The 144,179-nt window shown below is 43.5% G+C and overlaps 2 protein-coding genes and 1 pseudogene across 2 annotated transcripts; 2 read left to right on the top strand and 1 right to left on the bottom strand.

The window, feature by feature from the left end:
* Positions 1-32,787: 32,787 nt before the first annotated feature.
* Positions 32,788-33,777, bottom strand: LOC129499232 (malate dehydrogenase, mitochondrial-like; annotated as a pseudogene).
* Positions 33,778-41,000: 7,223 nt separating this feature from the next.
* On the top strand, positions 41,001-41,792 carry LOC129499236 (proteasome subunit alpha type-1-like). Its single transcript, XM_055308955.1, has one exon. The coding sequence runs from the start codon at positions 41,001-41,003 to the stop codon at positions 41,790-41,792; it is 792 nt and encodes a 263-aa protein (XP_055164930.1).
* Positions 41,793-61,246: 19,454 nt separating this feature from the next.
* NID1 (nidogen 1) lies at positions 61,247-143,887 on the top strand. Its single transcript, XM_055308785.1, has 20 exons — positions 61,247-61,609; positions 87,247-87,546; positions 89,374-89,600; positions 91,878-92,251; positions 94,604-94,753; positions 98,980-99,231; positions 101,540-101,740; positions 103,943-104,188; positions 104,737-104,880; positions 110,685-110,810; positions 116,385-116,534; positions 117,555-117,677; positions 127,417-127,644; positions 129,943-130,115; positions 133,897-134,023; positions 137,691-137,862; positions 138,911-139,068; positions 140,724-140,847; positions 141,525-141,637; positions 142,709-143,887. Exons 1-20 carry the CDS (start codon positions 61,385-61,387, stop codon positions 142,828-142,830), a joined length of 3,735 nt encoding a protein of 1,244 aa, XP_055164760.1. The 5' UTR covers positions 61,247-61,384; the 3' UTR covers positions 142,831-143,887.
* Positions 143,888-144,179: the final 292 nt, after the last annotated feature.

Raw genomic sequence — 144,179 nt, 5'->3', positions numbered from 1 at the left:
CCCGTCTGCTGAAAGGGACAATAAACGCCACAGAACAAAAAACTGCAGGCCAGCTCTTGGGGCCCCGAGGCTTGGCCACACCCGGAGCCTCATCTGCATTTTTCCTGTGAGCAGAGCATAGTGATGCTTTGTACTTGGAGAAGGAAGAATGAGCTCCCTGCCCACGGTGCCAGGGAGCGGCCTCCACCACCGTCCTGTTCGGAGACCAGGGCAAGAGGGAGAGAGAGGAGGAAGGCAGGGGGGGCGGCGCTGCGGGGGCGGGGCGGGCGGGGCGGGGCCGGCGGGGGCGGGGCCGGTGGCCAGCCTCCAGCAGCTGGGGCTTCCGTTTGGACCGGTGCCCTGGGAGCAGACCCACCCTTCCGGAGGAGATAGAGAATTTCAACTTGGTGCCAGACCATCTAGCAGCAAACCCCAACAAAACGCTTGCCAGTTGTGCTCTCAAAACGTGAAACAAGGGGCGCCTGGGTGGCTCGGTTGGATAAGCTCCTGCCTTAGCTCGGGTGGTGATCCCAGGGTCCTGGGATGGAGTCCCATATAGGGCACCCTGCTCGGCAGGGAGTCTGCTTCTCCCTCTCCCCCTGCTTGTGCTCCCTCCCCTGCCCTCTCTGTGTCAAATAAATAAAATCTTTAAAAAAAAATGTGTAACAACACCAGGAATAATAATTCTAACAGCAATCACGATCCCTTGTATTGGACTGAGAATAAAGAAACTAACTGTATTAGTTTGCTTTGGCTGCCATAACAAGGTACCACAGACTATGTGCTTTACACCACAGAAAGTTATTTTCTCACAGGTCCAGAGGCTGGGAGCCAATGATCAGGGTGCCAGCACAGTGGGAAGTCTTCCTGGAGAGGACCCCTCCTGATTTGCAGATAGTCAACTGCTTGCTGCGTCATGATATGCTGGAGTGAAAGCAAGCTCTCTGGTGCTTCTTATAAGGGCACTAATCCTATCATGAGGGCACCACCCTCATCACCTCTCCTAACCCAATTAGCCCCCAAAGGCTCCAACTCCAAATACTGTCACATTGGGGGTTAGGTTTTTGACACATGAATTTTAGGGGAGATCTAATTCAGTTCGTAGCACCAACTAAATGAAGGAACTTGTGGGTAGGTGAGCTGCTCCCCTCTGCCCACAGTAAAAGCACAATGCCACACCATGGCCACAGCAGCCCTGGCCGGTCCACCACATGCTGCCTCAGCATATCTGGGTCAGGGGAACACTGCTGGCCTTCTGCTTAGACAAACCCAACAAACCAAGCTTCAGGACAATCTCCCATGATAATGCAGTGAGAGCCCTCCACCAAAGGGCACACAACCAGAGCCCTCTCCTGTAAGCAAGCTGAGTACATGGCTGAGCCAGGTAGCTTTCTGGTGCGTGTGGAAGCCCCACAGGAGGAATTAGCCCAGCGTCAAGCTGTTGAGGCCAGAAACGGGTCTCTCTGGGCCCTGTGTGGGATGGACGAGTACTGTGCCTCACTGTTTTAAACACAGCCTTGCTGATAACCATGGCTCTTCATGTCCAACCTAGGTGATCAACTCACGGGGCTACTGAGAAAAAGTGAAATAGAATATGCATATGAGCTCTTAGCCCAGTATCCAGAAGATTCCACCAGCCCGGACCAGGGAACAGTGCTGCTGCCAACAGTTTCAGGATGGTGATGGGGGACCACTGGTGGTAAGGGGCGTATCCTGGTCTGCCCATCTCCTCTGATCTCATTCTCACTGTAATGAAAGTGACTCAGCTGCACATGCCCTGAAATGAGCAGTCACTTCAGAGACGTGTGACTCCTCAACTCCAGGACTGAGAATCAAGGGATCAAGATGGGAAGGGAAGAAGTGTAGCATTAGGGAGGCTCAAGGGACAAGTGGGAACAGAAAGTTTTGGTGGAGAGAAGAGAAGAGGGGTCAGATATGACAGGTTGTGTGGGATCACCCAGGGGAGGTTGGAGCATGAGAAGGTGGGCAGAGGAAGCCCAAGTCCTGGCATTAAATATGCTCAAGGAAAAGCAAACAGGCAAACCAACTGAAAACAATCATCTCTAAGGTGTTAGAAGAAAACATTTTCAAGCATAGTATTTCATGCATTCCTAAGCATATCATCATTTTGTTTTGTTAAATAAACAACTTGGTGACCTCTTCTCCCTGGCCAGCAGGTGATGAAAGACTCAGAGAAGTTAGGACACTTGCCTGAAGACACACAGCTCACTGAGGGCAGGGTTGGTCTGGGAAGCCTGGTGTCTAGCTCTGGGCCATTGCACAAATGCTGCTCAAAAGCACCGTGGTGACTCTGACCCCCACCCCCACCAGCCCAGGATGTGACCACAGCCAATTCCTTGGACCACTGGGGCAGGTGACTTTATAAATGTAACCGGCCCCCACCTGGCTTGCCATAGCCACGTGCTGGACTCTGGTCAGCCCAGCAAGAGCAGTGAGCCCCAGGGCCAGGGGCAGCCCATTCTGTTGGCCTTCAGTAAGAGCTGCTCAAGTGACCACTTTGCAAAGGCATTTTAACTATGATCAGCTTCACAGGCTTGGCCTCAGTCTGGATCCCACTTGACTCTGCAGCAGCGAGTCGTAAGAGACACTCAATACTGGCCTGTAGGCTGCACCTCTGCGAGCACTACTGGATTCCGGAGAGCTGAGGGCTGAACCACCAAGGACAAGCTGGGAGCCATGCAGACTCCTCTAGCTGATTACCTGAACCACAAGCACTGGGCAGCCCAGCGGGTTTGAGAATGCAGAGCTGGGGACTACACAGGACTTGGCCTTGAGCAGCCCGGGGTTGAGAGATGCATGCACACCCATGTGACCAGGGAAGCTCAGAGGAGGGAGGTTCAGCCTCTGTGTGGGGAACTTGAGCCAAGTCACAAGTAGGAAAGTCCTGGTGGGTGGTAGCAAGCACTGCACAGCTGAGGGTGGCAGTTCTGCTGGGAGGCCTGTCTGGAGGCTCAGTGGTGAAAGAAGACCCCTGCCTCCCACCTCCTGCCCTCCCTGGGGCCTGGAGCATTCCTGCACTAGGGAGAGGCAGCAGTGAGAGGGAGAGGGAGGAGCCTGGCCAGCAGCTATTCACCAGGAGCTGCCACAGAGCAGCTGTGATATAATAATAATCAGGACCCTCTCTGCTGCAAATGTCACAAACCACCTCCAATGAACTTAGAACAAAAGTGGGATGGGTTAGCCAAGGAATCCAAGTTCAGGGAGAGAGAGGTGGGGATGATGTCAGAGGTGTAGGGGTGAAGGTGTGACACTGGGTGGGGCCCCTGCAGGTGTCCGCTCTCTGTCCTCGCCTTGAGGGTCAGCTTCTCCCCACAGCAGGGCTGTGGCTGCTCAGCTCTGCACACACATCTTAGAAGAGTTGGCCAGGAAGTTGGTTTCAATCCCTGGCCACAGCTGGAGAGCTCCTGGGGTAGATGCCGTGAGGTCCGCCTTGGGGTGCATCCTCCTTCTGCCCCTCCTTCTAGGCAGAAACTCCTTCACAGGTGGCTGATGGAGTCTTGTGTCTCATGGTGGCATATGGCCTGGGTCTAAAAAACAAAACAAGGACACATCTCTAGTTTAATATGTCTGGGAAATGAGGCGCTGAGCAGGTGTGTTAGTTTGGTAGGGCTACCATAACAAAGTCCCACAGAGAGGTGGCTTAAACAGTAGAAATTCGTTATTTCACACCTTTTTTTAAAAAAGGATTTTTATTTGAGAGGGAGAGAGAGAGAGAGAGCACACAAGCAGGGAGGAAAGGCAAAGAGAGAAGCAGGCTCTCTGATGAGCAGGGAGCCTGATGCAGGGCTTGACCTCAGAATCCTGAGATCAGGACCTGAGCCGAAGGCAGAAGCTTCACTGACTGAGTCACCCAGGCACCCCTGTTATTTCACATTTCTGGAGGCTGGAAGTCTAAGACCAAGGTGTCCACAGGTTTGGTTTCTTCTGAGGCCTCTCTCCTAGACTGGCAGATGGCCACTTCCCACTATGTTGTCATACAGTCTTCCTCCGTGTGAGTCTGTGTCCTTATCTTTTCCTATAAGGACACCAGTCATATTGGATTAGGACCCAGCCATATGACCTCATTCAATTTAGTTATCTCTTTAAAGATCATCTCCAAATACAATCACATTCTGAGGTTCTAGGGTTTAGGACTTCCCCATCTGAATTTTGGGTGGATAGGATTAACAGGTGATCTGAGGTGAATTGTGGCTAGGAGGTAAGAGTGCATGTGATATTAATTTCTAGGTTCTGTCTTTGTGCCAGGCACTTTTCCAAGACCTTTTCATGAAGTAACTAATTTTTCCCTTGTAACAATCAATGGATCAAGATTTCCCAACAAACTGCTACATCCATTAAAAAACAGATGAAAAGCAAAACAAAACAAAGGCCCAGATGTAGGAATTGGTCTTGGAATAGAGCAGGAAAGACAAAGGCAAACTCTTCTTTGCAACGGTCCATATTCAGCATGTGCATCGCCTTCCTTAAAGCACACCACAAAATCATATTCTTTCTTGCCCAATTTTTTGTTACAATACCTGTTAATCAATTTCATCAACAGGTATCTACTGAAGACTTACTCAGTGTTGGGCACAGGGCAAGGCAGCTGGAAAACTTGCAGGTATAAGACAAAATCCTGTGGGGGAAATATTCACTTGTATATGAATAAAGGAACTCTGGAATGCTATAAAAGAAACCAGTAGTAAAGTTTTGCTGAGAATGGGACTGGAAAGATAGGGAACAGAGGAGTGGAGGATTGTCACTGTATATATTTCTATATATTTTGATATTTTAAAAAAAGATTTATTTATTTATTTATTTTAGAGAGAGAGAGAACATGAGCAGGATGGGCAGAGGGGGAAGGAGAGAGCATCTAAGCAGGCTCTGTGCTGAGTGTGGAGCCCAACATGGGGCTTGAGTTCACAACTCCAAGATCAGGACTCAACCTGAAATCAAAAGTCAGACACTTAACCATCTGTGCCACCCAAGTGCCTCTGTTAATATTTTTGATGTATTTGTATGACCTATTCACCAAAAAATGAAGTTGAAAAAAAGAGATGTGAACCACTCCTGTCCCCCCCGCCCCCAAGGGACCCATAATTCATCATGTTTATATCAGGCTTTAGCATTAACAAGGTAAATATAAAATTATCCTACCTTCTTCACCTAACAGCCTCTGAGAATATGTGGGACTGGAAATATTATCCTTGCTCTGCAAGTGAAAAATGGAGGCCAAGGAAGAGTTTGTGGATGGATCACTCAACATATGGGTAACTAGGCCTGAACTGGGGGTCTGGTTCTCTGATTTCTTTTTTTTTCTTTGAGATTTTATTTATTTATTCATGAGAGACACAGAGAGAGAGGCAGAGGGAGAAGCAGGCTCCATGCAGGGAGCCCGATATGGAACTCAATCCCGGGACCACAGGATCATGCCCTGAGCTGAAGGCAGACACTCAACCGCTGAGCCACCCAGGTGTCCCTTGTTCTCTCATTTCTAATTTGGGCCCCTCATCACTACATACGTAGCTGGTCTTTAGAGATTGAAGATCATGGAAGTCACTCTATCATTCATTCAACAAATACATTTTAAGTCTCTGGTGAACAAAATGCACATGATCCTTGACCTCTGTGGGTTTATGTTCTAGGGGGATAAACAGGTAGATATGCAAACGAGCACATCATTACATGTTGTAGTAAATTCTACAAAGAAGAAAAAAAGAAAAACATGCCAGAATAGGATGTTCCTAAGTTCATCTCAACTCACAGCTGCATCTAGATAACACTCACATCAGTGCAACCAACTCAGAAAATGACCTGAAGCCTGACAGAACAGACTTTCTATGGTTAATTGTAAGAGGGGCAAAGACATGGTCAGGAACCAAACTCCTGAAGGGACTAACCACAAACAGGAAGGATGCCACAAGCTTGGAGAAATGTGAGGAGTAGACCCCATACCAGGCACCCCAGACACAGGGTACCTGCAGGGGAAGACAAATCTCCATAACATTTGGTTTTGAAAACCAGTGGGGCTTAGCTTTGTGAGTTTTTACAAATCAGTGTGGTTTAGCTCTGGAAAAGCTGGAGGGTGATAGGAAACGGAGTATTCCTTCTTAAAGAAAAAGTGTAAAAAACAACTCCACCAAGATATAGCATTAGCAGCAGCAGTTTGAAAATCACCTATGGTATATGTGAATGTTTATTTACTAACCTCAGAATGTGTACTGAGGGGGTAGGGATCTTTAGGAGACTTCTCCAAGAACAAAAGAACTGGCAGTGGCCATTTCTCCCCATCTAACCCCCCTTGTCCCCACCTAGATAGACGGACTTTTCTGGAAACCAGTGTGAACACCCTCCACCCATCTTGCTAACACCACAGCTCTGCTGTCCCAGTGTTCGTCTGTGTATCTGTCCCATCCAAGTCACCTCACTAAGCAGGTGTCCCTCCAAAGTGACTCCTTCCCTGGGGGGGAGGGGAAGATAACCACACACAATGGTATGACTGCAGTCCCAGTAGACAGATTAGGGGTAGGTATCTGGTCTGGCTGCCAGCCTGCCCACCAACAGAAGCCTCTTGGTGGACAAGCCACCAAGAATATCCTGCAATCGGTGGTGCCACAGCCCCAGAAGATGGGCTGAGGGCAGGCATCTGGTCTGACTGCTGACATCATCCAACTACAAGCTTACAGAAGTCCCAGATTGGCCCCTTAACAGCACAGGCACCAAACCTTGCCAAGTGTGCCTACCAAAGACAGAGTGGGCTACTGAAGGTGACTAGACTAAAGGCAAATGTGGCTCAGCTACAATAGTAGCTCACTCAACCCACTCAGGATGCACTCAACCCAAACAGGAGACACTCCTGGAGCATGTGGTTCTGGTGAACAGGTGATGTTGTGCTACAGGGCACCACAGGACCTCTGCTTCATAAGGCCACTACTTTCAAGATCAGCAGACACAGCTGATTTTCCTCACAGATAGAAGTAAATACAGATGGCAGCCCAGGTGGCTCAGCGGTTTAGTACTGCCTTTAGCCCAGGGTGTGATCCTGGAGACCCAGGATCAAGTCCCATGTTGGGCTCCCTGCATGGAGCCTGCTTCTCCCTCTGCCTGTGTCTGTGCCCCCCCCCTTCTGTGTCTCTCATGAATAAATAAATAAAATCTTTTTAAAAAGAAGCAAATACAGAAAGTTAAGACAAAGAGGAGACAAAGGAATGTGTCCCAAATGAAAGGCAGGACAAAACTATAGCAAAAGAGCTAAATGAAACAAAGTTAGGCAACATACCAGATATACCAGATAAAGAATTCAAAGTAATGGTCATAAAGATACTCACTGGGGGGGGGGGGGGGGAGATACTCACTGAAATTGAGAAAAGAGTGGAGGACATCAGTGAGACATAAAAAGATAGAAAACATAAAAAAGTAGGGTGCCTGGATGGCTCAGTTGGTTAAGCATCCAACTCTTGATTTCAGCTCAGGTCATGATCTCAGGGTCATGGGATTGGGCCCTGCCTTGGGCTCTGTACTGGGCAAGGAACCTGTTTAAGATTCTCTCTCCTTCTCCCTCTGCCCCTCCCACTCCCACTCACTCTTTGTCTCTCTTTCTCTCTCAAAAAAAAAAAAAAAGAAAAAAGAAAATATAAAAAAGAACAAATCAGAGATGAAGAACTCGGAGGTGAAATTAAAAATACATGAGAGGGAATCTAGCAGACTAGAGGAGGTGTGAGAACACACCAGTGAGCTGGAAGATAGGGGAATGGAAAGCAACCAAGCTGAACAGCAAAAAGAAAAAAGAATAATAACAAATGAGAATAAGTTAAAAGAACTCAGTGACATCATCATGCACAGTAACATTCATATCATAGGGATCCCAGGAGAAGAGAGAAAAGGGGGCAGAAAATTTATTTAAAGAAATAATACCTGAAAATTTCCTGAATCTGGGCAAGGAAACAGACATCCAGATCCAGGAGGCAGAGAGAGACCCCAACAAAATCAGCCCAAGGGGCTCCACAATAAGACACATAGTAATTAAAATGATGAAAAGTAGTAGTAAGCAATTTTAAAAGCAGCAAGAGAAAAGAATATAGTTACATACAAGGGAATCTCCATAAAGCTATTTGTGGATTTTTCAGCAAAAATTTTGCATGCTAGAAGAAAGTGGCATGATATATTCAAAGTGCTGAAAGGAAAAAAAAAAAAAACCCTGCAACCATGAACACTCTACCTATATCAAGGCTATCATTCAGAATAGAAGGAGAGATGAAGAGTTTCCCAGATAAACAAAAGTTAGAGGAGTTCATGACCACTACACCAGCCATACAAAAAATGTTATAGGGAATTCTCTGGGTGGAAAGAAAAAAACATAATCAGGAGTAAAAAAGTTAGGAAAGGAAAAAATTTCACAGGTAAATGCAAACATAATAAAAGTAGTAGATTAATCATTTAGAATACCACTACAAAGGATAAAGCATGAAAGCAGTAAAATCCTTTATATCTATAAAAATCAGTCAAGGGATTCACAGAATAAAAGAATGTGAAGGATGATACCATATACATAAAACATAAGAGGGGGAGTAAAAATGTAGTGCTTTTGGAATGGGTTCAAACTTAAGTGACCATCAATTTAATCTAGACTGTTATATACATTAGATGTTTTATATGAACCTAATGGTAACCACAGACACACATCTGTAAAAGATGTACAGAAAATAGATGCATGTATATCACTCAAGAAAGTCTTTAATTCACAACAGAAAGAGCAAGAGAAGAAAGCAACAGAGAGAAACTACAAAAACAACACAGAACAAGTTACAAAACAGCAGTAAGTACATACCAATCAATAATCACTTTGAATGTAAATGGATTAATGCTCCAATCAAAAGGTAGAGTGACTGAATAGATTAAAAAAAGTAAGACTTATCTATATGCTGCCTGTATGAAACTCACTTCAGACCTAAAGACACATGCAGATTGAAAGTGAAGGAATGAAAAAACATTTATCATGCAAATGGAAGCAAAAAGAAAGATGGAATAGCTATTTATAATAGACAAAATAGACTTTAAAACAAAGTCCATTTGTAACAAAAGACAAAGGACACTACATAACAACAAAGGGAACAGTCTTTTTTTTTTAATTGAAGTTCAATTTGCCAACATATAGCATAACACCCAGTGCTCATCCCGTCAAGTGCCCCCCTCAGTGCCCGTCACCCAGTCACCCCAACCCCTGCCCACCTCCCCTTCCACCATGTTAGGAGTCTCTCATGTTCTGTCACCCTCTCTGATATTTCCCCCTCATTTTCTCTCCTTTCCCCTTTATTCCCTTTCACTATTTTTTATATTCCCCAAATGAATGAGACCATATAATGTTTGTCCTTCTCCGACTGACTTACTTCACTCAGCTTAATACCCTCCAGGTCCATCCACGCTGAAGCAAATGGTGAGTATTTGTCGTTTCTAATGGCTGAGGAATATTCCATTGTATACATAAACCACATCTTCTTTACCCATTCATCTTTCGATGGACACCGAGGCTCCTTCCACAGTTTGGCTATTGTGGACATTGTTGCTATGAACACTGGGGTGCAGGTGTCCTGCCATTTCACTGCATCTGTATCTTTAGGGTAAATACCCAGCAGTGCAATTGCTGGGTCGCAGGGCAGGTCTATTTTTATCTCTTTGAGGAACCTCCACACAGTTTTCCAGAGTGGCTGCACCAGTTCACATTCCCACCAACAGTGCAAGAGGGTTCCCCTTTCTCCGCATCCTCTCCAACATTTGTGGTTTCCTGTCAGGTTAATTTCCCCCATTCTCACTGGTGTGAGGTGGTATCTCATTGTGGTTTTGATTTGTATTTCCCTGATGGCAAGTGATGCAGAGCATTTTCTCATGTGCATGTTGGCCATGTCTATGTCTTCCTCTGTGAGATTTCTCTTCATGTCTTTTGCCCATTTCATGATTGGATTGTTTCTTTGCTGTTGAGTTTAATAAGTTCTTTATAAATCTTGGATACTAGCCCTTTATCTGATATGTTATTTGCAAATATCTTCTCCCATTCTGTAGGTTGTCTTTTAGTTTTGTTGACTGTTTCTTTTGCTGTGCAGAAGCTTTTTAATCTTGATTAAGTCTCAGTAATTCATTTTTGCTTTTGTTTCCCTTGCCTTCATAGATGTATCTTGCAAGAAGTTGCTGTGGCCAAGTTCAAAAAGGGTGTTGCCTGTATTCTCCTCTAGGATTTTGTTTTGTTTTTGTTTTTTAAAGATTTTTAAAATTTATTTATTCATGATAGACATAGAGAGAGAGGGAGGCAGGGATCCCCCCTCCTCTAGGATTTTGATGGATTCTTGTCTCACATTTAGATCTTTCATCCATTTTGAGTTTATCTTTGTGTATGGTGTAAGAGAGTGGTCTAGTTTCATTCTTCTGCACATGGCTGTCCAATTTTCCCGGCACCATTTATTGAAGAGACTGTCCTTTTTCCAGTGGATAATCTTTCCTGCTTTGTCGAATATTAGTTGGCCATAGGGTTGAGGGCCCATTTCTGGGTTCTCTATTCTGTTCCATTGATCTATGTGTCTGTTTTTGTGCCAGTACCACACTGTCTTGATGACCACAGCTTTGTAGTACAACCTGAAATCTGGCATTGTGATGCTGCCAGCTCTGGTTTTCTTTTTCAATATTCCCCTGGCTATTTGGGGTCTTTTCTGATTCCACACAAATTTTAAGATGATTTGTTCCAATTCTCTGAAGAAAGTCCATGGTATTTTGATAAGGATTGCATTAAATGTGTAAATTGCCCTGGGTAGCATTGACATTTTCACAATATTAATTCTTCCAATCCATGAGCATGGAATATTTTTCCATCTCTGGGTCTTCCTCAATTTCCTTCAGAAGTGTTCTGTAGTTTTTAGGGTATAGATCCTTTACCTCTTTGGTTAGGTTTATTCCTAGGTATCTTATGCTTTTGGGTGCAGTTGTAAATGCACCCACTTAATTTCTCTTTCTTCAGTCTCATTGTTAGTGAAGAGAAATGCCACTGATTTCTGGGCATTGATTTTGTATCCTGCCACTCTGCCGAATTGCTGTATGAGTTCTAGCAATCTTGGGGTGGAGTCTTTTGGGTTTTCTAGGTACAGTATCATGTCATCTGCAAAGAGGGAGAGTTTGATTTCTTCTTTGCCAATTTTATGCCTCTTATTTCTTTTTTTTGCCTGATTGCTGAGGCTAGGACTTCTAGTACTATGTTGAATAGCAGTGGTGAGAGTGGACATCCCTGTCATGTTCCTGATCTTAGGGGAAAGGCTCCCAGTGTTTCCCCATTGAGAATGCTTTTGCTGTGGGCTTTTCGTAGATGGCTTTTAAGATGCTGAGGAATGTTCCCTCTATCCCTACACTCTGAAGAGTTTTGATCAGGAATGGATGCTGTATTTTGTCAAATGCTTTCTCTGCATCTATTGAGAGGATCATATGGTTCTTTTTTTCTCTTGTTGATATGGACTTTTACACCCCTCTTACATCAATGGGTAGATCATTCAGACTAAATATCAAAAAAGCAATGGTGGCTTTGCATTTGGATCAGATGGATCTAATAGATATATTCAGAATATTCCATCGAAAAACTGTGGAATAAATACTTTTTTTCAAGTGCACATGGAACATTCTCCAGAATAGACCACATGTTAGGCCATAAGAAAGTCTCAATAAATTAAAAAAGATGGAAATCATATCATGCATCTTTTCTGAACACAACAGTATGAAACTAGAAATCAATCACAAGAAAAACTCTGGACAGGACACAAATACATGGAGGCTAGAAAACATGCTACTAAACAATTTCTTTTGATCAAGATATCAAAGAAGAAATTAAAAAACACATGGAGTCAGATGCAAAAGAAAACACAATAATCCAAAATCTCCAGGATGCTGTTCTAAGACAGAAGATTATGGCAATGCAAGAAGCAAGAAAAATCTCAAACAAACAACCTAGCCTTACATCTCAAGGAGCTGGACATAGAAGAACAGACAAAACCCAAAGCCAGTAGTAGGAAAGAAACAATAAAAATTACAGGAGAAAAAATGAAATAGAAACATAAAAAAACACAACAGATCAATAAAATTAGGAGCTACTTCTTTGAAAAATTAAACAAAATTGATAAAACTGTGCCAAATTCATCAAGAAAATAAGAGAGAGTACTCAAATAAATAAAATTGGAAATTAAAGAGGTAAATAAAAACTGACATCACAGAAATACAAAATATTATGAGAATGTTATAAAAGATTTTATACCAACTAACTGGACAACCTCGAAGGAATGATAAATTCCTAGAAACATACAACCTTCCAAACTGAATCACAAAGAAAGAGAAAATTTGAACAGACCAATGACTAGCAATAAAATTGAATCAGTAATCAAAAACCTCCCAACAAACAGAAGTCCAAGACCAGATGGCTTCACAGGTGAATACTACCAAACATTTAAAGAAGACCTAATACCTATTCTTCTCAAACTATTCCAAAAACAGAGAAGAGGAAGGAAAGCTTCTAAATTTATTCTATGAGGCCAGCATTACCCTGACAACAAAACCAAATAAAGATACTACAAAAAAAGAAATCTACAAGCCAGTATCTCTGATGAACATATATCCAAAAACTCTCAACAAAATATTAACAAACCAAATCCAGCAACACATTAAAAAAATCATTCACCACAATCAAGTGGGATTTATTCTAGGGATGCAAGGGTGGTTCAATATTTTAAAATCAATCAACATGACACAACACATTGATAAGAGGAAAGATAAAAACCATATGATTATTTCAATAGATGTAGAAAAAGCATTTGACAAAGTACAACACCCACTCATGATAAAAACTCTCAACAAAGTAGGTTTAGAGAGACCACATCTCAACATAATAAAGACCATATATGAAAAATCCACAGATAACATGATATTCAATGTGAAAAACTGAGAGCTTTACTTCTAAGGTCAGAAACAAGACAAAGATGTTCACTTTCACCTTTTATTCATCATAATACTGGAAGCCCTAACCACGGCAATCAGACAAGAAAAAAGTAAAAGGCATGTAAATGGGTCAAGAAGTTTCACAATTTGCAGATGACATGATTCTCTACAGATAAAACCCTGAAAACTCCATCAAAAAACCACTAGAACTGAGAAATAAATTAGGTAAGTTAAGGATACAAAATTAATATACAGAAAACTGTTGCATTTCTATGTACATTAATAATGAAGTAGCAGAAAAAGAAATTTTACAAAACAGTCCCATTTACAATTGTACCAAAAATAATAAGATACTTGGGAATAAATCTAACCAAGGAGGTGAAAGACCTGTACTCTGAAAACTAAAACAATGACTTAAAAAATTGAAGATAACACAAACAAATGGAAATATATTCCATGCTCATGGATTAGAAGAATTAATATTATTTTAATGTCCATATTACCCAAAGCAATCTACAGATTTAATGCAATCTCTATAAAAATACTAAAGCATAGAGGTGCCTAGCTGGCTCAGTCAGAAGAGCATGTGACTCTAGTTATTGAGATTGTGAGTTTAAACCCCATGTTGGGTGCAGAGATTACTTAAATAAATAAACTTTTAAAAAAGTGTTCAAAATACCACCAGCATATTTCACAAACCTAGAACAAATAATCCTAAAATTTGTATGGAGCTGCAAAAGACTTTAAATAGCTAAAGCAATATTGAAAAAAAAAATGAAGCTGGAAGCATCATAATCCCAGATTACAAGATACACTACAAATCTGCAATAATCAAAACAGTGTGGTACTGGCAAAAAAAAAAAAAAAAGACACATAGATCAACAGAACAGAACAGAGAGCCCAGAAATAAACCCAGGATTATATGGCCAAGTAACCTATGAAAAGGAGACAAGACTATACAATGTGAAGACAGTCTCTTCAACAAACAGTGCTGGGAAAATTGGACAGTTAGAAGCAAAAGAATGAAACTGGACCACTTACTTAAACGATACACAAAAATAAACTCAAAATGGATTAAAGACCTAATGTGAGACATGAAACCATAAAGTTCCTAGAAGAAAACATAGACAGTAATTTCTTTGATATCAGCTGCAGAAACATTTTTCTAGGTATGTCTCCTATGGAAGGGAAAGAAAAGCAAACTATTGGGACTACACTGAAATAAAAAGCTTCCGCAGAGTGAAATAAACCAATGACAAAACAAAAGGGCAACCTACTGAATAGGAAAATATATTTGCAAATGGTATCACTGATAAGGGACTAATATTCAAAATATAAAGAATTTATACAACTCAACACCAAAAAACCCAAGCAATCTAATTAAAAAAATGGGCAGAGGACCTAAAAAAAAAAAAAAACAGCATTTATCCAAAGGAGACATACAGATGGCCAATGGACACATGAAAAGATGTTCATCATCACTAATAATTAGGGAAATACAAATTAAAACCATAATGAGACAGCACTTTTTTTTCTAATCAGAATGGCTAGGATAAAAAAAAAACACAAAAATAACAAATGTTGTCAAGGGTGTGGAGAAAAAGGAACCTCCACGCAGTGTTGGTGAGAATGCAAACTGCTGCAGCCCATGTGGGAGATAGTATGGAGGTTCCTCAAAAAATTAAAAATAGAATTACCACAACCACATGATCTACTACTGGGTGTTTACCCAAAGAAAATGAAAACACTAATTAGAAAGGATATATGCACCTCTATATTTATCACAGTGTTATTTACAATAGCCAAGATATGGACGTGCCCAAGTGTCCATCAGTACATGAATGGATAAAGAAGAAGTGGTATATATATAATGGAATATTACTCAGCCTTAGAAGAGAGTGAAATGTTGCCATTTTCAACAACATGGATGAATCTAGAATCCTCTAGGATTTAATTCTCATGCTAGGTGAAACAAATCAGGAAGAGAAAGATAAATTCCATATAATTTCACTCCTATGGAATTTAAGAAACAAAACCAACAAACAAACAAATTAAAAAAGAGATACAACAAAAACCAGGTCTTAAATACAAACTTGTGGTTGCCAGAAAGAAGGTGGGAGGGGTTATGGGTGAAATAGATAAAGGGAATTAAGAGTACATTTATCTTGATTTATCTTGATGAACACTGAGAAATGCATAGAATTATTCAATCATATTGTGCACCTGAAACTAACACTGTTAATTATACTTAAATAAAAAAATAATTAAAAAAAAAGATGCCATGAGAAAACAGCAAAGTAAATCCATGTTCAGTGTAGTAATCCAGACGCAGGTCATCGTCATAGATAGGTGAGTGGAGCAATAGGGGTGGTGTCCTGATCTGCGACAACCGGTTTGTTTGTTTTTTTTTTTAATGATAATAGTGAATTTTATTGTACTTTTAAAAATTTTTATTTAAATTCAATTTAAAAAAATTTTAATTAAATTCAATTTGCCAAGATATACTATAACATCCAGTGCTCATCTCATCCTGTGCCCTCCTTAATGCCTCTCACCCATTTACCCCATCCCCCCACCCTCATCTCCTTCTGCAACCCATTGTTCGTTTCCCAGAGTTAGGAGTCTCTCAGGGTTTGCCTTCCTCTCGAATATTTCCCTACTCAGTTTCCCTCCTTTCCCTTATGGTCCCTTTCGCTATTTCTTTCTTTCTTTTTTTAAATTTATTATTCATGAGAAACAGAGACAGAGAGAGAGAGGCAGAGGGAGAAACAGGCTCCCTGTGGGGAGCCCGATGTGGGACTCGATTCCGGGACTCAATCCCGGGACTCCAGGATCATGCCCTGGGCTGAAGGCGGCGCTAAACCGCTGAGCCACCGGGGCTGCCCCCTTTCGCTATTTCTTATATTCCACATATGAGTGAAACCATATGATAATTGTCTTTCTCTGATTGACTGATTGATTTCACTCAGCATAAGTGAACAATCAGTTCCATCCACATCCAAATAAATGGTAGGTATTTATCCTTTCTGGTGGCTGAGTAATATTCCATGACATCTTCTTTATCCATTCATCTGTGTGACAACTGGTGTTTTTTTTTTTTTTAAATTTTTTTTTTTTTTTTATTTATGATAGTCACAGAGAGAGAGAGAGGCAGAGACACAGGCAGAGGGAGAAGCAGGCTCCATGCACCGGGAGCCCGACGTGGGATTCGATCCCGGGTCTCCAGGATCGCACCCTGGGCCAAAGGCAGGCGCTAAACCGCTGCGCCACCCAGGGATCCCGACAACTGGTGTTAAGGAAGAGACTTTCAGCATGTCAACGGACACTGACACTTAATATGCCCAAACACATATCTTCGGAGATTTTTTTCCAGGCAGAAAAAGTCAAAGATTTACTTTGTACTTATTTGCAATACTACAGTGGATGTGGACCCCAGCACTCTGAGACTGACCCCTATGGACACTAGAAAGAGAGGTTGTTACAGCAGAGGCCAGCAGGATAACCAGGAGCTTATCAGGTAAACGCACAAAGGGAAAAAACAAACGAGCAATCAGGATTTACTGTAGGGGAAGAAAGAATTTTCTTCTGCTAACCATAGATCTTCAGATGACACTGTATAATAAAAGACAGATTAACAAGGCAAAAAAAAAAAAAAAACCCAAACAACTCAAACCCAGGTTTATTAACATGTATTTCTGACATATCATAGGAAAGAATAATTCAAGGAGGTGGCCTAGAACTCTGGTTTATACAATTTAACAGAGAACAATATATTTATAGAGAAATTAAAGAGAGAGAGAAGGAGAGAGCATGAAAGGGAATAACCAGGGGTAAGACTTGAGAGTGAAGTGGTCACGGAAGGCTCTGGTAGAAGGACATTTTGATTGAGATCCTAAGAGCTACAAGAGAGCCTGCGGAAATGACAATGATCGTAGGAGAAAAAGAAGTTGAGGACACAAAGAAAAGAGTCATTCCACGAGTCAGAATCTGTGGTCTTTGAACAACATGTCATTTATGGATTTTGTTTTGGTTCCTAACTATCAAATATGTAGTCATGTGCCAGCTTGGTATCTGAGGCTTGGGATGAAAAACAAAGTAGGAAACATGTACCTTCACCTCAAGAAACTTACCAGGTGGTCAGTAACCCATAAAGTACTCACAAGAGTCAGAGGGAGTCATGAGGTTGGGGAAGACAGAACATGAGATGGAACTGGGTATGATTTGTTTGGTAGGTGATAAAAAAGAGTAAGCCATTTGAAGCAGGTAGATCTGATTATCAAAGAGGCAGAGCATGGTCTTGGGGTCAGGCATGGTTTTAAATCCCCAATTGCATAATATTGGGAAGTTCTTTTTTCTCTCTGATCCTCAGTTTCCTAATCTGGAAATTAAATCTTATGTTTTCTACCCCTTCTGTGGTTGTGAATATTAAATGAAGATCTGTGTAGGACTTTGGAGAATGAAATGTCTGTGTCCATAGCCATCTAGGACATGGAGGTGGACCACCTCCCTGAAACAGCACTTGGTGAATTTCCAGGGTTTTCTGCTTCTCCTGGTTAATAACCAGCTTGGTTGCTAGAGACAGCAGTCCAAATCTGTGCCCCTTAATTAACAGTCTTGAGTAAATGATAGGTGGGGTTTGTGGAAACCATCTGGGTTTGTAAAAGGAAATCTCTCTGTCTCTCCTTTCCATCTCAGCAGTGGCTCTGGTCAGACCTCTCATTTGGTACAGCCATCTTTCAAAGAGTTCTCTCACACAGTTGAATCAAACATATCATTTACCCCAATTCATAACATATGAAAATAGTTAAAACCAAGAGTAAAACTAAAGTTCTTTCTTCCAGATAAGCACTTCCAGTAAGTTAGACCTTTATATAAGCAACAGTAATCGAGACACAGGTCATAGTGATGGGCAAGTGAAGAGAAGTCTGTGACCACCTGCACCATGAGAGGATTCAGCCATTACTTTGATAGCTTGGGGAATGTGGACCAGTTTTATCTTAAAAGTGTTGAACAATCTTTATTTTTTTTCATTTGTTTTTATTGAAGTTCGATTTGCCAATTTATAGTATAACACCCCGTGTTCATCCCATCAATGCCCTCCTCAGTGCTTGTCACCTAGTTACCCCAACCCCCCCCCTGCCCACCCCCCCTTCCACAACCCTTTGTTTGTTTCTGAGAGTTAGGAGTCTCTCATGGTTTATCTCCCTCTCTAGTTTTTCCCACTCAGTTCCCCTCCCCTCCCTTATAATCCCTTTCACTATTTCTTATATTCCACGTATGAGTGAAACCATATGATGATTGTCCTTCTCCAACTGACTTACTTCACTCAGCATAATACCCTCCAGTTCCATCCACGTCAAAGCAAATGGTGGGTATTCATCCTTTCTGATGGCTGAGGAATATCCCATTGTATACATAGACCACATCTTCTTTATCCATTCATCTGTTGTTGGACATCAAGGCTCCTTCCACAGTTTGGCCACAGTTTGGCTACATTGCTGCTATGCCCATTGGGGTGCAGGTGTCCTGGCATTTCACTACATCTGTATCTTTGAGGTAAATACCCAGTAGTGCAATTGCTGGGTCATAGGTTGAACAATCTTTAAATGCAAATATTTTCCTCTTTCTGAATTTCAGAGTTGAAAGAGATCTAAATATACCTTCATGTTACGCATGAAGAAGGTTCCTGGGCATTATGAGATCACACAGCCAATCAGTGGCAGATCTAGAAGAAAACAGGACCCAAGTATGCTGATGGAGACAATATCTCTTTCAGCCAGACCACGCTGCCTCTCTGTCTCGTGGGAGCTCATATGAATTAGCAAGGTCTTGTGGGCTGTGATCAGGAGGTAAGCAGACTCCCTGGCCTGGGGGAGGACAGAGTGATGCTCCTCCCTCCCTCCCCCCACACACTGCTTGCAGCTCCAGGAGGCAGGAGAGGAGCTCCCACCAGATGCAGGACTTTTTCACTATTGTGGCGTGGCTTTATAATGCCAGCTATAATAAAATCCCTCGATTCGGGGTATTTGTAAAATGATCTTTGATGATGTCTGTCTACTCTTGTCTAGGATTGCAGGACTTACTCTTCTTATTTTCCTAGAACCACGGAGGAACTGCATCCATTTTCTCTCAGCATCTTGCCCTGGAACCCCCAGGATGCTCAGTAGGAAGGATGTTTACAGTGGGAAAGGACAGGACTTTTGAGGACCTGGATTTCAGTCCTAGCTGTGACCCTTAATGATTTTGAGATCTCCAGCAAGATATCAATCTATTTTCTGGAGCTGCTTATATGTATTAACCTATCGTCCAACTATAAAGTATTATACTAAACATTGAGATATAAAGAGGGCAAGCAAGATTCCTGCCCTCCAGGAGATTGCCCTGTGGTGGGAGATAGCCAAATAAATAATTATAATGTATGTTCTAGAATAGAGCAACTACATGTGTGCAGATGACGTATAAGCAGCCTGATTCTCCAACACCAGACCTACAAATGGCTCTATGCTGCAGACTTTAAAGGTGTGACAGTGAGAAAAGTGTTAGAGGTCACTGAGAGCCAGATTAGAAGGAGCATTCTATATCTAACTGAGGAGGCCAGACTTTATTCTGTTAATTCAGGCCACATTTGTAGACTTGAAGCAGGATCCAATTTCCCTATTAGAAAGATCATACTGGTTGGCAGGGCAGGCCCAGAGCAGGGAAACCAGACAAGTGGTTCTGGGAGAAGAGAGGAGTTCCCAAGCCAGGAGGAGAAGAAGCCAGAAGAAAAGATCCGAGAGGTTAGAGGAAACCCAGGAGAGAGGAGGGTATTATGGGAATTTTGGAACGAGAAAATTTCAGGAGGAATTGGAAAACAGGATTGTCCAATCTTGCAGACCAGGAGTAACACAGGACCAGGTGGCAGCCCACGGCATTGGGTCACTAGGATGTGCTGACAGCCCTAATGGCGCCCAGTCCAGGGCAGTTGTGGGCAGAAACCAGACTGCAAGTATTGAGAAGAAAATGGGAAAGGGAGATGAGATGGGAGGATGAAAGCCTTTGTTTCTCTGCCTGACCATTAGGACAGGAATAAAACCTCTGACGATACCATCCATTCAAAATCATTTAAAATGGGATGGATGAAAACGTCCTGGAGGTGGATGGTGGTGAGGGCTGCCCAACATTGTGAACACACCTAATGCCACTGAACTGTACACTTTAAAGAAATAAGTAAATCTTTTTTTAAAAATAATTAAGCTATATTATTTTGTAAGATTTCTTTCACTAAATATAACATGTTTTCTCATATTATGAAACATTCTTTTAAAATATTATTTTAAATGGCTATAGAATCCCACTGATGCATGTAAAATTCCACTTTTAGACATTTAAGTTTTTAATTTTTAGAAAAGAAGAAAATTATTTTTGCTTTTTGAAATTATGATGGTTCTGTGCAGCAAAAATAGAAAAACACAGAAACAGAAAAGGCCACATGTAATCCCACCATCTAGATAACCACTCTTAGCACTTGGACCTATTCTTTTCAGTCTCTTCCTCTGTGTGTGTGTGTGTTCACTTATCTAATTCTCTATTGTTGGATATTTCAATAATTTGTCATTTTTCAATATTATAAATAATATCCCATATGATAGAATACTATGCAGTCATTAAAATATTCTAAAATAATATCTCATAACTTGACAAAATGCACATGCTGCGTTATAAAGCGGAAAAAAAATTAAGTTGCAAAACATAATCACCATGATGACAAGTTTATTTAGGTGTCAATATTTACAAATTGTATGTGCAGTCTACTTTGTGTCAATTAATAACTAAGTAAAGCTGCTTTAAAAGATAAATGCATTTCTTAAAAAAAATTATGTTGAAGTAACAGACATCTCATTGAACACATCTTTATCTTTAGAACAGGTCCTCAGACTGGAATTCCTGCCTGGAAGTTTCTTGGTGTCTTCTGGCAAATTGAAGGGAGGGATGGAACTGGAAGGTAATATGCTGAGTGAGGTAAGTCCATCAGAGAAGGACAATCATCATATGGTTTCACTCATATGGGGATTATAAGAAATAGTGAAAGGGAGTATAAGGGAAAGGAGGGGAACTGAATGGAAAAAATTAGAGAGGGAGACAAACCGTGAGAGACTCCTAACTCTGGAAATGAACAAAGGGTTGCGGAAAAGGAGGTGAGCAGGGGTTTGGGGTAATTGGGTGAGGGCACTGAGGAGGACACTTGATGGGATGAGCACTGGGTGTTACACTATATGTTGGCAAATCGAACTTCAATAAAAACAAATGCAAAAAGATAGTATAAAGCCTTTACAACTAAAAAAAGAAAAGAAAAAGAAAACTGAAAAATATACTTTATTCTCTAATCTTGACACTGAATATATTCTGTTCTTTCTTTCCTATCTTTTCTTGCATTTATACAGATTTCTTTGATAAAATGAGAAATAACATTAAACTGCCTTCCTCACTGTATTTGAGATTATGCATTAAAACTTCCATGCAGGGATCCCTGGGTGGCTCAGTAGTTTAGCTCTGCCTTCAGCCCAGGGCGCGATCCTGGAGTCCCGGGATCGAATCCCACATCGGGCTCCCTGCGTGGAGCCTGCTTCTCCCTCTGCCTGGGTCTCTGCCTTTCTCTCTCTCTCTCTCTCTCTCTCTCTCTGTGTGTGTGTGTGTCTCATGAATAAATAAATAAAATCTTTAAAAAAAAATAAAACTTCCATGCTTATTTACTAAGTTCATACTTAAAATTTATAGTCATAGATACTCACCTTGACCTCATGCAGCCATGTATATACTAAATCTTCATTATATATTTTGGACCACTTTTTAGCCAGCATAGATAAATATGGATTTGTAGAGTAGTGTATCTGGATTTGAAGAGTCTGAGTCATTCCTAAATTTCTTAGTTTCTCTATTCATTTTTTAAATGGAAACAAAATAAATAGAAATAAATAAATGGGGGAAAATGTATATTCCGAAAGCTAAATAAGTTTTTTCATACGCCAGATTGTTAGAGAAGGGGACGTGATGATTTTTTTCAACAAGTGCAAAAATGTTTTAAAATATAGTTTGAGTCCATATTGATTTTAAAGAAGAGGGAGAGAAAGCAAAACCAAGTGCAAACAGGACCCAGGAGAGGAAGAACCGCTACCGTCCGGTGCCTCTCCTGGGTGAGCCGCAGCGCCCTCACCTGGTAATGGGATGCAGGTGCACGCTTGCAGATGAAGCTACGAGCCAAGAACGCTGGATTGCCAGCCACCATCAGAAGCTGGAAGAGGCAAGGAAAGATTCTAGGAGCCGGGCTGTGGACAACTTGATCTCAGACTTTCGGCCTCCAGATCACAGCCCTGACAGACTTTTATACACTGAGCACTTTTCTTCACCTCTAACTAGACACAGTTCTCGCCTGAAGCACCTGTTACGGTTGTACTTTATACATTATTTGTATCATTTAACTGAGCTCGGTCTCCCCCTAGACCCCTTGTTAGGCTATAAGCTCCATAAAACAGGAACACCTTTCTCTCCCCAGAGCCTGGTGTGTAACATTAGAATAGTTGGGAATGAGTCAGTCATGGGGTGGGTATCCTGTACCTGGCTACATGCCGAAGTGCCCATGACACAGGAAGCAGCTTGGAGTCCATATGCTGCCATCCACTCATGGTCCTGAACACTTGGCCATGTCACTGCTTTGGTGACAGTGACACCATTGGGCATGCCATTGGGCATGATTCAGCCTTGGCTGGGTACCAGCTGCTCTGCTAAGCACTTGGCCAGGATTGTTCCACTTAATCCTCACAATGGCTCCATCCAGTTGGTCTCTGTGTGATTCCCACTTCACAGATGTAAAAGCTGAGTCTTGGCCAAGGTGGCATAGCTAGAAAACAGCAAAGCCAGAACTTGCATTTGGATTTCTCTGACTCCAAATCCCAGGAAGAACATCAAGCACCTCCCAGTGTTCTTTCTTCATTCTGTTGACTGGGCAGGTCCTAACCTCTGGGTTACCCTCTTTGGTTAGACTTGAAATTTAAATTTACAAAAGAAATGTGCAAGTGGGATTATACCCGGGCAGGGTCCTTCATTTGCCCTTTATTCTGTGACTAGGGTGTGGAGCCATATAAATCAAATCCATTCATATCAAGCACCTGCTTAAAATCCCACAGTCCTTGGGGTAAAATCCCTCAGTTCTGTGCCCATCACTGACTTCTCCTCTGCTCTCAGTCCACATATCTGCCCCAGCACACATGGTTCCTGTTCTAACCACCAGGAGCCATCTGCAGTCCCCAAAGGGCCACCTTTCACCTTTCCCCCAAAAGGCCCTGCAGTGGCTGAGTTGGCCTCTCCCTCAACTCCATCACCCTCAGCAGACTTAGTAGGCTTCAAGAGGCTGTGCCTTACCTAATCTGAGCTGGGTAGTCTTGAGCAACCTTGCCATGCTTAGTTACTTGCTTGTTTCCCACCAGACATCCAAGACATCTGTGTGGTTGGAAAATGGAGCGAAATTGAGCGTGTGGGGGAGGGGAAGCCCCTGAGCCCTGGCACCAGACAGACCTGGGTTTGTATCCTGCCTCCCCAGTTGCTCACTGGGAATCTTTAGGTAGCCATTGAGACTACCCGAATTTCATTTTCCTCATCTGTAAAGTGAGAATTTTCTTATCATCTTATTAGGTTGTCAGGAGTTTTGATTTATATACAAGAATGATTGCATATATCCATAATGCCAGGTATATAGTAAAATTTTATTCCCTGTATCCAACTGCATATATGAGACAGCATTAATAAGGTTACATCCACTTGGAAGTTCCAGGCATGATTTTATACTCTTCTCCATTCTACAGACCTTGGCAAGTCATATAGATACACCTAGATCTGTGCTGTTAATGGTAGCCACTAACCATATGTGCCTGCTGAACATTTGAAATGTCTGAATTGAGACATATCCTCAGTGTGGAATGAATACTGGATTTCAAAGATTTAGTAGGAACAAAAAAATGTAAAATATCTCAATAATAATTTCTACTATTGCTTACATGTCAAAATGATAATATTTAGGATATATAAGGTTAAATAAAGTATATTACTAAAATTACTGTCACATTTATCTTACTTACTTAAAATAAGGCTGCTAAGGGGCACCTGGGTGGCTCAGTTGGTTGAGTATCTGCCTTTGGTTCAGGTAGTGATCTCAGGGTCCTGGGATTGAGCCCTGCATGGGGCTCCCTGTTCAGGGTGGGGGAGTCTGCTTCTCCCTCTCCTTCTGCCCTTCCCCCCAGCTCATGTACTCGCTCATGCTCTCTCAAATAAATAAATAAAATTCTTAAAGAAAATAAATTAAATAAGGCTGCTAGAAAAAAAAAACCCTTGAAATTACATATGTGGTTTACCTTTGTGGTTTAAATTATATTTCTACTTGATAGGGTTACCCTGGACTCTCAGAGAAAATCTGAAAGCTTACTTCAACTCATTTACTCTGCGTGTGCGTGTTAAGCTTCATAAATGGCCACAGATAAGGGAGCAATCAAACTGTAGCCATAGGTGCCCTGAGCAGGGTAAAGTGGTGTGGGACATCATCAGAGAAGAAGCTTTAGTTAAAAAAAAAAAAATCAAATTCACTTGTTCTGATATTTGGCTCTAGCCCTTTGAGCTTTCCCCATGTACAGTCCAAGGCTCTATGTCTTGAGAGGCAGCTTTGATTCTTTGGCTTCTATTACAACCTCTGGCCTAGATTCATTCACTCCTATGAAATCTAAGGAGTCAAGTAGGTTGAGGCTAGAAGGGCTTCAGATTTTCCATGATATTTTCCATAAGAAATAGTCATCAAAAAAAAAAAAAAAGAAAGAAATAGTCATCAATTGAACTAAGAAAACATCCATTTAGCAGAAAGAAACACTGAGGCCCAGAAGGCAATAGCCTTTTTTTTTTTTAAGATTTTATGTATTTATTCATGAAAGACAGAGAGACAGAGAGAGAGAGGCAGAGACACAGGCAGAGGGAGAAGCAGGCTCCATGTAGGGAGCCCAATGTGGGACTTGATCCCAGGACTCCAGGATCATGCCCTGGGCCGAAGGCAAACGGCTGAGCCACTATACACTGGGCAGAAAAACTCTTACTTCAGCCTACATCAAATAAAGAAAAAAATACTCTGATTCCAAGAATGGTGGCTTTAAGGAATTATGATTCATCCTTGGAAATTTTTGAGAAAATTAGTTGGTAGAGACCAAAGGGCAAATGTGAGAAGAATATAATTAAAGAGGCCACTGATTGGGATAAAATGCTTATTTACCTCAGGAGTCTTTCAAAGACAAAAGTCAAAGAAGCCAAGCAGCCACTTGAACATTAAAAAAAAAAAGAGACAGAGAGAGAGAAAGAAAGAAACAAGCCAAAGAAATACTAGTATACGAGGGTAATCAGACACATCAAAAAGTCAGAAAGATAATTAAAGATGAGAATCTAATTACAGAGCACATAGATTTAGACTAATAATCAAGAGGTCTGCAAACACAGAGGAAAGAGAATCTCAAATTTAATTTTTTTTTAAATACCCACCATTTGCTTCAACGTGGATGGAACTGGAGGGTATTATGTTGAGTGAAGTAAGTCACTCGGAGAAGGACAAACAGTGTATGTTCTCATTCATTTGGGGAATATAAATAATAGTGAAAGGGAATAGAAGGGAAGGGAGAAGAAATGTGTGGGAAATATCAGAAAGGGAGACAGAACATAAAGACTCCTGACTCTGGGAAACGAACTAGGGGTGGTGGAAGGGGAGGAGGGCGGGGGGTGGGGGTGAATGGGTGACGGGCACTGAGGGGGGCACTTGACGGGATGAGCACTGGGTGTTATTCTGTATGTTGGTAAATTGAACACCAATAAAAAATTAATTTATTAAAAAATATATTTATTTATTTATTTACTTACTTACTTACTTATTTATGAGAGACACACAGAGAGAGGCAGAGACATAGGCAGAGGGAGAAGCAGGCCCCCTGTGGGGATCCTGATGCAGGACTTCATTCTAGGACCCCGGGATCACGCCCCAGGCCAAAGGCAGACACTCAACCACCGAGCCACCCAGATGCCCCCAGAATGTCAAATTTAGAGGAGGAAGTCTGACAAGTTCAGGTCCTTCATCTCTCTGGAACTCAGCTTCCTCTTCTGTAAAGACCTCTAAGCTCCTTTCAAATCTAAATTTAAGATTGCATAAAATAAATAGCAAAACCTATTTTAGCTAAATCTATTTTATGAAAGAGCTAAATGTATTTTATGAAATGCTAAATCTATTTTATGAAATCTTAACTTTACATAGATGATTTTTGTAGAAAAAGTAAAAACTACATCTGAGCAAGAAAAAAATCAAAATCAATCTTGCCATCGAGAGAAAGCTACTGTGAACACTTTAGTGTATATTCTCTCAGATTCATATATATACATAAAGATAATTTTTTACAAATTTTGTTATGACATGCTTCCAGTCAACGAAGTATTTCAAGGACATTTCCTTGTCTCTGTTTAGTTTCCATGCCATTGCTTGTGATGGCTGCCGTGTATTACAGTTTAAATATAGGCATCAATGCACAATGAGTTGCAGGATGTGTCATAGGGCAAATGTGAGTCTGTCCAGATTAGGAGGGACACAGAAAGTTCAGGGAAAAAATAACAATATAGGACGCCTTCTAACCTATAAGAACTTTTGCGCAAAAGCCTTATAACCTACAAAGTGTTTTTAAATCTTATGACTGCCCAGCTAGCACAATGTCTAACATATAGAGAACCTCAATAAACATTATTGAATAAATGAAAACATACATATGTATTATCTTATGTATTCCTCATAAAACTGGGATGAGAACTGCATCAGCATCATCAGCATCATTTTACACATTTTATAGATCACCTCTGTCTCCTTGGTAAAATCCATTGTGATTTATACAATATTTTACACAAATCTATCTCATTTGAGCATAGGATTTTATCCCCATTAAAGAAAGATGGAAACTGAGGCTAGGGTCAGATGGTCACCAAGTGGGAAAGCTTAACCTTGAATGCAAACTTGCAACACTCTCCATTGCTTCCCAGCCTTGAAATGTCCTCTCCTCCTTTATTTAAGCAGTTTGTGCTGTAGAACAAATCATCTGTGTCCTGGTAAATGGTTAACATTCAGCTCTGGGGGAGAAGGAGCCCTGATTTGTAGCATTTACTGATTTCCCTGGTATAAATACTCCCACTATGGCTGATCTGAAGCTGCTGATGAGATGTTACTGAACACAGAGATGGGAGATGTCCACATTTAGCACACAAGTGCCAGCTGGCTGTAACACACTGCTGGATGGGATCATCTTTCCTTCTACCTAATTATAAATTCCTGGGGACTGTATCTCTTATCAGTTTTCACAATGCCACACACCTATACAGCAATTAATAAGATATTTGGCTTTGGGGTGCTGAGGTGGCTCAGTTGATTGAGGATCCAACTCTTGGCTTCGGCTCAGGTCATAATCTAAGGTCCTGGGAGTGAGCCCCCACAATGGGCTCTGCGCTCAGCAGGGAGTCTGCTTGAGGATTCTGAGGATTCTCTCTCCCTCTCCCTCTGCCCCTCCCCACTGGGCTTGCTTGAGCACTCTCCCCACACCCAATAAATAAATATATCTTAAAAAAAAAAAAAAGAATCTTTGGGCTTGGCATAAATGTTTAGCCTGGCTTTGCAATTTCAGTTTCTCATTCTCTTTGGTTTCCTCACCCGTACAGTCCTTTACCCCAGACTTAGGGGGGAATGCATGGAGACAGTCCTGTCACTTGAATTGTTTCCCTTTCTTTAATCCCCACTTGTGTCTTTGTCATGGTCTGGGGTAGAGTCATGAGTCTGAAGAGAGAAGCAGCAGCCATGGGGACTCAGGATCTCCTGCTTTATATTTATAGTCTCTTAATACTGGGTTTAGAGTCTCCTGTCCTGGGGTCCCAGTACCTCACGTTAACCAAAACATCTGGATTGTTGCTTCAATGAGGTCAGTAGGAAGTGGAAGTGGCAGATGGGAAATAAGACTGATGGGAAGTTCAAGCCTGGACATTTCTTCAAACCTAAATTGGCACAAAATCCATAAATAATTCAGAAACCTGGAAGTTGTTAATTATATTGATCAAGGCTACAACTCTTGGGGCTAATTTTTCCCCTCAACATCTTACTGGGCATGTCCTGCTGTGCATCTTAACTGGAGTTGGTCTGTGCTGATACAGAAACTTCATTTTCTTGAGAGTGAAATGTGCACACTGTGAAACAGTCTAGAGTCAGGAGGAAGGTGGAGAAAAGGCAGACTTTGGCACCACCTTCTGGAAGATTCTGTTTTTACATGCCATGTACGAATTTAATAAAATTGGTAAGATCTTTTGTATTCTGTTCTCTAATACATGGTCAGTTTTGAAAATCTCTTGTAAGAAGAGATATAGGAACAAATATAATAAAACATTAGTTAAATACTAATTTCTCCCCTACTAAAACATTTATCAAATCCTCTGTCAGATTGAATTTTAACTTTTTTATTTTTTTTTTAAGCAATCTCTACACCAATGTGGAGTTTGAACTCACAACCCAAGATCAAGAGTCATGTGTTCCACAGACTATGCCAACCAGGAGCCGTGAATTTTAACTGGACTTATTTCCCCCCTCCAACTTACCCTCCCTTCAAATTCAAACATCAAGTAGACTAGACAAAGACTGGAGAAGGGAAAATGGGAAAAGCAAAGGGCACTCGTCTAGAAAAATTGAAAAGTGATTCTACATACAAAGCCAGAACAACTCTCTCAGGAGAGAGAGAAATGTGCCCCTAGGAAACTACTAAAATCAGATGACCACTGCAAAATGAAAACAAGAAAAAAACGTGCCAGCTGCTTGCACCAACAAGCCACACATCTAGCAGCAGCTTTGCTGGAGAGCTTCTCCCTACTGTAGTCTGGACCTCCTGGGTCTGGGACAAAAGTGTTCATGGTTGCCCTGGGCAAGTTATACCTGTGGAGCCCACTCTGCCAATGCCAAACCCCAAGGCTTTATTTCCACACCATCGAGCAACTTCAGAAAGGCTCAGGATGCTTTCTCCTCTTCCTCTTTGGAGTTTTGCTTCATTCACATTCGTTTTCAATGGCTTATTTGTAGAACACTGATAAACACATTTTTTTCTCTCCCCAAATAGCCAGCCTGATTTTCATAGTGATATGACTTGGTATTTGCACATTGGTTGATGCTTTTCAAAGGCTGTCATTGCTGTCACCTCCCAACACCCCTGTGAGGCAGGTAGAAAGGTGCTGCTCCTCATGCCACCAATGACAAACTGAGGCTCCAAGGGGGCCAATATGTTGTCCAGACCCCACAGCCCAGCACCTCTGGTCCTCAGGCCAGGCCTTCAGTCACTCTGTGGCACCTTATAGGGACCCCATGGGGCCAGGTGGGGCTTATATCATGTGGAGTGGCAACAGGGCCCCCTTGACAAAACCTGGGTGAGCTGTTGCTCCCATCCCACACAGGCTGCCTGACCAGGTGCCCTGTGGAGCTGAAGGGAGGGATGAGGGAGAGAAAACTCTCTAGGGACATACTGAAGAACACCTGGGGTGAGCATGGGATTGAGTCAAATGTCACTAACTACTTGTCAAATACCCCCTGTGGACTAGGAATCCCAAGCCAGAGTGGATGCTGTAGGTTCCTCAGGGGGCTTTCAGTTAGGTCAGACAGAAAAGTTAGATGACCGCAATACAACCAAGAAATCGTCATCATCATAAAAGAAAGTGTGCTTGGAGACACAGAGATGGGGTGGACAGAGGAGAGCTCAGGTGGCCTTCCTTCAGCCTCTAAGTGAGAGCAGATGTGAGGGATGGTTTAAGATCAGAAAGAGTCACATCCACACATACACTCACCCTTACTCATGCACATCCACAGAGGAAGACCCCCCAGGCCCTCTCCATCCCTCAGGCTTCTCAGGGCTGCTCCAGAGGCCCACCTCAGGCCCAACCCTGAGGAACAAGTCACACAGGTACTAAAGCCTGAGATTCATGAAGGATGAATCTCCAAAACTGAGGGATGACAAAGGACTGTCTCTCCCCACTTTTCCATACTCTAGACTTGGCTTTAGCTTTGATAGGACCCTTTGTAGGAAGCCAGGGGCTATCCAGTGTCATCGGCTTGGATCGATGTGGCAGCTTTGTCTAGTCTCTGGAACCAAGGGACTTGGTGGTGAATTATCAACCTGGGAGCTATTTCTGTTTCCTGGAGTCTCACAACCTTCCTGGAGACAGGACAGGGGTCACTGAAATTGCTCCACAGTGATGGCAGAAATTCTTCAACTGGCTCAGCTACCTGTGACCCACATTGTCATCTCACATGACCTTTGTTCTCCTCCTCTGATAATGACAGCTTAACAAGCTCAGTGGAGGTTTCCCACAAATACCAATGAGTAATCCCTTTTGGTTTTTAGAACAGGAGAACTAAGGAAGTAATTTCAGGAGTTTGGAAGTGAACTGTAGGTCCCATTTTTATGTTAAAGGCTTCACTGATTAATAAGACGTTCTATAAGTAGGAAAAGGCAAAATCCTACCCTTCCGTGGCCTATGAAAGTTCTACAGATTGGCATCAAGATAACAATCATTTTATCTGGGCCTCAAGCCAGGGGCCCCTAAATGGATCATGTGGAGTCCACTGCTGCCTGTGGAGTGCTGGCTCTGAAAATGTGCTTTGGGGTTTTGGAATTCTCCGTGGATGATAGTTGGAAAGCAAGAGGTCAGGCTCTTGAGAGTGATTTTATCTTCATTCCGCACTTCTATTTTCAATTCATAAATTGGTCCAGAAGGTTCATTCATTCATTTGACAAACAGTTATGTAATACTTGCCCCAAGCACACCTTATATTAGGCATTGGAAATACATATGTGATTAGAGCCTGGTCCTTGTAGTATGGGATAAAGTAAATAATGAAAGTTATTTAACATGAGCTCAGAGCTCTTCGATGCATGGTTCCCTGCCTTACTAATTTTCCACCCCTTTAACTTAACACAGAATCTGAGATTTAAGCAAAGGAGCCGGGGATCCCTGGGTGGCGCAGCGGTTTGGTGCCTGCCTTTGGCCCAGGGCGCAATCCTGGAGACCCGGGATCGAATCCCACGTCGGGCTCCCGGTGCATGGAGCCTGCTTCTCCCTCTGCCTGTGTCTCTGCCTCTCTCTCTCTCTCTCTGTGACTATCATAAATTAAAAAAAAAAAAAAGAATAAATAAATTAAAAAGAAAAACTATTAAAAAAAAAAAAAAAGAAGAATCTACTTGCAACAATGGCAATGTGTCCACTTTAGGAGAGATGTGGCAACAGTATGTTTTCAGCAAGGACTCTATGGTAACATCCAAATAAAGGAATTATTGCTACATCTTATTAAAGAAATAAAAGTAACATAGGCACAGAGGAAAGAACGTTTAATTCTGCCTAGGAGGGCTACAATGTTGGAAGGGGAAAACTCCTTTCTCCTCTATTTACCAGTCTGCTCTCAATACTTCTGGCATCACCAAACAATTCTCCAACACAAGCTGGGTGTCCTACAATTCAACTCAATGCTTACGCTGTCTATCTAGAGATAGTATCAGATCCCACAGGTTAAGGCCTCCATCCCACAAGACTGCCCTCATTTCAGACCCCAATTGCAAGCCTTTCTTGTCTTGTCACCTGTGCTTCTGATCAACCATAAAATCAGAGGTTCCCACCATCCCTTCTCAAGTTTGATAATTTGCTAGGATAGCTTGAAGAAAAGGAAGACAGGTCACTTAATTAGATTACTGGTTTGTCCTAATAGGATACAACTCAGGAACAGACAGATGAAAGAGATGCACAGAACAAGGTATGGAGGAAGGGACAAGGAGTTTCCATGCCCTCTGAGCAGGCCACCTTCTCAACCCCTCCACCAACCCAGAAGCTCTCCAAATGTGTAACATAAGGCATGTTCAGGGCAAGTGTCAAATAAGTGTTTTTCAGATGAATGAAGAGTACTAAATTAGGAATTTTAATGGAGGCTTCATTATGTTGATACAATTTATTAAATCATTGGCTGCTGGTAATTGATTGAACCTCTAGCCCCATCGCCAGAGGTCTAGAGGTGGGACTGAAATTTCCAACTCTAGTTATAGCTGGTTGCCCTCACATCCAGCCCTCAAACTTCAGGCTTTCAAAAAGTCACCTTATTAAGATAAACTCAGTGTGGTTGAAAGGATCTTATTATAAATAACAAAAGAGATCTTTATGGCTCTTATCACCTAGGAGCTCTGTGTCAGGCACTCTGTAGGCAAGTAGAGAGATGATGGCAAAAATCTGGGTGAAGGGTTTTGTTTTCCTTTTGCTATGCTTAGGAGGTCAGGCTTTCTCCTACAAACAATACTAAACCATTGAAAAGTTTTTAAACTCACCATGCTGGCAATATGAAGGTGCGGGCTAGGAGCTACAGACATTAATAGGGGGTAGCAGTGGTCCATGTGAGAAATGATACAAGTACCAAAAGGCCAGTTCAGGACAGGGGGCTAGAAAGATGCAGAAGTGAAAAGTGTTTAGTATATGTGATCAAAAGTGGTGCAAGGTGACAATGAAGAACTCAAGCTTTAGAATTAAGCAGATCCAACTTTCAGTTACACTATTTACTCTGTGATCTTTTTTTTTTTTTTTTTAAATGGAAGCCTGCTTTTATTGATGCACACATTGACGGACTTGGGACTAGAAGGGGCGGTGACGTTAACATGACACTGGTGGTTAAAGCAACCGAAACATGAGGGCAGGAGATGGCTTTGCAGGGACATGATGCCTTCATAAGTTAAGGAAATGGACTGCTAGCTGGCTGCCCTTTCATTTCATGTTCTTCACAAACTCCTCTCCCTTTTTGATGGAGGCCTTCTGCTCGGGGATGGCTTCTGCTATCATCTTCTCTTCAAAAGGGGAGATCTTGCCAATGCCTAGATTCTTCTCGATGCCCTTTTTCCCCAGCAGTAATGGTGTGGAGAAATAGGCACAGTCTGCTTCCTGGGATTTAACAAAGGAACATTCGACAACTCCTTCCTTCCCATTCATTGCATCCACAAGGGAGAAGATAAACCGAGCTCCAGTGTATGCCATGGACAGGGTGGCAGAGCCTGCTCCAGCTTTGGCCTTCACCACCTCCGTGCCGGCCTCCTGAATCTGCCCAGTGACGGCTGTCAGCTGGTCCTGGGGAAGGTCCACCTTGGGAGTGCACTGAGAGATCAGGGGGATGATGGTCTTCCCGGCATGACCGCCAATGACAGGAACATTGACTCGCGCGGGATCCAAACCCTTTAGTTCTGCAATGAAAGTGTTGGCCCTGACAATGTCCAGGGTCGTCACCCCGAAGATTTTATTGGGGTCGTAAGCTCCGTGTTTCTTGAAAACCTCCGTTGCAATTGGGATGGTGGAGTTGACCGGATTTGAAATGACGCAGATCATGGCCTCAGGGCAATGCTGGGCGCAGGCCGCAGTCAGGGTGGCCACAATTGAGGCATTGGTGTTGAACAGGTCATCCCGTGTCATGCCTGGTTTCTTGGGACTCCAGCTGGAATAACCATCACATCGCAGCTTTTGAGGCAATCTGGCAGCTGCTCAGGTCCGAGGTAGCCTTTCACGGTTGCTCTGGTCTCGATGTGGCTCAGATCTGCGGGCACTCCGGGTGTATAAGCAATATCGTAGAGGGTCAGGCGGCTCACTAAGGGGCTCTCCAATTCCTCCGGAAGCCCCAAGCACAGCTACTTTAGCATTGTTCTGGGCCGAGGTGCTGAAGCTGCGGTGGAGAGCGGCGCCGGCAGGGCGGGCGAGGGCGGAGAGCATGGTTGGTTGGAGCGGGCAGGGAGCCCGAAGAGCAGATGCAGGAGCCGGTGGCTGGCAGGTGACACCAACGACCTCCACACTCTACTTTGTGATCTTGAGCAAACAATCGGTGCCTCAGTTTCCTCATCTACAAAATGCAGCTAAGAGTACCTACTTCATATAATTGGTGTACTGAATTAAAATATTAGGGATTAGTATAATGTCTGGAATATAGGACCTTCTAAATCAGTATTAGCTATGATTATTATTACTGATTAAGCATGGGGGCAAGATGGAAAGAGAGAAATTGAAGAAGACTTGGGTTTCTAGATAGAACAAGTAGGGAAAGATGGTTTCATGGATCTAGATGAGGAGTTAGGTGGAAGAGCACATTTACAGGTAAGAATTTCAATTTCCACTTGATCTTAGCCAAAAGGCCGAGAAGCGATAAATGTGTGGGAGATATCAGAAAGGGACACAGAACATAAAGACTTCTAACTCTGGGAAATGAACTAGGGGTGGTGGAAGGGGAGGAGGGCGGGGGGTGGGGGTGAATGGGTGACGGGCACGGAGGGGGACATTTGACGGGATGAGCACTGGGTGTTATTCTGTATGTTGGTAAATTGAACACCAATAAAAATTAATTTATATATAAAAAAAAAGAATTTCAATTTCCAGTTTTGGAAATGTTGAATTTAAGATAAATATGAGGCAGCAATAGAAATGTCCACTGGGCATTCAATAGAGAAATCTGGGCTGGAGTTGGAGATTTAGGGGATTCACAACACAAACAAGGACATTTAAACCAGCAGAGGACATGAAATCATTTGAAAAGGGACATTAGTAGGAAGAGGAGAGAACTCAGAGGACACCAGCATGCAGAGGGGATACAAAGAAGAGTGCCCGACAAGTATCCTGGGGATTGTTGCAGATGGAAGGAGAAGGTTGTCTATCAGCAGTGCTTCCAAGGGAGAAGAGAGCTCACCCAGAACCCACGGTGTGCCTTTCTGCTGAGTAGCTCACAAAGGTAAGTAAGACCTGTCCCTCACAGAATTATAAAAAAGCTCCAGGACCTTCAAAAACCTCCCTGTAATGAACTACAATTCTGTTTTAGTTGCCTCTTTTCTTTCTTCTCTCTTCTTTATGAATAAATAATTTTCACCTGTAATTTCTCTGTCCATCTCTCTGTCTTTGCTTATAGGGTAGACACTATGTGAGCCCAGGGGCTCAGGCCTTGTTTGGACAGCAGTCTGTTGAAAGCATTATGCGGCGGGCCAGGCCAGACCAGATGTCCTGTGTTGCCTTCCAGCTTTGTGGAGCTTCCTCCCAGGCTGCTGTGGCACATTGCCGTGGTCAGCCAACACTTTGAGAAGTGAGTCAAGCATTCTGGCCAGGAAGGAAGGAAATGTTGGAGGTCTGTGGAAATGTAATGCAGCTACTTTAACAATCTTGGGCATTGCAAAAGATAATGATTTCAAGTTAGCTTTAAAGTATGTCTAGTTTTGCAACAATATGCCATGCATATCTAAGGCACTCAAGAAGCTGTGTTAATGTAATTCCACCACTCAAAGAGGGCCACATGTTTGGAGATTTAGTGGAAACTAATGGATTGGAACAGTATTTGCTCACACTCTTAGCAGGCTAGTGTAGCACTACCTCTCCTGCCCCATTGCCAAAGTTTTCCCCACTGTGATGAAAGGGGACAACACTGTAAATCTGCAAAAAAAAATCGAATCCATGGAGCTTTTTCCATGGATTAGAAACTTTTTTTTTTTGGATTAGAAATTTTGTCTCCAAATCAAGAGCAGTTGCCCCATAATAGCTCTTGTCCCCCATTTTCCTGAGGCTACCTATTCTGTGTATGATCTGGAGAGTTATTTTTGGCACTGGGCAATAAAATCTCAGAATGCCAATGATATCCAGTTTAGCTAACTTATCAGGTACATAGTAACAAGTGATGAAGATGATGGTGAAAGTAGAAAACCAAACACAACACTCATGTTTAATGCACCAGGCATTGTTTTTAGTAGTTCACATGCAATAACTTCACCCTTGCAGAAACCACAGAAGGTAGGTGCTATTATTAGCCAATTTAACAAATGAGGAAACTGAGATGAAGTGGCTGGGTGGAAGACCGAGATTGATTGTGGAAAAAAAAAACAAAACACAGAGGATCTTTTTGGAGTGATGGAAAATTTCCATAGCATAATTGTGATGGGGGTTACATGATTGTATCCAATTATTAAAATTTGGCAAATTGCATAGTTCAGGTTGGTGAATTGTACTGTAAGTAATACATCAATAAAGCTAATAAGAGAAGAAAAAATGAGGAAAGCTTCCAAAAAGAGGTAGCAAAGAGTGGGGAGTGAGGTCTGACTAGCTAGGTGAACCAGGCAAAGTACTAACAGTTCTGTACCTCTGCTTCCATACATATAAAGTAAGGATAATAATACCTAGTCCCCAATAAATGTCAGGTTTCTTCTTCCTTTTTGTCCCTTTTCCATACCTTCAGACTAAGCCAGCTATAAATCAAGACTATCATTTATGGGTGAGGTAGGAGTTCTTGCTACAGCCCCTCTCCCCGAGGTTGTCACATGGAAATAGTTGTCTCTATAAAGGCAAGATTTCTCCTATGTAGATAAGAAGACATTATTGAGCCCAAATTGACACAATATTTTCAGAGCAGAATTTTGTAGTATGTAATGAAGTTTAAACCTACATGCCTTTTCCTTAGCAACTCACTTCTATAAACCTACATTATAGAAGTGCTAGCAAAAAAATTGCAAAAATACCTACATAAAAGGATGAACGTGGAAGCTTTGTAAGAGCAAAGATCAAAACCAACCTCAAAGCTTATCAGTAAGGCTTGGTTCAGCGAGTTGTAAGACCTCTATTTCCTGGAACACAAGGAGCTGACAGGCAACATAAATGAGGTATGTGTATACTGACATAGGGAGACCTATCCAATATACTGCTAAGAGAAAAATCTACACATAAAGCAATATGCATGAAATGATACCATTAAAAAAAGAAAAGGTGTGGAGCAAAGCTTGCTAGTCGTTTTCAGTATCTCCGCTTTATTTCATTTAAAAATAAAGAATGAGAATGAGAATTCTGGTTTTCTGCCACTCCTGTCCATTGTAAGTGGGCAGCTAAAGACTACATTAGCTTGGGTGGGTATGAAGATCCCAGTGGGCAATGTAGCCCGATCCTTCATATACATCAACAGCCAAAGCCTCCATTTTAGCTGGGTTTGGCAGAGGGTCTAAATTCTGGCCAGTGGGATGTGAGCAGAAGTGATACATACAACTAAGTGGTCACATCCTTCAAAAGAAGTTAGTTGTCGTTTGCTTCCTCTGTTCCCTTCCTGCAACTGGACCCCAGAGATAACACTTGTATATGGACAAGGATCCCTCCAAGGAGATGAAACTTCATGGAACGGAGGCTACCTGCCCACTCCTCCAACTGTTTCTCAAAAGAGGAAGAAACTTCTGTGCTGCTTGAGCCACTGTAATTTGGGGTTTCTATTACAGCAGCTAATCTTATACTCTAAGTAACACAGTATGTGCTTATAGTCTTACCAATAATCATAACTATCACAAATCTAATGCTTATTACGTGCCAAGCACTGTTACAGGCACTTTCACAACAACCCTATGAGGGGAGTTCCATAATTGTACCTATTTTATAGATGAGAAAAACTAAAACACAAGGTCAAGGAACCTACCCAGGGTCTTCCAATAAGAGTGGAAGAGATGGGGACATGCACTCCAGAGGCTATGTTCCTAATATAAATCCCAAATTCCCTCTGAATATGGAATATACACAGGGGAAAGGAGAAGTTTCCTTTTTATAATATACATTTCTGAATGTTTGAATTTTTTATAACAGTTAAACATTATTTTTATAATTTATAAAAGAAAGTTTTTTTTTTCTATAGAGATTTTGGCAAAAAATAACCACAATGGAGAGTAGTACCACTAATTTAAAATACAACCTTAAAGAACAGGGATCCCTGGGTGGCGTGGCGGTTTGGCACCTGCCTTTGGCCCAGGGTGCGATCCTGGAGACCCAGGATCGAATCCCACATCAGGCTCCCGGTGCATGGAGCCTGCTTCTCCCTCTGCCTATGTCTCTGCGCCTCTCTCTCTGACTATCATAAATAAAAATTAAAAAAAAAATAAAATAAAATACAACCTTAAAAAAAGAAGAAATTCACTTTTTGGGCCTAATTGCTCAGACTCAGAGAGAGCAGGAAAGCTCTGTGGTGAGCCCTAACATTACAAGACAGTGGTAATGGATGGATTTGATGCAAAGACAGAAGAGTAAGTCTGAAAATGCTCTGCAGATGAGCCAAACTAGCCAGCTGATGCTGCTGTCCAAACAACCAGTTGGACACATTTTCATTTTTCATCATTTGTTTTGCCATAATATATCTGCAATGTAAACCTAGAAAGGAAAAAAAAAGACCCTCTCAGTCAACCACTCCTCCCTTTAAGAGGGTCTCAGGCATACAGTCTCTCTTTACATTTGTAAATATTTAGCCCTCTAGTTCCTGGAAGAAGATGAGTCTTGACTTTTGTAAACCTTCCCATGCTGCATAACAACCCTGTGGAGTGTGTGCGGTGAGCCAAAATGTTGCACCATATAGGAACTGAAATGAGTGGCTTGCTGGTTGTTTTAGTTTCAGCTCTTTTAACTAGACTGAAGGTCTATGCAATTACTGCGTTTGCAAAACTAAGACTCTGGAGTTTCATTTTCTTTTTTTTTTTTAAGATTTTATTTATTTATTCATGAGAGACACACAGAGAGAGGCAGAGGGAGAAGCAGGCTCCATGTAGGGAGCCCAAGGTGGGACTCAATCCCAGGACCCTGGGATCATGCCTGGGCTGAAGGCAGACACTCAACCAGTGAGCCTCCCAGGCATCCCAAGACTCAGGAATTTCTGTCCATCTACTTATTCATAGAGCTTCCAGGCTGAAACAAAATGTATGTGCATTACACAGCACCCCATGTAAGCCAGCAGGTTTTTTTTTAATATTTTATGTATTTATTTGACAGTGAGAGAGAGAGAACACAAGCAGGGGGAGTGGGAGGCAAAGGGAGAAGCAGGCTCCCAGCTAAGCAGGGAGCCCAACGTATGACTTGATCCCCGGACCTGGGGATCATGACCTGAGCCATCACTCAGGCACCACAAAGCCAGCAGATTTTTAAGTGAAAAGTACATTTTGTACCTCAGACCACTTTTAGAAAATATTTTTTTAGGTTTTTGTATTAGGTTTTTAAAAAAATCTACCCATAACACATTTCTAATTTTTTAAAGATAATACGTTAGTAACAATTTTATAACTGTTTTACTCATTTGCTTTTTTCTTAATAAATTAATTTTTATTGGTGTTCAATTTACCAACATACAGAATAACACCCAGTGCTCATCCCAAGTGTCCCCCTCAGTGCCCGTCACCCATTCACCCCCACCCCCTCCCCTTCCACCACCCCTAGTTCGTTTCCCAGAGTTCATTTGCTTTTTTTCTTAAACAATATGACAATCAGCTGTGTTTTTTCCTTAGTATTATCTGTGGGATAATGTCATCTGAACAAATGAAGACTCCGTTCCATGGGCAACAATTAAAAATTATACTTGCTTGAAACATATATCTATAGCTGTCATTCCCCCTCTCAGGACCCTTCTGAACACTGAGAATAATGACTTGGTCTTCCATGTTAATACCCCAGGTTTTGTTATCTAGTTGACTTATGTCTGGGTCATTCTTGTTAAGGAGACTTTGCTTTGAACAGGATAGTTTTTGCTCAAAATCAGTTCAGTTTGGTAAGAATTTCATGAGCATCTACTATGTGCTTACTCCTGTGGTAGGACCTAGAAGTAAATCAGGAACACAGAGTCTAGTAAGGGAGAAGGCGTCTCTTTTTTTAATCAACACAATGACAAAGATTTAAAAGTGATACTATTCCAGGGCATGAGTGACAAAATCTGACTTTTTTTTTCTTCTTTTAGTTTATTCATATAATTTAAAATAGATGTTGATGGTTTTCAAACTATTTAGATTTCTCTCATTACTTTTCAAAGAGTGATATAACATTTTAGAATGCCAACATTTATGATACTCTGGATGTTATCTACTTTGCTACTGTTTACATTTATTATCAAAGTTTTATGGTTTGTTTAGTTTTTACAGAGAAGGTAAATTTATATTTTATTTTGTCCAAAGAGGGGAACAGAAATCACCTTAATGGAACATTGCATTTCCTGTTGTTGCAGTCACAATCCCTTAGCAAGTCAGAAAAGCCATCCCATTCCCCCAGTAAGCACTTGTGAATTGGGAAAAGGTGCCAATCTTGTGGTCATAGGCACTTGTGAACAGGGAAAAGGGACCAATCTGACGTGGCAGGGCTGGATGGCATCACTAAGCCTCTACATCACAGGCCACAGCGCTCTTTTTTCTCTTCCTTTGCTTGATTTTAGTTGAGTCTTGTCCAGCACTCCCATTCCCTAGAGATCCTGATGTGGTTTTCCCTGAGTGCTGTGATCCAGATGATGGAGCTGTTGATGTAGGAGGAGGTGTGTTCTCAGGAGACTCTGGGTAGGATTTAATACGAGAGCCGTCAGGAGAGTTGTGTGATACTGAACAAAGTTTGCAGAATGGCCTGGTAAAGGGGTCTCTTGCCTTGGTTACCATATCCTACCTCACAAGAACAGCCAGGTCCACTAACTGTGTCACTGTTTCATATGCTAAATATACAAAAAAAAAAATGTGCAATGAGGTATGCAGTTTTGTATAATTCTTTTTAGAAGTATGCAGGCATACCATTACTTCCAGATTGTGAAATACAATAGGCTCCAATTATGCATATTTTAGGTAAAAAAATGACACCTAAAAACTAGTCATATTGTAGAAAAACACTTTATTCTAACATCTTAGAATAATGTTATACTCCTAGAACTTTCTTTCCATAGACCGGTCAGGCTTTCTAATTAATGCTCTATGTTCTATAAAAAGGTAGTAATAGGTAGCCATTTTTCCAAACGCCATTTATTTATTTATTTATTTATTTATTTATTTATTTATTTATTTATTTATTTATTTCTGAGAGAGAGACAGAGACACAGGCAGTGGGAGAAGCAGGCTCCCTGCAGGGCCTGATGCAGGACGCGATCCCAGGCCGGTGCTCCTGAAGCCGCCACCTCTGCCGGAGGCCGCAGAGGGACCCAGGCGGAAGGAACCATGTTTCGCAACCAGTATGACAATGACGTCACGGTTTGGAGCCCTCAGGGCAGGATTCATCAAATTGAATATGCAATGGAAGCTGTCAAACAAGGTTCAGCTACAGTTGGTCTGAAATCAAAAACCCATGCAGTGTTGGTGGCATGGAAGAGAGCACAGTCAGAGCTTGCAGCTCATCAGAAGAAAATTCTTCATGTTGATAACCATATTGGTATCTCAATTGCGGGACTTACTGCTGATGCTAGACTGTTATGTAATTTTATGCGCCAGGAGTGTTTGGATTCCAGAGTTGTATTTGACAGACCTCTTCCTGTGTCTCGTCTTGTATCTCTAATTGGAAGCAAGACCCAGATACCAACACAACGGTATGGCCGGAGAGCATATGGTGCTGGACTGCTTATTGCTGGTTATGATGATATGGGCCCTCACATTTTCCAAACCTGTCCATCGGCCAACTATTTTGACTGTAGAGCCATGTCCATTGGAGCCCGTTCTCAATCAGGTTGTACTTACCTGGAGAGACATATGTCTGGGTTTATGGAGTGCAATTTGTATGAACTGGTTAAACATGGTCTGCGTGCCTTACGAGAGACACTTCCTGCAGAACAGGACCTAACTACAAAGAATGTTTCCACTGGAATTGTTGGTAAAGACTTGGAGTTTACGATTTATGAGGATGATGATGTATCTCCATTCCTGGACGGTCTTGAAGAAAGACCACAGAGAAAGGCACAGCCTGCTCAACCTGCTGATGAACCTGCAGAACAGGCTGATGAACCAATGGAGCATTAAGTCACAAACCAGTCTATATGTGTACTATCAACTATGTAAGAATGTAGGAGCCCTTACGGATGACAGTAATCTATACTTCGAACCAAAAGATGCAGCGTGGTCTTCTGGTATGTTTTAGGAATCGGCCCAGATGTGTTTTTCCCAAGTAACTTGTCTGAACCATATAATGGCGTGCATTTTTCTTTGAGAGGGTCTATATAATCATTTTCTAGAAAGTATAGTTATCTGTACTAATGTTTTTATATGAAGAACATAGTGTCTTTGTGGTTTTAAAGACAACTGTGAAATAACATCGTTTCACCTGCCTGTGAAAAAAAAAAAAAAGAAAGAAAGAAAGAAAGAAAGAAAGAAAGAAAGAAAGAAAGAAAGAAAGAAAGAAAGAAAGAAAAGGACGCGATCCCAGGACCCCAGGATCATGATCTGAGCCAAAAGCAGATGCTCAACCGCTGAGCCACCCAGGTGCCCCTTCCAAACGCCTTTTAATCACAGCACTACAAAAGACATCTCCTAATGCTTTTGCACAGAAGACACAGTCACACTTTCAGAACTAGAAAACGGAAGGCCTTTGGGGTCAGACCTGACTTGGGTCCAGGCTCCACCACTTAATGCCTGGCTTAGGACACAGTTTCCACCGTGGCTCAAACGTAGGAGGGCCAAAGGTGCGAGGCGAGGAGGAGACAGCCTTGCGCGGTCCTCAGCGAGCCCCTCAGCTGCGACGAGTGTCAGGCTCCCTTTCTTCTTCATCTGTATGAACCAAGCCCGTGCCCATTCCATAGGGGTGCGCCGCTGAGCACCGGAGCTCCGCGAGTACCGCTCGGAACTGCCCGTGCACGGACTAGTACTGCCCCGTCAAGCATGAGGTTAAATACCAGGGGGTCCTACCACACGTTTTGGGCCTGCCTCATCCCACCACGGCCGTCCTCCTGGGGGAGGGGGCTGGCTTGGGGCCAGTGGGAAACACTGCGGACATCTGTGGTTGCCCGGCCTCTAGTGGGTGGAGGCCACGTTTGTTGCTGACCCTTGTACCCCGCGGGGCAGCCCCTCATACAACCTTACGCGTCGGCAGCAGCACCGGCAGTGAGAAGCCCGCGGTTTCTGAGGGGAAGCAAGTCCAAAGGGCCCCTCACTTTCCAGGGTCTGGCAGGCACCCAGCCCCTGCCTACTTCCCTCACTGGCATTTAAAAGGACACCTCACCTTACCTCAGGCGGCCCCGGGGGCTCACAGCGGGCCAGGGATCCTCCCGCGCAGGCGCGGGCACAAGGACAGAGCCTGCGCGGGAGCACAGCGCGGGGCGCGGAGCACAGCGCGCGGGGCCGGTCCGGAGCACATCCCGCGGGGCCTGCTGGGAGCACAGCGCGCGGGGCCTGTCGGGGCCACAGCTTGGTGCGGGGCGGCCCGGAGTTCAGCGCTCGGAGATGCCGGGAGCATAATCCTTCACGTGCCCGATCAAGTCTGCCTTCCTAGAGGCAAAAGGGCAAAGAAAACCCGAGGGAGGAAGCAAGTACCTAGGATCTGGGAGCCGGGCAGGAGGTGGCACAAAGGTGCACGGGAGAAGCGGGGAGGGCCTCGTAGGCCGCGGCGGCGCACGCGCTTGCTCGGGGCACACGGCACAGCCCTGGGGCAGGCTCTGCACCGGGACGATCCTTTCGCCGGTCTGCGGTAACGTTACTAGTGGGAGAGTCTGCGTTGTGTGGCTGGAGGTCTCCGTCCCTGGATGCCCCGCGCTCGGCCGCAGACAGCCAGAATCTCCTGACAGGGAGCCTGCTTCTCTCCTGCCTATATCTCTGCCTCTCTCTGTGTGTCTCTCATGAATAAACAAATTAAAATCCTAAAAAAAATTACGGGAATCGAATTGTCCTTTCTGAAAACTCACACGGGCAGTGGTGCGGAAGACGGGAGGTAGCAGGCCCACCAGAGAGGACTGAGGATCAAGATAAGAGTCAATGAGGCCCAACTCCCAGAGTCCACGTTTGTCTCTATTTCATCACAGAACACACCCTCTTGGGCCCCAGTAACTCTGCCCCTTGACGGGGCAGTACTAGTCCGTGCACGGGCAGTTCCGAGCGGTACTCGCGGAGCTCCGGTGCTCAGCGGCGCACCCCTATGGAATGGGCACGGGCTTGGTTCATACAGATGAAGAAGAAAGGGAGCCTGACACTCGTCGCAGCTGAGGGGCTCGCTGAGGACCGCGCAAGGCTGTCTCCTCCTCGCCTCGCACCTTTGGCCCTCCTACGTTTGAGCCACGGTGGAAACTGTGTCCTAAGCCAGGCATTAAGTGGTAGAGCCTGGACCCAAGTCACAGCTGGCCTCGATATGCCTGAAGATGCCCTAGAACACAGCCCCCACATTCCCTTCCTCTTGATACACGCGGATTGTGGGGTGGAGGGGAGGTCCTTCCTTTCCCAGGAAGCGGCTTATTTTCCCTCCCCCAGTAGAGATCCTGAAAACAAAACATCCAACCCTTTCCAATGTGGTCCTTTCAAAGCCAGAACCTTTCAACTGTAACAGGAAATCCTTTATTTTTTCCCTTCATTTCAAATCTGAAAGGTTACCTGAATGTTCTAGGGGAGTTTTCAGTTCTCCCTTAGAACCAAGGCCCTGCTTATCAATCAGACTGCATGCCTGCCGCTGTTCAGAAGCAGTAACAGACCTGGATTAGCCATAGCAGAGAATCAGGTGGAATTACTCTGGACAGGGGCTGATATCAGATCCTTTCTGGTTTAATTGGGGGGAACAGAATGGGGTCAGACTCAGGACATGAGATAGAGATCAGGGACCAGGTGGCACCCCGGAACATCCCTTTTTAACAGCTGCTTCTCTCCTCACATCCCAAACACTACACAAATGCACACACACATGCATGCACACATACAAGACATTAGTATATACACTGATCTCACTCTTGTCTAGCCCTGCTGGCCACTTCACACACCGGGTATAGTCTGACCTCAGGAACCTTTGTTCTGACTGTTCCCTCTGTCTGGAATACTCTTCTTCTGCACAGCCTCATGGATCATTCCTTGACTTTCTTTTAGTCTCTGCTCAACTGACACCTTTCTTTTTAAAGATTTTATTTATTCTAAATATATAAATATATCTATATTTGTAATAAATATAATATTTGTTATATTTTATTGAGGCAGATGCTCAACTGCTGAGCCACCCAGGTGTTCCCAATTGACACCTTTTTCATTGAAGCTTTTCTTCACCATCTCATTTAACATTCTTCCCACCACTACATTCCCAATGCCCCTACTTTATTCCATTTTCCCCATGGCACTAAGCATTTCTTACATTTTGTATATAATTGTATTATTTTGTCTCCCTCAACCATAATGTAAGTTTTTTGACAGAAGGAATGCTCATCTATTCCAGTCAATGCTGTATCTCCATAGCCTAAAACCAGGGGTCAGCAAAAACTAATAGCCCAGGGCCAAATTCAGCCCAACCCTAGTATTCATATAGCCAACAAGCTAAGAATGGCTTTTACATTTTAAAACGTGAAAAAAGAAAAAAACAAAAACCATTTCTAGCTTTTTGGTGAGAGAAGTTGCTTAAAGAGTTGAGGACAGGGCAGCCCGGGGTGCTCAGTGGTTTAGCGCCACCTTCAGCCCAGGATGTGATCCTGGAGTCCCAGGATCGAGTCCCCCGTGAGGCTCCCTCCATGAAGCCTGCTTATCCCTCTGCCTGTGTCTCTGCCTCTCTCTCTCTCTCTCTCTCTCTCTCTCTCTCTCTCTCTGTCTCTCATGAAGAAATAAATAAAATCCTTAAAAAAAAAAAAAGAGTTGAGGACATTACTGGGGCACCTGGCTGGCTCAGTAAAGCATTTGACTCTTGATTTCAGGGTTGCAGATTTGAGCTCCACATTGGGTGAAGAGATTACTTAAAAATCTTCAAAAAAAAAAATAAATCTTGGGACACCTGATTGGCTCAGTGGTTGAGCATCTGCCTTTGGCTCAGGTCATGATCCCAAGGTCCTGGGATTGAGTCCCACATCAGGCTCTGCATGGAGCCTGCTTCTCCCTCTGCCTGCGTCTCTGCTTCTCTCTGTGTGTCTCTCATCAATAAATAAAATCTTTAAAAAAAATCTTAAAAATTGAGGACATTAGTCCTTGGCCTACAAAGCCTACAATATTTACAATCTGGCTCTGTACAGAAAGATTTTATCTACTCTTGCCCAAAACTATGTCCAGCACATAGTAGATGCTGAAGGAACAAACAAGTGAATGAATGAAGAATGTAGGGAGGACTACCATTTTACTTTCAGTTAGAAGAAATCAAGTAGGAAATATATGGCTGTGTTTCAAACAAATTTGATTTTCAGAGTTATGTGGATCAAAGGGGAAGTACATGGGTTTTCTCTTATTTATTAGATGATATAGGAGGAGGGACACCTGGGTGGCTCAGCGGTTAAGCGTCTGCCTTTGGCTCAGGGTGTGATCCTGGAGTCCTGGGATTGAGTCCTACATCAGGCTCCCTGCATGGAGCCTGCTTCTCCCTCCGTTTATGTCTCTGCCTCTCTCTTTCTCTCTCTGTGTCTCTCATGAGTAAATAAATAAAATCTTTTAAAAAAAGAGGATATAGGAGGAAAGAGATGGTATATGTAGGACAAAGTAAAAGGAAAAATAAAAAGGAAATAGTATCAGGAAGAAGGAGGAGAATGACAAGAGGGCAAGGAAAAGTGAGAAGCAAGTATAACCCAAGGTGTCGTGGATGTGTGACACATAGCATACATCACTATTCCTTATGAAGGCTGAGATCAACAACTCTGGGAAAGAAAAGTACCTACTCCATTCGGATGAAAGACACTCATTGACCAACTAATGTATGCAAGGCCCTACACCAGGCTCTAAAAGAGAATTCAGAAATGATAGTATAAAAATGATAGTATAAATGCCAGCTTACTCTAGTCAGCATCAGAATCCCCTGGATGGCTTGTTAAAACACAGATGGGGGGGCCCACTACTATGATTTTTGATTCAGTAGGTCTGGGGTAGGCCTGAGAATGTGTATTTTAACAAGTTCCTGAATGCTGCTGATGCTGCCTGTCCCACATTTTCAGAATCATTGGGCTAGTGTCCCCTCATTAGAGAGGTCTTCCTCAATGTCCCATCCAACTAGCATGCCTTCTTTTTACTGACACCTCCCTGTCTCTGTCCTCTTACCTTGCTCCATTATTCTTCACAGCTTGGGTCACCACTGGCCGCTGTAGGTTTTTGTTTGTTTATTATCTGTCTTCCCACCTATGGAAGCGTTGTGAGAGGAGGGACTTTGTTTTGTTCTGGGCTGTTTCCTCAGATCTGAGCCTACATATAGTAGCAACCTAGTAAATATTTATGCAATGAGGATAGCACAAAAACATAGAGAAGTATATACAAAACAGTATAATACAAAAGTATAATACAAAACAGTAGTAGTATTATATGAAGTATAATACAAAACAGTAGTCTTACTATAGAAGATAAGTAGACCAAGGTAGGACTTCATATTCTTCAGAGTTGAGGGCATCAGGAAAGACTCAGGATTATTCAAAGCACTTGATCTAGACCTAGAATGAGCAAAAAGTCAATAACAGCTGAGAGAAGGTAGACAAACAGACCAAGTGGTTATTATTATCAGATTGATGCAGAATGGGATATTAACAAATAAATGGGGATGCTTGGGTGGCTCAGTGGTTGGGTGTCTGCCTTTGGCTCAGGTCGTGATCCTGAGTCCTGGGATCAAAACCCACATCAGGCTCCCAGCACGGAGCCTGCTTCTCCCTCTGCCTCTGCCTCTGCCTCTGCCTCTGCCTCTGACTCTGCCTCTCTCTCTCTCTCTCTCTCTCTCTCTCTCTCTCTTTCTGTCGCTCATGAATAAATAAAATCTTTTTAAAAATTAAAAATAAAATAAAATGAAAAACAAGTAAATGGTTCAATAAGAGTTATGTAACTGGCAGGGCCTCCAACTGGGATTTGGTGGGCTATACCCTCCAAGGGCTACATAAGCTTGGGTAATTTCAAAGGAATCCATTTCTAGATCCTTAAGCTCTATTGCATTCCTTCTTTAAAATGATCTACCTAGGGGTACCTGGGTGACTCAGTCAGTTAAGCATCCAACTCTTGGTTTCAGCTCAGGTAGTGATCTCATGGGTCATGAGATCAAGTCCCACCTCAGGCTTTGTGCTCAGTGGTGAGTCTGCTTGATGATTGTCTCCCTCTGCCCCTCCCCCACTCACTCTCTGTTGCGCTCTCCCCAAAATAAATAAATCTTAAAAATAAAATGATCCATCTACTTCTCATGAGTCTTAAGCTATTTCAAAATAAAATTTATTTTTAAAATGGGAAAAAGAATAGAACTATGTCACATTTTTTTTTAAATAGAGGATACAAAAGTCACCTTAATGTGTGTATGATTAGCAAGTTGCTGATTTCCTTCCAGTCTTCTCTGCCTGAGTGTATGTCATAAACATGATGCACAACTTAAAAAGAAAGATATAGTTGAGAATACTCAGAAAGTTGAGGTGTCACACTGTGTCTTGGTTTCCTAGAGCTACTGTAACAAAGTACCACACACTGGGTAACTTAAACAACAGATACTTATTTCTCCAGTGCTGGAGGCTGGATGCCCGAGATCAAGGCGTCAGGGATAAGCTCCCCACAAAGCCCCTCTCTTTGGCTTAAAGATGGCTACTGTCCTGATGCCTTTCAACATGGTCTTTTTATCTCTGTGTATGCACTCCTAGTATTTCCTAGGTGTCCAAATTTCTTCTTCTTGTAAAGACATCAATCATATTATTAGGGTCCATCCTAATGGCCACATTTTAACTTATTTCTTTCAAGGCCCTATCTCTAAATATAGTCACATCTGATGTACTGGGGCTTAGGACTTCAACGTATAGCATTTGGGAGAGATACAATTCAACATACACACTAGTTTTCCTTTTCTAGCAATTCTTTCAAAATTACACTCCTCTCATTTTAAAGAAGAAAGGCATTCTCTTCACCCATGCCAAATCCTGCTTTGGTGCCTTGATGTCTGGCCTTTAAATAAAGGAAGGACTCCTAACACTAGTGTGGTATTGAGAAAGCCTGCAACTTTCCCTATAGATAACAAATCCATTTGCCCATCAGATGGTTTCCAGTTCTTTGGTAGAGCACCTGCTTAAATTGTCACCTGACATCTGTTTACCATCCCCCTCCCATCACCAAAAATTATCCCTTTGCCCTCCACGCACCCTTAATTTAAGGCTGGCTTGCATTTACGAATTATTTTCTTTTCCAAACCTGACCTTGAATTTCATAGTAATCCGATTCAATCTGTAGTCTGACATTGAAAAGAGGGCTAACAGGTATGATTTGAGGAGCTTTACAGTTAAAATTATAACACATTCTAATATTGAGAATAAGAATAATATAGACAGAAGCAGAGGATCTAAGACCTCAGTGAACTGCTTTCCACTCCACTGCCTCCAACAATTTGGAGAAAACTAACCAGCAGTGACTGTTTCAAATAACTTATGTTTATAATAGCATTGTTCTGTATAAAAATTATCTCATATAAAATTATTCACTCTAGAGTAGACATTTCAATTAATATACATATCGCACCCATACTATTCCTTTTAGATGTAGCTTAAAAGCTCCATGCTATCCAAAATGTGGTCTACAGACCAGAGCTAGTCTGCGGATTGTTACCAGTATTCAGCCAGACAAGTATGAAACCTAAGAGCATCTGTGATGAGAAAGTTTTATATCAATTTGATAGAGTGATGTTATGTCTATTCAATCAAATAACTAAATAATGTGAAATTAAGCACTGTGAAACGTTTTAATTTTAATTGTATTTTTCATTTTAATTATATTTTATAGAAGTATCAGTCCATGACAAATTGGGTGCAATCCTTCACCATGGGCAGATTGAGAAGCACCCCTTCAGGTGGGCACCTGCATCAGTACATTAGTGACCACATGAGTGTAGATTCCTCTCTTCCATGCCCTCATTCCAGTCCGGATCCTATACAAGGGCCCCTGTCACAGCAAAGTCCAGATCCAACCCGCAAGCATTGGAAAAGCAGAGAATCAGGATGTACCCTGCAGGGGAAGCTTGAGCCATCAGTTTATGAGGGATTAGGGTATACTCAGTAGAGGGGACTCTCTGTGATGCGTCCCCTGTGTAGAGTTTAGCCCTTCACTATGATCCTTCTCTCACATAAGAGAAGTGCAGGCAGTGGGGCAGCTCCATGCAATCCTCGGGGCCCTTGCAGCTTGCTATAGCACTCTCCCTGGGTATGCTTCATGGTTTAAGTCAACTGCTGAGCTCCAGTTAACACATCTGAATCCCAGGCAGCAGATGAAAGAAGGAAGGGAAACTTTCCAGGAGGCTTTCACTAGGTAAATATGAAGAACACTTTAAAGAACACATTGATTTTCGTATTCATTAGCATGCATGATTTCCAGGCCAGCCTTTTTCCCACTGGACTACTCAGCCATGAGTAGAACACATTTCTTCACAGGATTATAACGAAGAGGGTTTGAAATGCCCTTCCTTGATCAGCTTCCATTGTATGAATTCAAATTTTCTTTATTCCTATACTTTTTGTTTATATAGGAATGAATAGTTTGTAATCAGAATTAAAGGGTCTGTACATAGGAAATCCCACTGTGATAGGAATTATCCAGAATGGAACGAAGTGAGCAAATGTGATCACATGAACAGTTACATCTCAACAAACACATCTCAAGTTTTGATCAGTAATTCTCCATCTTGCCTCCCCACCCCCTTCCCAGATCCTGGCACACCCCTCAGGTTGATCAGAATCTGTGCAAGATGATTCTGACATTCTTCTCCACCTCCCAGCCTCCTGTCTCTCAGTACACCCTGCTAGGAATTACTGTTCTGGAAGACAGCGAGGTGTGCTCTCTTGTTCCTGGTGGAACTTCTGAAAACTGAAGAGGCTGCCCAGCCTTTTGGAGAGGCTGTGTGGAGAAATCAACATTATTTCAAAAGCCAGAATAAAGAGGCACCTGGGTGGCTCAGTGGTTGAGCATCTGCCTTTGGCTCAGGGTATGATCCTGGGGTCCTGGGATTGAGCCCTGTATTAAGCTCCCCTCAGAGAGCCCGCTTCTCCTTCGGCCTAAGTCTCTGCCTCTCTCTGTGTGTCTCATTAATAAATAAATAAAATCTTAAAAAAAAAAAGCCAAAATAAAATTTCACTATAGTTAGGAGTTGTCCTTTAAATAGCTGGGTGGCTCAATAGTTGAGCGTATGCCTTTGGCTCAGGGTGTGATCCTGGAGTCCCAGGATCGAGTCCCACATTGGGCTCCCTGCATGGAGCCTGCATCTGCCTCTGCCTATGTCTCTGCCCCTCTCTCTCTGTGTCTCTCATGAAAAGATAAATAAATAAAATCTTAAAAAAAAAAAAAAAAGATAGGACTCTGGGTTTAACTACCTGGCCCTGCTTCTTGTTCATTCAATATCCTTAGGCAAGGCATTTACTCTGAGTCTCAGTTTCCTCATCTATAAAATGGGGATAGAAAATACCGCAATATAATTGAGATTGTAGATACACTTTGTAAACTAAAGAGTTCTCAGCCAAGATGAGGTATTGTTAAAATCATTGACAAATAAGATGTAGGAAAGAGATGAATTGTGTTGGGGGGATTTGGGAAGGATTTTTGCAGAAAGTGCATTTGAACTGGATCTGTAGAAAGATTAAAAGACACGCATCTTATTTCTCCAGTGTTTGGTGGTGATTTTTGCCCACAACCTATTTCTCATCTCCTTTTGCCCTTACTCTCAACAGTGACATACCAAGGACAACGGAAATGTTTACATCCTTATTACAGTTTATTACTTATAAATCATATTTTAATAAAGTTGATTTTTTAAAAAAATGTTCACATCCTTTAATCCAGTAATCCCACTTTGGGGAAGAGGATTTCAGGAAATAATCCCCAGAGGAAGAGCAATATTTACTGCAGATGTGATTAAATAATAGCCAAAAAAAAAAAATTAGAAACAGCCTAAATGCTAACAGTTGGGAAATGGTCAGATTAATTATGCTCTAATAAATGCAGTGCATATGAAATATATAAATAAAGCTATACTGCAACATGGAAAATCATTATACTATAGCATTAATAGGAAAAAAGTGAATACAAAATGATGTATTTGTACTTTAGTGGCAACACTGTATAGATATTTGCATATTATCTCACTTTAACACATGTTGAATGGTTGAGAAATGCATACATACCACAGCATCTATGGCACTTTCCCTTGAAAAACATCCGGTAGAATTGTGTGCCCGACTCCCAGGGTGTGAGAGGAAGAGAACAAAAAAGAAGAAAATGAAAGAAATGGGATAAAGGGGGAGAGGGGGGGAAAAAAAAACAGAGAGGGAAAATACAAAGTAGGCTAGGTGGGAATAAAAGAGAGGATCCCTGGGACCACAGGGCCAGGACAACCTTTGCCAATGGGGCTGCTTGCAGGTTAGTGGAGGAGTGAAGGAGGAATATCTGAAGTGGGATAGAAAGTCCTAGACCCAGATCAGGATGGGTGTGGCTCACTGTCTGGGTAAGAGCTGTGCTTGTGTGCATTTTGCACATTCCTACATGGCTCCGTTCAAGCGGGTGCAGCTTTCTGTGTTCAGCTGGTGTTTCTCGAAGGCAAAATTTTGCATATGCAAATGCAAAAATGCATTATGCTGAAACTGTTTACTAATACATCATTCATATTAGAATAGATTTGCATTATTGAAGCAAGCATCCTAGCAGAAGTGACAGTACCTAAATTCAATGAAGAAACAATAGTATTTTGGTCTTTGTACTAATAACCTTTCAGCGATAATATCTCATTTAGTCTCAAACTGGAATCATTTTCCTTCTTGGCTCTTTTGTACTAGATTCGTACAATTTTCAATGTTTTCCAAAACCGGAGACAGCTGTTTAATTCGGTCATGAATGTATTCTGGTAATTTGGTTGATTCCTTCCAGTTTTGACATTGCCTATTTAACTATTTTCAGGTGCTTGTTGACTGTCAAAAGCCCTTACTTTGGCCAATAGGGCCAAGGGGTTTACCCCTGTTTACCCAGCTCTCCCAACCTGACCTTGCTGGCCTTTTTTTTTTTTTTTTTTAAGATTTTATTTATTTATTCATGGAAGACATAGAGAGCTAGGCAGAGACACAGGCAGAGGGAGAAGCAGGCTCCATGCAGGGAGCCTGATGTGGGACTCGATCCCAGGACCCCAGGATCATGCCCTGAGCCAAAAGCAAACACTCAACCACTGAGCTACCCAAGTGTCCCACCTTGATGGTCTTGAACAGAGGGAGCCCATTCTTGCTGAGGAACTTTACATCTATGGTCCCCACACCCTGAATGCAGCCCTGTCCAGACTTCTACTTACTAATGCTCCTTCATCCTGTCCACATGTGGCGCCCTAACTTCTTCAGGCCTCTGTTCCAAAGGGAACAGGTACTTGGTGAAGACTTCCTTGATCTTCCTAAATAAAATAATTCTCACACGCACCCATGTCACGATACTCTTCAGTTTTTTCCTAATTTATTTTTATTCATAGCACTTTTACCCATCACCTCTCCACACAATATCTAATTGCTTATTCATTCCCTTGTTGTCCATCTCCCCCCACGAGAATATTTTGTTCTTGGGTTTGTCTCAATGCCCAGAATAGTGTCAGGTACATAGTCGGTGCTCAATAAATAGTCATTAATGAATGCATGATCAATATAGGGTTACTGAAGGTATAAAAATAAATGCTAGATAAAATTATCTAGGGGTCAATTAACCTGCCCAAAAAACCTTGCACCAAATGTGTACTTTGTCTTCAATACTTGAATGGTTATACCTGGCTGACCTGAGGGAGATTGTGAACTGGGCCAATTGGGTCATAAGCACCCTGATTTTCTATTATCTTTCATTCCTCAATTGTATCCTTGTACCTCTTCTAGTCTCCTGAAATTCCCTCTGCTATGTCAAAACATGTTCTCTGATTTTAATTGGAAGGAAAACCTTAAGTTAGACAAACAAAATTCAAGCCAGTGGTAAATTAGGCCTTGAAGAAGTCTTTTGTACACTCTAGGATAATCCCGTGAAGGCAGTTGTCTAATCTATTTTATTGAAATGTAAAATTTCCACAGAACACTATTTACTGCAACCTCACCCCAGAAGGTACAGATTCTAAGCACTAAGGAGATAACATGTAGACTATACCACTGGCCTAGATGGTCTGAACTTGTTCTAGCCAAACATACTTACTTTACCCTGCTAAACATACTTGATCTCATAAGAATCTTGTAAGGAAATGTGTTACCTTTTTTTTTTTTTAATTTTGCAAGATCCGATGGCTACCCATTTGCTAAGTGGTCAGTGGTTCTCAGTGTAACATACAGAACCAGAAGCCAAGTGGTGACTATTGCTCAATCCCATTCCAATGAGGAAATTTTTACCAACATAGTTTTGTAAATACGTGTAAATACATAGCTCTAATTAGCTAAGACAAAGTAATGAGTCATCATGGTCTTCTTCCTCCATGACTGAGTACAGTCAGTTACAGTGACGTACATTACAATCATTTGGTCATCACAATTTATGCTGAACTTATTTATTTATACAAGTTTGACCTGTTCAGGTTTGGTTACATTAAATTTACCACACAGGAATAGGACTTTATGAAGATTTAATAACAAAATAAAATTAAGAAGGGTGCCTGGGTGGCTCAGTCGGTTAAGTGTCCAACTCTTGATCTCAGATCAGGTCTCGATCTCAGGATTGTGAGTTTAAGTATGTCTTATTAAAAAAAATTAATAAGAAATAATGCCTTCATTTGCACTTGACGATTGAATGTTATGACAATCTGAGGCCATATGTATGACCCATCACAAATCACTATTATTTTCTAGTTATTGATTGATTGATTGAGTAGGGCTGAGACACAATGTTACATTTGTTTCAGGTGTACAACTTAGTGATTTGACAGGTTTATGCATTATGCAGTTACCATCTGTCCTGTTAAATCACTATTACAATATCATTGACTGTATTCCTTATGTTATGCTTTTTATTCCCATGACTTATTCTTTCCACAAATAGAAGCTGGTATCTCCCACTTCCCTTCAGCCATTTTGCTCAACTCCCCACGGCTCTTCTCTCAGCAACCATCAGTTTGTTTTCTGTACTTAAAGGTCTGATTCTGCTTTTGTTTGTTTATCCAGTTGGGCGTTTTTTAGATTCCACTTCTATGCAGAATCCTATGGTATTTGTTTTTCTCAGTCTGATGTATTCCGGTTTGCATAATATCCTCTAAGCCCACCCAGCCCACCCATATTGTCTCAAATGGCAAGATCTCATCCCTTTTATGACTGCATAATATTCCAGTGCACGTGTATTACATTTTCCCTATCCATTGGTCTATTGATGGACACTTAGGCTTCTTCCATATCTTGGCTATTGTAAATTATGCTGTACTAAACATAGGTACATATATATCTTTCAAATTAGTGTTTTTGTTTTCTTTGGGTAAACATCCAGTAGTGGAATTACTGGATCATATGATAGTTCTATTTTTTATTTTTTGAGGAAACTCCACACTTTTTACAGTGGCTACACCAGTTTGTATTCCCACTGATATTGCATGAGGGTTCCTTTTTCTCCATATCCTCACCAACACTTGCTATTTCTTGTCATTTCGATATTAGCCTTTCTAACTAGTGCAAGATGATATCTCACTGTGGTTTTATTTGCATTTCTCCGATGATTAGTGATGTTGAGCATCTTTTCATGTGATTTGGCCATCTGTATATCTTCTTTGGAAAAATGTCTATTCAGGTCTTCTGTCTGTTTTTAAATCAGATTGTTTGGGGGTTTTTTTTGGTGTTGAGTTGTATAAGTTCTTTACATATTTTGAATATTAACCCCTTACCAGATATGTCATTTGCAAATATCTTTTCCCATTCAGTAGGTAGGTTGTCTTTCTGTTTTTTTGATGGTTTCTTTCGCTCTGCAAAAGCTTTTTATTTTGGCATAGTCCTGAGAATTTCATTTTGCTTTTGTTTCCCTTGCTTAGGGAGACACATCTAGAAAAATGTTGCCACGGCTGATGTAAAAAATTACTGCCTATGTTCTCTTCCAGGGTTTTTATAGTTTTAGGTCTCACATTCAGGTCTTGAATTCATTTTGAGTTTATTTTTGTGTGTGGTGTTTAGAAAGTGGTCCTATTTCATTCTTTTATATGTAGCAGTCCAGTTTTCCTAGCCCTGTTTATTGAAGAGATTATCCTTTCCCCATTGTATAGTCTTGCCTCCTTTGTCAGACCATATGGTTGTGGGACTTATTTTTGGGCTTTCTATTCTGTCCCATTGACCTACATGTCTATATTTGTGCCAGCACTATACTGTTTTCATTACTACAGCTTTGTACTGTATCTGCAAACCTGGTATTGTGATACTTCCAGCTTTGTTCTTCTTTCTGAGGATTTCTCTGGCTACTCAGGGCCTTCTGTGGTTACATACAAGTTTAGGATTTTTAAAATTCTAGTTCTGTGAAAAATGCTGGTGTTTTTTAAATAGGGATTGCATTGAATCTGTAGATTGCTTTGGTAATAAGGACATTTTAATGTTACTAATTCTTCCAATCCATTAACGTGGAATGCTTTTCCATTTTTTGGTGTCATCTTCAATTTCTTTCATCAGTGTTTATAGTTTTAAGACTATAGGTCTTTCACCTTTATTCCTAGATATTTTATTCTTTTTGGTGCAATTGTAAATGGTATTATTTTTATTTTTTATTTATTCAGAGATGGAGAGAGAGAGAGGCAGGCAGAGAGGCAGAGACATAGCAGAGGGAGAAGCAGGCTCTATGCAGGGAGCCCGACGTGGGACTCGATCCCGGGTCTCCAGGATCACACCCCGGGCTGCAGGCGGCGTTAAACTGCTGCGCCATCGGGGCTGCCCTAATGGTATTATTTTTAAATTTCTCTTTCTGCTACTGCATTATTAGTGTATAAAAATGGAACGGATTTCTGTATATTTATTTTGTATCCTGTGACTTTCCTGGATTAATTTATCAGCTCTAGTAGTTTTCTTTTTTGGTGAAGTCTTTACAATTTTCTATATATAGTCTCATGTCATTTACAAGTAGTGACAGTTTAACTTCTTCTTTACTAATCTGGATGCCTCTTATTTGTTTTTCTTGTCTGATTACTGTGGCTAAATCAGTATTATTTTCAACAAAACATTCATATGAGCCATCTAAAATAAATATGGATTACAATATCAAAAATCTTTGCTATTCTTTCATAGAAGCAGAGTACAATGGTAGTTGCAGGGGCTGAAGAATGGAGGAAATGGGGAGTGTTGGCCAAATGGTACAAACTTTCAGTTTATAAGATAAGTTCTGGGGATATAATGTACAGCATGGTGACTATAGTTAATAATATGTATTGTATACTTGCTAATTTGCTAAGGTAGTAGTGTTTGTGTGTGTGTGTGTGTGTGTGTGTGTGTGTGTGTGTGTGCATGCGCGCCCTTAAGTAGACTCCATGCCCAGAGTAAAGCCCAATGCAGGGCTTGAACTCAAGACCCTGAGATGGAGTCTTGAGATGAGATTAAGAGTTAGATGCTTAAATTACTGAGCCACCCCATTAAGATAGAAGATTTTCAGTGTTCTCATCACACACGCAAAAAATGCCAACTGTGAAATGATAGATGTGTTAATTACCTCGATTGTGGTAATCATTTACATTTGTATATCAAATCATTACATTGTGCACCTTAAATGTATACAATTTTTGTCAATTATACCTCAATAAAGATTGGAAAAAAGTGATTAACATATGAAAATCCATTATTAGAAGATGATAATTAAGAATAGCAGCTGAGAAGGCATAAACATAAACTTTTTGGATCAATCTCTTAATAGTTCCCTATAATTTTGTCTTGGGATGAACATTGTTTTGGAACATGACATAGTTACAGAAATATTCTTGGAAATAATTCTCTTCTTTAGTTAGGAGTGGTTATTTAATTTGTGTTATCTTTATCCGTGATAAGAATTGAGGTTAAGTTGTTTAAAATAGTGATCATCTTATTCACAAATTAGGTAAATTCCCCTGGAATTGAAACACTAGCACATTTATGTCTACATAACATCTAGTAAATAAAGGAATCTTCCATGACCATATGTGGTCAGTGGCCAAACCTCACAGGAGAACGAGATTAGAACTTTTTCAGTGAGATTAGTCTTTTTCAGTGAAATAGCCAATTGAGCTATTTCTCCATTCAGTTGCCTAGACTTTTGTCTGAATAAACCAAATAGAAAGTTTAACTTGTTTTCTTATAGATATGCCTGCTTCCTGAATTTTGTCTTCCTGTCTCATCCGGTTGATAGCACTCAGTGAAAAAGTGCAAGTCTCTAATGTGCCGAGTTTAATAAAAGATAATTTTTTAAAAACCTGGTATATTATGTCATTTTGGGTTCATATGCTACTGCAGATAGCAAATGGTTCTTAAAAGTACTATTGAGTTTTCAAACTATTAACTTTTATTAACGTGCACACAGCATTAGTTGAGGCTCTGTGAACTCTGGAAAAGAAAAGAACACATGAGGCTTCCCCCAAAGAGCTTATATTGGAGGGGACATGAAACAACTAGAGGAAAATATGTAATTGTTACATATACTTAGAAAATGACCAGGGCATAACATAAAATTAAGTATTTAATGATGAAGATTGTGTATCTAAATGTATTTAAAACTAGAAATCCTAAAGGAGTAGCTGGCAGCTACATTGTCTCAGTCAGAGGCATAGCATAGATGTCACATTCCCTAGCACCAAACGATGTGCAATGAGTGCAGGGCTATAATAGGAAACGACAGACAGTTTACGGTACATACTAGACTCACTTAAGCAAGACCATTCTTTTTTTTTTATTTTTTTATTTTTATTTATTTTTTTTAAGCAAGACCATTCTGATAGAATAAATGAACATGTAAATAGTAAATGAACATTATGTATAAACAACAGAGCAGATATACCTTGTGGATGGAAATTGGGGGAGAAACCTCTCCTTTTACAGAAAGGCAGAAGGGTGTGGCAGAAAAAGTATTAGCTTTGGTTTCAGATACACTGAAATTTGAAAACATTCAAATCCTGGCTCTTCCACAAACTACAAAACTGGGTGTATTATCTAACTTCTGCAAGTCCCATTTCCCCACATCTGCTTGAGGCTACTCACTTAGGCAACTGTTATTGGTATTCATTCTGTTAAGACTAGTTCACATCTCACCAAGTTACTATTACATCTGTCTGTCTTCTCCAACAGACTGTGAGCTGCTCCCCAAAGGGATTGTGTCTTAATAGTCTTGGAGCTTTGCACTGGTATTCTGGAGAACTTGCTCTTGTAGGAGCCGAGGGAAATGCTATGAACCAATAGGAGTTGCAGAATCTGTCTGAGTACCAAAAACGGAGAGGATTCCAGGCACGAGCAACAGCTTCAGCATAGCTCTGAAGTGAGACAGAAGATGGGGGCTTTGATAGAGGATAGTCCGAGTGAGGCAACAGGCAGGAAAAGGCTGGCTTGGTGTCATAGGGCCCATGCTGAGTACAGGTAAGCACAGAGAATGAAGAGGAGCCTCCAGAAAGAGTCGCTGGCAGGTTGAATGGGCAGTGCTGGGGCCTGGAAGCCCAGAGGTATAGCAGTTGAAGCCAGGGATGGTGTGGAGCACAGTCAGGAAGTGTGTTTCAGGGGTGGGGGACAGGGGGTCCCAGCGCCCCACTATTCCGGGAGGGAAATAAAGGAAAAGCCATCAGATTTGGCAACGGATTGCAAGGAGCACTAGTCACTTTTTAACAAGAGAGAAACTGCATCAATACAGAAGCCATTTAATGTAGTGGTTAAGGTGGTTCTGGAACTGGACGACCCTGGGTCACCTGCAGGCTTCCAGCTGTGCAGCCTTAGCAAAATGATTTAAACCTCTCTGGATCTCTGTGCCCCTCTTCAGGAAAATGGGGATGGTCTCTCTCCTAGGGTTATCGTGGTTGCAAAACGAACTGATACCTTATAGAAATGTAGTGTTTTCTGTGACAGCTAATGAATTTAAAAGAAAAAGACATCCAGAATGATGAAAGACTTTCTGTTCAGAGGGTGGATGTCATTTGCTTTTTATGTTTTCTATTGGTTCAGGACTCCTGCTCCTTAAATATTACATTGAATTTGCTGTTTACTGTGAGAATTATTTGGAATTGCGTCCTAGGTCTTTCATTTTAGCTGGTGACAGGCAACAGAAATGCCCCGTGTTGACCTCTCTAGGTTAAGAGGTCTGATAGCAAGCACATATCCAACACCCACTGTCCCTGACTTCAAAAGGCAGCCCTGTTTTGCAATCCTGCAGGCTCAAAACCTTACACCCAATTCTAACTTCTCTCCCTAACCCCCATATCAGATTCATAATCAAGTCTCATTCCTTCTTTCGTTGTAACGCCTCTTAGGTCCAATTCTTCTCAATATCCATCCACCTTTTCCATTCTCACTACCCCTCACCCCTGTTTTCCCTTTCAACAGCCCTCTGATGACCTCCCAATGAATGCCAAATTAATGATCAACCCATTACTTAGGACGCCAGTTACATGCCTTATCGCCCTTTGTCAGGAACTTTCAATAGCTGTTCTCTGAGCGTTAAGAGCGAGTTCAAATTCCTAGGTTTGGTATTAAGGCTTTTTTCCTCCCAACTGCCCTCGTTCCACATTCTCAACTGGGAGATTGTGTCTTGAATCCGCTCACAGCTCCATTTTCCAGAACGTCCCTTCCCCAGCCTCCTGATGACTTTCCATCCCCTTCCAGAAGCCGTGGTTCGAGTCCCAGGTCCCCCTCGGAAGTTCTCCTTGGCCAATTATTCCATCCCTAATGTCATTTTATCACTTGGGGGCCCCGCCCCACCAAACACCGGATTATCATACACACTCATGACTGTGTCTCCGAGGGGGGGACCCCACGTCCGGCCGAACTTCCACCTCACTCAACGACGCTGAAAACCTGGACGGATGAGTAGATGAACGCGCTCCGGTCCAGTCCCCTCTCCCTGATTTCCTGCACCTACCTACCCCCTCTTCCTGCCAGAGTCCGGCCCAGTGAGTCCGACCGCGGACGCCGCCGAGCAGCGCCGGGGTGGGGGTGGACTGTGCTCCTGAAGGCGGAGCATTTCCACGCAGCCCGCCCTCCGACTGGGCCCAGACCCCAGGCCCGGGGCGCGAAGCCGCGCGCTCGGCTCTCCCGCGGCCCCCGCGCTCCTGCCCCCGCGGGGCCCAGGGCGACGCGCCAGGACCGCGGGGGTGGGCGGAGCCCCTCCCCCTCCCCCACCCCCACCCCCCGCCCATTGGGCGGCCTCGGCGGCGCGTCCGGCCCGGGCGGGCGGGCCCTCCCCTCCCCTCCCCTCCCCCTCCCCACCCCCCCACCTCCCCTGGTCCTCCTCCGCTATTTCCCGGGGTAGGAACCTCGGGAGGCGGGTGCAGGGGCAGCCGAGGGGCGTCCGGTTACGTCTCCGCCCTCCCCGGCCGCGTCCGCAGAGCCGCTAGCTTTGCGGGGCGCCAGTTCGGGACCATGTCGGCCGCGAGGCGCCGGGGCGAGACTGCGTGGACGCGGGCGCTGCTGCTGCAGCTGCTGCTGGTGGGGCCCGGGGGCTGCCTGAGCCGCCAGGAGCTCTTCCCGTTCGGTCCGGGACACGGGGACCTGCAGCTGGAGCCCGGGGACGACCGTGTCTCCCCGGCCCTGGAGCTGAGGCGGGCGCTCCGCTTCTTCGACAAATCCGACCTCGATTCGGTCTACGTGAGTGCGAGTCGGGGGGCCGGCGGGGGCTGTAGCGGCGGAGGGCGGCGGGGGCCGGCGGGGGCGCCCGCGGGGCTGGCCGGACGTGGGCGTCCTGGGCGGGGACGGGGACCCCCGGCCGGGCCACTGCAGCAGGAGGGGCTGCGGGCGGGGGTGCTCGCCATCGCCCCGTCTGCGCGGCTCCGCGCGCGCCCTGCCGGCCCCGGGGAGCCCCAGCACCCCGAGGCCCCCGGCACCCCGACACGCCCGGGACCCCGACACCCTCGGGACCCCGGGACCGCGGGAGGCGTTCCCCCCCCCCCCCCGGCAGCTGGGGGCCGCCCCGCCGCGGGGAGTCGGTCCGCGTCCCGCTATGGACCCGTCCCTTGGGCCGCGAGCCGGGCGGGCGGGCAGGTCCGGGCGGGCAGGTCCGGGCAGCGCTCGGGGCAGAGCAGCCCGTCACAGCCGCGCTGGGCCCGGGGATTTCGCCGACAGCCCGCGTCTGGGTGCGGGCTCCCTCCGGGTGTGTCTCGGCCGTGAGTCCGCTCTCCGGCTGGCGGCTCCTTTCGGGCCAGAATTTAGGGCCGGGAAGGCAGGACGACCTGGCGATCCAGTTTCCTGTGGCGGAGCAGGGTCACCACGGGGGCCCCGCGGGGAGAGCCCTGGAGCCTTCTCTGGATGGGCCGGGCCTGGGGACGCTGTCAGCTTGGTCGGGTCCTTTCGTGCCGCCGCCTTCCGCAGCAGCGCACCATGTGGATTTCATATAAGCTGCGCGCATTCCAGAAGTGGGGGTGGGGGAGGACACGACGCCAACAGCGGCTGGAGCCTGTCCTGCCCGGGCCGACTGCGCCTTGGCGACACCCACGTGCAGCTCCCGGCTTTGCCTGGAGGGAAGGAGTCCTGCAGTCTCCACCCGCGGACGGTGTCGCCCTAGTGAGCTGACGCCCCGACCTCCCGGGCAGTCTGATGAAGCCTGTAACGCTCCCTCTTAGAATACTTTTAATTACAAAAACCAAAATCTGCAGGATTGCCCAGGGAATCAATCATGTTGAAATCCAGATGAAAATATTAAAAGTAAAGGGCACCTGCTGGCTCAGTGGTTCAGCCTCTGCCTTTGGCTCAGGTCCTGATCCCAGGCTCCCGGGATCGAGTCCCGCATCCGGCTCCCCTCAGGGAGCCTGCTTCTCCTTCTGCCTATGTCAATGCTTCTTTCTCTGTGTCTTTCATGAATAAATACATTTTTAAAAAAATCAAAGAATTAAAACAAAAATTGTCTGAAGTAACATATGTGCTTATCTTTACCCATTATTAAATAGTAAGGTGTGACCGTGGGTCCAGTGGGAGATGGTAGTCAGATAATTACTGAATTTTCAAGATCATGAGGACAGTAAACAACATTTGAAGACAGGTGCTGTGAGACTAAAATGTGGTGTGAGAATACCTGTGATTTTCTATTTGTGGCAAGGTTATTAAGAGTTACCACTAGGCTTTGTTGCCTGCATTCATAATGACAGGAAATACTACATACCAGCCAGAGATTATTGAAAATAAAAATGAAATTTCTTTTTTCCCTCTTAACAGACGCACTGAATTCTTTTGTTAAATTTGGGACCTCCTCCTCACATTTTTTTGTGGCATTAGACTAACCACATTACATTCTAAAAACTTTGAAAATTTCTTGATAAAAAAAAGGATTTTACGATTGGGAAAAAATTAAAAAATATAAAAAAGGATTTTGGTCAAACCATACCTTCCAGGTCTATGTGGGTTTCTTTCTTTCTTTCTTTTTCTTTCTTTCTTTCTTTCTTTCTTTCTTTCTTTCTTTCTTTCTTTCTTTCTTTCTTGATTTTATTTATTTATTCATGAGAGACAAGAGAGGCAGAGACATAGGCAGAGGGAGAAGCAGGCTCCCTGGGGGGAGCCCGATGTGGGACTTGATCCCAGGACCCCAGGATCACGCCCTGAGCCAAAGGCAGATGCTCTACCACTGAGCCACCCAGGGGCCCCTCTACTTGGGTTTCATCTGCATTTCAATGAGAAAGAATCCCAGAGCTCTGTTGGATGTTATATCTGCCACTGGCTGGGCTCTTAGGAAGCTGAGTCTGAATGGAGATTAGCAGGCAGGTTATTTCTTTGGGTTGAGTGCCTTACCTATAGAAGGGAAGGAGGTGCTGACGGGCTGAGCAGAGGCTGAAGCTGAGTGGCTTGCAGCCCCAGTAAAGGCCTCAGCCAGCCCCTGGGAGCCCTGAAGTGGGGTGACTTTCCATAGCTGTCTCAAGTCTGCGTGAGAGGGTTGGGCCTCAGTGCCCTCACAAGCAGGTCAGTCATTGCATAAGGGCTGCCCTGGAAGAAAGGTAACCCTGAGCAAGGCAATCCTCAAAGAGGGCTGACGAGGGAGGGCTGCATTCTCAGGAGTCGACGAGGAGGGATCCAGGGTGTGATGGATGTAAACAGGTGAATCATCAGGGATGTGCATATGAGCTGGGTGGTCTGGACTGTGCTGGGGGTACCTGACTAAGAAGATGAAGAGCCCTTGAGAAGGAAAACAATTATTGGGTGAATGTATCTTGCATGTGTCAGAGACTTGCTGGTTTTAGGTTATTTAATCTTCAAGACAACCTGCCCTTCTTTACAGATGAAGCAATAACCATAAACACTGGTCCCAGAATTCCCAAATCCTACCAAATGTTTCTACCCAAATGCCCACCTGTCGGTTCAGGTTTCACATGGCAAACTGATAATACTCACGTCCCTCCTTCCCTCAGCTACTTTCACTGCCGCTTGCTTTCCCTTGGTAGTGGTACCTCGTGAGGGTTCTCACACTGCCTCGAGGCTGCCTTATGCTGTCCCTTTATTCATTTATTCTGCAAATACTTACCAAGTGCCTACTATGTGCCAGGCACTATTTCAAGCACTCAAAATGTAAGTGAACAAATCAAAGAATCCTATCCTCAAGTAATTTGCATTCTAGCAGAGGAGTGGGACCAAGAAAATAAACAGCAAACATAATAAATGATATTTTAGTAGTTGATATGCTACAAATATCAGGGCTCTGGGATGGAGCAGGCAGTTGAGTAGGAGTCTGGAATTTAGAAGAAAAGCCTAGGCTTTCAGATATAAATTTGGAAGTCATTGGCACAGAGATGATATTTAAAACGAGAACTAAATGAACCCCACCAGGAGAGTATATTTGATGAGAAGAGGTCCCAGGGAGCCTCCAACAGGTCAGAGAAAAGAAGAGTCAGCAATGGAAGGCATGGCCAGTGAGGTGAGAGGAAATGCAAGGAGAAGGAGTCCTGGAAGCCAAGTGAGGAAAGTGTATCAAGGAGGAGGGAGTAAATCACACCATGTTAAATGGGTCCAAAAGGTGAGAATGAGAGTTGTCCATTGGTTTGACTAACATGGCAGTCAGTTCCCCATTACACCTTCATGGCAGGTCCTCACATTTGTATCTTTCTTGTCCTGTTGGCGACAACACTTACCAAATGTGTCCAGCCTCTGTAGTGCCTACCCCCTGTCCTGACTTCAGAAGACAGACCATGCACTCTTCGGTCTGGATGTCGGGCCTCCGCCTACCATTCGAGCTTCATCTCCAGCTTTGCCATAACCTTTCTCAGGGAGTCAGTTATGCCTTACTTTGGCCCTTTGCTCATTCTTTTGTTCTTCTGCTTTACCCATCTCGTACCTCTCAGATTCACTTCCATTCTCAGGGTCAACACAAGACCCTCCTCCTTCCTAACTGACTGGTATCTGCAGACTGTGTAAAGTCCTCAGTCCTTAGAACTCACTGTCTGATTCGGAGCTTGATCTATTGATAGATGTTCACATATCTTCATTTAATCTGTTCACCTGGAGTATCAGTAGGTAATGTGGGAAGAGTGAGGTCTCTGGAGCCCAATTCATGTGGCCTTGGATCTCCGTTCTGCCACTTACTTGCTGTGGATCTCTGAAAGCCCTGGTGTGTTCATCTGTAAGACAGAGACATCATTGCCTTTCTCATGGAGTTGTGAACATTCTTGAATTAATGTATTTAAACAGCTTATTGTGTGGTAATGTGCTCTCAAACTGTGGGCTTTCTTCTTCACTGAGAGCTGAGATTGTGTCTTTAAAAAAAAAAAAAAGCCAAAACCTTTATTTTCTATCTTATTCTTTTTAAAAAAGATTTTATTTATTTATCCATGAGAGACACACAGAGAGAGGCAGAGACATAGGCAGAGGGAGAAGCAGACTCCCTGTGGGGAGCTGGAAGTGGGACTTGATCCCAGGACCCCGGGATCATGACCTGAGCCAAAGGCTCAACCACTGAGCCACGCAGGCACCCTCTACTTTATTCTTGTAGTACTTTGGTAGCATAGTTTTGATGTAACTTTTGAGAAAGACGTTTCATATGTAACAGGTGAATGCTCGCTCTGTGAGAGGCACCACAAAAATATGCGTTTCATACTCTTACACATACTGTAGAGAACCATAAAATCTGTCAAGGTGAAAAGCCCCTGGAATTCCTCATGTATCGGGAAGTATAGCAAAGCAAGAGAAAGCATTCTATACAAGTAGTGTTTCAGCTTTCTAGCCATACGCTATGTACCCAGTGTAACTGGAGTGCAACTTATCTCTATAAACATATAACATATTTCAGAAACAAGTAAAGAAAACTGAAGCACCAGTTCTTTAAATAATTCTTTTTTTAAAGGATTTTATTTATTTATTCATGAGAGACACAGAGAGAGAGACAGAGGGAGAAGCAGGCTCCCTGTGACTCGATCCCAGGATCCCAGGATCATGACCCAAGCCATAGGCAGACACTCAACCACTGAGCCACCCGGGGGCCTCTTTAAATTACTCTTGATCACGTAAATGAGCAAGTCTGTTCTGGGGAAGCAACGCTGGTGTGGGCAGAACTTATCTGAGCCTGTGGTGGTTGCAACGTGGAGATCAAGGAGAGCTAGGCCAGCTTCATCAATCGTTTCTTGCAGCAGCTTCTGGATGCGGTTTTGCTGTGCTGCTGCAGGTCGCTGCTCACCCTGCCCAACATTTGCTGCAGTGAAACATCCAGGAGAGCACACTGGTGTTCAGGTTGTCCATCAGGGGAGAAAGCTTTTCAAGGCCCATACCCGTCTATGTAGCATTCCAACACTTAGCCACATGGCCATGGCCTTTGTTCTCTTGGGTTCTTAGTACAGCATGACACTGCACGGCAGCATCAGCCCTAGCACTCATGCTCTCATGCTGGAGAAATTAATCTGGATCTTCTGGCGGATTGCATTTTCAGGGTGTGTTTTTGCAACATTCCTGTTGCTCTCCAGAGTGGCCTTTTTTTTTGACCCTCAGTCTTTTCTGCCTTTCCTTCTTTATCATATTTTTTGGCATTCCAATTACACTCTTCCACAGAAAGTTTAAGTAAAATTAGGGTTTCTCCATGTTTGACACGGTCCCTGTGACTTTTCTTGGAAGTGGCAGTCCGGGCCAGTGGCCCAGGTTGCTCTCTGTGCAAGGGCTATGGCCAAGGGAACAAGTGAGAGCTGGAGCCCAGACCATAGGCCACTCGCCTAGCCCTAACCTTGGCATGGGGCTGGGGCCACTCAGAGGAAAAGGCGCCTGCTGCTGATTTGCCCAAAGCAGTGTGATCTAGCAGAGGCCCTGGATGAATCATAGAATACTTAATAGAATATGAATTTCCAGTGGGGGCTAAACTGAAATTGAATCATTATGTTGATCAACTTTATTTTTTTTTTAAGATTTTATTTTTAAGTAATCTCTATGCCCAACATGGGGCTCAAACCCACAACCCTGAGATCAAGAGTCACATGCTCCACTGAGCTGGCCAGGTGCCCCTGTGGATCAACTCAAAATTGAGGTCCAACCATTTTATTTTTCACCCTCTTGTGTCTGGTCTTGTTACTTATAAAATGAAGAGGTTTGACAAGATTATCCCTGAGGTCCATGTTATTTTAAGATTTTTAAATATTCTTTGAGTGACCAGGTGTTGAATAGTTACATTTACTATTTCAGGACATTGGCTAGTATTTCTCATAAAATGCAGTGCAGTGTTAAGCTATTCATTCAGCAAGTACTTAATTTTACTGTCTGATATGCCGGGCACAGTGCTAGGCTTCAGAGCTACAGATTAAAACAAGATCAGTGTTGTTTCTGCTCTCATAGAGTTTACAGTTCACTGGGGAAGAGGGACATTAAACCAGTAATTATACTGATAATTGGCCAATTGCCACTGTGATGAGTGCTACTAGGGAGAAGTCCATATATTGTGGTGGCAACTGAGCTAGTTGGAGAGGTTCAGGAGAACCTTCCCAAGTCAGCTGGAACTTCAGGATGATTAGATGTGAGCCCCAGAAGGCAGAGCGCAGGACTATGGTTCAGAGGAAAGTTTCCTGTGTGTGAGACCATGAGTGTCGAGAGAAGGAGCTTGTCATGTCACAAAAGTGGTACAAAGTCCAGTGTGCAGGAGGACCCTGTCACCCCCAGGTCAGAGCCCTCCAAGGGTTTTCCTTGGAATCCAAGGCTTCCAAACTCCCCACCATGCCCTCAAAGCCTCTCGTGGCCCTGCCCAGCTAGTGTCTCTGCCCCCATCCCTGACCCTGTTCTCACTGGCCAGGCTCCAGCCACACCAGCTTGCTTTCTTTCCCGGGACCACAGCCAGCTTGTCCCATCTGGGTCTTAGTACTTGGCTTCCCTCTGCCTGGGACACATGGCCCTGATGTCTTATGGCTGCACTTGCCTGTCGTGCAGGCTCTGCTCACACGCAGACCCCCATTTGTGATTCTTTTTTTCCCATCCTGTCTTATTTTCATCATAGCATGCATTGCCATCTAAAAACCAGGTTGTTCATTTATTAGTTTGTTGTTCTGTTTGTTGGCTCTTTTTTCCCTTAGAGTTTGAGCCCTATGAAGGCAGGGTTTGACTTGCCATAGTCCCCCCCCCCCCATTTCCCTGGTTCACTAGCACCCTGTGGCACACAGTGGTTGCTCTGTTATGATTTATTGAATGAATGAAAGAGTGCTAGGCATTTTTCATCTTATTCTGTGAAGCAGCGGGATGCCTTTAGAGCTTTCTAAGTAGGTGAGGGACACGATTTATTTTTAAGATTCCCACCTTCTTCAACAAATAAATGGCATGGGAGAAAAAGAAGGAGGGAGAACCGCTATAGATTAAAAGAGATTTGGGAAGCATGTTAGGCAAGTGCCGGGTGAGGACCTTGTTGGATCCTGATTGAAACAAAGTGCCATAAAAAGACATCTTTGAGACAGATTGCTTTTCTGGAAGAGATGCATAGGCAAGATGAACAGGTGAAATAATTTGACATCTGAGATTTCATTTAAAATACTTCAAAAAAAGAAAAGATAAACATACACATATGTGAGAGGACTGGGTGAATCAGGAACTGGAGGATGTTGATAATTGTGGGAGCTGATTGATAAGTGTATGGGCATTCGTTGGGTGTTGAACTGTGTGTGTTGAAATTTTCCCTTGTAAATAGTCTGATTATTAAAAGTTTAAAAAATTTATGCTGCCTCCCAGGCAGAGGATTTTGGGGGGCAGGGTAGAGGAGGAAGAGTGAACTCCAGGATGAGACGTCCTGTTGCCAGGGTTCAGATGAGAGGTAATGGTGGCATATGGATGAGGATCGTTGGTTCCAGACCTATTTGGAAGGTGGGAACAAGGAGGCTTACTCCTGTATGATCTCATTTGAGACATGGCAGCAGCCCTGCGAGGTAGCTCAGGCGGCTTTTGGGATGAGCTTCCTATTTTAGACAAGGAAACAGACATGTGCAGCTAAGGAGCTTGTCAAAAATCACTCAGCTAGTAAGTATGAACTGAAACCGGAACTCAGATCCTCTCACTCTGAGTTCTGCAGTCTTTATACTATGCTATGTTGGATAGCACTTTCATCTTTTCCTTTCTTTGTTTATTCATTGGATGATATCTTATCAGCCCCAGGTCTGTACGGATTTTTGGGCTGGGTTTGTGGGGCTGCAGTGATGAGTGACTCACACATGGTCTCTGCTCTCCTGAGGGTCACTGGTGCATTACACTGCTCACCACTGCATTCCACGACCCACTGCCGCATGATAGGACTTACCTCTGCATCAAACTACTCCCCACTGCACGATACTGTTCACTGCTGCATTGCTTGTGAAAGAAGTTGGTTCTTAGCTCCTAAGGAGCAGGTTCCTTAACTGCTTTTATCCTCAAGTAAATTGTTTTCTTTTATTTAATTTTTAATTATTAGTGTTTCAAACACATGCATAAAAGGGAGAAAATAATATCATGAGTGTCCATAGGCACATTACCTAAATGTAACCATTGTTTGCATTTTCCATATTTGTTTCATTAATTTCCCTTGGCTGATGCATCCAAGGTAAATTATAGTCTTTGTGACTTACATCACTAAATATTTTAGTACATATTCCTAAAATAATAAGACCATTTCCCTATCTAGCCAGCCGAGTATGATCACACATAACAAAATCAGTAATAATCCCCTATTATCAATTTATGTCCATTTCATATCAGAGCTCTCCAGTATTCCCAAAGCTGTCCTTTGTAGCTAGACTTACTCAGACAGGTCTAAAGAAAGACAAGCATTACATTTGACTATATCTCTGTTAGTCTGTTTTTTTTTTGTTTTTTTTTTTTAGATTTTATTTATTTCAGAGAGAGAGAGTGTGTGTGGGCAAGGAGGGACAGAGGAAGAGGGAGACAGAATCTGAAGCAGACTTTGTACCGAGTGTGGAGCCTAATGCACGGCTTGATCTCAGGACCTTGAGATCATGACTTCAGCCAAAACTAAGAGTTGGACACTCAAGCCCTCAACTGACTCTGCTACCAAGGAGCCCAGCCCCTCTTTAGTCTGTTTTAATCTTGAAATTCCCCATTTGATTAATCAGTTTAAGAATCACTGCCTATTGTCCTGTAGAATGCCCTACCTTCTGCATTTGACTATTTCTTTGTAATGTACTTTGGCCTGTTATTCCAACTCTGTATTTCCCGAAAACTGGCAATCTTGAAAATATTCAGGTTAAACATTTTTTTTTCTTTAGAAAACACATGCAATTTTATTTTTAAAGTCATTTTGGAACTAGTAAGATGATGCAAATGGTTTAAAAAAAAAAAACTTGTAAAAACAGGGAAGAGGGAAATTTCCTTCCCACCCTGGTCTCCAGCCCCATAATTTCCTCCCTAGAGACAATCACTGTTCATGAAGTTTTTTTAATCTCCTTGCAGAGAGATTCTCAAATGTACAAATGTATGTATATCTACGACTACCACCTGATTTTACATACCTCCTTGATTTTTTAAATACCAGCTTTATTGAAATATAATTTGCATAGCATAAATTTCATCCCTAAAAGTATACAAATCGGTGATTTTTAGTATATTTTGAAAGCTGTGCAACCATCATCACTAACTACGGAATATCTTTTTTTTTTTTTTTTAAGATTTTATTTATTTATTCATGAGAGACACACAAAGAGAGGCAGAGACATAGGCAGAGAGAGAAGCAGGCTCCATGCAGGAAGCCATCCTGTGAGTCTCCATCCTGGGACCCTGGGATCACGACCTGAGCTGAGGGCAGACTCTCAGCCATTGAGCCACCCAGGCGTCCCTTAGTACAGAATATCTTGATTGCCCTCAAAACAAGCCTCCTATAAAAAACAAACAACAACAACAACAAAAAACCAAGCCTCATATCCTTTTGCAGTCACACCCCATCTCCACTCCAGCTTCCCCACTCCCCTGATCCCTTGTAACCACTAATCTACTGTCTGTATGGATTTGCCTGTTCTGGACATTTTACATAGATGGAATCATACAATATGTGATCTTTTGTTACTGGTTTCTTTCACTTAGCATAACATTTTCAGGGTCCCTCCATGTTGTAGCGTGGATGGGTACTTTATTCTTCTATGGCTGAGTGATATTGCCCTTTTGTCTATTCATAAGTTAATGGATATCCAGATTGTTTCTCTTTTGTGGCTATTTATGAATAATACTGCTATGAATGTTTGTGCACAAGTTTGTGTGTGAACATATGCTTTCAGTTCTCCTGGGTCTACTGAGGAGTGGAATTGCAAATGAAGAGGTTCAAAACAAGTCTCCCTTAAATATGCCACTTTAGCATGTGGGTTATTTTGAGCAGAATGCAATCAAGATCCTGTGGGTTCAAGAGAATCATTTGCCCCTGCCTTAACTACATAGAAGAATGTAAGTTGGGGTCTTTCCCAGAATGAGAGTTTTTATTAGAGAGAATTTTTTTCTGAGTGACCATCTACCTGGCGGGACATGCATCTAATTTTCAAACATTTGCTCTTATTGTCCTGTGAATTTCCCTACTCTCTGATCTCATTCCTTAGCTCAGGATGGCATATATACATATACCTCATTTTACCTTCCTGTCTTGGAATACCCTCTGTACATGGTGTTCCTGTATGTTCGAAATTAGATTTGATTTTGTCCTGTTAATTTGTCTCATGTTAATTTAATTCTTAGGACAATCAGAAGAACCTTTGAGGGTAGAGGTAAATTTCTCCTTCCAAAACTAGGTCATATGGTAACTCTGCTTAATATTTTGGGGGCTACCAGTTTTCCAAAGTGGCTGCATCATTTTACATTCCCACTAACAATGTATGAGGGTTCCAGTTTCTCTGCATCTTCTGTCAACACTTATCTGACTTTTTGATTCTAGCCAACTTAGTGGGTGTGAAGTCTCACTATGGTTTTGATTTGCATTTCCCTGATGGCTGATGACATTGAGCATCTTTTCATATGCTCAGTGATGTAGGCCAATATTGGCCATTTATAGATCTTCTTTAGAGAACGTTTATTCAAGTCCTTTGTGTATTTTTTATTTGGGATATTAGTATTTTTACTATAGAGTAGGCTAAACATTTAACAAGAATATTTCATGAATGAAGTCGTATATGTCATACTGTATAACATCAGGAGGCAAATGATGTCTGGTTATTGCTGTACTAGCTGCTACTGTTAAGGAGATGACAGTCAGATATGATCTGTCATATTTTCCCCTTGGTGAACAGTGAGCAAGCTATGGGATGATACTTCAGCCTTATGCAGCTGGCCCCTTTCCCATCAACTTTTCAACTAATGCTTAGCATCATTCATTGATGATCTTTGCCTGAATCAATTATTAAATTAAGTGCTGTCAGAGTCCTGGGTGGCTCAGTGGTTGAGCATCTGCCTCTGGCTCAGGTCATGATCCCTAGGATCCCTAGGGTCCTGGGATCGAGTCCCACATCAGGATCTCTGTGGGGAGCCTGCTTCTCCCCTCTGCCTCTCTCTGTATCTCTCATGAATAAATTAAAAAAAATACTGTTGAGTGATAGGCACCTTGGGTGGTGCAGTCAGTTAAGTGGCTGCCTTTGGTTCAGGTCATGATCTTAGGGTCCTGGGATCCAGCCCTGCATTGTACTCCCTGCTCAATGGAAGTCTGCTTCTTGCTTTCCCTCTGCCCCCTATCCCCCTGCCTCCGCTCATACTCTCTCTCAAATACATTTTTAAAAAAAGATTTTATTTATTCATGAGAGACACGCACAGAGAAAGGCAGAGACACAGGCAGAGGGAGAAGTAGGCTCCATGCAGGGAGCCTGATGTGGGACTCAATCTCGGGACCCCGGGATCACACCCTGAGCCAAAGACAGATGCTCAACCGCTGAGCCACCCAGGCATTCCTCTCAAATAAAAAAAATTTTTTTTCAAATAAAAATTTTTAAAAATCTTAAAAAAAAAAAGTGCTGCCAAGTGGTGTTTTAGTTTTGTTGTTTATCATTCTTTCTACATTTATTAGCTGGTGTCCTTCTGTAAAGAGAAACTTTACAAGCCCCCATCATCTGGGGCTTTTGGGTAATACTCACATATGGCTCATTCTGGAAAAGCAGATGGATACTTAATTCTTTCTCTATAATTCTAATGTTCAAATGAAGGGATTGGTGTTCAGGTGGTGGTGTAATCCAAATGAGGAGAGTTTCTGGGGCTCCAGTTGGTAACTTCTGATATCTACCTCTCAAGTGTCAAAGAGGAACATGCTTCTCCCCAGTACGGAGAGTTTAGACAAGCTCTTCTCCATCCTTTCTTGAGCGGCTTCTGTTCTGGAATACCGAGGAACATTTCTACCCCTTCTTTAATAGACACACTGGAAGTGAACATTTAAAGACTAACCATTTTTAAATGGTGGAAGTTAATCTCAGGTAGAAATATCCTATGGAAGAGATGGGTAAATGATCCAAAGTCTCTCATTAGATAACTGGATTAAGTTGAAAACACTGACACACCTCTCAACTATTACCCCTAGGTTTTCCCTTGTTTTTATATGCTAAGAGTTTAAAAAAAAATTAAAGATTTTATTTATTTATTCATGAGAGAAAGAGAGAGAGAGAGAGAGAGAGAGAGAGAGAGAGAGAGAGAGAGAAAGAGAGAAAGAGAGAGGCAGAAACACAGGCAGAGGGAGAAGCAGGCTGTATGCAGGGAGCCCGATGTGGAACTCCATCCTGGGACTCCAGGATCACGCCCTGGGCTGAAGGCAGGTGCTCAACCACTGAGCCACCCAGGGATCCCTCTATGCTAAGATTTTTGTTTTTATTTCTAATTCAATCTAGAGCCATTTCTCTGGCTCTGTGGGGTTAATGGAAAAAATTTGCAGTTTGGACTTAAGAGTTTTGTTCTGGCACTTCTTGTGGATGATCTTAGGCAAGACCTAAAAACTGAAACGAATTTTTTCTCAGGAGAATGAAGATAATATTAATGCCCACTTTAGTAGATTTAATCAGATAACTGGAATAAAAATGCTTCATAAAGTACCATGAAAGTGGGTCAGGCCCTGGGTCCCCTGGTTGTCCTAGGCTTGAAATCAGTCAGCCTCCTCTTTGATTGTATTTTGGACTTGGCTGTTTCTTGGGCTTCTTCTTTCTCAAACTTTTCTTTCTTTAGGCCTGTTTAATTTTTTCGTTTTTCTAGCTACCCAGTCGTAATCCATGAAGCCATCCCACAAAGCTTTGCAACTTACATGACTTTTGCTCATGATTCTTCTGAACTAGCCAAATATAACAGAAAGAGCAAATGTTATGGGTGCCAGCAAATGTGAGTTCAAATCTTGGTTTCATCACTTGGTGGTTATGTGACATGAAGCTAAATTAAGTCTCATTTCCTTGTCTTTTTTATATATGTGAAAAGAAGAATGTTTGTATTACCTTTTTAAAAATGCAGACAGCTTTAGTAAAGGACCTCAGACGTAGCCCACACTCAGTAAATGTTTGTTGCCTTTCCATTCTTTACCCCCAAATAATTTTTCCTTAAATTCTGGCTTTCTCTCACCCATGGAGTTCGCTTTTGCAACTGCAGGCAATTTCATGGTCTTCTCAGTATAGCTATTTGCATTTGTAAAACAACCCCATTTGTTTCTTATTTGTGCCCACCTCAAGTATTCTTAACTACATCTGTTTTGGGGCAGGCTTTCCTCCGCTTTTGCAGGCTGCTCTCTGCCTGGTGACTACTAGACTCATTGAAGCCTAAAAATATGGTTGTTTCAACAACTTGAGTGTGCATTTGAATATAAGGAATCTAACATGTAATTTTTTTTTCTAACATGTAATTTGTTGAGTGTCCTAATTCAGACTTTCTCCAGTGCTACATGCTGTCTTTAAAGATGAGTCTGAAACAGGAAGTGCTTTTTAAAATAGGGAACAGTCCCCAGTAAGAGTTAATTGCTCTGTCCACCCTCTTCATGTCAGCCGAGTTGAAACAATTGTACTTAAGTGGCTCCAGCTGTTAGCCATGTGGTGCTGGGCATTTTCACCCTGGGGTGTTTTGTGATATATAAGTGACGTGTTCTGCCCTGTGTGACTGGATGAAGAGCCTATTGTTTGGTGTGCTCTTTGGAGGGAGAGAATAGATATGTCTTCTTTTCTTTTTCTTTTTCCTTTCTTTTTCCTTTACTATTTTCTTTTCTTTTCTTTTCTTTCTTTTCTTAAGCTCTACACCCGTCGTGGGGCTCGAACTCAACAACCCTGAGATCAAGAGTCGCACATGCCACTGATTGAGCCAGGCAGGGACCCCTAGATATGTTTTTTGAAGGGCACATTAAGTTGTGCTAGTAACACACTAAACTGAAGTTTAATTTTACTAAAGGAGCTTCTTTTTCCTGGTGTAAACTGTAAGTAAGATTTCAAGGCAATATTTACATTTTCAATGGCCTGGAAGTAGCTGTTTTCAATAAAGAAGTATTATAGACAATAATGTAACATTATTATTATTATTATTATTATTATTATTATTATTCTCTCAATAATTCAGACAAGCTGTCTCAGGAATACATTCAATCTGTAAGAGTTTTGTGGTATAATCTGTAGCAAAGAGTGTGCTGGTGCCATTGGGAGTCAGGGTACCTGATTTAGGGCTCCAAGGTACTAATTGTGAACTGTTGTTAATATAAATTGAGGCATATTAACAACTTTAAGCATTTACTTGAACAAAAATCAATTCTAATTGGGCAGTATCCAAACTAGCAGATAGAAATGAGCTCTGAGGAGCTGTACGACATGAAAGACTTTCATAGCTAGATGGAGCAGGAACAAGGAAGGTTCCTACTAGGTTAAAAATGGGATTGGTTATTGCAAAGTCCCTTTCCTTTAGAGGATGGTAATGGTCTGTCCAGGAGGTTCCCTAACTAGTGTTGGTCAGGTGATTCCTGATTGGTTTCAGATTTTTGGAAGAGCCAAAACTGTAATTAAGTTAAATCTTAGCACATAAGAGATTCCTAACTCTAGGAAGCAAACTGAAGGTTGCTGGAGGAGAGATGGGTGGGCCGGTTGAGGTAACTAGGTGATGGGTATTAAGGAGGACACATGATGTGATAAGCACTGGGTGTTATTATTATTTTTTTAAAGATTTTATTTATTTATTCATAGAGACACACAGAGAGAGAGAGACAGGCCGAGGGAGAAGCAGGCTCCATGCAGGGAGCCCGACGTGGGACTTGATCCTGGGTCTCCAGGGTCACACACCGGGCTGCAGGCAGGGCCAAACTGCTGTGCCACTGGGGCTGCCCAGCATTGGGTGTTATATGCAACTCTACTTCTGAAACTAAAAAAAAAAAAAAAAAAAAAAAAGAGTTAAGTCTTGGTTTGATGATGTGAGCTTAGCATAAGTGACTCCATTTAGGCATGTTATCTTGTGGGATTTGGTTTTGTTTTTTACAATTCTCCCCTTTTGATCAGGCTCTCAGCCTGAGAGATGTGATAAAAAATTTAAGGCATTAGTGCTTCTCCAAGCTCTGAACTTCTTGCATTTTTTTTTTTTCTCATCCTCTCTGTGGTATTCACAGGTCATTATGTCTTTTAGCTGAATCTTTCTGGAGTATTTGCAGGTCATGACCTTGGGTTTACATTTTTTTAAAAGTCAGTTATTCCCTTTGTTTCTTTTTCTGATGACTTAGTCTTAAGAAGATAATTTGCTTGGTGGTTAGTGGCTGTAAACATGCATTTAAAGCTTTTGAGAGAACACAGTGTTTCAGGGAGACTACCATGATTATTATAAGCAGGATAAGTCCCAATGTCTAGAGTGTACTTTGGAGCCATGGTATCCAAGAACCAAACCAATCAGACTCAAATAAGTAAAAAAAACAACCCATTGTTAAGCCAAGTACAGCAAGTGATGTTGGCCATAGCACACACACCTCCTTGCTCAAGTAAAAGGTACTTAATGTTTGTCCTATGACCAAGAGCAATTCTGGGGAGGGAGTCTAAGGATTTTGTTCTAAGTTACTGCTTTAACAATTGATTCAAAGATAGGTTCCACAGTTAGAAAGCATTGTCTTCCCATGCATTCAGAGAGAAAACACAAGTAGTGAAAAGGAAAAAGGAACAGAGACTTCATACTGGAGGTGAGATCCTTCTGTTTTTGTTTTTAAGTAGGCTCCACACCCAGTGTGGAGCTCAATGTGGGGCTTGAATTCATGACCCTGAGATTGAGACCTGAGCTGAAATCAAGAGTTGGACACTTAACCAACTAAACTACCGAGGCACCCGAGATATGAAGATCTTGATACATGACCTTGGCAGGGCTGTCCACCTCAAGATGTCCACCTGGGGAGGAACCTCCTTAGTCAATATCAATTTTATATCTCCAGCTGGTGTGCAGTTCCTAGGGCCTGGAGGAGCCCTTTTTAATTGGGAGACATGGACCCATGGTTCAAGTCCCTCAAGTGTAACTGTTCTCTGGGCAGTAAGGAGGACCTGGCATAGTCCCTTACCATGAGGTTCAAAGGCAGTCTTTGTTCTTTGTGATTCCAAATCAGAAGCGTGGATCAGTGGTTGAGCTTCTGCCTTTGGCTCAGGTTGTGATCCTGGAGTCCCAGGATTGAGTTCTGCCTCAGGCTCCCTGAAGGGAACCTGCTTCTCCCTCTGCCTGCATCTCTGTCTCTCTCAGTGTCTTTCATGAATAAATAAATAAAATCTTAAAAAAAAAAAAAAAAAGAAGAAGAAGAATGGTGGGAGAAAATTGGAAATGTTAGTCTGGAGTTGTAGCCAGACCTTTGAGGAAACTTGAAGACTTCAGGATCCAGTACAGTTTACAGGGGTAAAACAAAACCTCAAACACCACGAACTGGAGTGGAATCTGACATCCGCAGGGTTGTGTTATTGGTTTCTACTGAAACATTCACCCTTATTTCTATCAAAGAGAATCATGGTAAGACTAATTTGTTTGCAAAGTAAGTTGAAAAATTAAATTTGACCAGATTATTTGTGTTAAGTGCAGCAAGAATAGTGATTGACTGTCAGCGTTCTTTTTACACCTGCTTTGCTGGAACTTTTTTTTTTTCTTTTAAGATTTATTCATTTGAGAGAGAGAAAATGTGTGAGTGGAGGGAGAGGCAGAGGGAGAGGGAGAGAGAGAAATCTCAAGCCAGCTCCACACTGAGCACAGAGCTCAAGGCAAGGCTCAATCTCATGACCATGAAATCATGACCTGATCCTAAACCAAGAGTCACTTAACTGATTGAGTCCCCCAGGCACCCCTGCTGGAAACTTTCATAAGGAATCTTAGATTGGACTTTTAAAAGCCTCTCCAGGGGCTCCAGTGGTGGTACATCTGCCATTGGCTCAGGTTGTGACCCAGGGGTCCTGAGATCGAGTCCCACATCGGGCTCTCTACATGGAGCCTGTTTCTCCCTCTGCCTATGTCTCTGCCTCTCTCATGAATAAATAAATAAATAAATAAATAAATAAATAAAATAATTAATTAATTAATTAAAAAAAAAAAGCCTCTCCAGGCTAAGAAGCCAAGCTAAGGACTCGTCATCAGACTTAGCCTGAAATACCTATAGATTTGGGTGAATTTTTCTCTTCATGAGGTCCCCAGGATGTCCTGAGGTTCCCTGGGGCTGCTAGGAAGTGCCTGTCCTTAACCACTTGGTTGGGCTACTAAGAACCCTGTAAGCACGGTACTAGGCTGTTTTCTCCAAGGAGCTCTTAACTGGCTCAGTAAAACCAACTTTAGTTTCTTAAATCTGTTATGCACATTCTTTTAAGCATTTTTTTTTTAAAGTAGGCTTCACACCCAACATGGGGCTTGAACTCAAAATCCTGAGATCAAGAAATCACTCACTTTACAGACTGAGCCAGCCAAGTTCCCCTGTACACATTCTGAAGTCCGACATTTCAGTCAAAGCCTTGGTCATGTAACCAGTGTTCCCAGTTGTGTCCAACGAGGACAGATTCTTATTGAACTTATGCAAATAACTATATTGTATAAAGATAACAATACTCAGTAAGTTTCCACATTCTGGAGGGATCAGGTAGGGAGAAAAAGTAAATGTTTAAATTATGTTTACAAAGGTAGACTTTACAAAATGAAAAAGTAAAAATACTTTCCTTAAAGCTGGAAAAAAAACATTAAGGAACCAGCAATGTCTCAAAGAAAAGTCTGTAAAAAAACCCCCTCATTATTTCATTCAATCCCATGTTATTAATTCTTGTTCTGCTTTAATCCAGTTTCAGTTATATAATCATAAAGTTATCAGAAATGTATACTCTAGAGTACTTGTCAGAGTCCTTTCTATGAACCTTTCTGGCAGTGAAGCACTTTTGCAAAAGTGTCAGAGTAAAGTAATAGTCTGTACATGACAAAAGACACAAAATGACCATGTTTAAAGATCTATTCATTATAATAGAACTGACAAGAAAATTTGGTTATTTCTATACATATGACATTTTAAGATAACAACTGGAATTGTGACTGATAACATTATACCAGGACATGTCAGATTTTTTGGAATTTCATACAATTTCTAGAGCACTTTTATTAATAACATGCATCCATACAATATAACCTAAGGTTTAACATCACTTTTTTGATGATGATCTCTATGTAATTTAAAATACCAAATAAACCCAAGTAACGTAACATCTCTTTTATGAGGTGAGAGATAAATCCTTTGAGATTTAATAGCAGGACCCTCTGGGAAATCTTAAACTTACTTTGGGGTCAAAAAAACTGTTTAGAATTTGATTTTTAGAAAATGTCAACAGGCTTGAACATTTGATTAAATAGAATCACAGATCATTATGATTTAATATTTAATTATCTATTTAATCAAGGTGACAATAGACAATGTTAAGGGAAGATACTGAAGATTATGAAGTTGTGAACGAAACTTCACTCTCTTGCTATTGAAAAGACTGGGTTTTCTAAAGTAATCAAAGACCTGAGAAAGACAACATGAAAGCACAGTGAGTTATTTTGGCAAGACAAAAATCTTTTCTTTCCAGGTAGATTTCTTAAAAGGTAAAGAAAAAAATATTCACAATTTCTTATCAAGAGCAGCACAATAGTCCAGGAAAACTGTCCTTCTAGCAGATAAAAGAAAATTAAGCTTCAGTTTTTGTTTTACGTAAGTACACTATTGATATTGTTACATGTTTTAAAAATTCTTATTATTTCTAGTAGTCTTAATTACATATATTAATTAGAATTCTTAATTATTAGAATCCTTAATTCCTATTGAAGATTAAGAAGCAATTGTGGACTGACAGACAAATACATTTTATAATTTCTGGAAGTGTATACTTCCTAATAGTAAGTTTTCCAGTGTGGCACAGAATATGTTCACCAGTAGACCCAAAATCTTGCATTCCTCTGTAAAAGAAAGCCAAAGATAGATAATTAATTATTGTAATTAATGTTTCAGTATTTTCTCTTATTTGGAAATGATCTAGATAGTCAATGAATATCCATCATTTAACTTTTCTCAGTATACCTTAGGTTTCCAGATATCAGAAAGATTCTGGAAACTTTTTTTTTTTAATTAGAGAGGTTGTGTGGTTGTGTGCTATGTACCAGTGGGAAGAAGGCGATGGGCCGGGCAGAGGGACAGAGGGGATCCCAAGCAGGCTCCATGTTCCACGCAGAGCTTGATGCAGGGCTCAGTTTCACCACCTGAGATCACGATCTGAGCGAAAAATCAAGAGTCATATGCTTAACCTATTGAGCCACCAAGGTGTCCCTGGAAACTAAGTACACATACCATCAAGCATCATCATTGTTGAAAAATTCATTTATAAACTCACCTTACTTGTATCTGTTTAACTCACTTGTTCTGATAATTACATTTAGATTAGTCATAAAAACTTCTCAAGATCTTAAACGCTTAAGGGTTATCTTATAATTTTTTTTAAAGATTTTTTTTTTTAAATTCAGAGAGAGAGAGAGAGAGAGAGAGAGAGAGAGAGAGAGGCAGAGGCAGAGACACAGGCAGAGGGAGAAGCAGGCTCCATGCAGGGAGCCCGACGTGGGACTCCATCCTGGATCTCCAGGATCACACCCCGGGCTGCAGGCGGCGCTAAACCCGCTGAACCGCTGCGCCACCAGGGCTGCCCTATCTTATCATTTTTACTGACAAATTCTGTAACAGATATCAGGAACTTATTTGACTTTTAGTAAACCTACATGGAATAAAAGTATTCTATTTAATGCTGATAACTCTAAAGACGAGCCTGTTTTAATTAAACCAACAAACTTATACTAGCTTTTATTTATCAAAGATTATCCAAGATCACATGAACTTGAAAAAATTTGGATTAGTTTTTATATTTGTGAGTGTACACTAGACCGACAGAATGCGTGTTTGTCTTTAAGCCAATTAAATAGAGCTCTTTACAAATTAACTTTGGCATTACTATCTGGAGTAGAAGAAAAATCATACATTTGTAATATATATACAGTAAATATGTAGACAGATGCAAACGGAGATCGCCTTGCTTTTATTTTAGAATTTTAGCCATGGGGATCCCTGGGTGGCTCAGTGGTTTGGCACCTGCCTTCGGCCCAGGGCGTGATCCTGGAGTCCTGGGATCGAGTCCCACGTCGGGCTTCCTGCATGGAGCCTGCTTCTCCCTCTGCCTATGTCTCTGCCTCTCTCTGTGTGTGTCTCTAATGCATAAATAAATAAAATCTTAAAAAATATATAAAATTTTAGCCATGAGGCAGGTATGATAATGCAAAACTCACTAGTTCATGGAAGACCAGTTGGGTCTAAAGTTTGTTTCTGGCGGATGGAAAGTTTACCTGCTCAGATGGCAGGTGCCTAAAGCTTTTTCGAATATTTGTGGAAGAGACTTAAAATTTGTATTTGTTCTTGACAGTGATTTTATGGAGGTTGTGGACTAGATGTGTGGGGAGGGAGCTTTTTAAACTGTTAATATTTTGAAAATTCTCCACCTCCCTCATCTTTTTTCTTTCAGTTTCAGGTGACTGTGGGCTGTGTTTTATTTACCCCTTGGGATGTTTACATTTCAAAGGCAGGGTAAAATTGACATCTTCTAGGGACAAAGAAAGAAGGCAAGTTTTTTTTTTTCTAGGAGTTTTAGAGTGTATTAGTCTGTTATCAGAAGTCTCTGGGAGTTGCTGTTTAAATGTTTCCTTCATTTTCTTCAAAGCAGTTCTGTTTCAAAAGTCCTGATCTTTCACAATATCTGCAAGCGTTCTGAGATGGATAAGGGAGCTTTGGGGGTTGGTAAAAATAGGTAGACTTTCAATTGTTTCTAGAGCTGTATTTCTGGTTTTGCAAAGATTTGTAAGATAAGGACAGTTGCTCTTAATTCTGCAAACAATTGAGATGTAGCCTTAAAGATACTGAGGGGGCTGAACTGCCCATCTAAATGGCAAATCTTCAATTTGCTTCTTTATACCAGGGAGCGATCTTCCACAAAGATGGAAATCAAAAGATACTTATGTTCTAGATTTAGTGCTAGATGTCTTCAGAATATTTTAGTAAATCCTTACACAAAAGACTTTAGAATGTTTTTCTTTTCCTCTGGGTGAATAGTTTCATTTTATCTTAGGTGAGAAAGCCTATCTTAGGTGAGATAGGAAAGACATATTCCTATCATCTCTGAATATCAACTTCTGATTTGGTCAACTTCTGACCATAGAGCTACTTAAAAAAATCCTTTCAGATATCTCATCAGGTTTCAGCTGGCAGAACATTAATATTCCTGGCAGTATTGCATCCAACCCCTTGGATGCAAGAGGCATCCCCAAAGAGGGTGCAAAGGATACCACCTGCCCAAGATAATCCCCTAGCCACTCCCAAAGATAACCAAAAGAAAGAAAGACTTAGACAATTCTCCTGCGAGTTGGCAATAGTTGATAGGACCCTAGCCGCAAGTGGAAGGCAGCACACATCTCTGCCTGGCCAAATTTTGCCCACCCCCCCCATTCTGACACTAAACCAGATAAATAAGAGAGCAGTAGCTGTCCCCTGGAGAGAAAGAATCAACAACCAATGGGTACCCAAAAGTAAAATTCACAGGTCACAATTCAAAGACCTAATTGTTACAAATGTTTTTGCCTGCCAATCTGAATTTGGAAAGGAAGGGACAACATGAAATTTGACTTTCCTCTCTTAACCAGGCTCTGCAGATAGAGATCTAGGAGAGCTGACTTTGGCGCGAATTCTCACCCATTGCTGGCTTTTGCCAGTTTTCCCAGGAGCCCATCTGCATGCTCTGGAGCAAGTAGGGTGTCCTGGCAGGTCATATCCTGGTCACCAGAAGCTGTAGAGCAGGAAAAATAATTTTCACTCTACTTTTTATGGTGAGTGCTTGGCTGAGACTCTTTTTTTTTCTAGGATACCTCATAAGCGTATAAGCTTATCTAGGTTAAAAGTTCTCCGTTGTGGCCACTGTATTTCAAGATTATCTTGTTAAGGTTAATGTGTTTGTTCAGCCTTAAAACAAAATTTTATTCACCCAAGGCCTCATGCTGGACTGAGTCCAGCTTAAGTTGGATCCAGTCTGATCCTGGATCCAGATCTGGCAGATAATGTTTCTTAGGACTTCTCAAATCTACAAATTCCCCCCCACCTTTTCTCTTGAAGTGTATTTGTTGAAGAAACTGGCTATTTGTCCTTCACAGTGTCCCATGTTTTGGATATTGCTGATCATGTCCCTATAGTATCATGGAACATGTTCTTCTGTCTCCTGTATTTCCTGTTAACCATTGGTTAGATCTGGAGACTTGCTTGATTAAAGTTATCAGTTCGTATTTACTTTGTTTTAGTAACCGGTGTGGCATTCTAGAGGGAAGGACCAGGGCAACACACAGTGCTACAATTCTTCATACAGCTCACAAACGGAACTCACACACAGTCAGGCTCTATTTCGAAAACAGCTTTGGTTTCTGGACCTTATTCTGTCTGAACCTCCCTACCCTGATTTCTGGAGGAAGTCAGGGAGGGAAGGGAATAGCACGTCAGGTGGTGTGTAAGCTTTGCGGCTATGGCAGTGACCAAGGTGGACATGGTCACAGCTTTTGAAGGGACATACCTCCTCGTGGGGAAAGTAGCAAGAGCCAGCAGACAAATAAGGTCATTACACATTATGGTCTGCACTTGGAAGGAAACAAACAGGAAACATGGACAGAAATGGGGGTCAGGGAGTGAGGGGAGGGAAAAAGAGGGGTCAGCAGGAGGAGTTGACACTGGACAGATGGAGGAGGCTCTCCTAGAGGCCATATTTCACTGTGCCCTGGAGGGTGGGAGTGAGCCAGTCACATGACTGCATGGGCAGGGGAGAGGGTGCTGCTGGTGGTAGAGATGGAGAAAGTGCCAGGGACCTCAGAGGTGGAATACATGGGGCATGGGTGAGAAAGGGGAAGGAATCAAGACCAACTCCCTAGTTTCCTGTTCTAAGCAACTAGGCGCCTGGCATGAATCTCTCAATGGACCCCACTCCAGTCCCCTTAGCAGTTGTATGTAGTACCCGAATCCATCCTCCTGCCTTCCTAAATACTTTAGGGGCCTTTCCCTTTCTGCTCCCAGTTCTTCTATGGACTTGCTCAACTTTAAGAAGATGGAGAAAAAGGAACAAAACGATGGGAACATCACATGCTCCACAGATCTGTATGGTGAGATGGGCACCCAAACGTAAGAAAGTATTGTTCAAGTCAGCCATCGGTTGGTATTTCTCAAACAAAAAAAGACAGAAACACTCATGGAGGAGAAGTTTAAAGCTAAGAATCAAAGAAAACGTCTGGGTGTTCTGTAAATGAAATTGATCTCAGATGTCATCTTTCATTATCACTAACAATTGAGTTGACTGTGCCATGAAGAAAGGGCTGAAAAATAATTTTCCAGTACTAATACTAATGGGGGTTATGTGGTCTGTGTCCAAAGCAGTTGCAGTGCTTCTTGATTGTTGTCTAAAAATTTGATTCCCCAAGCATTCCTTGTGATAATAGAAACAGTTCTGTGCCCAGATTCTAAAGAATAAAAGACACTGGGAGTGTTTTCAGAATTGTTGGACTGACTTGAATTTCACTGGAAAACAGCTTTTTAAAAACTAAGTTGTTTGTATGTGGCCTCCGTGTGATCGCTTCCCACTAGAGGCTGATAACTGCCAGCATCTGGTGGCTTGGGAAAGTGAGCTGTTTCCCACGCCCCCACACGGTAAGCCCCGCTGGGATGTCCAGTCCGAGGGGATGTGCGGATGGTTCTGGCCAGAGGAGAGGGTGAGAAATGAGCTGGCCGAGCTCCTTCCCTGACTCCCTCCTCCACAGCCTGCCAGCACGCTCCAGAAAGGCATCGCTGGTGCCAGGTGGTGCTGGAAAGTGTGCCCCTCGACAGTTAACAGCCCATGAAACCTGGTAAAAAGGGAGGGGTTTGCTAAGTCTACATGTAATCTCCCAGAACTCTCTTTCCTGTCCCTTCCCAGGCCCAGAGCCTCCCTATCTTTGTAATGAGGCCTGAAGGGGGTGGAGGAGAAGGCAGTGGGAGGAGGAGGGAGGGAAATAAGTGACTTGGAAAACCCATAGGCCTTCCCATCAACTCCTGAACAAGAAAGAGTCCCTTTCTTTGCATTCGTGTTCTTGTGATCCACAGCCTCTTAAGTACAGACCAAGGTGCCATTTGCAAAGTTGCTCCCATTTGATGGGGATTTTTTTTTTTAAATCACAGATTCTCGAAGTAAAAAGGGCACTGAAGTGGTGTTCTATGTCATCAGTGGATTGTGCGCTAACAAGAAAGAGAGAGGGAGTCAAAGCCTCATCCTTAGCATGGCTTTGAGGGAGACCCAAGTACCCCCACCACTGAGTACCCTCAAACAATCAAGGGGCTCTTTGTCCCTTCCCTTTTTCCCAAGGAGTGTGGTTAGCTGGATAAGAACACCAATCTCTTTTTATAGGAAGCATAACTGATTTCAAGAAGGCTGTATGTAGGGATGAAGAAGGCCAACTTTGGAGTCCAGCCCCTTGGGTTTGAATCCCAGTGCTGTCACTCATTGGTAACTTTGGATAAATCTAACATACCTCACTTGCCCCATGAGAAAAATGTGAATAATAGTAGTATCTAATCTTATGGAGTTCTTCTGAGGATTAAATGTTAATAAAATGCCTGGAGCATGGTAAATATTCAGTGTTAGCTATTATTCTGACACATTAAACTATTCCTAATAATTAATGATATCATAATGCCCCATTCCAATTTACTTTTTTTCTCAAGAGATGCACTTTCAATTTTTTAATTTGTTTATTTATTATTTTTTAAAGTAGGTTCTGGGCCCAAAGTGGGGCTTGAACTCATGACCCTGAGGTCAAGAGTCCCATGCTCTATGGACTGAGCCAGCCATGTGCTGCCAAAGTTACTTCCTGACCCATTACTCATTGTATCATCTTCCATGTAGGTCAGTCCCTCTGGACTGTGGGTTCCCTGAAGGCAGAGACTGTGTACTACTCATTTTGGGACCCACAGCAGTTAGTACAGCCCTGGTATGTAATGGTCACTCAATTTGTTGGGTAAATTAGTGAAGGCTTTAATAATGGCTTAGGTTTGCATGCTGCAAAGCACGCACATGTGGGAAGCCCAGGACTCAAAGTTCAAGACACATGTCCAAGGCCCATTGATGGGTATATGTCAGAGTCAGGTCCTGTGATTCTTGCACCATGCTCCTTCCACCAGGCCATCTTGCCTAGGAGAGGAGTGCTGAATTTTATAATTCAGGATCATGTCCTTCTCCAATTCTGTTGTATTTGACAAACTGGGGGTACCTGAACAGTGTTCTGTGAGTGGAAGCTCAGAGTTCCTGAGGAAGAATTCTTTCCCCACTCTCCTGTTAACGATGCTTTCTCTTGTACAGGTCACCACAAATGGCATTATTGCCATGAGTGAACCCCCAGCCAAAGAATCCTATCCTGGGGTCTTCCCACCAACCTTCGGAGTAATCGCACCTTTTCTGGCGGACTTGGACACGACAGATGGCCTTGGGAAGGTTTATTATCGGGAAGACTTATCACCCTCTGTCACTCAGCTGGCTGCAGAGTGTGTCCAGAGAGGATTCCCAGAAGTCTCTTTCCAGCCCAGTAGTGTGGTGGTTGTCACTTGGGAATCTGTAGCCCCCTACCAGGGGCCCAGCAAGGACCCTGACCAGGAAGGCAAGGTAAGCACTCTTCCAAGTACAAGGTTGTCAATAGGTTGGTTTTATATACTTTGATCTTCCTTGAAGGAAGAGAGATTCTTGAGTAGGTCAAGGAAGCCATCTCTACATCTAAAGTCACTTTTTGGGACATGCCTCTGTTTCTCCTTAGAAACAATAATTTCGCTCCACCATTATTTGATTTTTATAGTATTACAGAGTAGAGAGAAACTTGAAAGATCCAAAAGCACTCCATTTAAACAGAGGATGTTCTAGGTCGGTAGTTCCTAAAGTGTGTTCCACAGAACACCAGTCCTATAAGATAGTCCTTGAACAAAAGACCTCCCCTGGCCAAATAAGTTTGAGAAGTGCAAAACGTTATCTCCCCCCTGGTGATTCGCTCCAAAAAGTCCTGCAATAAAGAAACTTGCCTAATTTTTTAAAAAAATTTAGCAGTCCCCAAATCTTTTGGCCATACTCCTTTTTTCCCTCCCTAGTAAGATACATTTTGTCCCACAGAACACACTTTGGGAAAGCCTGTTATAGGCCTGTAGGACACATTTTGCTTTTTGTAACTGAGTGCTCTACTTAAAAACTGCTTAAAACCTTAAATGTCTCAGGACGCCTGGGTGGCTCAGTGGTTGAGCATCTGCCTTTGGCTCGGGTCATGATCCCAGGGTCCTGGAATCAAGTCCCACATGAAGCTCCCCACAGGGAGCCTGCTTCCCCCTTTGCCTCTCTCTCACTGTGTCTCTCATGAATAAATAAATAAAATCTTTAACAAAAAACAGCAACCAAAAAAACTCTTAAATTTCTCAACTGTGTGTCCCTTCCCCTTGAGTGATGAACACCCAACCCCTTGTACAGAGTCCTTGCCTACCTCTTGGGACTAATCTCCCCTTCTCCTTACTTTTCCACACATCCTTTGCCACAGCTGAATCAAGATTGTTCATAATTCTCTGATCATGAATCTCGCCCGGCCCTGGGATCTTGCATTTGCTGCCCTCTCTGCCTGCCCCCACTACTGGTGTAAAACTCGTACTTGATCCTCTAAACTCACACAGCCTCCTCTGCTCCTGCCCCCTAAGGTTTGGGCACTTCTTTCTGTGGCTTCTATAGCACTTGCACACAACTCCATTATAGAATCTGTCCCCCCATTTTGCAATGTTTTCTTCACATGTCAATTTCCCATCAAACTGGAAATTCTCAAGTGTGGAGACCATGTATTTATAGGAAAGGTACCAACAACATTTAGGGAATACTTTCTCTGTGCCTGGCTCTTAATATCATACACAGGTTTCCTAACATTTCTGTGATGTATGTGGTTTTCTTTCCATCTAGCAGGTTCAGAAATCCAGGCTTAGAGAATTTAAGTAACATGCCCGAGGTCCCATAACCCATAATGAGTAGAGCAAAGATTTAGATTCAAATCTGTTTTCTCCCAATGCTCATGTTCTTTTTTTTTTTTTTCTGACTGTACATTGCTTGGGTTCGATAAATGTATGACAAATGATAAGTGTGGTTAATATGTTTAATGGCCATGGAAACAAATTCTAAGGATAAGAATTTGCTTAGTGGCATGAGATTTAGGCCCCAGTGTAGAGGTACCATCTCTATAATTTTCAGCTAAGCTTCATGGAGAAGGTATTCATTAATTAATTGGAAAATTTCATGTTGATCCAGCCTTAGAGATTTAAGTGGAGCCATCCTGGAATGCCTAACTCTTGCTACAAAAATACTTCTAGAATAAGGTGAGAGTACTGCTATCTCAGGACTTTGTCTAGATAGTCTGGTGAATAGGACAATTTAAGGTCAATTCCTGAGTAACTGAGTCTCAACTCATCTTCGCAGAGAAACACATTCCAGGCTGTTCTGGCCTCCTCCGATTACAGCTCCTATGCCATTTTTCTCTATCCTGAAGATGGCCTGCAGTTCTATACGACATTCTCCAAGAAGGACGAGAATCAAGTTCCTGCTGTGGTCGCATTCAGTCAAGGCATCCAGGGATTATTCTGGAAGAGCGAAGGAGCATACAATATATTTGCTAACGACAGAGAATCAATTGGAAATTTGGCCAAGTATGCTTTCCTTGTTCTTCAGTAGATTCTCCCTTGATGATCATTTTATTATTAAGATGATGGTTTTATTATTTTATTAAGGATTGTATATATTATTATATATCAGTAATGGGCACTAGAGAACATGTCCTGAAAACGTTCTCACAGATTTAAATTTTTTATACAGTTTTTTTATATCATATAGTGCCTTTTCCTTGATGAATTCAAAGTAATACACTTTCAATGAACAGGTATCCCATTTTTTTTTGATAGCATGCGCATTTGAAACGGTTGCTACCATCTCCTCTACAAGCATAAAGTTACAAATAAACGCTCTTCAAACCCTATCTCCTGCTATAAACCCACAGCTGTGAAAAGAACGTCTCCCCCTTCACACCCCCTGCCCCGCCACGTGGATGAGAATAGAAACTCTCACAACAGAATTAGTGCTCTTTTGGGCTATTTTGTAGAATTTGGCAAAAGCAGGGGAAACTCAGACTGCTTTTTTTCTAAAACTAAAACCTTTCTCTCTCATTGTGCCTTGATAAGTGAAAAAAGAACACCACCCTCCCAATTTCATATTACCCAATTGGATCTAAAAATCCCTTGCCCTTGACTTAACGGTGTGAGTAGCAACTGGCATTGTGTGGGTGGCAAAAGCCCTCATTTATTGTGCTCGCCTGTTTCTGTGGTGTGAAACTCATGGCCAGTTTCCAGCTACCCTTGTCATGTTGCTCAATATGGAGTTGAGAAGAGAACCATTCTTCTTACCCTACGGATGCAGTAGACTTAAATAACTTCCAGAACATCGATAATAGTTAAATAATTCAACATGATGAGTTTCAAGTATTTAGTGCCTTTGTTTTTAATATAATTTGTTTAATTGTAAGTTTATAGGATATAATTTTTTACAATGGGTCTGTTTAAGAACTGGCTTGCAAAATTATTAAAATTTAGCAGCTGGCTCTCATGAGCTGGTGCTAGCAAGCTCCTGCACACCACTGCCTCTCTTGGAGTCCTGGGACCGACAGATGGAATACATACCCTGTTTCTACAGGGCTTTCTTGATTCCGTATCCCCCTTATCCCCCTTTCTTGATTCCTTATTCCCTGTCCCACCCCAATGTTTTGCTCAGTATCCTCCACTAAGTAATGTCTGTTCCTTCTTTCCATTGTATAAGCTGGTCATTTTACATAGTTTCTGATAGGAGCACTTCCAATCACAGATGCATAAGAACAGTAAACATGGTGGAGAAGGAAGAAGAGATTAGGGTCATTGTATTGTACTTTTTAAAAAATTATACAAGTCTTTTACATCCTGAATCTCATTTACATTTCACCATACCCTTGGGATGGAAAAAGGTAAACTGAGACCCGTCCAAGATCCCACAGCTGCTAGAGTTGACATTTCCGATAATCCAAGTCTGTACTGTGTTCACTCACAACACTTCTGACACCAAATAGGTGGCATTTTTTTTTTTCCTACACCAACCAATTCCCTAACTTTCTGAACATCCATTTGGCATTCTACAGTTCAGCTAGGTTCTGACACGGACAGCCTAGGGTGAACAAAGACCCCACAGGTTAAGGGTTTGATTCCACAAGACTGCACCCACCTCAGATGTAAGCTATGGGGAAGCTCCACATTGCCACCTCTACTTCTGATCAGCTGGCTATAAATTAGGGGTTTCTGTGACTCCTTGCCAAGTTCTATAATTTTGCTAGAAATGGCTCACAAAACTCAGGAAAGCACTTTTCTTACTATCACCAGTTTATTTTAAAGGATACAAGTCAGGAGCAGCCAAGTAGAAGAAATGCATATAGCAAGGTATCAGAGGCAGAGGGGACTTGAGGCTTCCATGCCAGCTCTGCATGTCCTATACTCACCAACCTCAAAGCTCTCCCACCCTCATTGTTTAAGGGTTTTTATTACATGAGCATGATTGATGAACTTCTTGGCCATTGGTGATTCACTCAGTCTCCAACTCCTCTCCCCTCTCTCGAAGTCAGGGTGTGGAGCTGAAAGCTCCAACCCTCTAATCATGCCTGGGTCTTTTTGCTGTCCCGCCCTCATCCTGAAGATCTCTGGGGTCCCAGCCACCGCTCATCTCATCAGCATACAAGAGACACTGCAGAGATTAGCAGGATTTTAGGAGCTTTATGCCAGAACCAAAGACTCAGACAAAGTAGGCAGTGTGTTCCAGGCTGACATGCAGATTCTAAGGGCTCCTCCTGCTTTGTTAGTGGGGGAAGTTTGTGGGTTGCTGGCCTGTTTCTAAGAAGTCTGTCCTTCCTCTAGGAGCAGCAACTCTGGGCAGCAGGGCGTCTGGGTGTTCGAGATCGGGAGTCCAGCCACAGCCAGCGGCGTGGTGCCCTCCGACGTGAGCCTTGGACTGGATGACGGAGCAGAGTATGATGATGAAGACTATGAATCGGTGACCCATCTGGGCCTGGGGGACGTGAGCACGACACCCTTCCCCTATGAGGATCCGAGGAGGGGAGACCCTGGCACCTACAGCATGCCCCGTGTCCTCTCCCCCCGCCGCCTGCCCACTGAGAGACACCCCGGACCTCCCACGGAGAGGACCAGGTCTTTCCAGCCACCAGCAGAGACATTTCCCCAGCAGCATGCACAGGTCATAGACGTGGACGAGGTTGAGGAGACAGGAGTTGGTACGGCCATTTACGTTATAGCTGGCATGTCCCAGGACAGGAGGGGGTCAGTTGTGTGCCTTATATGGCAGTTTGGAAGGTTGAGACCTGGGGAAGTAGGGGTGGCCATCGCAGCTGTAGAACTTTGCTGGATGGGCCTGGTGGCTTCAGAGACTCCAAGGGATCTTTGGGGATTAAGGTTGTGGTCACAGGAACTGCCGAGCGGGTGCTCTTTCAAGTTTCCTCTGACTCCTTTTGTCTGTTTGAAAGAGAAGAGGGCTTTGGAAGTATTTTGAAAGTCAGATTTTCTTATTTGTGACTTCTGGGATCAGAAATATATTCACACACCTGAAAAAACATTTTGGAAGGTTCTTGGGCTACTTACGCAGTTTATCTTTGACGTCTATTTCCTCTTGGTTTTGGCGTGAAGATGGTTGATTATTTTTCCTCCCCAGTCCTGTCAGCTTCAGGGTTGGTTTCAAAATACAAAACAATCTGGGTTTAAAGATTTCAAAATACAAAACAAATAGATCCCCTTTTAAAGATAATTTTAAAATACAATCTTTTCTAGCCAACCATATTCTGTCGGGTTTTTGCTCTATTTTGAAGGAAAACCATTTGAGCTCTTGCATGCTTTGATTTGTCCTATAAAAGATGTTCAAATTAAACTGTGTTAATTATGTTTTGCTCAGCAGGTTGACATATGATCTGTTAACATTCATTTACATGAGATAGTCTAAGCCTTTAAATGATGTTTACTGTGACTCTTTCCTGCTTCTACTATGAATTTATAAGGCCCCCAGAAAAATCGACTCCATTGCACATTATTCACTCAATTTTTATTTCTCCTTACATTTTCTGATTTGTTTCATAGCAGTCGTTATAAATGTTTGTTCTTTTTGGAGTATCCCCAAACCTGCACAAGATCTGGTGGCCCAGGGAGAATGTGCTTACTTACTTCTAAGGCACAGAAATAGAGAAGTTACCCTTTATGGCATGATGAGAACATGGGTTCATGTCTCATTTCAGGGTTGTGAGATTGAGCCCAGTGTCAGGCTCCATCCACCCTGGATTTCCTGGGGCAATGCTAACAACACTCTGCTCTTACAGCTGCTTCCAGACTGGTGTCCCCCAGACATGTGGGGTTATGTTTACTCACAGATGTTGAGTCTGGAGTCTTATCCTGCTTTTCCCCTGTCTAGGTGTCTGTGAATTTCTCATCCGTGAAGCCATCACTTTGAAATGAGATCATAGCTAGCACCAGCAACTCGGGGTGGTATATTACCTGGTACTGGTAAAAAGCCTCAATTTGAACTCCAAATGTGCCTAAAACAGATATTTTTCTGTCCCTCCATCCCATGGTTTTATTTCCCTGTTTTTAGTAGAAGGGTCAGTTTTCTATAGTCAGCAGTATATTCCTGGTGTTATTTGAAAAGTCACTCACAGATACGCAGGCAGTAAGGGACCCACTGGGAGCCAGGCCCGCAGCTGGAGCTGAAGCAACCAGTCACGTTTTGTGTGTTCAGCTCAAGGTCCTAGTGTTCCGAGCTCCAAACGCCACCTTTACACACCGGAAATTCCCTTCTGAGCTTGTAGACTAATCAAATTGACCTGACGTTAAACTTTACTTTTATCTGCCCTTGTCACAGTCAATCACAAATTGGATCATTATCCCCTCTAAAATGTCTCCCCATGTGCTTTTGAACCTGATTCCAAATTAATTTGCTGTGGATTATTAAATTTAATGAGCCAGTTCATAATTCTAACAAAACGAAGCTGGGAAGTAGGAATTTGAAATAGAAATTCTTTTTGTTTTTTTGAGTCAAAGACCTTTAGACCAAGTATGACTAAGGAATTATTTCTAGTCAGCTTTTCAGTATAAGAGCTTCAGAGTTTTCCCCTGGGAGAAGAATGGGGAAGTTTTAAAAATACTTTCAGGTCATTAAAATGAGAAATTTTATTATATATATATATATATATATCTTTTTTTTTTTACCACAATAAGATAGTAAAAAAAAAAAAAAATCAAAGATATGTCCCAAAATGTGAAGCTGATCTGACTATATTACATGGATTGATGTTGGGTGGCAGTAACCTAGTAGGGATACAGTGATAATATTGATTCAGTGATCCAGTACATTGGATTATAGCATTTTTTAATAACTCACTCCTGTGATTTCTCAAACTCCTTTTAGACCCATTTGCCTTGGTGGTTTGAGTACAGGAGCCACAATATGACTTAAGTAGCTACAAGTAGTCAGCACTACTAGAGCAGGTGGGAATTCCTGGGAGGCTCAAGTGCACACAGTATAATAAAGCCTGGTCCACCGCCATGCAGGGTGCTTACAGGTGTGCTGTGTTTTCTCTGAACAGTGTTCAGCTACAACACGGACTCCCGCCAGACGTGTGCCAACAACAGACACCAGTGCTCTGTGCATGCCGAATGCAGGGACTTTGCCACGGGGTTCTGCTGCAGCTGTGTCGCGGGCTATACTGGGAATGGCCGGCAATGTGTTGCAGAAGGTATTTGGCTTTGGGATCGCCTGGGTGGCTCAGTCAGTTAAGAGTCCCGCTCTTGGTTTTGGCTCAGGTCATGATTTCAGGGTTGTGCGATCGAGCTTGGTGTCAGGCTCCACGTTGGGCATGGAGCCTGCTTGAGATTCTCTCTGTCTCCTTCTCCTTCTCCCTCTGCTTGTGCTCTCTTGCTCACTCTTGTTCTCTCTCAGAAAAGAATGAGGTATTTGGCTTTGATGTGTCCCATTTGTGTGGGGAGAAGGAGGGAGTGGAGTTTTTGTTATGGTGTTTGTTTTGAAATGTTGGCTACGTCTCTAAAGGTGGGTAGTGTTTTTAGTAGATACTAGATCTAAAATGATATTTAATATCTCATTCCCATTTTTCTCATACTCCTCTAAAGGGCTTTTCTCAGGGAATGCCCACTTTTCTAATAAAGTGAGGTCTCTTTCTTTCCTGTGCTATGTTTTTCTCCATCTTGATGCCTTGGGAGCCCATCTTCACAACGGCCCCTAACATGGGACAAAGGCTGAAGTGTTTAAATAATGCAGCCTGGACCAGCCAGGCATTGTTAATGCCTCTCATTTTCTTCCATTTCTTTCCAACCTCCCATGTGGCATTGATCACAGGCCTGACTGTCCTAATGGTTGTTAACTCCAGCAGAGCCATGGTGGGCAGACATGGACCAAAATTTGTAGTAGGGAAAAGTATATTCCAATCACCCATCCCTTCCCACTGTCCTCTCTTCATGCCTCTGAAATCACTGCATGATGATGGCGGAACGTAAGGGGTACACCAGTTAATTCTGGAGCACCAAAACCATTGTGGGGCTGACTCTAAAATGGATTCAGCTGTGGGTCAATATCAGTTCTAAGCTCTACCCCCAAGAGGACCAACCAGTCTTGATGCTCTCAGGTGAGCAGAACAAACTTCTCAGTGGAAGTCTAGAGGGGTAAGAGAATAGTTGTTTACTCAGAGAGTAAGACCTCTGGGAGCCTGGGGGCATAGACTAAAATTAAAACAAAAGCCACAAAAACCCTACCATACTGAACATTGGTCCTTTTAGGTGCTACATCACCTCACTTGTCACTCATTGGTCATTTTCTTCGTGCTGAAGAAACTCAACTACTTTGCAAAATTTAACTAATTGAAACTCGGAGGAACAGTTTCTGTTTTTCACATCCCTGGCCATAGCTGTAGTGAAATCAGTTATTTTAATTTGCTAAAAAAAAAAACCCGTTTCCTTCTAGATCGCAGTGAGATAAAGGGAGTTTTGTTAAATACCATCTGCTGAAAGAAGATTATGTATACCTTTCATGTTAATTTGGGGAAATGTTTTGAACTTCTGTAAGTGTGTTTTCTGTTTTCTTTTAAATCCCACCACCCCAGGTAGTATGGTATGCCTCTGTTTCTTGTTTTTGGCTTGGCTTTTGTACATCTCTCACCCGGAGAGAAACTTCCAGAATTTACAATGAAAGCTTATTCTTAAAGAGCAACCTCTCCTTCCCTCTTTCCATGCCAAGTATCAGAGCTGGAAATGCTGAGCAGTTTGTGTTTGGTGACAAGCTTAGATGTAAGAAACTGTTCAGCTGCATATTTTGACATTATATACCCGCCCCATAATACTTCTGTGGTTTGCATATTTGTTGGATTCTTGCTACTTTTGAAACATTTTTCTGGCTCAAGGTTTGGTGGAAAAAATTTGTTTGGTTTCCTTCACTTGGCTTTCTTGCTTGTTTCTGTAATTGTTTGGGGGATGCATTTTTTCGATATTAGTCTTCCAACTTCATAGCATTCCCCAATGTAATGACACAGTTTGTGTGCTGAAACACTGTGTGTGTCAAGTATGTCTTGGCTTGTCAGTGACCCTGTTTAACAGCTTGGGCATAGTGAACATAGCAGAGGGTTTTCTTATCATGAGCGATGATGCTCAGGTGCAAGCCCCTGTGTCCAGTGTTATTCAACAGACTTTACTGAGAACTTTCTGGGTGCAGAAAACTGCTGAGGCCAGGTGAAGGAGCTGGGTGGATCTGAAAGTCCTGTCCCTGGTAATCTATGAAGAGAAAGTATGTGCAATCAATAACTGATCGAATTTAATTCTGCATCAAACCTGAACAGTCCAAAGTGATTTATTTACCTCTTCCTTCAGTTTTCTTTCTTTCTTTCTTTTTTTTTGATTTTTATTTATTTATGATAGTCACACGGAGAGAGAGAGAGGGAGAGAGAGAGAGAGAGAGAGAGAGAGAGAGAGAGAGGCAGAGACACAGACACAGGCAGAGGGAGAAGCAGGCTCCATGCACTGGGAGCCCGATGTGGGATTCGATCCTGGGTCTCCAGGATCGCGCCCTGGGCCAAAGGCAGGCGCCAAACTGCTGCGCCACCCAGGGATCCCTTCCTTCAGTTTTCTTAAAGATATAATTAACATCCTTGTTAAAGGACACAGTTTGGGGCACCTGGGGGGTTTGGTCAGTGAAGGGTCTGCCTTCAGCTCAGGTCATGATCCCAGGGTCCTGGGATTGAGCCTTGCATTGGGCTCTCTGCTCACTGGGGAGCCTGCTTCTCTCTCCCCTCCCCGCTCTTGCTCTCTTGCTATCTCTCTCTGTCTCTCTCAAATAAATAAAAAAAATATTTTTAAAAAATAGAGTACATGGTTTGCTGGATTTTAGTCTCACTAAGTTGTGCAGCTGTCACCTCTGTCTAGCTGTAGAACATTTTTATCAGTCCAGAAAGAAACACTGTATCCACTAACCCCTCTCCACAGCTCATCTACTTCCTGCCCTTATGGCTTATCCTCTTCCAAAATATTTCCATTTCATTCCAGGGAATCATACGATATGTGACCTTATGTGTCTGACTTCTTTCACTTCACTTGGTGTTTTCAAGGCTTATCCCTGTTTTGGCACATACCAGGACTTTATTCCTTTTTTTTTCTAGCTATGTATTCTGTTGCGTGGTTATACCAAGCAGCGGATATCCTGGCCGTTATGAATAATGCTACTAAGAGCATTTGTGTACAAGTTTTTGTATGGACATATGTTTCCTGCTCTCTTGGGAAGACACCTAGGAGTTGGAATTTCTGGGTCATGTGGTAACCTTCAGTTTTCTTATTTGAATGCAAAAACGACTTAATTTCTTTAGATCTTACATTTTTCTGATTAAACAGTAATGTATGCAAGTTATAAATACTCACAAAGCATAGAGGCACGTATTACAGAAAAATGAAAGTTTACCCTATTGCCCTGAGTTAACCCCTGTTAGCAGTTTTGTGTATATCTCTTCTTGTATTTTCCCCAAGGTATATGCTAACATTTATTATTAAATGTGTGTTATTATTAAATGTGTGTTTTTAAAACAAAAACTATTCTATATATATTCTTTGGTAACTTGTGAAGAAGGCTTTTACATTTCCACAGTAGGTTTCACATCTTTCCCAGTTTTCTGAATGCAACAGTCAACCACAAACACACCCCAGTCCATGAGCCGATCCTGGGCCAGAGGCCATGTCTGTGTGTCCCGTGACATCTGCAGTGCCCACATCTGTTGGAGCTTGGGTTGAATGGAGCTCCGGGACCCAGACGGTCCTCACTCTCAGTGATAGAACCATATTTGAGCCAGAGCTGTGTATTAAGGTGTGTGATAGATCAGGCTGCCAAATGTCCCAGATTCCCAGGACTACCCAGTGAAATTAGGAATTCCGTCCCTTATACACCTAAGAGTGATCAGTGATAGGATCACCTAGTTCTAGATCACTCGTGACACCGTTCTCCTAAGATGATTTAATTTGACCCTGAAGCTCCTTCATCACACAGTGACTCCCCTTGGGGCTACTTCTGTGCTGTCCATTATGGATCAGCATGGGACAGAGGAAGGATGTTGGAATTTCGAATGCTCACAGACAGTTGTGACTACTGTCCTCCTGGCAACTGCTCTCAATGATCCCAAAGCCCTTTACCCCAATGCCTTTCTATCTCTTTGCTTTAGAGTACAGGTCCCACCAGGCATGTTACTCTTTTTTAAAAGGCTGGCTTCTGGGGCACCGGGATGGCTCAGTGGTTGAGTGTCTGCCTTTGGCTCAGGGCATGATCCCAGGGTCCTGGGATTGAGTCCCGCATTGGGCTCCCCGCAGGGAGCCTGCTTCTCCCTCTGCCTATATCTCTGCCTCTCTCTGTGTGTGTCTCTCATGAATAAATAAATAAGATCTTTAAAAAAAAAAGCTGGCTTCTTTGTTTCTTGCTCAGGTTCCCCCCAGCGAGTTAATGGCAAGGTGAAAGGAAGGATCTTTGTGGGGAACAACCCAGTTCCCATCGTCTTTGAGAACACCGACCTCCACTCTTACGTGGTAATGAACCACGGGCGCTCCTACACAGCCATCAGCACCATTCCCGAGACCGTAGGCTATTCTCTGCTTCCTCTGGCCCCCATCGGAGGTATCATTGGATGGATGTTTGCAGTGGAACAGGATGCATTCAAGAATGGGTTCAGCATAACAGGTAATTTATCTTCAACTGCAAAATCAGTGGACCCCACAGGTGTGCCTGGGAGGCCTGGGGGTTAATAGTAAGGAAACTCTAGGTTTGCAGACACTTACTGATGAGCATTTTGTGGCTCTAGACCTAAGATGTTGAGGTAAAATGGTCAATACTTTTTTTTCATGAACGTGTACTCACGAAGGCTATCTAGAATGGATTTTGATCAGGGAGTGATTTCATGGTGAGTTAGAAGTCTCCAGCAGAGCAAATGATGTCATCTCATACATCCTCAAACCCCAAAGTGTGGGGCTGTGACAGTCTCCCTCCTTTTGTTATCAAGCCTGCCTCAAATTCCCAACCAATCTGATCTGATATTTGACATTTCTTTAGCATCTGCTTGGAGAAAAGGAATCTGCTATTTCTAGCTAGTGAATTAAGCCTGATAAACATAATCCTCCTGAGTCTTAGAAAACCTAATTTTCCCAGAGGCTGTGCCCTATCAGGGACAGTGCAGTCTTTAGCAGACCCGGGGGCAGATGGTTGGGGGGACATTTCTGTAGTGTGGTCATGGCCTCTCCCATGTTCTGCTGAGGCCAGCTTCCCTGTGCATGCTGGAGGCCTTTTCCTGGAATAGTTTGGGTTTAAGAGACTGTGTCGTGTCCTTCCTCTCTAGCCACTTCCAGGATTTGGAGCCTGTTGTTCTGGGTCACTGGTACCCATCTGCTGCTTCTGACTACCTAGATCTGTTTTCTCCCCCACCTCTTCACCTTGCTGGAGCCTCAACCATGGCATTATTGTGAAAAGGTCGTGCAGCAGGGTCTCTAGGCTTTGCCATGGTAACCCTCCAAAAGTCATGGGACATTAAATACATAGTTTCCTGCAATGTGGCCATTTAAGAAAGGAGAGGATACATATTTGAAAAAGGGTGGACCTACCCATGAGATATCAACTGTATGGCCTAATATTTTTTCTCTATCCTTCAGGCATATATATTCTGAGTATTATAACCAGGTTCACGTTCTCATGCAAACATGCTCTTTCCTGACAGCTGAGATTTGCAGTCAGACCCACAGACGCTACTCCATCCCCGCACAGGTTTTCAAATTGGTGTTGCTCTCTCTGTGGATTCATTTAAACTGGTGGTATTTTGTAACAACGTCAACTTCAGCAGGGTTGAGGGAGTCTTTACAAATTTCCTACCACAGTAAATCTCTTTTACTACTGTGGTCCTTAAATGTCCCAGGACGTGGATTAGCACTTGGACATCTTCCTGGGACTTGGGTACTATAAAGCAGGAGTTGTCACACTTTCTGCAAATGGGCAGATAGTAAACATTTGCTTTGCCTAAATATTCTAGGCCATATGACCTCTGTTGTAACTGCTCAACTCTGTTAAGTGATCACAGAGCAAAAGCAATCATAAATAATATGTCATATGAGCAAGTGTGGCTGTGTCCTAATGAAACTTTATTAATGGGCACTAAAATGTAAATTTCATGTAATTTTCACATAGTATATATGTGAAATATATATGATAACATGTAATACGAAATATTATTCTTCTGACTTTTTAATAAACCATTTAAAAATGTAAAGAGCATTCTTGGCTCAAGGGCTGTGGGCCTGAGTGGCCAGAGTTAGCCCTGAGTCCATAGTGTGCCAGCACCCCAGCTGTAATGGGAGTATGCATATGTGGAAAGGAAAAGAAGCTGGAAGGAGAAGTATTTTTGCTGCCTTTTTGGGGCTGCAGCCTGGCACAGACCAAGGGGAGTTCCTGAGCCAACACCCCTAGTAAGTACTCCCCAGGTGGTTTCTGGTATTGGCAATGGTTTGCCCTGAGCAACTCACCCATCCTGACTGGCACACTGAAGTGTTACAATAGTTATCACCATAATTAACATCTTGGAAAGCTTGACATTTGGCAGAGCACTTCTAAACATACTTTAGCTCATCTAGTTTCCAGCAGATAGCATGTATCACTCTTTTATCCTTAAGAAATGGAGGCTCGGGACATTAGGTAACTTGTTCAGATTTGCTCCATTAGTACTTAGCACAGCTGGGAGACCAACTCTGGTCCTTTGCTTTGTCCAGCTCTAGTCCTGAGCCAGCCCATCTCCAATGCAGGTGTGGGGCTGGGAAGCAGCTTCCCTCCTCTGTGCATGACTCAGTTGGGCCACAGGGATGTTCCAGCCCTGTCCCCAGCATCACGGGCTCCATTTCTGCCAACCGAACTGTAGAGGAGGTGTGAGCCTCCATCATGAGCAACCCCTGAGCCTAGGAGTCATTTTTACTCCTTCCCAGGTAGCAAAATGACTCACGTTGCTTTCCAGGAGGTGAGTTCACCCGCCAGGCCGAGGTGACCTTTGTGGGGTATCCGGGCAAGCTGGTCATCAAGCAGCAGTTCAGTGGCATCGACGAACATGGACACCTGACCATCAACACGGAGCTGGAGGGCCACGTGCCGCACATCCCATTTGGCTCTTCTGTGCACATCGAGCCCTACACAGAGCTCTACCACTACTCTCGTGGGGGTGAGCCACCAGTGCCATGTGGGGTGGGGGGGTGAGATGAGAGGGGTGGAAGTGGGGGAGTGGTAGGGGTATGGGCACAGCTCCAGCTCCCCACTGGCTCCAGACCTACCCACTGCTTCAGGAGCCCTGGGGCTGGGCCATCCCCTGGGCTTCCTAGTGGGAAGTATCTGGGTGCTAGCTTATTAAAGTCACCTTTTCCCCTAATTACAGACATAGTACACACTAGTAGGAAATTAGTGCAAAAAAAAAAAAAAAAGAAACATAGTGGTAAAACTGGGGCAAAGTTATTATTAGATTTAAATTATTTCCTTTCAGCCTGTCCCTCATTTATATATAAAATATCCCAACAGGGGCATCTGGCAGGCTCAGTTGGGTGGGCCCCACTTTGAGTTTAGAGATTGCTTAAAAATAAAAATATTAGAAAAATACCTCAACATATATATGTGTGTGTGTGTGTGTGTGTATGTATATATATATATATATACACACACATATGTTGGGTTGTGTGTACATATATATATATATATATATAATATTTCACTATAGATTTTATAAGTCCTAGGGATGTAATGTATACCATGGATATTTCATATGTATATAACTATATGTACATATGTATATATGTATACATCTCTATTTTAACTTACTCTTTTAAATAATTTCAAACTTACACAAAAGTTGAAAGTAGCACAGGTTCCATCGGCCATTTACCCAACTTCACCAATTGTTAACATTTTGCCATATTTACTTGACCATTCATATATATATATATCAAATGATACATTTTTTTGAGAGTACGTTATAGTCATTATAATCCTCCACCCCCTAAATAAGTCACCCATTTTATATTCTCTTATGTGACCACAGTGCAATGATCACAGTCAAGAAATTTCACACTGATGCCATATTATTACGTGTTCTACAGTTGGGTAGAGCAATTTTATTTAAATGAAATTGCAATTATACCACACTATTATACAGCTGTTAATTTAAGCCATTCTGTTTTCTAAAGCTTAAGTTATTTCCAATTTTCCCATCTCATAATCAGTCAAAAGGCCATCATCAAAAGTCTGGACTAAATTTCTGATTCTTTTCTAAGATTCAATTCCTAGAAATAGAATTGCTGAGCCAAACAATAGGAACTTTTTAAAGGCTTTTATTAAATTGCCATACAGAAAGGTTGTACTAATTACCAAGGCTTTGTGGCTTGATTGAGCTCTCCTGGGGATGCTGAGGGTTGGTGAATAGGAGGTGGAATGAGCAGCAGGACCCCAGTCTGCAGTCAGCCTGCGACCAGATGGTGTTTCTGGCAGCGTAGCACATGGGAGCTGGACAGGAGGCAGCTTATACTAATTTTATTTATCTTCTGGATTTTGTTGTGAACTACAGCAGAGCACACAAATATAAAGAACCTTTTATTCTTCTTCTTTTTTTAATCGGAAGTTGAAAGTTTCATAGTATGGGTCAAAAGCAGGCTCTCTCCTGAGCAGGGAAGGCTGTCTTGTTCTCTGTGAAGGTTTGCTCACAGCATTTTAGTAATTTTTCAGAAATTGATATTGAAACCCATTTAGTGTCTCTCTCTCTCTCTCTCTTTGTATTAGAGAACTGTTTCATCTAGGGTTATACATAGCAGCCACTATTTATTGAATCCCAAGTGAGATAACCTATATAAAGCCATTAGCTCTCTGCTAGTCACGTGGTCAGTGCTCCATAAGTGGTAGTTTATCTTAACAGTACTAGCCTGCATGGGTCCGGAAATTTTACATACATTATGTCATCCTCACCCCAAACCACAGTGTAAGAGAAACGGAGGCTGAAGAAGTTGTAACTGGCCTGTGATTGTCCACCTTGTGAGTGGTGGTACAAAGTGTAAGTTCAGGTGTATCTGCTTTCAAGTGTGTGCTCTTTCAGCAGAACTCTTATCTCTGGGTTGCTTCCGGGAGGCTTTAGAACTTACAAAGAACACTTGATAAGAGGAAGCAGTAAATATGACTAATATGGACAATACCATAATAATATGGAAAATCTAGGTAACACAGTGAGCCCCAATGCTGAAATAAATGGTCTTATGTAACCCATTCCATCCAGTCTCTCATCTGGACAGGGAATACCGCCGATGGTTTTAAAGCCCTCGACTAAGACTTTTCTTTGCCTCATTTGTCTCCCTACCTTGTCTGCTTTCTCTCTGCCACCGCACTCCAGTGATCACGTCCTCCTCCACCCGGGAGTACACCGTGACAGAGCCTGAGCAAGGTGGTACTGCCTCTTCCAACATCTACACCTACCAGTGGCGCCAGACCATCACCTTCCAGGAGTGTGCCCACGACACCTCCCAGCCGGTCCTGCCCAGCACCCAGCAGCTCTCTGTGGACAGCGTGTTTGTGCTATACAACCAGGAGGAGAGGATCCTGCGCTATGCACTAAGCAACTCCATTGGTCCCGTGAGGGGTAGGAATGGCAGCTCTTCGAGCTCCGGGGGCTCTGTATATCTGGGGTCTGGCAGTAAGGTCTTTCTCTTTTTTAGCTGTTTTGGTATTCCCTTCATACCCAGGGCACTTCCCCAGCTGACCAAGTTTGTCCTTGCCTAGCTCCATAAGGCAGGAGCAGGGCAGGTGTCTTTCTCCCTCCTTGGACAACTAGAGCTCTAGGCGTTGGGGGTGGTACGTTCTTTCTTAAAAGGCCAGGCAACAAACACTCTAGGCTTTGCCAGCTATATGGTGTCTGTCACAAGATCTCAGTTCTGCTACCATAGCACAAAAGCAGCCACAGACTATATGCAGGTGATTGGATGTGGCTGGTTTCAGGTAAGACTTTATTTACAAAAACAGGCATGGATCTGGAGGGATAGTTCACCTATCCTGCCCCATGGTGACGCGGGAGCAGGCTGGTTTCTTGTTCCAGGAACCCTTGGCCATTCTCTGGGTCATTAGCTGGGCCTTCCTTTCTCTGCCGGCATTTCTGAATTACTCACTTGCCTCAATATCTCTCCTTTGCAGATGGCTCCCCTGATGCCCTTCAGAATCCTTGCTACATCGGCACTCATGGATGTGACACCAACGCGGCCTGTCGTCCTGGCCCCGGGGTTCAGTTCACCTGCGAGTGTTCCATTGGCTTCCGAGGGGACGGAAGGACCTGCTCTGGTATGGCCATCCATTCTGACTTGTGGGGGCTGGGAAATAGGCCAGGAGAAGGCATCCAGAGTTCACAAACCAGAGGACCAGATGCAGCGAGGGAGCAGGCGTGGATGTGCCCAGCCCCACACCTGGGGTCGCCATGTAATGTCAGGAGTAGTGTCCCTTTCTTCCACCTGATCCAATGCAGAGACTCCCAGCAGCAGAGGAGAATTCACAAGGCCATGCTCTACTTCACCTTAAGAACACACAGATCTATTATTTTTTTTTAAGATTTTATTTATTTGAGAGAGAGAGAATGGGCAAGAGAGAGCATGAGCTGGGGGAGAGGCAGGGGGAAAGGGAGAAGCAGCCTCCCCCCTGAACAGGGAGCCCCATGTGGGGCTCGATCCCGGAACTCGGGGATCATGACCTGAGCCAAAGGCAGACACTTCACCAGTGTCTGACTGAACCACCCAGGCACCCTAAAAACACACAACGTTAAAGGGAAGCTAAAGTCAGTGCTGTGTATCACACTAATAATAAAGAACTAACTGTAATGAGCCCAGGCTTTCTTGGTGTAGATACTCCACAAACACAGTCTCATTTCTTCCAGCAACTCTGTTGAGATTGATGCTTTCATTTTTGCCTTTTAAAAAATTATGTTTAGGAGTATTTGGATGGCCTCAGTGGTTGAGCATCTGCCTTTGGCTCAGGTCCTGGGATTGAGTACTGTATCGGGCTCTCTGTAGGGAGCCTGCTTATCCCTCTGCCTATGTTTCTGCCTCTTATAAATAAATAAATAAAATCTTAAAAAAATTTTTTAAATAAAAATTATGTTTAATTGTGCTAAAATACACATAAAATTTGTGGTTTTACCCCATTTTTGAGCATATGGTTCAATGGTATTAAGTACATTCACATAGTGGTGCCATCACCACCATCCATCTCCAGAGCTCTTCTCAACTTGCCAAACTGAAACTCTGTCCCCAATAAACAATAGTTTCATATTCTCTTGTGTGACCCCCATCAGCCCCTGGCCACTGCCATTTTACTTTCTGTGTATTAATTTGACTACTCTATGTACTTCATAGAGTGGTATTACACAGTCCCTGTCCTTCTGTGACTGGCTTATTTCACTGAGCGTAACGTCCTCAAGGCTCCTCCGAGTGTGTTGTAGCCTGGGTCAGAACTTTTCCTTCTTAGGCGGGAATAACATTCCATGGTGTGCATGCACTACCATTTTTTTCCCCTTCATTTGCCTATCTGTGGATGCCTGGGTGGCTTCAACTTTTTGGCTATTGTGAATAATGCTGTCATGAGTATCGGTGTACAAATACCTGTTTGAGACCCTGCTTTCAGATCTTTGAGGATATATACTCAGAAGTGGAATTGCTGGATCATAGGGTACTTCTATGTTTGATTTTTTTTGAAGAATCTCCATATTTTTTGCCACAACAGCTGTAACATTTTACATTCCTACCAACAGCACACAAGGGCTGCATTTTCCCCACATTCTTGCCAATTCGTGTTCCTGTGGTTTATTTACATATTTATTTTGGTAGTGGCCATTCCACTGGGTGGCAGGTCCATTCCTACTTCTATAGCTGAGAATCAGTGAGACTCATCAACATGAGCCAGTGACACTGAAACACTGGAACTTAACTGACTCAAACATGCATATGCTGCTTCTCAGTGAACTTCTTAATTATAATTTCATTTTTAACACTTACACATAGACAGCTTGTATGCTTGTGACTAAATTTCAGGCCACTACCAAGGATTAGTTAGTTGATTCCTAATTCAGTGAAGAGTCCATATAGCAGGGGCAACTAGTATAAGAATGTCAAGTGCTTCAAGGTGAGCCACTTAAATCTGCAGCAGAGGGCTCACTAGCAAATGTAGGAAGTGCTAGAAATAAGTTCCCTTAGTGAAAGAGTGGCATGCACATGGATGTTTGGCTAGAAAGATGAGCAACCCCTTGAATGGAATATAAGAATCTGGTGAGCCTGGCAGCCTTGACATTGGGGGACAATGCCCTAGGTCTGGAACCCAACCCTCTGATTAGTGGCAGATTTCATGTGCTGATTTAACATAAAGTTTGGCGGATCCTACTGTCAGTATATTGCTTTATTTGGCTCAGGGTGAAACTCTATGGGAGGTGCTCAGTGGGCCATCTGAAATAATAGGGAGCAGGGACTTGGGCTTACAGGAAAAGACTGTCGAACTGTTTAGCCAGATAGCTGATGACTTTACACAGGTGGTAGAATTCAATCTGAGGCTCGTCTTCCTGGTAACATACAACTGGGAAGGGGACATTGTTCCTACTTGCCTCTAATGATCAGAGTTTTCCACAATTTCCCAAAATAGCCCAACAATCTTGAATGACTGAACTGGTTCAGGCCAGTTTGAAGCAGCATGGTACTGTGTGTGTGTGTGTGTGTGTGTGTGTGTGTGTGTGTGCGCATGTGTGGACACACATGCGACTGCGCAGGTGCACATGCACACATGGGCACACAAGTGTGTTCTTGTGAGCAGAACCCTCCTGAGGCCGTGAAGATGGTGATGGACACCATGCAGGGATGGGGCTCCCTAATTTCTCTGCTAGAAGCATGTACCTCCTTAGTCTTTATGTGGCTCTTCATCAACTTCATAAGCCAACTCAATGTTAGGAAAGCATGGAGATACTACAACCCACTGCTGCTGTACCATGACCTCTGGCTAATTCTTCCACTCTTGTACTTTAGCATCTCATAGTAGGAATGCCTGCCTCACTTCACAAGGCACAACCAGCCATACCTTACATTATCTGTTGCTATCATAGAAAACCCTCTGATGTGCCCGCTCTGGAAGACAGGTGGTCATGTGCAGACTTGCTTTTGTTTTCTGGTTAGTCCTCATTCTGGCAGATTAGCACCATGGAATGTGAGTATATTCCCAGTTAGGCTACCTTTTGTTCTGGGTCACTAGAACATGCCTCAAAGTGTTAATGCATTGAGACATTAGGCTGTTAATAGGAAATTGCATTAAGCAAATCATGTCGTGTATTATTTTGACCTGGAAAGTGCCTTTGAGGAGAATGAGAATGAGCCTTTGTAATTCAGTTTGTGTAACACTGACGTGATGATAGATGACACCCTCAACAAGCCCAGTGTTGGTTAGACACTGCATGGCGACCCTCCAAGGTGGTTTGGAGAAGGTTTCCAGAAAAATCATAGAGTTCTGCTGCCTAGCAGAATGGCTTCCATATATTTCTCAATTGGGAGTCTGTAGAGATAGTTTTGGATAATCTCTGTTTGAGTGCACACAAGGCACTTAACAAATCAGTCATGAGACTCTTCTCAAAGAGCTTGGCCTTGAGAAAAGAGACAAATTTAGATTTGTTGAAAATCTAAAAGTAGCCACTCTGAAAAAAAAAATAAAGAAGAAAGCAGTAATTACAAGAATAATCCAGGACTTTCCTGTTGGGTTAGAGGATGATCTCTGTGCAAGGAAATCTCTTCCCAGAGAAGAGAACAATAAACTTGAAGCAGATTTTGTGAAATTTTGTGAGGGGCGGCTATCGCCAATTCACTCTTTCCAGTAAAGGAAGGATTAAAGTCCTAGCCTCAGTTTACAGAAGGGAGGATTTAAATTAGATATTAGGGAGAATTTCTACACATAACGACTGTGGGCTATTAGCAGGGAAACTGCTAGAGTCTTGCTCCACCCTGCTTGGAGATACATATATATATACATATACATACGTGTATATATATCTACACCTTCATGTGCTGGGGGCCATCCCTCCCTTATCCCAGGGCCCCCGGATCCTATTGGCCAGCAGTAGGTAGGGTGTGAGGGATTGATCACTGAAGTAGCTTCTTTGAACTACACAGATTCCCTGACCACAAACATCCAGGCAGAGAATGGACCTTGGAAGACTTCCCCGGGTGATTTTTCTCTTTCCTTTGATTGAAAACTGTTGCTCTGCACTCTTGGGCTTTGGCAGTTGAATCTAAGCTCTGGAGTCCTGCATTCTGTACAGGGCATCCAGACATCTGTGTGGGGAGTGTCTTCTGAGAATTATGGCGCAGTGAGACCGTGATAGCTGGAATGTTTTTTTTTTTTCTCCTGCGTTGCTGGGGCTACAGCTGGTGGATGGGGCTATGGGGTTCACACTTGCTGAATATCCCCATACCCCCACCCCAGCTCCAGCTCATAGAAGAGGCTGCTTGGGAAGGGGCTTTGTTCTGCAACCTTCCAGGTTGTCTGGAGCAGTCCTCTTGGGTGAGATCTTGTATCTTAATTAATTCACAGGCACAGGCACTGCAGCATATTTTGAAAAAGCTGAGTATCATTTGGTTTGGGTTTTGGCATGAGTATAGATCAAGCCATGGGGCCAATGTGGCAAAAATGCTTATCTCACACAGTGTGGTCCGCTAGGCCAGTAGGGGGTTTGTCTCACCAGTGAAGAGGTGGGCTGGGCTGGCTGACCATCAGAGGTGGATGAGTGAGGCTTTGTCTTCCAAGTGTGAAAGATTCACATGAAGGCATTGGAGGAGGGTGAGAAGAGGAGAGGATTTGATCTCAGCCATCATAAAATGACGTCCCCGTGCCTCAGGGTTCCAGAAATGCCAGAGGTAACGGTATACACTCTGAGAATTAGGTTGGCATGTGAAAGACCTGGTGTGATTGTGTTTATTTTAGTCCATCTGTGGACAGGTAATCAGAGTAATGACAAGTTAGCTCAGTTTCTTGTCTGGGCCAATCGGGCTTGCTGTGGTGTTAGCTACTAGATTGCATCTTTATATCTAGGGGCCATCTGAGGGCCATGTCCCTAGAATCAGCCAAATCTGTCCCCATGACTGGTTGTATAGGATGAATGCCTAAAAATTATAATAATAGCCATGTCTCCAGAGCATACCAGGTGCTCCTCTGCTTATATCCAATCTCTGTAATCCTTAGAACACCTCAAGATCAGTAGTATTGTGCTTAATTTACAAATTGGGAAACTCTACAAACGAGGCTGAGTAATTAGTAACTTGCCCAAGACCACACACAGGCTGGTAACTAAAGGAGGCAGGATTTGAGCCTAGCTATCTCCCACTCCACAGCATATGTTTTCTTTGGTCTCGTATTATCCCATGTGATGGCTTTGGTGTTGTCCTATGAGAGGGCATCACCCTCCTAGTTCATTTACAACCTTATGAGTTAATGGTCTTTCTTTTAGTGCGTTATGCTCTAGATAGCATTCAAAATTCACGACTTGGCTTTAAATTGTTCAACTTGGCTTTGTAACTATAATGGGAGAAAGGAAATATCTTGGGGTAGCATGTTTAATTATGCTCTGTAGTTTTAGGAGCCATATTCACAGTGGACACTTGTCTACACATCTTCTTAATGTGTATTTGGCACTCTGATGTTAGTGTACCCCAGGCTTGGCACCTAGCTTAGGAGAGGCAGGGGAAGTGTACATTTCTATAGGAGGAAGGCCTTGAGGTCACCCCCCAAAGTTATGCATAGAAAAAAAATCTTATTTGGGTACCTGGGTGGCCCAGTCAGTTAAGCATCTGACTCTTGGTTTCAGCTCAGGTCATGGCCTCAGGGTCGTGAGATGGAGCCATATGCCTGCTCCGAGCTAAGCGCAGAGTCTGCTTGAGATTCTTTCTCCCTTTGCCCCTCCCATCCCCTAAATTATAAATAAACAAACAAACAAACAAATAAATAAATAAATAGAAAAATCCGATTAACGTTACTTGTAGAATATAGAAAAGTTTTTTTTTTTTTTTTTAGAATGGATATTTGAAGAAGTTTTTTTTTTTAAGTCTACATTTTAAAAAAATTCGTTGCAGATATTGATGAATGTTCAGAACAGCCCTCGGTTTGTGGCAGCCATGCGATCTGCAACAATCATCCCGGAACCTTCCGTTGCGAGTGTGTGGAGGGCTATCAGTTTTCAGAGGAGGGAACATGTGTGGGTAAGTTCTGTGGGTAACTTTTCAGAAATACTTCTTGCAGTGTGTGTTAGCACCTGTGTGAATGTGTTGCCCCAGGTAATCATCCTGGATGAGACGGCAGGTGCCAGCATCTGTTGTTTGGGAAGTGGTTTCCAAAGATGAATTCCCTCCACCCACCTGGAGAATCACCTAAGTGACAAGCAACATTATTGTCTGAACTAGCCATTGTGTCACCTCACGTCTTGTAAGCTTTGGCATTACATCCCTTCTTATAAAATGCCTTTTAATTCTTTTCATTGTATTTTTAAAAGCTATTAAGACCATTAGACTTTTTTCTCCTTCTAATTAGTGGTCTCGAGATTCACGTGCAGGAAGCATCTAATAGATGCTTGGGTCATTACTGCCTTACATGGAATTTGTCCTGATTTACCTCTAAAATTTCACTCAGGGCCATTCTGTGTGGATTTCGATGTTATAAGCCACATGTGGTAGCATAACTTTCTTAGCCTTGTCCGAGTAAATGAGTCGAAGCTATTTGTTGGGCTAATAATGCTTTAGGCTGGTGGTGGTGATAGGCCAACCACAAAGAGCCAGATTGTTTTGATTTTTCCACTTTTTTCCTACTGCCACCACTTTGACCTGTTGGTTCCAAGAATTTTAAGTTCAAAGCTTCTTGGAGATCTCTGGGTCTGGAGGGCAGCATGCTGAATGGGCCATCTGAACTCCACATTTCTAACTAATTTAGAACAGAGTCTTCTTTTGTGGCATCAGTGAGCCACCTCCTTGCCTCTTCCTTACTGTTACTAAAGCCTAGTGTGCTTTCTGTTGGCTCTGTCTTGAAGCTCAGATGAGGCTGCCGAGGTCCCAGGGCGAGGTGATGTCTTGAGGGCGGAAGGGAACAGGCAGTTCTCATAGTTTGAATAGGACCCAAACATCTGTGGATTTAGAGAAGCCAGTCCCCTTTGTACAGAGTGCAGATGTCAGCTCTGCTAAGGTTTCTTCTTTTTCTTTTTCAATAGAGAACAACCATTTCTGGGTATTTGGTGTGACTTCCTTCCCTGCTTTTTGAAATAAAGGAGATTTGAACGTTTATTTTTCATGACAGCAACCATTTATTTAATTACTTTTTTAAAAGATTTTATTTATTTGTTCACAGCACCATTTATATTACATTTGGAGTCAGACTCAAGGGGTGGAGGGTGCAGTCCTGGGGTAGATGGCTGTGAGGCATGACGTCCTGGGTTTCTGTGTCCAACCACTTCCAACGTGCACACTCCCTGTAGGGCAGGTGGGGTGCAAATGTCTACTCCGAGGCATTGGATTTTGAGGAAGACACTTCACGTGTCTGGACATCAGTTCCTTGGACTGGATCATGAGTTCATCGTGTCCCCTGGAGCCTTTCGTGATGCCTCAGGAGCTGCCAGTGAGGATCCATGGAAGCCTGAGCAGATTTGTCTTCTGCCCCGACCTCCAGCCTTTCATTTCTCTATACATCAAAAAAAAAATTTTTTTTAAAGATTTCATCCATTTATTTATGAGAGACACAGAGAGGCAGAGACATAGGCAGAGGGAGAAGCGTAGCTCCCCTGTGGGGAGCCCGATGAAGGACTTGATCCCAGAACCCTGGGATCATGACCTGAGCCAAAAGCAAACACTCAACCACTGAGCCACCCAGGCATTCCATACATCAAATTCTGAATGACATTTTGTTTGAACAGTGGATCCTACTGCTTAGAAACAAATGTGAAGATCATTGTGTGTCCCCGGGGCTTGGCATCGTGAGGTTTCCTGATTATCCCCCTGTTGTATGCCCCACACAATTCCATCCTGCTTGGCTCTTCACCCCTATTATTCAGCTCCTATGAGACTCACTGTGTGAAGAGGTGGCTCACGGGGTAAAGCCAAGTCTGCTTAAATGTATTCAAACAAATCACTCTGGCTTGTCACTGAATAATCAAACGGGCAGCTTCACCTCTGCTGAAATTCCTCATTAAAACTGTATCCAGTGTTGGAAGCCTGAGTTGGAAAGATTTTCTCCAGGTCACAGCAGGAAAGGGAGAGAAGAGAATTTGGACAGTTCGGGAGACAGCCCCTGTACCTTGCCAGCTGTGAAGGGCTGGGGCTCATGCAGTGGATGTGGGCTGGCCAGAAGTGATTATCTTTTCCTGAGGATCCCTCCTGGGAGGAGCTGCCTCATGGAACTCCACGTTCGGCATTTTTTGTAAACCCATGACCTTTCTCTTTTCCACTACAGGCCAACTTTTACAGTTAACTAGAATGTGCAAAGAATATTCACACAAAGGAAACAGCCTATAAATCACCTTTATGTGAAGACATAGATACACCCTCTGAGGCCACAGCCCTAGGATATGTGGCTTTGTGTGTAGAAGGTGGGACAATTTGAGGTTCCATTGAATGCTCACGTGGGTGTCTTTGCGCAGTGCACAATACTGTGAACCTGCCCATCCTTCAGGGCAGGAAGAGGGCCTTAGGTTTAGCCTTGCTTCACCCAATGTTCTCCCTTCCTTGCCTGTGATATTGTTAGGCACCCAGGTGCCCCTCTTGTTAATTTTTAATACTCATTTGGGCCTAGTTTTCTCACCTTTCCAAAAGCCCCCCCCCCCCCCCCCATGTAGCTTCCTGTTAGTTGAACAGGAGGGATCAGAGTTGTAGAGAAATTGCCAATTCTGTGGGGTTGGGAGCCTTTGAGGAAAGCACAGCCAGGCATCCTGGGGGCCCTTCTGGTGGCTTAGGTTGTTGGGGCAGCTGCTTCTCTGCTGCAGGGATGGGCCAGCCACTGTCCTCCTTGATGGTCCTGAGAACTAAGGACCACTGCCATGGCTGTGGATTGTGTGCTGGCTGTGGAGAACTGTAGAAGACACTTTTCCTTTTTTTTTTTTTTTTTAAGATTTTATTTATTCATGAGAGACACAGAGAGAGACAGAAACATAGGCAGAAGGAGGAAAAGCAGGCTCCATGCAGGAAGCCAGATGCGGGACTAATCCCGGACCCCGGGATCATGACCTGAGCTGAAGGTAGACGCTCAACCGCTTAGCCACCCAGGCGTCCTGACGCTTTTCCCTTTTAACTGATGTGAAACCTCACTTTAAAAATGCATCATTTATTTTAAAAATAGAAAAGTAGGGATGCCTGGGTGGCTCAGTGGTTGAGCATCTGACTTTGGCTCAGGTCATGGTCCCAGGGTCCTGGGATCGAGTCCCACATCGGGCTCCCCACAGCCTGCTTCTCTCTCTGCCTATGTCTCTGCCTCTCTTTGTGTTTCTCTCATGAGTAAGTAAATAGAATCTAAAATAAAATAAAATAAAAATTTAAAAGGTGGAACTAAACCGTTTGGGATTATAAAGCTGACTTTTAAAAACTTCTTTAAGAAGCAAACTGCTTTGGTGTGTAAAAGTGGTCTTATGTAAAGAAAAATGTATTTTAAAAATTCAGTTATAAATTGCTTTTTTCTAGAAGTGATTCGAGGATTTTAGAAACACAGGTGTGACGATGACTGCTGGGAGGGAACGTTGAAGCCTATGCCCGCTTACCTTGTATTGATGCGCTCCTCTGCTAATAAGAGTGGAGCAAACTGATCCATGAGCAAACATCACTTATAAAATGACCACTGACAAGCTATCAGTGAGATATATATGTGTTGAAAGAGATAGAGAAAAAAAAGCAGAGTGAAACTCGTTTCTTGGTTGTTTTGTCTGCATGTACTTCCCTACACTTGGGGGTTCCTAGAAAGCAGAGTGTGTTCTTGGACTTGTTAGGTATCATCTGAGTGACTGTTTTCCAGACAGGAATTTGGATCACTTGTAGTAATTTAAAATCCAGTGACCCTATGGCCCATGAGAGGTGATTTGCTGGTACCTGTTCCAGGGAGTCAGTTAATAGTTCTGAGTTCAGGAGTCTAAGGTACCAAGTGCACAGGCTGGATGTCCAGCCTTCAGTGCTTTCCTCTTATTTCCCATAGACCTTTGAAGAGTATCCTCTCCCTGACATGCCCCCTGACAGTGCTTAGAGCTCTCTCTCTCTCAAGGACAAGAAAGACTGGAATCAATCTTGGGAAGACTCAGTGGAGAGGACAAAGAAGAGAGGACATCCTTCTCTGGGATAATCCAGACACTGAGGGACTCATTGGAGGGAAGAAGAGGTTTTGTCCTGATGTTTTGAGGGAGAGGATTCTGTCCTGGGTCTTAGAGCTTTAAAACCAGAAGCTAAGTAGTGCCTTGGGAAGCCCAGAGAACCTGTACCAGCCATTGAAAATACCCCTTGAGGCCTCAGCCAGACAAGGCCGCGCAGGCCCTTCCCAGGGCCACGGGGCCCAGTGGGAAGTCAAAGGTCAAAGGCAGGAGGAATAGCCAAGGTGGTGAGACCCACAGGAAAACAAAAGCTGGGAGTCAGAATTCAAAATCCACCATCCCCAAGGGCACGAATGGTGCTGCTTCTCCAGCCAAGAAGGAAAACCGTGTCCCTAAAGAAGTCGTTGCCCATGCGGCCAAGGAGGGACCTAAAGCCAAGGCTGCTGCTCCTCCGAATGGTGGCAGGTCTAAGACGCTGCCTGAACACCTGGCCAGGAAGACAGAGGCCCTCAGGGGCCCTAGGAAGGCTGGCATGCCCACCAAGTCCTCCTCATCCAAACTGGCCAGTAGGAAGGCAGAGACTGAGAGCTAGAGCTTGGGTGGAGACACTGAGGTTCTGCCTGAGTTTTTATTCTCCAACAAACTGTCACTCTATTTATTTCATTGTAAACTATTTATCAATAAAGGCTTTTTTCCCCCTCAAAAAAAAAAAATAATACCATCTTGGTATTATTGGCCATCCCCTAGGTCACTCACCTACTTCCTGAGCCCTCATTCTCTGAGTTCTATCATTAAGACGCTGTAGGGAATGGTAATTCCATCTACTGAGCCTCCCTATGCTTGGCATGCAGGAAGTAATTCCCACAGAGGAAGAATGTGAGGCTCTGAGAAATTATATAACATATCCAAAGTCACGTGGCAGACCCACGTGTACCTAGTAGAAACCCAGGGGTGCCTACCCCCAAAACCCACAGTCTTTCCACGACACCTGGAAAAATTTATTTCTCCTTCCTTCATGGGAAATGGGTGACTTTGACTTCAGCATTTGTGGTCCATGGTCTACCTGCCTGGTGGGCCAAGGGTACAAACACCATGTGGAAGTCTCAGATCCTTAGCTCCAAATGCTCCAGCAGAGTCACCACAGGAAGTGTGTACATACACTTGTAGATGGCCCATCTCCACATCTAGGTGAAAGGAAAATTGGGTTTGGGAGAGCTGGTATGGAGAATGGCCTGAGATAGAGCCCCAGGGGTTGGGCACCAGGTGGAACGACCAGCCATGGTGTCCATCTGTGCAGACTATTCAGAGGCAGATGGGAGAAAACAGGAAATCCAGGGATATCAACACAGTGGGAAGCAGAGGAGGAAGCCTGGCAAGCAGTCTGGAGGTCCGAGATCTAGGTGCATTCTCAGTGGACTAAACCAGTGATGCAGAGGGAACTTAGAAGGGCACTGGGACCACTTGGCAGCCTCTCTTCAAACACCGTGTGTCAACCTTTTGTTTGAAGCTACTGTGGACCAACGCCCCATCAACTATTGCGAAACTGGCCTACATGACTGTGACATACCCCAGCGGGCCCAGTGTATCTACATGGGAGGGTCTTCCTACACTTGTTCCTGTTTACCAGGCTTCTCTGGGGATGGCCGAGCCTGCCAAGGTGCGTGGTTGCTCTGATTTTTCGCCCTGTGTAACCTGAAAAAAATCTCATTTGCCTATTCCTACTAACCCAGAAATTAAGAGAATTATTCTTTCAACTCTGTTGGGTAAATGGGCTGCGTTTTGTCTCTCTGTCATAGTGTGAACCCTCCATTTTCCTTCAGGGCTGTTTCTCCTGGGGAAGACACTTAGCCCTCCTCCTCTACTATTTTGTTCTATGTGACTAGCTCACTTAGGCAACAATGAGACCCTTGCTGTCTGCTAGGAACTGAGGAGTTTTCTTCCATGAAAAGGCAAACAATCCTTGTATACATGGGGCATGAGGTCCAGCTTTTTGTTTACTAAAGTACATATCGTCATCCACCTGGCCGCCTCTCACGTTCTGCTTCAAAATAAGCCAAGTCCCCTTCTTGAATAGATGACTACAGAGTCAGAGAATAACTGATGATGCAGAATTCTTTTAGACCTGAGGTCAGTTCATTGTTGACTGACAAGATGTTCTTAAAGATGATGTAGATAAGATCACTGTAAAAAATACCCTGACCCCTTGATATGCAAAATTACTTAACATTACAGAATATGGTATTCCTGCAAAGGCCAGGCTTTTCTAAGATGATAATTCCTGAGCTACTTTTCGTTGAACATGTGAGTTTTCTTGTCTTGTCTCTGAGGTTTTTCTGTCAGGGGTTAATAATGCCTCCAACCTCTTAGACATTTTTGTAGCTCTCCTTTGTGATAAGCAGGCTCCTTTAATAATGCAAAACAGTCTTCTCTTTTTTTCCTTTGGCTTGCTTGATTTTCCATAAAAACATTATCATTCAAATGAAACACATTTAAAAATACGCTAGATAGAAATTGGGGAGTTGGCGTTTTGATGAGTAATGTTTAGTAAATTTTAAAATCACTGTTCCTGGAGCAGAAACAGAGTCCCCCAGAGTTGAGCAAGTGGTTTAAATGATTGTGTAAACTATGAATTCCAGAAGATATTTCATTGTCCCTGGGCTTCATGGCTGTTTTACAGACGTGGATGAATGCCAGCCAAGTCAATGTCACCCTGATGCCTTCTGCTACAACACTCCAGGCTCCTTCACATGCCAGTGCAAACCTGGTTATCACGGAGACGGCTTCCATTGTGTGCCTGGAGGTAAGGTGTCGGAGACATTTGGAGCTGGTAGGCCATTGCCATATTCCTGAGTATTGAGTACATGGCCTTGCGAGAGGAGGTAGAGTTGTTACGGTGGGAGATCAGAGCACAGCTGCAGTGTACAATCATGCAGGTTGTGCACTGCTCAACTCCAGGGGGTGCCACACAGCCCATAACTGTCCTGGCAACCTAGAGTTTGGTTATCCTTGGAACTGGGAGCAAGCAGTTCAGGGTAAGAACTGTTCTACAGTAGTCAGGGTTCTCCAGAGAAAGAGAGCTAATAGGATGAGTGTGTGCATGCAGCTGTGTGTGTGTCTGTGTTTGTTTATAAAGAGATATATTATAAGGACTTGGTTTTTGCAATTATAAAGACTTGGAAGTAGCAAGATCTGCAGTTAGCAAACTAGACACCCAAACTAGAGAGCCAATGTTTCCATCTGAGTCCAAAAGTACAGAAAAGCTGGTATCCCAGGTCAGAGGTCATTGGGAAGGAGGGATTCTCTCTTACTCAGGGAAGGGCCAACCTCTTCATTCTATTCTAGCCTTCCACTGATTGGTTAAGGCCAATCTCCTTCACCCAGTCTATGAAGCTGAAGGTTAATCTCATCCAAAACATGCTCACAGAAACACCTGAATGTTTGGCCAAATATCTGGCATATACTCACCCTGTGGCCCAGTCAAAATCACGCATAAGATTAACCCCTCCCAGTCTCTCAGAGTCATGGGGAATAGAGCTTGTGGCAAGGGTGAGGAGCAGGGATGAAGGGTCACCCCTGGGGGGAGATGCAGGCTGAGGACTCTATAGAATTGTCCATATTACCTATCATACCTGGACTGTGCAGTTTCTGAAGTTACCTGCTGACCGAACGCTTGTGTGGCATCTCATTAGACTATAAGGATAGTGACAGTCCTAGGTTCATATCTGGGATCAATCCAGGAACTTAGGAGGCACTCAGCAAATGCTGTTGAATGAAAAAGTGTAATTGGCTGCCATTTGTGTAGAACCTACTATGTGCTAGGTGCTTCCCCTGTACTATTTCATGTAATGTTCATAAACATCTTTGCACATTTAAGACGAGCAAGAGACGAGCATGCAAATGGATAGGGGTGGGGAGGGGCAGAGGGAGAGGGAGAGAGAGAATCACAAGCAGACTCTTGTTCTGCACCCGGTGCAGAACCTAATGCAGGGCTCAATCTCATGACCCCGAGATCATGACCTGAGCCAAAATCAAGAATCAGACACTTAACCAACCAAGCCACTTAGGCACCCCCATAAATGTCTTTTAAAAATGAATGCTATTAGAATCTCCATTGATAGAGGATGCTGACGCTTAGAAAAATAAAGGTAGAATGATGGTCTCACCAATAGTAAGTGCTAGCAGTGAGACTCAGACCAGGTCTGTTAGATGGACTTCAGCCTGGATTTGGTCCCCTAAACCTCATGATATTCCATCAAGAGATTAAGAATACATCTGATGCCTCAGACTGGAGTCATGTGGTTACTTATTTGTAATGACTTACTGGCCAGATATATGTGTGCCGCTATAAATATGTTCTCTATATACACAATTATATAATGTTTCACACAATATCCATTTTACCCCCACATTTTAAAGCAATTAATAACTATTTCAATGTCTGTCTACACTAGCCTGTGAGTGTTGGGTACATATGCATTTTATTTCCATGTCCCCAGTATCCAGTGGAGTATGTGGCCCATGATGGCTGTTACAGATTTATAGTTGTTGAAGAAACAAATGAACGCACCAGTTTCCATTCCTATCAGTGGTATATATAAAAGTATTTATTTTTCCATGCTTTCAACAGGGCTAGGTGTGACCAATTTTTAGGATGATGCCCATCAAAAAGGAAAAAAATAATAGATAAACTTTGGGTATATAATACTACATGTTTCTGGTCTACATTGTTTTCTTCTGATTAGAACAAGGATTGGCAAACTACTGCTTGCATGTCAAATCTGGCCTAGCTCCTGTTTCTGTAAATAAAGTTTTATTGGCATACAGCCATGCTTGTTAGTTTATGCATAGCCGATAGCTTCTTTAATTTTACAAAGACTAAGTTCAGTAGTTGTGGCAGAGACTATAAGGCATACAAAGCCTGAAATATTTACCACCTGGCCTTTGACAGGAAACATTTGCCAACCCCCCCGCCAAGATGAACTGAGACCAACCTTTTGTTCTTGAAGTTATGGGTAAAAACCATCACAATGCCCATAGATTCTGATAGACAGGTGGCATAGAGAAGAGGTCATGATGATCTCAATTGAGACATTCTAGCAGCTACTGAAAATAACTGGCATTCATTATTTCCTTGGGCTTGCTTCATATTGCCAGTTCAGAAAGAAGCAGATGTTTCATTTTTGTTTTGTTTTGTTTTGTTTTTAATCTCACTCCTTGCCTCCTAAGGCTCTGTTAACTAAATAGAAACAAATTCAGCCCTGCAGGCTGGGATATGAAGATGGGACAAGAATAAAACCAAAAAGAGCTATCTACTAGGATTGTTTATGTATTCATTCTCGTTCTCTTAAGAAATTCAACATCTAGTTATATCGTCAAGAGAGAATGTGCACTAGAAATACATGTGAAGTTCATTGAGTACTGTTGGTAACAACAACAACAACAACAAACTAAATAATTATCAACAGGAGGAATTAACCAGTGAATTTTAGTGCAATTCATACAATGAAATAATATACAGCAGTTAAAATGAGTGAGCTAAAGTTGATGGATAAATCTCAAAAACATGTTAAACAGGAAAAAGCACATATACAGTATGATCTCGTTTATATAATTTATCTTTATATCCCGTTTATCTAATATATATGTATGTAAGAAAGCTACAAAATGCATCTATAGGAATGAAAAACAAAAACTTGGGCCTCAAGATTACCTATATGGTGGAAGAGAGGCACTGGGGTTAGGGGAGGCCAGTGCAGGGACTGCCTTTGTATTTCTAGTAATTTTTTTTTCTGCTAGAATATGAACAGAGAGGTTTTTATCATATTTTTCTTAACTTTATCTGACTAAAATATGTATGAAATATTAGCAGAGAGAAAAATAATGTGTAGTGTCACGTGGACTCCTACTGCCAAACACAATGAAGTGCAGGGAATTGGACAGTCAGTATTTAATTTGGCACCTACTGTATACAGTGGGGAGTAGTTTAAAAAGTCAGATGAAACTGGCTTTGAGGGTGAATCAGTCAGTTAAATTCATGGCTACTGCAATGTCAGCTTATGACAGGCAAGACAAGAAATTCAGATATGTTCCCCTTGCACTTCTGCCCACAACCCGCCTGTGGATTGTGAAATCAGTTCAGTAGATTGCTATTCTCATTTTCTTTTCAATACAATGGAATAGAAAATAATTGAGAAAACATCAGATTATGTAAAGGGTACATAGTAGAAAAAAGTGCCATTTCGTGAAATGACACGTCGTACATGGGTGAGATGTGTGCACATAGTATGTGTGAACTGAGTTGCTCAGTGAAATGTATTCCTCTGGGTCCTGGCCAAAAAATTTGAAGGCCACCATATTACAGCTGATTCTTGAACAGCATGGTGGTTAGGGGCACTGACTGCCCCCCACACAGTTGAAAATCTGTGTCTAACTTTTACCTGCCCAAAAACTTAACTACTAATTGCCTACTATTGATAGGCAGCTTTACTGATAATATGAACAGTCGATTAACACCTATTCTGTATGCTATGTATGTATTATATACTGTATTCTAACAATAAAGTGATCTAGAGGAAAGAAAATGTTATTAAGAAAATCATAAGAAAAAAAATCATAAGGAAGAGAAAATACATTTACATAGTGTTTGGTAAAATATCCACAGTTCAGGGACTCTTGGAGTAGCTCACTTGGTTAATCATCCTTCTCTTGGTTTCAGCTCAGGTCATGATCTCAGGGTCCCTGGATCCGTCCCCACATCAGCTCCGTGCTCAGCTTGGAGTCTGCTTGAAATTCTCTCTCTCCCTCTGCCCCTCCCTCTGCTTGTGCATGCACACACGCATGCTCTTTCTCTCTCTCAAATAAATAAATAAGTCTTTAAAAAAAATTCACAGTTCAGACCTATGTTGTTCAAGGGTCAATTGTAGTTATCTATTGTAATATAGTAAAGGATTCTCAAAGTTAGCAGCTTAAAACGTAAATATTTATTATCGCACAGCTCTGAGTGCCAGGAATTCAGGAGCAGCTTAGGTGGGTGGTCTTGGTTCAGGGTTTCTCATTAGGTTGTTGTCAAGGCATTAGTTGGGGCTATGGTCTTTGAGGTTCATCGGGGGCTGAGGATCCACATGGTTGCTGGCAGGCCTCCATTCCTCACGGGTTGTTGGACTGAGGACTTTAGGTCCTCCCAGCCTGGGTCTCTTCACAGGGACGTGGCAGCTGGCTCCCTCTAGAGGAAGTGATGAGAGTGAGCGCCCAAGATGGAAGCCACGGTCTTTTGCAATGTCATCTGGGAAGTGACAAGCTGTCACTTCTGGTGATACTATTAGTCACAGGCCAACCTTCTGACAATGTGAAAGGGAATTGCCTAAACGTGAGAATACCAGGAGGCGGGAGATTGGGGCCCTCTTGGGGGCTGGCTACCGCAGCCACCAACCTTGTTTGGGGGAATGTAATTGGCTAGAGTTTTAGAAAGTAGGAGAGTGGATTATTAGCGGATCAAAGAGGCATATACAAAGTCCTGGCTAGAGCTGTAAAGCCTGGTCCTTAAGGGCAAATACCAAGCCTACTGACGTTTGATCACATCTCTTCACACTTGGCACCCGTCACACTTACCAGTGTGTTGCACCTAGAGACACACCACACATCTTTAGACACAAAGATAATTCAGGAATTCAGAGAGCAGGGCTATAAGGAAAGATGAAAACGTTTAGAATAATACAACTTAGAGGGAAGAAAACGGAGGAACAGTTCAACGTACACTTTTTATTTGTTATAGTCTTGTATGTGTCTCTAGGTGTGCTTTGCCTCAAACAAACCATGTCAAAACAATGTTAGAAACTGGAATTTCCCTGTGAGACCTAGAAGGGACTCTAGAAATTCTGTAATTCATCTCCTTTGTTTTATAAACAAAGAACATGAGGCCTGAATAATTGGTTTACAAAAAGGTTCCTTGAACTCTTTATATAAGAGAATTTCCTGTAGCAATTTTTCTCAAATTTGAGTAAGACCCTTTGGGGAAAAAAGTGTTCTTAAAGTCTCTGGTGTTGATTTAGATTCTTTTTTATAATAGATAATAGATAAATCTAGGTACACAGAAGAGCCCCTAGGCATGGGGGCAGGCTGGGCAGGAAGGGGCTGAATTAGTTAAGGTTCCCCAAGTGAGTTCCTCTACCCCTTTGAGTGTATCATTGGCTATAATACTTATTCATTTGAATTAACACAGAAAAAGAAATTTAATCAGGCAAGGGAATGAAATGAAAGTCAAGAGATTTATTTATTTTTTTAAAGATTTTATTTATTCGTGAGAGACACAGAGAGAAAGGCAGAGACATAGGCAGAGGGAGAAGCAGGCTCCCTGCAGGGAGCCTGATGCAGGACTTGATCCCAGGACCCCAAGATCACACCCTGGGCCAAAGGCAGATGCTCAACCACTGAGCCACCAATGTGCCCACAAGTGAAGAGATTTAAAAGGTGCTTTTTTACTTATTTCTCCATCTATTTCATTTTCCTCTCATTTACTCTGTCCCCAACCTTGAGAAAGGCATCCCAGACTTTCTGCTCTTCCCTGGATAAGTATCAGGTCTTGACTGCTTCCTCACCCTAGGCAGATCCAACTAGATGAATAAAAGGAATCTTACCCAGGTTTGTCATTTTATCAGCCAGAAATAGGGCCAGGAAATGTGTCTCTATTACTCGTCCCCACCCCACTCACAGTGGAGAACTCTTCATGGAGGGCTGGGATCCTCAGTGGGATCCTGGAGCTGTTCCCACTGCCTTCTGGCTGGGCCTGAGAAGCTATCCCTAAAAACCCAGCACCATCACAGGTTCCCATAAACACACTGGAAATTCCATTTCCTGAGTCACAATTGGTAAGTTTTCTCCTCCAGCACTTAAAAGGTTCACCATAAATTCTAGATCACTTGAGATTTCATATGTTGGCCAAACACCACATCAACACAAAACTTAGCCACATAAAATGGAGCAACCCCTTACTTCTCACAAGTGTGGTGTGGTTGATAGTGTGCAGAGCAACAGGCCTGTTTCCTAGTTGGAAAGACAGCACCATATACTGCTGTCGACGGAAGGAAAATAAGTCTGTGGGCCACAGATAATTTCAGCGAGTGTGTTAAGCTCACTAGTATATATCACGTTGACATAACCTGTCCAATATGCTTGAGCCATCCTGGGCCCTGGGCTCATGGGTGTGGACAGGCAGGCACTGGGCTAGGAATCCAAAGAGCCAGGTTCTAGCTTGAACTGAGCTACTTCTAGTGCTGTGGCCTGGGAACCCCTTCCCCAATATGAGCCTTGGGTCTCTCATTTGGTGTAAAAACTATAGTTGCCAGTTGTGTAGGATTCAAGAAGAGAATTAGACAAAACGTGTGAGTGGATACAGTTTCTTTTTCTTTTTTTTCTTTCTTTTTTATTGTTCCATCCCTTACAAGGAACAGACACCAAGGAACATTCTCTACCTCGTGGCCTTGCTAAGGCCCAGTTTCATTTTTTTCTTCAGGCAAAGCGATTACCTACAAAAACGTACCTGGAATGTGGTGTCAACCTACTTGCAGGTTTCTGAATGCCTAATCCTTTCTTTCCTTTTTTTTTTTTTAAGATTTTGTTTATTTATTCATAGAGACACACAGAGAGAGAGGGAGAGGCAAAGACACAGACAGAGGGAGAAGCAGGCTCCATGCAGGGAGTCCCACGTGGGACTCGATCCCGGGTCTCCAGGATCACACCCCAGGCTGCAGGCGGCGCTAAACCGCTGCGCCACGGGTGCTGCCCTGGATACAGTTTCTATAGGAACTCTAAAACCCTGTGCAGGTGCAAGATACCGAGGAAGTAAACGTGTTCTACACATAAGAGCCAACAAAACCCAACATCTTCATTCTCAAGCAGATGGCTTCTTTGTATCCTTATTTACCTCTTCCTACATCAAAATATTTGTTTGTTTGTTTATATTAGCCCTAAGGACAAAAGGAAAGACATACACACTTCTCTCTTGCCAGGTTTAACACAACAGACACACTTTCCTGGCATGTTCACTACTTCTGATCAAGGGAGCAACCACTGGAAGCAGGCTAGTGTGAGAATTGGCAACATAGACAAAAGATACTTTAAGCATTTACTGGCAACATCCACCCTGAAGCCACCATGAAGGCCATGTTGGATAGATACACTCATACAGGAACATTTGACTGTAGAGTTTAAAATTCCCTCTGTGTGCAGTCTCCTCATATTTCACATACTCCTCAAAATAATACATGAGATGAGTTACTCCTGCCAGTGCTGTTCTACAGCTGAGGGGTAGGACTCGTCCAGCATTGCTGACATGCCGAAGATAACACCAAAAGTGGTGGAACTGAGAATCAAAAACTATTCTCAGACACAAAGTTCTATGAAATATATTATATATTACATTACAATATATGTTATTACCAATACGTTAATATATTAGTTAATACATAGTAATATGTGAATTAATGTATTCATATAAAATTTCTCCCTAACATCACTAGTAATGCCCAAGAGCAGGGGTTGATAACTACAGTCCCCCAAGTCAAATCTGGCCCACTGTCTGTTTTTGTGAATAAAGTTTTATTGGAACTCTCATTTGTTTATGTATTAAATTTGGTGGCTTCCATGGCCCAACGGCAGAGTGGAGTAGTTGTGACAAAGACCATACAGGCCACAAAACTGAATATTTACTCTCTGCCCCTTAAAAGGAAAAACCAGTGAGCCTGGCCCTAGGTCTCTACATAACCACACTCTTACAGTGAAGATCAGAAATGGCCCTTTGGTACCCCTTTGCTCTCTGAGACCTGTGGAGAAGATGTCTTCTGGGTTTCTGTCTATTCTGAGCCCTTCTGTCAAGACACTCACTCACCAGATTGTAACTGTGCTTGGCCCCTCTCTCCTGATGTGAGTTCCTTGAGCTACTCCCATGAGCATCCCCACTCCTGCTCTTCGGGTGCTTCCTGAGTGGAGGTGAAGGAGATGCAGTAAAATCTGCCCAGGGAGACAAACCAGGAGCAGAGTCTTAGGATCTGTGTGATGAGAGCTCCAGGGCAGATGAGCCCAGGGCCCACCGGGAGCTGTGGAGGCACAGGGGGCCCAGACATGGAGGGCCTGGGAAGGCTTCCTGAAGGAACTAAAATGCCTAAGCTGATTTTTGAAGGGAAGCAGGGTCATGGGGGAGGGTGTGTCACCTAATGAATAGGGCAGAGAAAGGCCTGGAAAAATAGAAGCAGTTGTCCTGGTTTGGTTTGGCCAAAGTGTAGCTCTCAGCAATCAGTGTCCCTTGCTGGTGTCTGAGCATTGCTCTGTGTGGTGGATACTGCAGGGGTGAGGGCGGTGCTGGTCTTGCCCTCGTGGTGGCTGCACCCCAGCAGGGCAGAACCAGTTACAGCTCTGTGTACTGGGGAATCGTTGATTCCAGGCCACACCTTCCTGTCATCAATTCCCCACCAATAGAGAAGTATTTCCTTACCTAGGGATCTGAGTTGCATGGTTTAGAGGCCATGTTTCATGCCAAACACAGCTCATCATTAAAAGGAAACACAAGGGGCACCGGGGGTGACTCAGTGGTTGAGTATCTGCCTTTGGCTCAGGTCATGATCCTGGGGTCCTGGAATCAAGTCCTCCATCAGACTCCTTACAGGGAGCCTACTTCCCCCTCTGTCTATGTCTCTGTCTCTCTCTCTCTTTCTTTCTCATGAATCAATAAATAAAATCTTAAAAAAAAAAAAAAAAAGGAAACACAAATGCTAGGAAATGTGCCCTGGGGTGTTGGTTTCCCAAATCTTTGACCTCGACTCCATGTGTACAATCAAGAAGCTTGAGATGATAAAAAGGACAAATTTCAGAGAAACCGTGTTTCTTAAAACAAATTTCGGTGATGCCCATCAACTGATTAATAGGTAAACAAAATGTGGAATAGCCATCCAGGGGGATACTATTCAGCCATAAAAAGGAATGATACATTGATGGATCCTATACCATGAATGAACCCCAGAAACCTGCTGAGTGAGAGCAGCCGGGTCACATGTCATATGCATGACACGTATGTGTTACATTTATTAGAAATGTCCAGGATAGACCATCCATGGAGATAATGCAGGTCACCAGCTGCCAGGGGCTGGAAGTGGAGAGCACCAGCTTCTAAGTATAAGGTTCCTTTGGAGCTGAAGGCAGTGGATCCAAATTCAAAGAGGAGGTGGTTGCATAACATTGAGACTATACTAAATACCACTGAATTGCTCACTTTGAAATAACTAATTTTATGTTCTGTTGGTTTTGTCTTAATTTTTACAAACTGAAAAAAAACCGCTTCAGAAAGAAAAGATGTAAATATAGTCTTCTTGACTTTTAAATTCATTCAATAATATGACATTTTAAAGTTTAGAAAATGAACAAAATAAAACCCAGCCATAAACCAGCAGCTTTCACGGGTTAGAGTCAAGCGCAGTCTCCAGCAGCCATGGCCAATGGACGCTGGCCGGTGACCCGGCTGACCACCTCCCTTGTCCTTGTCTCTGTCGTAGAAATGGAGAAAACCCGATGTCAGCTGGAGAGAGAACACATCCTCCGGGCAGCAGGGCTGACGGACCAACAGCAGCCCGTGATGCCAGGCCTGTTTGTTCCCGAGTGTGACGAGCACGGGCACTACACGCCCACCCAGTGCCACGGCAGCACTGGCCACTGCTGGTGTGTGGATCGCGACGGCCGGGAGCTGGAGGGCACCAGGACCAGGCCTGGGATGACGCCCCCCTGTAAGTCGGAGGGCAGCACAACTTGGGGGTTGGGTCTGAGAAAGGCCTCAGGGACCAGAGTTGCAGTGCCCATGAGCATCGGGGGGCCTTGCCCAGGACACAGGTGGCACTTTGTGTCTGCCCTAAATCCTGTACTGCTCCACTGGCCTGGACCACATTCCCTACCTCCCTCTCTGCCTTCTGCACCCCTCTTCTGTCTTTCTCATCATGCATCCCCCTCCCTCCATCATTCTGTCCCCCCCACCCCCCATACCTCTTCTCTTCCTTTTCTGGGCGTACCTGTTCTGTACAAATGCCAGCGGGGCTGGCTGCAGCTGTACTGCTGTGGTAGCAGAGGGTGTGGGGGCTGTGGGTCCCCCAGAGTACACTCCCTGCCATGGTGGCCTGGCCTTCCAACTTCTGCATGGGATGTATCAGGCATAGAAGAGACCAACCGAAGGCCTCCCCTGGGAGGTGCGGGGGCCTGTGGGGGGCTGGCCAGGCTATGCAGCTTGGGACCCATGATGCCTCAGCCTCTGTTTACTCAGCCTCCACCCAAAGGAGGAGCAAAGCAATCTGTAGCGTGGCTTCCAGCTCTAAAATCCTGCTTCTGTCTCAAATGTGGAAAATGGGTAATTGTCAACAAGTGACCAAAACCAAATACAATCAGTCCTTGAATCTCCATTCACAATTGAGCTAATGATCAAGGATTGATCCTCTACCAGATAGCTTCTTGAAGCTGCTAAAAGGCTGCTAAGTGAGTAGGAAGTGGTCATTAATTCATCCAGCCAGCATTAACTGAGCTTCAGATCCTGGGGAACCTCAGGGGCCAGGTGAGCAGGTGTAGGGCAGGAGAGAAGCTCTGTGAGAGAGGAGGAGCCCGAGAAACCCAGAGGCTTAGGTGGGCGTGGGAGGCTAGTTGGGAAGGTGTTCCAGAGCAATATGGTGTGAACCAAGTTATCAAGCAGGGGCCAAGGTAGCAGCCCCAGAGAGGCTGCGGCTAGAAGGCCAATTCCAGGCAGCCGATGCAGGCTGAGAGGTTGGAGAGAGGAGGGGAGCCAAGGTGAGGGCTTTGGATGCCCAGCTGAGGGGCCTGGGGTTGAAACCAAGGGAAGCCAGGAGCCTGGGGAAGGTCTTGAGTAGACATTGGTCCCACTAGGTTTGGGTTTTAAGATTATTATTTATTTATTCATGAGAGGCACAGGCAGAGGTAGAAGCAGGCTCCATGCAGGGAGCCCCACGTGGGACTCTATCCCGGGTCTCCAGGATCACACCCCAGGCTGAAGGTGGCTCTAAACTGCTGAGCCACTGGGGCTGCCCAGGTTTGGGTTTTAGAAATACTGCTAGCTGATCGGTAGAAGCTGAGATGGGGTGAGAGGCCCGGCAGGGCAGGTGGGGGCTGTCCCAGTGCCTGGCATTAAGGGAGGGAGCTACCTGGCCTGCTGGCAGTGAGTTAGGAGATAGGGATGGATTCCAGAGATAGTAAAGAAATCAGCCAGACTAGTCTACATCACTGACTGGGTATATTGGGCAAGATAGGCAGGAGAAAGAGGTGGAAGTGGTTCCAGTGAGGACCAGGTCCAGCTCTCTGTCTTCAGAGAGCAGGAGACACAGCGCAGGGAGAGCCAGGACTCAGCATTCCGGGCTCCTCACCCTGCGGCACAGGCTGCCTGTCCCTTCTCAGGGAATGTTTTTGTCAAGGGGAGCCAGGGAGTCGTGTCAGGCATTGGGGTTCAGCACTTAGGAGGTGAGGCCAAACCTGGGGGAGCATTAGCCCCTGATCCAGAAAGCCCGGGAGGGGTGTGTTCCTGCCCTTTGGGTTGGGTCCAAGACTTGCCCACCAGGCAGGACGGGGTGTGTAGGGCAGGTCGACATTGGGAAGATCAGCATCTTCCAGTGGAGTGTGAGCAGGGGCAGGGGCTTCGGGGACTACTCTGGCTGTCGTTTTGGTTCACTGTGGCAGCCAGTGCCTGCAGCAGGGCATGAATGGTTACATTATTTCTGTTTCTATTAAGGAGAAGGCTAAGCCCTTGGGTTTTTTCATGTTTTTTTTTTTTCATGTGACCTTTCATGTTCAACTCATGCCCTGCCTTATCTTCTTCACAAATGCCCTTTGTGGGCTTTCTGCTCCTTGTGCTTTTAGATGCAACATGGGCATTATGTGGCTGTGCAGTCTGTGGTGCCGTGAAGGTGGCATTCGTGTGTGTGTGTGTGTGTGTGTGTGTGTGTGTGTGTGTGTACGTGCACCCACATGTGAGCCTCACCATATACATTCCTGCTGCCCATAGGCCTTGCTCAATGACCTCTCCTGCCACACAGGTCTAAGTACAGTGGCTCCCCCGATTCATCATGGACCCTCAGTTCCTACTGCTGTGATTCCCCTGCCACCTGGGACCCATTTACTCTTTGCTCAGACTGGGAAGATAGAGCATCTCCCCCTGGAAGGGAGCATCATGCAGAAGACAGAAGCCAAGACATTGCTTCATGCTCCGGTGAGTGCTGGCTAATTGCAGTTGGTGACAGCTTCCGCTCCAGTGACCTGGAAAATCAAGCTGGGTGTAGTTAGATCCAGCTCTGGAGCTTGAGCCTTGGGACTTAGGAGCCTCTGGGTTCTGTGTGACCCCAGGTGTGCATCTCTAGATGGGGCCACTGTATTCTCGAGCTGCCTCTGGAGCTCCCTGAGGGGATGGGAGCAGAATCAGGGAGGTCTTTCAGAGACCACTGTGGGATCTGACCCCTGGTTAGGGGCACCACACAACTTGAGTATCTGGTCCATGTGTGTCTCCCAGGTCCCACCTTGCCATTCCTGCTAAATTAATAAAGGGGCTCACAGTTGGCAGATCATCAACTAAAGATCCTCATATCTGCCCCAAGGAAATAAAAAGCTTCATCTTAAAGCTTTTCAAAGCATCAAAGATGCATTTTGTGAGTTGGGGATTTTTGTCTGTTAGAGGTTGGACACTTCTGAAAAGCCATTAACTTTCATCTGCAATCCTGACCCCTGCTCAGAAAGAAACCAGACCTGAGACCTGGGGGCAGGATTGCAAGAGCAGACAGGGGTTGCAAGAGCAGAGGGGTCCCTCAGGTCCCAGAAGGAGTGAAGAAGGCTTTCAAAGCTTCTTGGATTCATTTTCTTCCCCTGTACAAAACCCTAGGATGGGTTCTCCCTTCACCCAGAATAAAATCCAGTTCTTCCCATGGCCTCCAGCTACTTTTCCCACCCCATTCCCTGTCATCGTCCTCCCACTCAGCAGCTTCAGCTGTCTGGTCCTGTGGCTTGTCCTCAACACACCACACACATCCCCATCTCAGGGCCTTTGCACTTGCTGTGCCTCCACCAGGAGTCCTGTCCCTCCCAGACACTTGTGCAGTTCCTGCCTCACCTTGTTCAGATTTCTGTTGGCATGTCACCTCTCTGGGAGGCCTGTCCTGGCCACCCTGTCTGCACTGCTCTGTCTCCCTGTCATGCTTGGTCTTTACCATAGCACTCCACACTGCTTAGTACATTGTATATCAACATATATGCTCTGTATCTGATATATATGTTCCCCCTTAAGAATGTAAGCACGTGAGACCAGAAACTGTCCATCTCTTTCATGGACGCATTTGTTTTACAGTTGGATTCCTAGAGCCAAAACAGGGCTTGGCACTCAAAAACTGTTTTCTGAATGAATAAGTGATCTTTGGATTCTTCTGTTGCCTCAGTGAAACATAAATCCTTGCAGGGACAATCATCATCGTTCTTTCATTGTGTCCTCCAGTGTACATGCTCAGGTAGCGGGAAAGGCTTGAGCTCCCTGTGACAGTCATTGTTGCCCAAGATCAAGGGTAGAGCCTGAATGTCAGGTGACACTAAGAAAAGCAAAAAATTGAGGTGGAATAGGTGGAGGGGAGGGTGCTGACACCGGATTAATATTCATTGCGTTCTTTTAATTGATTTTTTTGTGTATATTTTTACCATTTTAACCACTTCACAGTGACAGTGTAACCATCACCACCAGCCACTCATCAACCAAACAGAAACTCTGTACTCATTAAATAATAACTCTCTCCTTCCCCAGCCCTTGGCAACTACTAGTCTACTTTCTGTTTCTATGGATTTGACTCCTCTAGATACCCCATGCCTTTGGAAGTCTGTGGTATCCTTTTGTAACCTGCTTGCTTAGCAAAATATCCTCAGAGTTCATCCATGTTGTAGCAGGTATCAGAATTTCCTTCCTTCTTAAGCTGAATAATATTTTGTTGCATAGATTTACCACATTTTGTTTATGCATTCATCCATCGATGGACACTTGGGTTGCTTCCATCCGTTGGCTATTATGAATGACACTGCTGTGAACATGGGTGTACACATATCTGTTTTCACTTTTTTGGAATATAAACCAGGCCTGGAATTTCTGAATCATATGGCAATTCTATAGATTTATTTTTTATGTTTTGAGAAACTGCCATAACATTCTCCTCAGTAGCTGCACCATTTTACAGACATACGAGCACAGTACAAAGATTCCAACTTCTCAACATTTATTACTTTTTGGTCTTAACGGTAGCCATCCTAATACTTGTGAAGTAGTGTCTTATTGTGGTTTTAATTTTTGTTTCTCTAACGAGCGATATTTCCATCTTCTCATGCATTTATGGACCGTTCGTGTATCTTCTTTGGAAAAATGTCTACTCAGGTCCTTTGCTCATTTTGTCATTGGCTTATTTGTTGTTACTTAGTTGTAGGAGTTCTTTATATATTTACTTGGCATTTCCACAGACATTTTATTTTACTTTATTTTTTTTTTAAGATTCTATTTATTTATGCATGAGAGACACAGAGAGAGGCAGAGACACAGGCAGAGAGAGAAGAAGCAGGCTCCCTGTGGGGAGCCTGATGTGGGACTCGATCTCAGGACCCCAGGATCATGACCTGAGCCAAAGACAGACACTCAACCACTGAGCCACCCAGGGGCCCCTCCATAGACATTTTAGAGTAAGCTTGTAAGTTTCCACCGAAGGGGAAAAAAAGCCTGCTGAGATTTTGATATCAAAAGGTGCACAATAGGTGCCCTATTTGTGTCTCTTTTAAGCCTATTTAGGAAAAATTGATATCAATATTAAATCTTAGGATCCATTAAACTAATTCATCTCTGTTTATTTGGCTCTTCTTTAATTTTATTCTGCAATGTTTTATGATATTCAGTGTAGAATCTTGCACATTTAAAAATATTTGTTCTTAAATACTTTGTTTTGGGGGCAAATATAAGAATTACTGTTTTAAAATTTTTAGTTTTTGCTAGTGCATAGAAATACAATTTTATATTGACCTTGTACCCTGCAACCTTGCTGGGTTTAATTGGTAGTTATAATAGTTTTATAGATTCCCCAGGATTTTCTACATAAACAATCTAATTGTCTTAGAGTGGTTTTACCTATTTCCATTATTTCTTTTTTTTTTTAAGATTTTATTTATCTGAGAGAGTGCGTGTGTGTGCCTGTGCCTGCATGAGAGAGAGAGAGAGAGAGCACACATGCATGCACAAGCAGGAGGAGCGGCAGAGAGGGAAGCACATTCCCTGCTGAGCAGGGAGCCTGACCTGGGGCTTGACTTGGGGCTTGGTTCCAGGACCCTGAGATCATGACTTCAGCTAAAGGCAGACTCTTAACTGACTGAGCCACTAAGGTGCCCTATTCGTGTCTCTTTTAAAATGATCTTTAGATAGGTGAAGATTTCTTAGATAATATACAAAAAGTATTAGTCGGGCAGCCCGGGTGGCTCAGTGGCTTAGCACCACCTTCAGCCCAGGGTGTGGTCCTAGAGACCCGGGATCAAGTCCCACGTTGGGCTCCCTGCGTGGAGCCTGCCTCTCCCTCTGCCTGTGTCTGTGTGTGTCTCTCTCTGTGTGTCTCTCATGAATAAATAAAATATTTTAAAAAAAAGTATTAGTCATAAGAGAAACAATAATAAATTGAACTTAATAAATATTTTAAACTTTTGCTTTTCAAAAATACCATTAAGAAAATTTAAAAGTAAAAACAAACAAAAAAGGTGAGAAAAAAGCTACATGAGTGGAAATACACACACACGCATACATATGTATACAACAAAAGATTTTTATCTGAACTGCATAAAGAACTCCTACAACTCAATAATAAACATTTTTAAATGGACTAAAAACACTTCATTAAAAAAGTCCAGATGCCTGTAATCACATGAAAGAGTCCTACCATCATTGGTCATTCAGTTGCTAGTGGGTGGGCCACTCTTACAGCTGTCTGCACTTACAGGATAAAGTCATCATTGGACTGGCCTTCGACTGTGTGGACAAGATGGTTTACTGGACTGACATCAGTGAGCCTTCCATTGGGAGAGCCAGTATGCATGGCGGAGAGCCAACCACCATCATTCGACAAGGTGGGCAAGCATTCTTCCTTCTCGACTTGGCTCCCTGCAGCCCAAGTGGCTCTTGGGGGAGAGCAGAGGGGTGGAGTGTGTGGTTACATACAGGATATCGTGATTTGAGTGGACCTGGGTTCTCGGCCTCAACACCACCCTTTCCAGCTTTCTCTGAAAAGTCATCCACGAACTCTTCATTAAATCACAAACACTTTAGTTGAGACTTGTTGCTAGCCTAAGAAGAATAAGATTAAAATAGGGTAAGTGCCCACACCTTTCTCTTAACACTTATCTAGCAAGTTTTAATGAACAATAAAGGCCAAACTCAACCCTCCACTTAGGATATATATTTCTCCTCTATCTGTTGAGCCTAGAATTGATTCTCAGAATGTCTGCCCCATGGTATGCTCCATTAGGCAGATACATCATGAAGTTGGGAGAATTACAAATATATTGGCAAATATAATCCCTGATAATTGTCTATTCCCAAGGTGGTTTTCAGGTCAAAAGTTGTCGCTTCAGCCTGTAACATAATGGTGGAAGGAGGTCTTTTCTACCTTACCCTACCTGAGTTGCTCAGATTGCCTGTGCCAGAGGAGTACAGTAAAGCAGGCTGAAGTTTCATAAACATTCCTCAATTTTTAGTTGTGTTACTGATAATGAAGTCATAACACTTTGGCACAGCTGACCCCTCAACATTTAACCTCAATTTCTTAATTTACAGAGGTCCATTTAAGTCAAGGACTTATGTGTTATTGTTATGCCTCCATTCAACAAGTCAGAACTATTTTACATAGATATGTTTTATCAAGATTGAAGGCCATTACAACCAAAATCCAAGGACTTATATAAATTCCCCTTTACTGAAAAAGTCAAATATTACATGTCACTAAGTCAGTAACTCCTCAGCTGACTTGCAGATATTTTCAATGAAAAGGCATTGTCTTGACAATGATGGTTCTCATGTAAAATCATTTTGCTTCCTTTGCAAAACACTCAAATCAAAGATACATCTTCAAAACATATGAGCCTCACTTGGTATTTCTTTTTCCTTGAGGCTGAATGTTGCTTTTCCAATTTCCAATTTTTTTTTAAATTTTTATTTATTTATGATAGTCACACACAGAGAGAGAGAGAGAGGCAGAGACATAGGCAGAGGGAGAAGCAGGCTCCATGCACCGGGAGCCCGATGTGGGATTTGATCCTGGGTCTCCAGGATCGCGCCCTGGGCCAAAGGCAGGCGCCAAACCGCTGCGCCACCCAGGGATCCCTCCAATTTCCAATTTAATGTTTCTGTAGCAGTTGATATTCTGGAAGGGTCCCTGTGCCTGTATTGGTCATACAGTTTTGTTTTGTTTTTTTTCTTCCTTCCTTGGTTCCTTCACAAAAGATGATGCAATAGGAATCAAGCTGAGGTTGAGTTAAATACATCTAGCTTTTGACATAGGCTGCTGCATCATTTTCTGGAAGCCAGGGTGCTATTTAATGTCTGCTAGTTTTCATAGTTTGGTTTAATGAACAGAATTTTGAAAATGCCTTTTTCTGGGTGTCCTCTCTCTCTCTGTTAAAAATGTTGCTGTTATCTATGCTTTGACTTTAAAACCCAGTGGAAGAGGGGAGGAGGTCATCACTGCTATTTCCTGTTGCTTCTGGAACTGATAATCATCCAAGAAAGCTTTAAGCTCAGCAAGAAACATTCCAGGCAAAAGTCCACTGTGAAAACACAGAATTAAACTAGAATGTGATCTTTGTAGAAGGAAGATCACTGGGCATAAATTTTCTTTTATTTCAAAAGAGAGAAAGAGACTTCCCCTTCAGTTTTTGTCATGAAACAAGTTGGTGCCTCCCTCGTGAGTGAAGGTGGAAGTGGGGAGCTCTTTTTTATTCCATGTGATCCAAATGGTAAGGTTGTCTCTCTTTCCTTGAGTGAAACCCCTAGCCAAATATCTTTAGTGTCATAATGTGTTTCCTCTTGACATAAGCAGTATGGAATATACTGCCTTGCTCTCTTCCCTTCTTTCCCTGACTGCACAGTAACTGCACAGACCATTCTTTGGCATGAGAGTTCAAAAGGAAGCATTTTCCTGGATGGAGGAGAAGATTTGGTTGCTCATGGGTTCGAAGTCAGGATTAGAGCTGTTTGTAAGGAGACAGAACGACACGGAGTTTCTGAGGGCCCTGGGCATCTTGTCAGGCAGTGCCACTGAGCCGCCTTTCCCTCTACTTTTCTATCTGTGTGTTTGAATGGCTTGTGTCACTGGCAGAGGAAATATACCCCAGAATGGTTTATTCTGGTTTTGTCGGAAAGACAGAAGGGGTCTCTGGAGGTCAGGCTTGCTGTCCTTTCTCCCCTAGGGACGTGGGAAATGTTTTAATACTTCACAAATCTCTACTGCTGGTTTGAATAATAAAAACCTTGTTCTAGGGCTGTTTCTAATTCTTAATAAACTTCCTCTGGCAGGGGTCCTTTCCGGGAGGGTGGGGCTTTGGTATTCCCAGCATCTGCAGTCAGTCATATTAGGAGTCCAGTGAAGGCTGATACAAGAGCTGAGGGTCTGAGTTGCTTACACATTGATGAAGAAACACAGTGTGGGGATGATTTCCTCAAACCTTGGATCCCATCCTTGGCCTCTTCCCCTTCCTGCTTACACTGCAACCATACTAAGTGATCTTCAATTCTCTAGTCAGTAGAGGAGAAAGAACCCTAAGTGACACCAGCAGAACCCTGATAGCTACGGTCCTAATGTTTAATTTGCTTTCATTTGTAGTCGGGGAATCATTGCAGTCTTGAACTTGTGGTTAGGTTAGGTGGGCACCGAAGGTTCGTATTGCTGTCAGCTTATCCTGTGGCAACCCCTGGCTTGAAAATCAGTTACTTATAACCTAGAAGACTTCTGGGAGTGTTACTTGTGATCACTGATATCCCTTCTTTGTACTCCTAAAACTTCTATAGAAATAACAACAATTATGATTTCTTGCTGTTACTTCTCTGAGATGACCCTTTCCCTCCAATAACCAATGAATAAGGCAAATCTGTTTTGTGCTATTCCCCTCTTAAGATCTTCATATGCCTCCCCTTTGCTTGTGGGATAAGCTCTAAGCTCCTTAACATGAGCATCCTCCACCTCTGGCAGCTCTCCCATCCTCATGGACACCAGCCACGCAAAATGATATATAGTTCACTTCAAGTTGGGTCCAATCTTCCTTTATAGTTTTGTGCTGGGCCCACTAGCTCGCTAACTCTCATCCAGGATCTTCGCCTGACAAACTCCTCCTGGTCTTTTGGGAGCCAGCTACACGAGGTGACACCACCCCAACCCAGGAAATCCTTCCTGGGTCTCCCCAGGCCAAGGTCAGCATCCTCCTCCATGTTCCCATAAAAACAGAACTCAGTCTCAATTGTGGTTGCTTGCAAGCTCCTGGAAGCCGGGGACACAGCTTAGATGTTGTTGTGGGCTTGGTTCCCAGTGGGGTACACAGGGTAGGTGTCTGCTGAATGAATGAGTGACATTTTTTTAATTTGTCGCTTTGAGTGTTGCTTAGCTTATAAGCAACAGGCATTTCACATACCCATTTGTTTTCCCAAAGTGCAAGGATTGCACCCAAGAGAAATAACACTGAGCAATCAGAAAAACTTCATCATACCTGCTTACAAAACCCAGAAATGTTCTGTGTTTGGTTCTAGATCTTGGAAGTCCAGAAGGCATTGCCCTTGACCATCTTGGCCGCAACATTTTCTGGACTGATTCTCACTTGGATCGAATAGAAGTTGCAAAGCTGGATGGCACCCAGCGCCGGGTGCTGTTTGAGACTGATTTGGTGAATCCCAGAGGCATCGTCACGGATTCCGTGAGAGGGTATCTTTGTATAAATCTCTGTGTGTGTGTGTGTCCATTCCATTTGCAACTGTTCTTTCGGATATCCTCAAATATTAGGCTCTAACTCCAGCATCGCTCTCCTGAAATGGATGCGTTACAGGATGAACAGGATTGTAATTTCCCATGATCATGGACTTGATCCCATGCTCCACTTTTAAATCTTTTAAGAAGAGACTCTGTAAGTTGACAGCTCAGAAACTGGCTATTTCCATTTGAGTTGAATGTGGATTAACACCTGTGCTCTCTCCACCCCAGAACGGTATCAGAGTAGCATAAACATACCCCTGGGCCTCAGGCCAACACAACACGGCTACCTCGGAGACCCCTTTCTAGGATTTTGTCTTCACATCAGTCCTTTCTCTTTTTTTCCCTACAATAAGCTCTAAATCCACACCAGGCCCTCGGCACCTTCACACTTTGATCCCTTCCCTGTGAGGCCACATCCCTAGTTCTGTGACCACTTGACCACCACCCTGAACCCCTGGGACTGCTGTGTCCCCCTGTGTGGGAACAGCATACAGGAATTCCCAAGTGTTTGTCTCTGCTGTGGTGTTCTGTTTTGTGCTGTCTTTTTGAACAAGACACAATATGTCAGTTATGTTTAAGGGAAGTAAATTCATTAGTAACAGAGTAAAACGTTCAATTGAAGAACCAAATCCAAGTATCTTTGCAAAGGAAAACATGTCTCATCACCTCCAGACCCATTAGCCATCCTGCATTTGAATGTCTGACAATGTCTTCATCGTAGGTGTTTTTTTTTTTTTTAAGATTTTATTTATTTAGTTGAGGTAGTGAGAGTGAGAGAGAGAGCATGAGTGGGGGCTATGGTGGGGGGAGGGAGAAGCAGACTTCCTGCTCAGGGGGCTCGATCCTAGGACCCTGGGATCATGACCTGAGCTGATGCCAGATACCTAAGTGACTAAGTCACCTGGGTGCCCCATCATAGGTTCTTTTAAAGTTGTTTTAATAAACTTCTCATCCATCTTTGTTATTTCTCTTCCTCTTTCCATTCCTTTTCCTCCTCCAGGAACCTTTATTGGACAGACTGGAACAGAGATAGCCCCAAAATTGAAACTTCCTACATGGATGGCACCAACCGAAGGATTCTTGTGCAGGATGACCTGGGCTTGCCCAATGGGCTGACATTTGATGCCTACTCATCTCAGCTCTGCTGGGTGGATGCAGGTGATGAAGAGCCCCAGGCCTGACCCCTGGGGTTGGAACAGTGCCTTTTTTTTTTTTTTAAGTTAAACAATTATTCTTTTTTTTTTTTTTTTTGAGTACCAGTCAACTTTTATTGGATATTAATTGTGAATTAATTAAGCAATGGAAGGATTCAAGGATGCCAGGCAAAAGTCATGGTCAGGAATGCCAAATGTGCTTCCACACTGGGCCCTCTTCAGTGGTACTTGCGTAGCCGTTCATGTTTGAGTTCCTTGTAAGAACGACAGTAGTTGAAAAGCACATAAGCAGCCAGTACCATAGAAATCCCAGCAACCCCCTTTCTTCACATTGATATACTTGTTGTAATACCAGTAGTAGCCTCTTTGAAATGCTCCAGCAATGCCCTTAGGGGTGAAATCCCGCATCAGTACCAGCCGGGCAGCTCTCCTAGTTTCACCTCCATGAGCTTCTTTTCCTTCACTGGTATGGGCGAAGCCATCTTGGAGTCCTGGGTGTCCGCTCTCTAAACAATTATTCTTACCCACTCTGGGCTGGTATCTGTTACAGGGAAGGGGGCAGGAGATAGCTGTCTTACTTTCCTGCACAAAAATAGCGGCCCATCTTTTCTCTGAAATGTATTGTTTCTCTAGGCTTGATGCTCACTATCCAGGGCAAGTTCTCAGCTGGCTAAGTTGGGCATCAGCAACCTCTAGCCCATGGGCCAGTGCCAACCAGCCACCTGTTTTGCTTACATCTAGGTGCTATAAATGGTTTTTACATTTTTAAATGTTACATTTTCAGAGGTTATGTAAATGCATCCATTATGTCCTCAATTTTGCCTCTCGGCCCCCAAAACTTAAATTAATTACCATCTGGCCCTTGAAGAAAAAGTTTGCTGACCCATAGAGCCAGTCCTCATCATATTATTATCTATCTTTTATGCAATTCGTGACTTACATTTCTGTGGCTTACAGCCATCCTCAGGGGCCCAGGCAGGACCTGGAGCCAAGGAAAATAAAAGTGTACAATCCTGATGAGAGCCCCTACCCTGGGGTATCGAGGGATGTGGACGGGCTGCTTAGTGGGGGAGTATAGTCAGTCATCCGTTAAGTGTCTCCTGAGTACCTGCCCTTTTCCCAACACCGTCAGGTGCCACAGGGGTGCAGGGACTGCATCTTGCATCCAGGGAGCACAGGAATAAATCTTGCACAATTAAAGGACAATGCAAGGCTTAAGTTAGCCCTAGTCTGGGCGCTGATGTGGGGCCATGTGTGGTTGCAACCATGGGGCATGTTAACAATGGTTAAGGGCTTGGAGTGCAGGGAGGGAGGGGCTGGGAGGCCTCAGGCAGTAGGGACTTGAGTGAGAGCTGGAAGATGTCATCAGTCCTACTTAATCCCCAAGCTGCTCTGGGAATGGGCAGAACAAGGAGAGGCCCCCCTGCCCCGGCCCGCATCGGAATCAGGTATGGATCCCCCAATGGAGGGGGGGTGCTGACCAGTGAGAGGGGCAGGGCAGGGCAAAAGCTTTCTGCTGTTCAAGAGCAGGTCTCATGTGTTCTCCAGGATCTGTCATTGTAACACCGACTTCTCTCACCCCGGCCCTCGTTACTGGTTTTGTCATAAAGGGGCCGTTTCTTGGTTGCACAATAAACCACTTGTTTTCGCTCCACACAGGCACCAATCGGGTAGAGTGTCTGAAGCCCGAGCAGTCTGGCCGACGCAGGGTTCTCGAAGGGCTCCAGTACCCTTTTGCTGTTACAAGCTATGGGAAGAATCTGTACTACACGGACTGGAAGACGTACGTCAGCGGGGGCCAGGGAGCCTGCCCTGCTGCCCTGTCTCTGGGAGGCCAAGCCCTCCCCATGTGGCCTCTTGACCTGACCTTCCAGTGCCCAGAGGCACCTGCTGTCTGCCTCGGCCTTCTGGTTGTCAGGAGAGGAGGGGGAAGAAGAGTGAGGGCAGAGGGCACCTGGGGGGTAGGAGGTGCTGTTTATCATCTGATGCTCCTGGCTGGGCAGCTTCAAGTATGTATACTTGGACTTGGGAGAATGTCTGTTCTTTCCCCGAGAGCTGGCCTGGGGTCCCTTGGCTGGTAGGCTCCATGCCCACCCCAGGCCCCTATTGCATTACACTTCTTAAACTGCAATATTCCCAAAGCCCCTGCTGGACCATCCCTTCCTGCAAACATGGGGCGTCAAGCCAAGCAAGCAACCGGGGCCCAGGGCATCTGGATGGAAAGCCAATTTCCCAGTTTGGAATTTAGAGCTGAGGGGAGAGCTTGCTAATCTTTGTCCTTTCTAAGAAGGCAGAGAAATGCAGGCTTGTCCCTCCCCAGGAGGAGGGGGTGGGGATGGCTAGGCAGTAAGGCCAACGTGTCTCTTCGTGGCCCCAAAACCACAGAAAAGGCCACCTTGTAGGCAGAAAGTTGGAGCCATCAGATGTGTCTTTTACCCTCTGCCCTTTGGTGTTCCACAGGAATTCCGTGGTTGCTGTAGATCTTGCTATTTCCAAAGAGACGGATGCCTTCCACCCCCACAAGCAGACCCGGCTATATGGTGTCACCACGGCCCTGTCTCAGTGTCCTCAAGGTAACCCACCTGTGCACTTACTAGTCAGGGGCTGGGGGGCCCTGGCTGCTCCCTGCCTGGGCTCTCGTAGCCCTGAGCACATGGCAGGTGAGACACAGCCCCTTCCCTCAAGGGTCTTCATTATTTAGTAGATGAGCCACACTGAAAACATGAGAGGATGAGGTGGAGGTGGTGGACCAGGGTGAGGGAAAGTACTGAATCTTGGGCTGGGTCTAGATGTATGCAGCCTTCAGGTTCCAAATAGGAACATCCAGGTTACGATCTCTGCTGCTTCAAGAGTCCATCCGTTTGACCTAACAGCCATATTAATAATCACTGCTGCTGGGGATCCCTGGGTGGCTCAGCGGTTTGGCGCCTGCCTTTGGCCCAGGGCGCGATCCTGGAGTCCTGGGATCGAGTCCCGCGTTGGGCTCCCGGCATGGAGCCTGCTTCTTCCTCCTCCTGTGTCTCTGCCTCTCTCTCTGTCTATAATAAATAAATAAATAAATAAATAAATAAATAAATAAATAAATAAATAAATCTTTAAAAAAAATCACTGCTGCTAATAATCACGACCATGTGTATTAACCCAGCCTTCTCAGTGCTGAGTACTCATGAGTTCACTAATCCTCAGAGCAACCCCATGAGGTAGGTACCGTTCTTGTCCCATTTTATTAATAAGGGAACCAAAGCCATTTGCCCAAAGCCACGTAGCTCACAGTGGCACAGCCGTGGGGGAGCTAGGCAGTGTGGCTCTAGAATCTGCTGTGCCACCTCTCTGAGACCCCTCCCCAGACTTGCGCTCCATGGCTTCCCACCTACCTCCAGGCTGATGCAAAGCCAAGTGGACAGGCTAGACTGAGAGCACTCTGTGCTTGAAAATCCCAGCTCCATGTTATACTCAGAGCTCCCAGCTCTGATGGTAAATCAGTCCCCAACTCAGGAATTGAGTTTTGCCCATCTGGTAAATCCTTAAATGACGAGGACTCCCTCTTCCTGGAGCACCCACATGTTTGGCGTGGAAATCAAAAATGGGGCTAATATGTAGGTTACTCTCTTCTGTGGCCCTTGAACTGATTTTGCCTTTTTCAGGTCACAACTATTGCTCAGTGAACAATGGTGGCTGTACCCACCTCTGCTTGGCCACACCTGGAAGCAGGACCTGCCGTTGCCCTGACAACACTCTGGGAGTTGACTGCATCGAGCGGAAATGAAGACAAGAGTGCCTCATTCTCTCTGCACGTATTCGGCTGCACCCTCCTTAAAAGGGTCCAGACTGAAAACTCTCTGGCCTGTTGGCCTCCACGCCCAGATCCTACCCAGCCTGAGCCCCAACGGTGTTCCCCTGTTTCCCAAAACAGATGCCCTGGGCTTCTAGAATGAGAAAGTCTCTTCCCCTCCACACAGACAGAACCCCACCACCTCCGAGTGAGGATTTTATGCCCATCCCAGTGCTCTGGAACCTTTCCCCAGCTTAGCATCCCCATGGTGAGTGGAGCCTCCCCACACATGAGCTGCCCCTTCCCCTGTGGCATTAAAGCCTTATAAGCCCCCTGTGAACGGCTCATAAGCCTCACTCTGACATACCTGCCATCCTGTTAACTCCCTGACACACCAGCCAGGGCCACCTAAGCAAGGCTGTGAATGAAGGAGGGAGTTAACTGTCCCCCCCTTTTCTTTTGGTGCTCTGAATTCCCTCTCCCAAACCCTAGCTTCCTGCCACCCCTGAGTTCTGTACCGCCTGCATCCTGTCCCACCTTTCGTTCAAAACCTGCCCTGTCATAGGGCCGTGTGGATATCTGTGGGCGATAATGGGCAGCCCCTCCCAGATAAGTTACTGGCATTTCAGCAGTAGCCTTTGGTAGATAAAGCCTTCCATCAAAGGAGAGTCCAGTGGTAGGAATTTGACGGTATAGAGTCAGATGTTTGAGAATGAGGATTCTTTGGATGTGCCTTAAGTTCACCAGCAGTTACCAAATTATTCCTCTTTGGCAAGAGCACCTGGATGCCAGCATCTGGTCTCTTGAACAGCATGACCCCACTGCTGGCACCAATGCCCAGCCTCCCTGGCTTTAGGCATAGCTGCGGGCTGGTACCAGGGCCTCACCTCCTGCCCTCAGCCAACATGAGCTCATGTCTCCTTAGCTTCTCCCTCTACTCATGGCCCTTGCTGGCTGTCTTCTCATCTACAAGGGCCAGATCAAGTATTTATGCTACTGATCCAGACCCTTGATTGCTCATTGGTGTACTTAAAGGGACCATTGTCACCTGTCATGTTTACATGTCCACAGTTTGTTTAGAAACCTCTCCTGGCCAGAAAAGTAGCTAGTGTTATCTTTTACCAGCTGCTTCCCAGAGTTGCAGAACAATAGGAATCGGATTCAAAGCTGAGCATAAGGAGTTGGAGTCAGTAAAGATTAGGGTAAGGAAGTAGAGAAGGCTCAACAGAAAGTATCACAAGGAGATCGATCAAGAGGAAAGGATAGAAAAGGGTATTTAGCAACAGCGATGAGAAAAGCTCTTTAATAATCCCAAAGAAAAAATGGTCCCTTTTGCCAAAGAA

The sequence above is a fragment of the Nyctereutes procyonoides genome, unplaced genomic scaffold (genome assembly GCF_905146905.1).
Source record: "Nyctereutes procyonoides isolate TBG_1078 unplaced genomic scaffold, NYPRO_anot_genome, whole genome shotgun sequence".
Taxonomy (NCBI): domain Eukaryota; kingdom Metazoa; phylum Chordata; class Mammalia; order Carnivora; family Canidae; genus Nyctereutes; species Nyctereutes procyonoides.
The sequence above is the reverse complement of the archived record's forward strand: the minus strand, read 5'-3'. Positions and strand labels throughout refer to the sequence as shown.

What these genes read in the sequence shown, in the direction of transcription:
- LOC129499236 (XM_055308955.1), top strand. Translation starts at nt 41,001, where the DNA reads ATGTTTCGCAACCAGTATGACAATGACGTCACGGTTTGGAGCCCTCAG.
- NID1 (XM_055308785.1), top strand. Translation starts at nt 61,385, where the DNA reads ATGTCGGCCGCGAGGCGCCGGGGCGAGACTGCGTGGACGCGGGCGCTG. An exon ending in TACTACACGGACTGGAAGAC is followed by an intron (nt 140,848 to 141,524) that starts GTACGTCAGCGG and finishes GGTGTTCCACAG; the next exon opens with GAATTCCGTGGTTGCTGTAG. An exon ending in CCTGTCTCAGTGTCCTCAAG is followed by an intron (nt 141,638 to 142,708) that starts GTAACCCACCTG and finishes TGCCTTTTTCAG; the next exon opens with GTCACAACTATTGCTCAGTG.